Source organism: Metopolophium dirhodum, chromosome 4, assembly GCF_019925205.1.
Source record: "Metopolophium dirhodum isolate CAU chromosome 4, ASM1992520v1, whole genome shotgun sequence".
NCBI lineage: Eukaryota > Metazoa > Arthropoda > Insecta > Hemiptera > Aphididae > Metopolophium > Metopolophium dirhodum.
In genome coordinates this window covers 2,819,356-2,957,940 of record NC_083563.1, presented here as the reverse complement: position 1 = coordinate 2,957,940, position 138,585 = coordinate 2,819,356, and the positions used below count along the sequence as shown (strand labels likewise).

At 30.0% G+C, this 138,585-nt stretch overlaps 4 protein-coding genes and 1 non-coding gene across 11 annotated transcripts; 2 read left to right on the top strand and 3 right to left on the bottom strand.

The window, feature by feature from the left end:
* Positions 1 to 17,186: 17,186 nt before the first annotated feature.
* Positions 17,187 to 27,371, bottom strand: LOC132943127 (nuclear pore membrane glycoprotein 210). The gene is made up of 18 exons (XM_061011951.1): positions 26,919 to 27,371; positions 26,182 to 26,456; positions 25,459 to 25,658; positions 25,244 to 25,375; positions 24,855 to 25,168; positions 24,521 to 24,787; positions 21,348 to 23,625; positions 21,061 to 21,282; positions 20,820 to 21,005; positions 20,571 to 20,756; positions 20,349 to 20,501; positions 19,543 to 19,758; positions 19,192 to 19,471; positions 18,374 to 18,603; positions 18,153 to 18,311; positions 17,871 to 18,063; positions 17,751 to 17,801; positions 17,187 to 17,664 (listed from the first exon to the last, which is right to left on the bottom strand). Exons 1-18 carry the CDS (start codon positions 27,077 to 27,079, stop codon positions 17,549 to 17,551), a joined length of 5,619 nt encoding a protein of 1,872 aa, XP_060867934.1. The 5' UTR covers positions 27,080 to 27,371; the 3' UTR covers positions 17,187 to 17,548.
* Positions 27,372 to 30,190: 2,819 nt separating this feature from the next.
* Trnav-cac (transfer RNA valine (anticodon CAC)) lies at positions 30,191 to 30,263 on the bottom strand. The gene has a single exon. It is a non-coding gene; the product is annotated as a tRNA-Val (tRNA).
* Positions 30,264 to 30,684: 421 nt separating this feature from the next.
* Positions 30,685 to 33,758, top strand: LOC132942314 (zinc finger protein 271-like). Of its 2 annotated transcripts, XM_061010619.1 has the most exons (5): positions 30,685 to 30,702; positions 31,090 to 31,362; positions 31,439 to 31,585; positions 32,147 to 33,018; positions 33,089 to 33,758. In XM_061010619.1, exons 2-5 carry the CDS (start codon positions 31,228 to 31,230, stop codon positions 33,387 to 33,389), a joined length of 1,455 nt encoding a protein of 484 aa, XP_060866602.1. In that variant the 5' UTR covers positions 30,685 to 30,702; positions 31,090 to 31,227; the 3' UTR covers positions 33,390 to 33,758. The 2 variants fall into 2 exon arrangements, with proteins under 2 accessions (XP_060866602.1, XP_060866601.1); XM_061010618.1 differs by lacking the exon at positions 30,685 to 30,702 and having other exon boundaries at positions 30,825 to 31,362.
* Positions 33,759 to 36,127: 2,369 nt separating this feature from the next.
* On the bottom strand, positions 36,128 to 72,085 carry LOC132942312 (uncharacterized). Of its 6 annotated transcripts, none has more exons than XM_061010614.1 (15): positions 72,069 to 72,085; positions 71,892 to 71,924; positions 45,222 to 45,334; positions 45,030 to 45,144; positions 41,345 to 41,424; positions 41,115 to 41,227; positions 39,085 to 39,411; positions 38,486 to 38,544; positions 37,792 to 37,861; positions 37,595 to 37,682; positions 37,168 to 37,278; positions 36,916 to 37,069; positions 36,737 to 36,854; positions 36,575 to 36,661; positions 36,128 to 36,516 (listed from the first exon to the last, which is right to left on the bottom strand). In XM_061010614.1, coding segments are annotated over exons 1-15 (1,602 nt in total). In that variant the 5' UTR covers positions 72,071 to 72,085; the 3' UTR covers positions 36,128 to 36,384. The 6 variants fall into 6 exon arrangements, with proteins under 6 accessions (XP_060866597.1, XP_060866596.1, XP_060866594.1 ...); XM_061010613.1 differs by lacking the exons at positions 71,892 to 71,924; positions 72,069 to 72,085 and adding exons at positions 61,492 to 61,944; positions 64,430 to 64,449; XM_061010611.1 differs by lacking the exons at positions 71,892 to 71,924; positions 72,069 to 72,085 and adding exons at positions 61,492 to 61,944; positions 63,969 to 64,423.
* A 2,947-nt stretch (positions 72,086 to 75,032) lies between these two features.
* LOC132943296 (small RNA 2'-O-methyltransferase) lies at positions 75,033 to 84,744 on the top strand. The gene is made up of 7 exons (XM_061012228.1): positions 75,033 to 75,429; positions 77,139 to 77,291; positions 77,366 to 77,619; positions 77,685 to 77,870; positions 77,937 to 78,087; positions 80,640 to 80,854; positions 82,520 to 84,744. The coding sequence occupies exons 1-7, from the start codon at positions 75,322 to 75,324 to the stop codon at positions 83,505 to 83,507; spliced, it is 2,055 nt and encodes a 684-aa protein (XP_060868211.1). The 5' UTR covers positions 75,033 to 75,321; the 3' UTR covers positions 83,508 to 84,744.
* Positions 84,745 to 138,585: the final 53,841 nt, after the last annotated feature.

The window sequence follows — 138,585 nt, the reverse complement described above, 5'->3', positions numbered from 1 at the left end:
TAGTAGTGGTTCCTCTAATACTTTCACCGAGCAATATGAAAGGATTTGCCGAAATTTGCATTTTAAAAAGGTGCTCAAACAGGGCACAAAACAGAAACATTGAGGTTCACATAAGAAATTTTATTTTTATTTATTAATATTTGCCATTGGTTACAGTTTACAGTAGAAATTAGTATTTATTTATTATCAGTTGCCATTGGTTATTCGGGCGGATCAGGTAGAAGCTATTGCATCAAATCAAATTATTTAACATTGCCTACCAAGGTGAAAGAGTTGCCCTTTGTCCAGGGTGCAGGCTGAGTGTCACTTACTGCAGCAAGTTACCTACACCCAAAAGAAGTTGAACAATCATAATTTTTTTTAAGAGTTGCAAATTTTTACGGGCAACGAAGTGCACGAGTTCAGCTAGTAATGTATAAAAATATTTTTAAAAAAAAATTAAAATAATCTTACTGTGTAAGTAATAGCTGTCAAATATTCATCTATTGTCCGTTGTGTTAATAGCCATCACTATACATACTTTATATAATATTTGTCTTGCATGTTTTCATTAGTTATTTTTTAAATTTAAATTGCTTATTGCAAATTGGGCTAACTTTGTTTTGTCAGAAGACAACTCTAACTTTATTTTTTTAATAAATGTCCAAACAGAAGGATAATTGTGGCCTACTAATTTTGAAAAACGATTGTTCAGCCCTTCTATTTGGTTATTGGATCACCACAGGACTCCTTATAAGTAATACAAAAAAAAAAATCAAGAATTAAAAAATATGGTCTATGCAAGTATATATAAAAATTCCAAAAATCTGAATTTGAATAAATTCATTATCAAAGGAAAAATGACCATGCTTGGTATCACCCTGTATTATATATTATAATGTAGATTAATTATATATGCATTAATCGCAGGATGAACTTACTGCAACAACGATGAATATCTTTTGTAGTTTTTCTTATAAAATTATGAAAAAAAATAAAATGAAAAATAGTTTATATACATATTATATAAATTACTATACCTCTAATCAATTACTTTAGGTTAGGTTGCTATCACTCAATAATATGTAATTAACGATATACTCATCGGCGTAATCTCAAGGATTTAATACCACAGTGGGGGTCTGAAATCGTTCCAGCAATAGTTCGTACAATATATGCAGTATAAATTTGCTGTATCACCATCCCGGCGCCCTAAGAATTTTCAATAAGGGTTGTTTGGTAAAGTTTTGTATTTTCAAACATGAAGCGACACGCACGTCTACCGCCCTACGATCAGCTGATAAGACAATGCCTATAGAATTCTATTCTGAATTTTTAACAAATTTGAGTATACATTCGCATTAGTTCAATCTATATTAGTGTATATGTATAATCTAATTGTATGGGGTTCAGCTTGTAAAAATTTTTAAGAACATTTGGAACCATTAAATATGACGCATAGAATGCTTATAAGAATACTAATGACTAGGGTTCGGATTTAAAGGCAATATAATCAATAAAAAAAGCATTTAAAATGTAAAAAAAGGCAAATAAAGGCATTTAATTTATATAAAAAGGCAATTCATAAATATACTACAAAATAAAAAAGTGAACATTTTTTAAACACTTTCAATTGCACACATTTTGAGAAAAATACAAATTAAAAATTAAAACTGCATGCAAAATAAACTAGTTGGTATTAAAAAAAAAATTGACTACCATGTACTTTGATAGGCTGTCTTCAGTAAATACCAAATACTCGATAAGACGATATCGATAAATATTGCGAATAATAAAACCCATTTGTAGCGATATACGCAAGCTGTGTATAAAATTATAAATCAACTGAAAAATTAAACACAAAATAGGCATTTATAAGTACAAAAGGTAAAAAAAAGGCAAAAAGGCATTTATAAGTAAAAAGGCAAAAAAAGGCAAAAAAAAAAAGGTTCCATCGTCTAATAAATTAAATGAAACACATTTTTGTATAAAAATTATTTTTCTATTATGATTAATAAAAGAAAGGCATTTGCCTTCAAATCCGAACCCTACTAATGACAATTATATTGATCATAATTATAGTACAAATTATTTATTTCTTACTAAAGATATTTAGATTAGAACGATTATATAATAAAATATTATCAATCACTAAACTACTAAAGTATGTATACGAGCAAAAGTTAATTTTAATTCCATAATATACATATAATGCAACGGGGGAGAGTAGTGGTAATTTAAGATTAATCAAACCAAATACTACACTGATGGTGAATTATTATACAAATAGAGATATAAAAATATTTAATCAACTTGCTTTGAATATTAAACAAATTGATAATTATATACGTAAATTCAGATAAACGATACAAAATATATAGGTATACACGCGATTACGTCTTGATTAGTATTTCATTATAAAAAAAAAATACCTGTTTTTGTTATTGTTGTATAATCACTATATTATATTATGTTTTAGCAAATAAATTAAAATTATACCTAGATTTAAATACGCGTGTTTAAAATGTAATAAATAATTACTGTATAATAGACTCTCGACTCTCGTTACAAGCTTTGCTTATAGCCTATAGGGAGTAGGTATCAACGAGAAATCAAAAAAATGTATGTATGTTATAAGTTGATTAACAAATAAATAAATAAATAAAACAAAATATTATGTAATTTGAAGAAATATTGAAGTTCACTCTACATCTTGGTAATATGATCAAAGGTTCTAATGTTGAAATAACTGAAGTGTATAATAACACTGTTAGTGATTTTGTAGATAAATATATTATCTGGGTAATTTAAGAACTTGTACCTAGTCAACGATTTTTTAGTCTCTCTGCTATTGCATGAAATTTAACGAAATTACGCCTATGGGCGAATCCGTGATGTTGTATCTATAATTAATATTACTAATATCTTAAACATTATAGATTATCTATACACTAGAATCTTTCAAATGTGTTTTCTTCACATACATCCAGTCACCAAATATCGACGACTCGTATAATAATAAATAATAATAATATAGATAAATATAATGTTATTGTGTTGTGTGATGTGTTTGATTATGTTGGTTAGATGTTGGTTAGAATACATAATACATGTAGAATATTTATACATGTATTTGTACATGTATTATTCCTATAATACATAATATTATAGAATATTTTTAAACATATACCTACCTATCTATAAATCCAAAAATAAATCAAGTTTCTTAATCATTACCTACTAATAATAAATTTAAATGTTAAATTGTACTTTGTAATAATTAGCTAGCTATACTGATTAGGTGTATACATACATAAAAAAATACATGGATACGATAATATGTAGTTATGTGACATTAGGTGTGTCTAGGTATGATATATTATGACTATATATAATAATATTATTTATGTACTATATATTATATTTTATCGTTTTATATTATAGTAGCTACTAGCTATATTAGCTATAATAATCATTATTATATATTTTATCGTTGTACACTATAGCTATAAATTATAATAATTAATAGCTACAAATACAGTAAAATATGTGGATAACTGATACTACTGATTACTGCAACTGTATAATGTTATAGATATATAATAATTTATAATTACACATAACTTATTATGTAAAAGTGTAAGTATATTATGTACAACCTTTATTAAACAGCGTTAGTGTTATATAAATACCTAAAGGTTTTAACTGTTTGAATGACAATATAATAATACTATCGTTTACATTTCTAACATTATACTGCAGATGCGATAAGCCTATATCATAATATATTAATGTTCATATTGTTATAGCTGTTATTAATTGTCCGTAGGAACGTGTTTCGTCACAAATAACACCCGTATTAAAGCTATATGCCTATATGTAAAAACAATCAACAGCGCAATCAATGAACAAATTACAGGCGAGTCTGTCACCTATAAATTGATTGACATCAACATAGGCGCAACTAGGGAAATTTTCTGGGGTGACTAACATTGTATCAGCATCACAAACTCTGATAATTAATATTTTAAACTAAAATATGATTAAAAACTGGGGGGCTACGGATAAACCTGGGGGGCTTATATCGTTTCATATTAGGCATTAACATAAATGCAGACGAGATTTTAAATTATCCAATTACATTTTTGATCGTTGAATCTTTCTGGTGTGCCGCCGCCCACAAATTGTCACTCAAAATCGGTCCACCGATAATAATTTTTCGAAACATTTAAATATTTAATCATCTGCGATTGTGCAATGGAACTTGACTCGCTGTCAAGTATCCGATGTCAATTTAATTCTGAGATGCAAGTCAAAAGGAGAAGATGAGCTGATTCCACGTATTCTCGTCATTCCAGTTTCTAACCGACATGTCATTTGATTTCAACGCCCATAGGCGTAATTTCGTTAAATTTCATGCCATAGCAGCAGGAAAACTATAAAATCGTTGGCTAGCAAAATCATACAACAGCAAGTTTTTAAATTACCAAGATAATATATTTATCGTCGTACAAAACTACTCAAGGTTATAGACTTCAATTATTTCATCACGAGAACCTTTTATCATACTACCAAGATATAGCGTGACCACGGAACATCATATTACATAATATATAAAAAATAATAATTCATTCAAGTAAACATAATGTTGATCTGGGAGAGTTATTACTATAGTTTTAAAAATCAGGAAAGTTTACCACCGCCCGCCTGTGGTTTCTTTTGTTTCTGACCATGAATTTGTTTTTATAGTTTAAATTCTCCATTACAGGGATCAGTGTTTGGAGTTACTACAATATTGCTACCATTCTTACGTAAACTAAGCTTTAGCATACCTACCTATATCCCATAATATTTAATACTAGCTAAATTACCCGACGTTGCCTGGAAAAAAAATGATGATTGTTCAACTCAGTTTTGGTGTACTTAACACGTTGTGAAAGAAATGTCTTTTTAAATGTAAATGATATTATATTTTAATGTCTAGCCATCTCGACCGACATTATCCGTTAGATTCACAGCAGTATATTATCAGGTAGGGAATCTACCTTCGGTAGATCGCGGACCGCTGGACCCCGTATGGTTTGTACACAAGTGTATAATTTAACTCTAAAGTATAGTGACTCTTTGCTTGAGGGGATATATCCTAAAATATAAATTCTCAAGTACCTAAATAGATATTTATAATATGATGTATACTGTCTGTATAATAGTATTAAAATTGAAATCAGACATCATTATTTTTTTTTTTTGACATTGCTGAATTGCAGATAAAAAGGTGCAAACACTGTATATTTTTGTCACAGCCAATTGAAATCCTTGGGTAAATAACTAGGAGGTTATAGTATTTTTTTTAAGACTTCAACTGCATGATTATTACTTATTAGCCGGTTTTTACTGTGGAAAATATCCCACACTATTATTTTTAACTTGCAGATTAATGTGTCATGCGAGAGGTCCAAAATTAAATCATAAAATGAACTTCGTTTTTTTGACACTCGGCAACCCTATTCATTTTTTGTGGGGGTTACAGTTGATATACGCGTTTTTAATATGTAACTGATTAATACTGATAACCAGGCTAATAAAGAACACATTTATTATAGCTATGATATTGATTCAGAGTTGAGAAACAGTAAAAGAAATATTATAAACGAAATTAATCTTCTTGAACCTAAAAAAATGACTGGTGTTCTTACTGATCATAATTTTTAAAATTTATTGGATATGTTTATCAGCCTTATAATGCCTAAATAATACCTTGTAACTGACTTAGTTAATGACCACAATAAGGTCAAACAACTATATGTAGATCAAATCAAACAGTTCCAATAAAAAAAGGAAATAAAGGCAAGAACAAGTTGAAAATGATAATGAAAAACTTTGCCTTGAACTTAAAAATCTCAAATTTCAAAAACAAGTAGAGAATTAAAAATAAAAGAATTGACAGAAAAAGTTTTAGAATCAGAGATTTTATTTTTTAGTTGTCTAAATGAGTTGGAAGAATTAAAGACCCCCCAATTGACTAAAACAAGTGAACACAATTATCAGTCATTGTCAGATGAATATGAAGAATTTAAGATTAGTTCAGAGCTGTCTATACAAGATTAAAATAAACTTAAAAATCTAACCAAACAATACAACGAATCATTAATTATGTACAAAGATCAAAAAGATTGTTGTTATAGTCTGGAAGATAAAATAGAAAAAATTCTATCAGAATGTGCTTGTCTAAAATCTGTTATTGACAAAAAAGATGATATTAAAAACTTACTTGATGGATTTCAATTGAAGACAAATGAGTATGAAACATTGATTGAAAAATATAATTTACAAAAAGAAGAAACGAAAATTCATCATGAAAAAATAATTAATGAACTTGAGTTGGATTTAAGTAAACATCAGATGCATTGTACAGAAAAGTTGCTAAAAGAAATAAAAAAAAATAACCAACAACTACTTGAAGAGAATTCATTAAATGATTTAAATGTATGAATTAAATATATTGTGGGATGAAACAAATTTACGCTCAGCAGATCACGTTTAGCTCCGTTAATTTAAAAATTAGAGTGAATCTTCCTATGATGAAACTTTATGGTAATACGCTATGTATGTACGGATATATAATATTATATGTAGCGTAAATTTAAAATGTTCATAACTCACTTAAAAATTGAAAAATCGTAAAAAACTAACATACGAACACAGATAATGTTCTTACCATCAAGTAATAAGCAGTGTTGGTAATAGATAACTAAAATATTCTCTAGGTAAAGATAATATATTATCGATAGAAATTTATCTAGATATAAAATTAGATAACCATTTATTTGTATTTTTTTATACTTGAAATAAACTATGCAGTGACTTTCTCAGAAATCTACATAGGGGAGGGGGGCACTAGATTAAATACCATATATAAATATAGACATATAGCCTTGCCCGTATACTACAGACCAAGGGTAGTGACCGGGCACCTCGGCCACCCCTAAATACGCCACCAGTATGATGGTTATAACGATTTATCAATATATTTTTACACAATATTAATCTTTTCCTTTTAAAAATCAAAAACTGTAGTCTGTGGTATACATTTTAGTATTTTACGTGCATCATTATAATTTTTTTTATGCTTTTACTCAAATTCACTAAATATACTTGGGTATGTTCTTAGATAATACATCAAAATAAAACAACATTAAAATATAGGTATACCTAATTGTTTTTGAACAACATAATGTATGTTAAGTTTAATTTTGGTTGTAATATAAATATTGTTGTAACCTAACCAATAAAAGAATGGCAAGGACAATTACTATAGTCACGTTGACGCGTTGTATTTTGTTTTGATAATATGATAATTTTTTTTTTATAAATATAATAAATATCACTTTATTATTTAGCATAATAAGTATATTTGAAAAGAGACTGAAAATATTTTAGACGTGATTGAGAAGTCACTCACAAGTGACTCTTTGCTTGAGGCCTGAGGGGATAATCTTATCCTAAAATATAAACTCTTAAGTATATAGATATTTATATTATGATGTATACTGTCTCTATATAATAGTATTAAAATTGACATCGGACAACATTATTTTTTTTTTTTGACATTGCTGACTTGCAGATAAAAAGGTGCAAGCACCTGTCTATTTTTATCGCAGCTAATTGAAATCCTTGGATAAATAACAAGGAGGTTTTATTATAGTTTAAATATGTCCATATATGTTTAATTATTACTTAATAATCGCTAAAGCTCAAATGTGTACCGTTTATTAGGCCCGACATTTTTGAAAACCCAAAATATGTAGATCTATTAAAAATTTGAAATATACAAATACCTAGCATGTATTATAATAATTAAAAAATATAAAATGTATCAAAAAAGGATACTGAAAAAGTCCAACAAATCAAAGTATATTGCCGGCAGCCGATGCCAATATAAATTAAGATGAATAAATCAATAAAGGTACGCTAATATTGAAATATATATCCAATTTTTTAGTATCTATGTAATCAAATAAATGACAATCGGACCAGAAGATTTAAGTTTTAAGTAGCTAGTAGGTACATAATATAACATAATAATATATAGTGGTCACCGATTAATATTTTTGAAAGTTCACATTAGACATCTGCACATTTTTGGTGGACCATCAACATTTCAGACGTCAGTAAAAACCAATGAACAAAAATTATAAAGTACAACAACAAAATCTCTTTTTCGATTTTTTTTTCCTCGAATACAACTACATATAGATACTCGGGAAAATTAATTATAATATTTCATAATATATTTTTATATACCTATACATTGTTATAAGATGCAAAACATAATAAAGTAGTAGAATAATTACACGCGTACCCTTTAGACTAATGAAATAAAATCACTAATCAACGTTAAAAAAGAACGCGTAAACACACATCATATGCACATCCATCATAAATTATATATTTTATTACGTAAACAAATATTAATTTATTATAACGTTTAACACGTCATGCACTATACTACTATAGAAGCAGGGCTTGTCATGGCGTCTCACTATTAGAAGGACCATATTTGAATGGGTCATCGACCTCCCCGTCTGTACAATATTTTCACGTAGAATATCACCTTATCCCTATACCCTTCATTTTTTTTCTATGATTGTTACGTACTTTTCCTTTTCCCTTTATCTTTTCGTATTTTTATTCTACTACAGTATAGGTATAACTAATTTACGTTAAGTAATATTAACGCAAGTAAAACCGAATTTAACTACAACTATAACTTTAGCATAACTACGACCTGCAGCCACATCTTAATTGGTTGACGGAATATCACTTCACGCGTGAAACTTAGCACGCTAAGTACTGTGTTGGCAGCTATTTTAAGACGAGAAAAAAAAAATTAATTAATTGACAACATAACTTTATTTTACTTTACTTTAAACACTATATTTATACCAAACTTAAAAAAACGTTAAAGGCTTCTTGGATACAATCATTAAAACAATTTACTGTCGAAATATTACAATTTGAATAAACTAATTCTGTTCGATTAAACAGTGTATAGGCACAGTCGTCATCGACAATAAACAACAATAGATTCACCAGCTTTCCATTGTAATAATAATAATATTCGTAGCCAGCAGTATTGGTGGTTTTAATACATTAATATATTACAGAGAATATTATGTTCATTTTTTATGTACTAGCCAACACAGCTAAGTATAATATCAATTTTATATCAGGCATAGAGTTTTTACGTCATAATAATATATAACGTCTTTGAAGTAGGAATTTACAGTAGCATTGAGTATAGACAGTATCATGACTTAGGGCCCGTTTTACAATCATAGTTTAAACCTCGGTTACGCCTAACCCACTGATTTTACCAGCCGAACTCGGTGGTTTAACCTTAGTTTAACGATTGTAATACGGGCCCTAAATAGGATAATAGGAATATTCAAAATTAACTTAATTGGGAAAATAAAGAAAAATATGAGTTGATTTTAAGTTAATGTAGAGGCAAATGCATTTGTTAAGTGAGTTAAGTTGAGTTAAGTTAGTTAAAACATCGAACTAGGAAGTTAAGTTAATAAGTTAAAATTAACTTAACTTCTAACTTACTAACTCGTTAATGGTATTATCGCCTTGGTATTATTACATAAATTGTCGTGTTATTCTACCGTCACAACCGATCAGTAATGTAGGTAACATTAAAATAACGCCACAGCCAACAATAAACTAAATGCAGGCATAGGTACGGACACACATTCATTTTATATATTTTTTTAACGAAACAATTAAACAATTCAGTAATAATTTTTTTGTTTTCAAAATTCTATTTTATATGCCATCTGTTTCAATTAGAACAATAGCTCAAGTTAGAGAGCCTAGATAATGAAACTCTCTAGCTTAAGTGATAAAAATAATATAAATAATGACATAGAAAAAAAGACAGAGAGAAGAGGCCTCCCAGCGGAGGTGCTTCAACATGAATATATTCAGTAATTTGTACCTATATATAGGGGCTATAGATATTATTTAGAAAAACACTTTAAAAGTTATATAAGGATTAAAATAGGTATAGGTATAGGTATTGGTAGAACAAACATTGTACTTACCATACATAATAGTACCTAATGAATACTTATACCATTGATAAAATATATTTTATCTATACTATAACTTTACTTAGCTCATTTTTATTTCGTAATAATAAAATAACTAAATTAACTAAATAATCAAAATTGTTAATCTTGAACAATTATTGACGGTATACCTACATTGTTATAGTAAAACAGGAAATTAGCAGTACATGCACAATAATCTGCACATGAAAGGGATCTAACTAACTAATAAAATAAACTGATCAATTGATAAATAACTCTTAATAAACAAATAATGTGATAGGTGTGGGCGCAATGGGTGTGCGACAAAAATAAATGTATTTGTATTAAATTAATAATTACTTTATACTTATTATAATGAGGACATTAATTTTATGAAGATCGTTATAATATAGGCCATAGGGTGTGGGAGCAAGGCCCTTTTGTGTAATGTAGGTACACTATTTTAGCACTCCTTAAATCGTTTATAATCGAATAATATAACATTAAATTATTATTAAATTAGTACCTCGTATGTACCTAGGTAATCACAATATAGTATAAATATTTAAAAATATAATAAGTTAGTACAGTGTAATAAATTATTGTGATTACATTTTATTATAATTTTACGTGAAATTAAACCAGAATAACTATTTTATTGGATATAACTTCTCTTTATTACTTAAGTTTCGATAGAAAAAGTTTGACTATGATTCGGTCTCATGAGAAAGTAGGTAACCACTTTAAATAGCATATAAATACAATAACAATAATTATCAAACCACGTTAATTATAAAGGCAAACACTTGACTCGCGTGAGTACGTGACAGTAGCCCACACACATTAGCATATTGACTTAAAATCTTCGCTTATATTTCGATTTATTTTCGTAACCACTTTCTATTATTTAATTTAGATAGCTCTATTTAGATGACGATTATAATGTAAAAAACTACAAAAGTACAAAATACATCAAAAATGTCTTAAGGATTCGATTATGGAATAGTACTTTGCTGTAATGGAGGAAGACGTAAACGGTTGATTATTAGTAAAAGTGTACAACTGCAAAACAAAGATGTAAAATAGAATATATCTGTAGAATGAATAAAAATAAAAATTATAAATGTACAGACTGAACAAGATGGGTACCTTTTAAGAAAACAATCATAAATATGTAATACCTATGTTTGTTCATAAAGTGGGAGTTTAACTGAATTCATATAATGCATTTGAAAAAGACATTTCCCCTCCCCCCACCAAAAAAAAATAATTCTAGATCCGTCACTGCTATAGTCACAACTATACTAAATATTATAATAAATAATAATCAAATTCATTATTAGAATATAATTAATTGGTTACACAGCTCACAGCTCCATAGAAACTAGAAAGCAATATAAAACAAGATTGTGAAAAATAATTTCCGACAGCACGTGACAGACTATTCGTCTATGACTTTATGCCCACTATTAAAATTTAAAATCTATACGTAGACACGTAATACATAGACTTCTAAATCATTCTGCATTGGAATGGGAGACACCGCTCCGTCAGCCATAAAATAGTCTGCAAAATTATCTCTTATATATATTCCACTTCTATTAACATGTGTTGTCGAAGGATCAATTATGCGCATCAGTTTCTTCTCGTAATATTATACTTATACACATCTCTCTTTCGAACAAAATATGACGGAGCACACCACATGCTTTATTGCTTCAATGTTTAATAATATCAGAAACATTTGGTTTCATTAAATTCTAATTGGTATTATTTTTTCAACTGCATATACCTACTAGCAAATGTCAACATGTTGTGGTTATAACATGTTGATTTCATTACTGAAAATCAATCGTTTATTTTATTTGACCACCGATTTTAATGTAAAGATTAAAATGTTTATATATTATAATATTCCAATGACCAATGTTGTGTATAATCTTCAGTTGTTTTTTGGGAATTTTTTTTATAACAGTTATCCCGTAAATAGCCATCCCATTTGCGCCGATGCAGTGAGAACTTCAATTATCATTTGAAAATTGGACCAATTTTTTCGTTCCAAAACGTGATGACACGGTCACAGTGTCATTGACATCCACAAAAAAAAATTGTAATATAGGTATTATCCTCGCATCACTCAGAATCTAATATTATATTATATAAAAAATAATTAAAAAATTGATGTTGACGATATTAAAGCAAATATTACGAGATATAAATATTCATCGATGGTTCAACCAATTCAAATACGCGTTTATTTAGAATACATCTTGTAAAAAAATAAACTTAAAAGTCAAAAACTATCATAAAAAAAAAACTATCTAAAAAAGCAATTTAAAATGTAATTTCCTAGCTTACATAACTTCGCATTAAAAAACGATTTACGATAGAGACTACTAAATAAAAGTAAAAAGTAAAAATAGTAAAAGAATTTATAAATAATAAAATTGTCTGTAAGCCATATAAAGTATATATTATTCAACAGATTTGTTCGGCTTGTACTCTTGTGCGACGGATAGCTGTATCTACTACTAAATATTTTGCATTTGTTGTATGTCACAACATGGTGAAATAAGCATAATCATCAAATTATCACAATAATAGCCATCCTGTAGGTCGACCAGAATAAATATGACGCACTGATGCAGTATAACGTCTAATTAAGTTAGATAATTATTATAATATATATACATATTATATACAGAGTGAATTATTTAATGTATCTATCTACTACACTTTTGGATCAATTGAATTATTTTGGTTTTAAAAAATAAAATATATTAACATAGTTTAAAGTATCAAATTGCTGAGGATAAATTCAATTTGTTTTACCTTAGTACTAAGGTACTTTATTGTATGTATATGGGTTTTTTTTTCAATTTTAACACGAATTTTCAATACAATTTTAAATTACAAAATGTATCGTACCTATGTATATAACCATCATAATTTATAACCACTATAGAAGGTAGGAATAGTAGTAGTATTTAGTACCTATTATACCTATTAGATTCCGAGTCGAGCGATGTGTGTACCCCTATTGATTTTACAAAAATGAGTGTTTTTTTCTGTCCGTCATCACCTTTTGAGGCAATAAAATGCTTCGATATTCTACTTTAGCATCTTCTCTGGCAATATAAAGTGAATCTTGTTGCTACTTTTGGGAATCGAAAGTAAAAACAACAAAAAAAGCGGGTAAGTGGATGCCGCTCTGCTGTACAGTAGGTTACAAGTGGGTCAATGTATAATGGATTGTATTAAACTTGAATTCAATGATATAATATCATATTTGTATAAGAAAAACGATTCTGAGCGGAGACGGTTTGTCAGTCTGGATATTATGAATTGTTATTATTTATTATAGCCTGTAAGTTAAATTAATATTATAATATTATTATTTTTATTTCGTTTCTATAATGACCTCTTTAAAGTACCATCTTGATCCAATCTGCTAAAATATAAGATACTATACCTATGTTGAAATCAAAGCACTCCTTCTGGTAAAAATTTTGTAACAGGATAAAAAAAATAAAAAAAAAAATAAGCACTACCATTGTAAAACCACTGTAGCTTCTTCGCTCCTCTCACAATCTAAAATTAAGGAAAACACGGAATTTTTACGTAAAACTAATTTTTAACAAAATCAATTTTGTTTTTTTTAGTAACTCAAAAACAGTTAACTTTAGATACTAGACATTTTCACCAAATGTTTATTTTTCTATTTCATTTACATGTTAACATTTTCAAAGATCTTTTGACTTTTAGCGAAATTTATAGTCATTTTACATTTTACATTTTGTTTATCTTTTTTCCATAATAAAATTGAAATTTAACACACCCAGTACAGTGACCCACCACCCACACAGCCACACAACACCTAATGTACTAGGTACAGCCGCAAAGCGTTACCCACTTGCCCATCTTTTTTTATTAATAAGGATTAAAATTATAGATGAAGTGAAACAATAAATTCGGATAGTACCGCTATAGCTGCAGGTGGGTCTTAATAATATAGTGCAAATAATAAGTGTGCAACATTATTTCCGTTTTTATTTTACAATTGCGTATACCTACACTTTAAACGGTTTTAAAGTTTAAAAAAATATTAATTCAATATTCTAATATTTATAAAACAAAATGTTCATAAAAATATCAGTTATAATATCGATCAGTACCTATAATTTAAAAATTCTAAAAAAAAAACAATTTTTTTTAAAAATATAATTTTTAAACTAATGTAATATATATTCAACGGATCACTCTGTATATCTAAATAATATATTTATGTATAATGCGGCAATCGGGCAGTGCCTACTTAATGGCTGCTGGCGTTAAGTAGTTTGAGCGCTGTTGCTTGTTAAGACTCAGGAACGAATGTGAGGATTTTGATGGTGTCATCATCGTCATCGAGTATTTCGGTTGATTTTCTGTAGTCTCATTCTAAATTCTACAACACTATACAGACTCCCGGTCAACGGTAGTTTACAATATATTATGACAACATGCTTTCTACCGGTTACGCCTTTACATACATAATTTCTTAAACGTTGTAGAATGTTTAACAAGGCTCATAACTCATCAGTGATCTCACAATTTATTGTTGACCAAATAATTACGTAATTACGTGATTAACTTAAGTGGCTACTAAGATTTGGTACATAAGAGTTAAAAAACAGGTAGCGGTGAACACTCCCGATTTTTAAAACTATATAGTAAACTCTCCGAGTCAACATTATGTTTACAGTTTACTAGATTAGTGTATACCAGAAGGAAATATATTATGTAATCTCTCGAGAGTCGAGATCCCGGGATCCCGTGTTGTTTTAAAATTATGTCACAACAAATTATAAGCCCTATATAGACCAAAAATAGTCATCTTAAGTTTTTTTAAATCTGTATATTTACCCATAATATTATAAAAATTAAATTACATTTGGCATTTGCAATTTATTTAAATTATTATTTTTATTAATCACTATAATTTAAATAATTTAATTTTTTTAAATGAAATCCGAATGTATAGTAAATTAAAAAATGTATGTTTTCATATTATTGTAAGCATTCAATTATAATGTACAAAGTTATTACAGAGATAGAGTAAGCAGGAGAGTTTACAGGTCATTAAAAAATCTGGAGAGTTAACTATATAGTCCTAAAAAAATGTATCGTATCATTTGAGTATACACATAGGTACACGCGTACAGGTGTACTTGAAAAAAAATAGGTACCTACAAATTATCAAAACTCTAATTTAATTAAAAAGATATTAGCGTGTAAGTATCCAAAATATTGCCTAGGTATATTATCTATATGTACCGATTATGCATTTCAAGACATAGGGCGAAATCCATTAAAATTTCAGTGGGGCTAAGATGTTTATTAACATCAATGTGAGCGGTGGAGGGGACTGCGATTCCACACAACTAAAAAAGGAGGGAGATTGACGGACTTTTTTTGAAGGGGGGCTAAGCCCCCCTCCGATTTCCGCCCATGTTTCAAGGCTTGTAGCAGGGTATGTATGTGTTGTACGTCAGGATTTAATATTAAGGGTAAATATCCAAGCTATATTTGCTTTTATTCATCAGCATATCGTTCTTGTGACTACGTATAGCACGAATTAACATCTTTATTCGTGCTGTATAGCATAGTGGGTGATTGCAAACGCTCACGATTTCAATGACCTATAAACTCTACCAGATCTACTCCAGTACTACTTGAAAGCTGAAGAGTAGGTACATGTAAACCCTCCTGAGTCTGTAATAACATTATAATTTAATATTTATAATAATATGAACGTACAATGTATTTCATTAAAAAAAGTCAATTGTTTAAATTATAGTAAATAATAATAATAATTAAGATCAATTTCAAATTAAATTAATATTTAAATTTCATTTTTATAATTACCTATACAACATACATAATATTTAAAATAAACTCAAGGCGCAATATTTTAGTATGTATAGTTTATAATTTTAAAACAACTCTGGGGAGTTTACATATTATTTTCTTCAGGTTAACTTCATGTTGATACAGAAGAGTTAAAGAGTTTACAAGATTCAAAAATTGGGAGAATTTACCACCGACCAGCATAATAATTAGTAGGTACTATAGCAACTAGGTAGGTATACTAATTAGGAATTCCTAAGGTTCTTTAATCCCTAAATATCAGGTTATCTAAGTCAGGTTTGACATAATCTAAGACATGAGGAATGTACATATAGATTACGATGTAGATATATATTAATTACATTGATAGTTATTAATGTGTGGGATCCATCATGAAAAGATAACATTTATTTTAAACTTTTTAAGAATACACAATTTACATATTATATTATTAGAAAGTGGACTTATTAATAAAATCCCTTCTTTAAAATGTTCGTTTAAAACAACACTACTAAATAACAATTAACAACCAATCCAGATTTAGAAAAAAAATGGGGGACGGAGTGGCCGAGCGGACTAAGGCGTTGGCTGCGACGCAGTCAACCCGAGTTCGATTCCTCGGCATTGGGGCATTTTTCTTCGGTCAAGTCACGGTGTCCGGAGAACAAGTGCCGCCATCCCCCACCCGGGCATGGCAGATACCTACGGGTGCCCACTTGAAACTCTGCCAAAATCAACACACATGTGTTTACCAGTATCCTCCCCTACAAATAAACAAACTAACAGCTAATGGCCATAGTTGTTGAGCTTAATGACCAATTAAAAAAAAAAAAAAAGATTTAGAAAATGTCGGTCAGTAGAAACTAATTTATTTTGTTTTTAATGTACCTTAATAAATTTAATAGAATCTAGGAAACAAACAAATGTACTATAGGTACACCGATTTCAATAAGGCATTTGATTTAGTAAGCCAGTGACCACTCAGTTATTTTTAATACTTACATATTGTAATACATACTAAATATTTTTTGATCATTATAATATTTAATGGATTATATTATGTAATGTTAATAATGTAAAAAAAAAAATAATAAAAATAAATTGTTGTAACTATTTAAAATTTGATAATTTTATAATGACTTGCAATTTATAAATTTGTGGTATTATTTAATTAAATGTATTAAATTAAACAACAATTTATTAATATTAAGTGAAATGAAAAAAAAATAGATATTTTTATTAATATTAAGTTTTATTAAGTATTATAGGCTATATTATAATATAGCTGAATTCTTATACATTTAATAACTCACTTAGTTCTATCAAAATATGTTGTTAGTTAAAAAGTTACCCAACAAATACATAAAATACAGTGTCAAACAATTTACAAATACATTTAATATTAAGTTTACTTTGTTTTTTTAAATATTACATTATAATTACAGAAATATAAATGCTACAGGTCTAGAAAAGACAACAAGAATACTATTTACAGAATAACATTCACATTAAACATTAAAAAAAAAAACAGTTATGAACTGTTTGATATCAGACTAAATTTTGCGTGTCATGATTAGTTAAACTTATTGCAATCTTGAAAGAGATCTATTCAAACTCAATGCAGGTGATCTATTGTGATCGCTCGAATAACTTCTGTTATAGAAAGCCACATGTGTAGGAGAAGGTGAATTTTGTGGGCCTAAAACACAATTAAAAATTATATAATGACCTTGTTTTAAAGAAATAATTATTTGATGTTACACTTTCATTCAGACATAAACTTACTTTTAATAAGAGGAATATATTTGCTGTTAAATGAAAATCCATAAAAATAAACTGCAAAAACAATTTAAAAGTTTTAATACAACTACTACATGTTGAAAAAATGAATAAAATAATACTTACCAACTAAGGATGTAATTATTATTGTAACCAAACCAATGATGTATGGGTTCGAAAATATGCTATTTGAAAAACCAGAGAACAGACCAGGTATTGGTGACTGTTTGACTTTTTTGGTGTCATATTGATTTGCATTGGGCAGTTTAGGTCTTGAAAAATCATATTCATTTAATGAACGTGATGTCACAACAGGTACCTTTAATTTAAAAAAAAAAATATAATTATTGTTATTAATAATATAATAACTAATATGTACAATTAATAAACTAAGATGATATCACAAACCTTAATGTTTTGGTAAGTTAAATTTGAAGACACGAGAATATGAATATCAAAACGTTGAGCATTCCAAAAGTTATCATTAACATCAAATGAATACACTTTTTCATTTTGACTTTCATTTAACAGTATTGGAAGTACACAAGAATCATTACTAGATGTAACCTAATATATAAAAAGTGTTAAATGGTACAATAATAGAAATTTAAGAAAATTCTAATTCTTACCTTGATTTGAGATAGAACTTGTGGTAACCCGGCTATAATGAGTTTGTCTTTGCCACTGAACTGACCAAAAAACAACTCTTTTTTGTTGATAAAGACTGATGGTAAAAATTGAATATCCTTATGCTCAGTAAATACACTACCAGTAGAAACCTGAATGGCTATTTTAGCTTCAAAGAGACTCAATTCCTGGTCAATAATTGGAAGGGGTGTCAACTTACAACTATAAAGACCTAAAAAATATATATAATATAAATATTGTTACATACATAATAATATGTGCTATGTAATATTAAAGTATATATTTAAACATCTTAGACTCAGCCAAGTACATGGTTAGAAAACAATAATGTGAATTTAATAGTAACTATTTGCAAAATTTTGTTGTGGGCTAAATAAAGATAAAAATGCAAAATTGAATATTAACACTAAGGTAATAAAATTACTAATGAGTCAAATCTTGGAAAATAAATGTTTTAGATAAATTAAACTAATTCTACAATATGGATCAATCAGTTATTGATCTATATAGTATTCTGGAGTAAAAATTAAGAATAAAATAATACGAATACACAATCATAATTCTGGAATAATGTACAGAAGAATAGTTGTTCTGTTTTGGATTAACATAATATTATATAAGAATAGTAGGTATCTGCTCTAAAATAATAATTGTAATTCTTCTAATTATCAAAAAGGGTTAATGGAGTAATATTGAAATAATCATTATTCTATACTCCTGGCAAAGTTATCAATAAATATTGATAATAATAAATAAAAGATTTTAGTAGAAAAATATTTCTACAAAACTATATAAATACCTGTTTTTGTATTAAAATGAGGACTGACATCAAACACACGACTTATTGAAGGAGTTTTAACTTGACTAGATAAAACAGACTCAAAATGTACATCGCAAACAAACGGAAAACGTTTAACTGTATTTTCACGACTAGAACAATCATCGTCACGCCATTCCCACATATTTCCTTTTTTATTTTTAACTAATGAAACCGACTCTTGTTCGTTCAGTAAAATTAATGGAATATCAACAATAGCACTGTTGCTTAATATCTTTTTCTCAAAGGGTAAAATTATTATCTAAAAATGTACATACAATTAACATATAAAAATATTAAATAATAATAATAAAGTTATAGATCTATACATACAGTTTTAATGGGTAAAATATTTATGCTTGTAGATGTCGTAAATTTATTATTAGAATAAGTCACAAAAACTTCTGAAGGTGCCATAGCTACACTAAATCCAGATGAATTATCAACCGCTAATGTTTTCGAATTATCTGATAACCACTCACTGGCATCTTCTTCACTGAATTGTACAGGCATTAAAAAACATATAACATCTCCAACAGTAACAGTAGCCTGCAAAATAATTAACAGTTAAATCGGGAAATATGTTTTGGATAAATTACTCAATAAAATTAATAATTATACAAAGATTAATAATTTTTTCAAGTTGAAAATTATATAACTATAATCAAATTGTTATTTACTACTAAGTATATAATTTATAAATATTGATATAAATCAATGACTAAATTATATGTTAAGTGACATGGCACATGAATATATGACACTGAATAAAATTAAAAATTTTTAATACTCATAAATAAAAGAATTTTAATATTTACATAATCAACTTAATTGGCATCTTAAAATTAAATTGATACTGACTGTTACATGTAAACTCAAATGTCTTAAATATTTGATATACTAATAGGATTTTTTGATACAAAATATACAAAAAAGTATATAATTTTATCATCTTTATAAATAAAAGTATATTGTTGAATAGGTAAATGAACAGGTATAATATCAAACAACAATAATAAGATTGTTGAGGCGTAATTTTAATAAAAAGGATTTTATTGCATTTCCTATTTTGTTTTTTGTTGTAATTTTTATGTAAATGATAAATGTAAAATGTATATTATATTTTACTGATTACATACTTTATTAGGATATATAAGATGCTCAACATGGAATTTAATATAATCTTCTTTGAAATGATAAACTCCATCATCCCAAATTTTCAATATTACTTCACCAGATTCAAACAAAGAAACATCCATAATATGTTTTTGATCACCCGGAGTCATTGAAATCTTTTTGAAAAATAAAATATTATTTATTAAAAAGTTTAAATAATAAATACTAAATAGATACTTTCATACCTTATTTTGATGACTTGTAAGGAATTTTAAATCAGAGTTAACAGCCTGAAACTGAGCTCCTTTTTCATCATGATAAGAAGTTATTAATTTTAAATTCATTCCACTTGGTAGAACAGACATTTGTGAAGAATCTTTAGAATTTATATTGGTTTCGATATTTATCATAATATAGTTTACACGTTTTACCTGTAATGATAATAATATAATGATTATTTTGTTCTAGTTTAAATAAAAATCTAGTATATTTACTTCAATGGGCACATCTAAAGATTGTGTTATATCAAAATCTTCTGTTGAAGTAATAAATACATGAGCACGTCCAACTTCATTTGTTGTTTTAACATTTCCAGAGTTTTCATCAACAGATATTGCCAATGAATTATGACTTCTATCTATTTTAGAATTACCAACAATCCGGAATGATTGTTTGGCTACCTAATAAGATTAATTAATTAAAATACAGCTGGATCAACATATCAATTACACTTACTTTGTTTTTATTTGTCATTAATGTGAATTCAGTATTTGGAGTAACTAGTAAACTATTTAACAACAAGTCATGTGAAATTAAATGTAACTCTTCATACACAGTTATATCGATAAAATTGGTGAAAATAACCTTAGTAGATGGGTCTGTTACAGAAACACTAATTCTAGTGTTTCCCGGTTTGACAGCACGAACACGAATTGATATTCTATCTTGTTCTCGTACCTAATGTACAAAACAACATAGTTTAATATCGTAGTATTGTAGAGAATGTAGAAATAAATATTTACTAGTATTCCTGTATTTTCCAAAATGTCATAAATTTGAACAATTCCAGCTGAAGATGTGGTCCAATGGAATACTAAAGATGGATGAATAGTACCAATTATAATAGGATTTAAAGAGTCAGGAACACCACGTACCCAAGCTGGCATCACCTCTCCCACTTTCAATTTTAATAATGGCACTTCAATTTTAACATTATTTAATTTAATTACTCTGATTGCTATTGTATCTTTAGAATATACAACATTCATTCCACTTATCACATCAACACCAACAGCCATACCAGTTATTGTAACAGTTCCCACTTTTAAACCTTTGACTATTCCTCCATTTGAAACTTTGGTAATTTGTTCATCTTCAGAAATAAATTCAAATACACATTCTAAATGTGGTCCACCAGAAACTGTTAACTGATAACTTGATCCAACTGCTAATGTTAAATTCTTAGGAGATAACCTAAGTTGAGAATAAACTTGAATAGATGTAGTTTGTGTACGAATTTGCTCCATAGGAAATGTATCAGCAACAAAATATAGATTTGTTTTGCCCAATGATGATCCCATAATTGAAAATTCTGTTTCATATGTCTTTTCAGGTTTACTCAATTCTGGTTTAATTGTCAACATGGAATTAATATCAATTACTGGTCGTATATTTACTACACCTGGCTGAATAGGAAGAGAATGGCCCTCAGAATCATAGAGTTTTACAATAGCTTTTATAGTTCTTCCAATTTCAACAAAAGTATTTGTTAATAATAACATGTTATGGATATTTCGTACTTTAAATGTAGCTTCAGCTGGCTCAGATCTGACACAAAGATCTTTAATGCTTATTACTAAATCTCCTGGAGCTAATGGACTTATGTCTATTTGTCTTCCTCCATTATGTGTTACTTTGGCTACTATCTGTGTATTTAACTGTATTTTGAAGTATCCACTCCCCTGATGACCATAAATTGATTTTGTAATTGCTGGATTATTAATAACCAACATTTCTTCGTGTGTTAAACGAGGATTATCAAATAAAAGGATTGATATAGAATGTTTAATTGTTGGAATTATTTCATATACTTCATCATTAGATGTTAAAAAAGAACCAAACCGTGAGCTATTTGGAACAAATGGTTTCTTGTATCCAGTTAACTGGAAAACAGCCTCAGTAGAGCCTTCTTTCTTTAAAGGTTCTAAAATACTAAAATGATAGTTGGGAAATTGAAAACCATACTCTGTAATTTCATTCAAATTAAGTGAACTGATAACTCTTATAAGATCAGAATCTGTAATAGCCCAGCTTGCATTTATCATTGTAGCATTATCAAAAATATTTCCATCTCCATCAATCACATTAATTCGAACAAATAATTGTTCATGTATATAAGCCAATACATTGCTAGAAGTCTTAGAAATTGGACAATCGTCTTCCGTATCTGCTACAAACACTTTTACAAACTTTGGAGATGCACATAAGACATTTACTGAAGTCTCTGATATTATTGCTGATTCAAAACTATTAATAACTGGATTACTCTTGATAGTTAAATTTGCTCGAGTTGATCCCAAACTAACACATGTAATTGTGTATGCATAGGTTTTATGTCCATCAACATCACGAATTACAGAAAGTTCACTATATGTCACCAGATTTTCATCAATTTTAAATTCCACTTTATAACCAGCACTATGGCCCAACCAAGGTTGAGGGCCTCCATAGAATAACAATGTAGTTGAACAACCAGGTGCTAGAACTGTAAGTTTAGATTCTGGACGTAATGGAACTAATTTTTTATATGTACTTACAATAACCGAAGCTTTTAATACTGTACTACTTGTATGAAAGGTGACAGTTATTTTGGAAGAAGCAACTGACTCCGAATGTAAAGAAAAAGCTGCACAAGATTTATTCAAACTATGGTCGAAATGTTGTAATGTAAATAGAGAGCTCTCAATTTCAATTTGAAATTGTTCATGATTGCAGGCTGTAACACTTATTTCTTCTTCAACTCCAGGTATTTTTGCAAATAGTTGCAAATATAAAATAATATTTTTGCCTACTTCTTGTTCTACAGGATGAGCAATTATTTTCAAATCATCTGGTACAAGAACAAAAATGTTAGCACTATCTTGATTTAGTGAATCTCTTGTCATTGCAGCCGATATATATGTTTTCCCTAATCCTTGAGCTGTGACAAGTCCATTAGATGAAACAGTACTAACAGTAACATCATCACTATTCCAAGTGTATTTTTTGTCTCCACCGGTAGCTTTTAATGCAAATTGTAATCTGAAATTTAAAATATAAACATTTAGTTAAATCAATTATAAATTATAAGCAAATCAAACCATATTTGAACAATTTAAAGGCTGTCTTATAAAAAAGTGGTCTAATGGCTGCTGTTGGATATAGTATTTTCTATAATGTTTCTACAGGGAAACATGTGGAGTTTATAAATCTAGGTAGGTTTTTATTACAGATATAGTATACTATGAGTAAAGACCAGATTTTTATGTTCTAATAAATGAGGAAATAAGATATTTTTACGCAATAACATTTAATATGGAAAATCAAAATAAATAATTAACAACTTGAACCAACAGATTTCATAAAAGTTGAACATTTTATACATTTTTAACTACAAAATAATTATTAAATTTTGAATTTGATCAATTATTTTAAATTGGAACTTTAAATGCTTATAAAAAAAATTTTATCTATTTATTTTTAATATTTTTCTTCAACTGCTATTTAAGCAATATATCAGGAGCCTTGTATTACATTTTGACGCTTTTGGGCTCAACATATAAAATTTTATTGATATTTATAGAAAAAAAAAACTAAAAAATTTAAATTTGAAATTGTCCGTAAACAGCTCGAAACAAGTCAAAATATTTAAAATATGTTATCAAGTATAAGAATTGATAAAATAAACATATGATATAAATCTCAAGTGTTTACGGATTTTCGTTTTTAAATTACAACAAAACAAGAAAATCGCTAGGTTTTATTGCCCACAACCGGAATGACAGCACAAAAAAGAAACCTTACCCAAATGATGCTCTTTAAGATTTGAATTTTGAAAAACTATTATTTACCCAAGTTGAAGTAAATAATAATTTTTTATTTTATATAATTTAATAAAAATTATAAAACAAAATCCATAAAAAATTAAAAGCATTACCTGTTGTTTAGATTTGCATGCCATGGAAAAACAATTAAATCTGGTTTAACTTTCACTTTAGAATAAATTGATACAGAAGTTGTTGCAGATGATCTAGAATCTTGATATGGTTTCAATAATGATGCTTCTATTTGCGGTACTCCTAATTTAATAGGTTGAACAGTAACATATGATCCATTAGTTACAGTACTTAATACTTTAAAATACTCTTCAGGTAAATTCATTATTACTTTTACGTTTGGTCCAATGTTAATGGACTGATTATGACTAAAGAATAAAAATAAATACAAATGAATCATTAATTTTTAAAGCAATTATAAATTAAACACATTACTTGTTAAATAGATGAACTTCCAATTCATATAAACCATTAATGATTAAATTACGTCGATTGTAAGGTTTAACAACAATTGATAAATTATCTGCATTAGAGATACTAACAAAACTGCTGATTGATTTAGGAATAGTATCGTTTTTGGATTCAGCATGGTTATCAATTAAATTTAGCCTAACTTGACCGCTTTTGAGACCACGGAAGAGACCAGAGTCATTTTCAATTTTCAGTAATCCTGAATTTGACGATTTATCCGTTTCTATAGAATATTGGGTGGAGGGTAGTTGGATCTTTACTAATTTTTCATTTTGTATCTAATCAAAATAATGTAAATAAATCTCACTGAACAATATTACAAATCAATACACTGTAATTAAAAGGTTAATTACTTGATATATATCTATATGGATAAGATCACCAGGTAAGATAACAATATGTGATGGCTCAAGTCTTAAATTTGCAATGACTGATAGTTCAACTTGTGTGGTGGGCTCATCAAATGTAGACAGTTTTACAGAAACCTGAAATATATGTTAATTAAAATTTTAACTAAATTAAGTAATACTATATAATATAGTTTGAAATTCATAGACAATTGACATACCAATGCTGATCCAGTTTTAACTCCTTCGACAAGAACCATATGCCCTTGCCTATTTTTCTGATCTAGATCATAAAGATCTGGTGGAGTTCTATATGAAGAATCTTTAAATGATATGAATTTTAAAACTGTGTTTATAGGACTTCTAAGCACTTTTAAAGACCAATTAAATTCTACACCATCCAATGTTGTAAATTTATTTCCTAAAATAAAGTAAAAACATGACTGATAAATAAATTACACATTGGCTTCACAGTTTATCTTAGTATTCAGCATTCATTTTTTACATTAATCTTACCTATCTTAGTTTTAAATATTTAAATTGGTAATTAATAAATTATTTGTTCAATGTAAGATTTACAACGATAAATTTAGGTAGCATTTTCAGAAAACACTTCAATATAAAAATGTGATTTAAGATACTGTTTCTTACTTTAAATAAATTGTATTGGTTGTACCAATAATATGGGAGAAATTATTGTACCTATGACAAATTTGTTATTTTAACAAGTACTATAGATAGGTACGATCAAGAGTATGGTTATTTGGACTATCAACTAAAATAAAATATTACAAAATGATAAATATTCTTGTAAATAGTTAATAATTGATTTTTATTTAGTTTGTACCAATAGTATTACTAGGTAGCTTTTCAAGAGTACAAATAACAGGATCTTAAATGCTTAACTTTGCAAATTATACTGATCTTAGATTACAAATAAGTACCTTGATCATCAAACGCAGATACTTCAAAAAGTTCTGGCGCATCTCCAACAAATAACTCTCTTGTCTTTGTAACAATCTGTAAAGACTTTATAGCATCAACAATGACATCACAACGTATTGTTTCACCAGAATTAACGTCTTCTGCAAATATGATTGCTATTCTGCGAACTTTCTCATTTGATAACGAAGACACAGAAACTTTACTCGAACATCCAAGCGATGGATTCACATCTAAGGGAACGAGTTTGATAATGTTGTCACCTCTGAATATTGACCTAGAAAATCACAGATATTAGTAAACGACAAGAGTTATAGACTATGGATAGGCCTAGTGGCGTAATTAGAGGGGGGTACAAGGAAGAAACTTGCCCTCTTATGACATTTCTTCAAGGGGTGGGGGAGGGACTGTAAAATACTTAAAAAATGTAAGCCTAATATTGCTCACATAAAAGGGTTATTAGCCGTTTATAATCAGAGGAAGAAGTGGTACGTTGATGATGAATGTAAAACATTTATTATAAATAATTATTCCATATATTTAGGTAGGTATTTTTCTATTTAAAAATAACACTATAGAATAAAATAGCTAAAGGGTAATAATTTAATTATGTAACAACCATGTAAAATGATAAGTGCTTCCCTAAGCAATATAATATTACATTATTAAGACAAGGATTCTGAACATAAGTAAAGGTAATGTGCAACATAAAATTCATAAGCAATTTCTTAACACTTACCATTTGTAGCAGCCATCGTCTGTAACTTCTATATTAAATTTCACAGTGAACGTGTCAAATACCGGTAACAACACACGGGGAACGTTGAGTTTAGATCCAAAAGTATTATTAATACATGAAATGCCAAGTAAGACAATTGTCAATAATTTTGTTGGAAACATTGTACCGATTTTTGATGTGTTTACAATGTTTAAAAGTTCATAACAAGAACCAAATAAATAGATAATCGTTAAAATAGACAAATACAAATCAAACCCGAATTTTACGGGAAGATCTCGTCAATGTAAACTTTAGAAATTTACATTGTGAATATTAATTAATAAATTATGCAAAATTAATACTATATAAGTAAATATTTATCTGTCACTCGTGAACCTGAAGACACTAGACAGTAAAATAATAAAATATTAAAATCGCCGTGTAAAAAGCAAGTAGCCGTTAAAGAATGACCGACGTTTGTAAAAACTAACCTCTAAGTTGTTATCACTTATCATAATGGCGCAAATTGGAAAGACAAATCAACAAAACAAGCTCTGGTGGAGACAATGTATTATTATTATACCTTCCCACTCGGGATATACTAATATAATATATTATATAGATATAGTTTTATATCGGTTATACGTATATGGGGAAATATTGGCCGGGATCCACGGCAATCGTTGCAATAGTTTCTTAAAATCCATTAAAATTAAATCGTTATTGGTAAATTGTTTGTCGTATGTACCTCCGTATGTAGACGATTTCTGTAGCCACCACCAGTGGCGCAACTAGGACTGAAATGTTGGGGGGGGGCCGTAGCCCCCATCTGACATTACATGAAAAGTAAACCGTGGGGGCGATGCCACCACATCCCCATATATGTTCACTTAAAAATATAAAAAAATCATACAAACAAAACTGTTAAAACTGAAAAAAAGGTACTTAATCAGTAATATTTTAAAAGAACTATTAACATATTATGTTGTTTCACATCGTGATATAAAACAAAACAATATTATTGTTAATTTTTGAATATTATTTATTATGTATAAATTTTTTTAATGAAAAGTATACCTATATTATACAAGTATAATAATATATTTGTAATTAAATATTAATATTGAAATAATTACACTAATTACGTATTAAAAATGACATGTGGTTGTCAGTTATATTGTAATCTGGGGCCCTGGGGGTTATTTTTCCTGGTGTGGGGGATTTTTTACAGGGGATTTTTATTCCGCTATTATCTATCTCTATGTTATAGTTCAGTGCATATAGGTATATTGTAAAATTATGTGAAATAATCTTACCAAATACAAAATAATTTATATCATATACCTACCGACATAAATTGTTTCCTTAAAACGAATACAAACATACAGCTTATGATATTTATCATATTTAAAAAAAAAAGTTTAAATAAAAATTAAAATAATTACATTTTTTTCTAAAAAATAAAAAATACAGTTTAATTTTTAAAGGTTAATATTTTATGAAGGAATTGAATAATTTAAAGGGGGCTATTACAAGTTTTGTAATAGCCAACAGCCCCCCCCCCCATAGTTTCGATTATGATTGTGTATTTGTGTGTGGTACTGTGGTTCAGAGAGAGAAATAAATGTAGCTGTTGATTGTTGATATTTAACATTAAGTTATGAATTATGATTGGAAGTAAAAAGCAAGGCTGTGAATTGATACACTAAAAAAGTGTTAAATATGCATCATCTATTACACTTTGCTCACTTCATCCTAATGAGTATATATGTGACCTTCCTCATATTTTATTTAACTGCCCTGCTCTCCGACTTAAAAGACTAATTCTTTTCAACACTCTTATGTCTCTTAATATTCCCATCAATCTTTTTTCCATCTTAAACTCTAATTCTGAAACAGCTATCAAAGCAATAATTGCCTTTATACAGGAGGCTGGCTTTATTATATAGTATATATAAGTACTTAGTTTTTTGTTAATCTCAATTTTATATTGTTTTTACTATGTAATTGTTAAGCTATCATAGTCTATACTAGCAGCTTTTAAATAAATAAAAAAAAAAAAAATGCATCATCTATACACTAAAAAGTAAAAACAAGCAAATTATGAATTTAAATCGTGCACTAAAAATTCAAAAAAATACACTATAAAGATGGTTTTATTAAAAAAAACCGCAAAGTGCGAGTCGGACTCGAGCACGAAGGGTTCCGTACCATTATCTATAAACATGTTGGCAACACTGCTTATATTATATATTCTAGGATTTTTAGTATTTGTTGTTAATATAGCGGCAACAGAAATACATCATCTGTGAAAATTTCAACTGTCTAACCACAGAATATATGAAATTAATCTATTCTGTGGTCTAACTCTCATGGTTGATACTTCATGAGTCATGAGATACAACCTGCCGCCTGGTGACAGACGGACGGACGAAACGGACAGCGGAACCTGTTAGTAATAGCTGTTGAAATTAATAAATAATACTTAATAAAATTGGCTTACAAAAAAAAAAAAATTATGAGCCGTTATAATGCCGTTTTACTATTCACCACTCTCTAACACGGTTTTAAAGCTGTCCAGCTAACGTTGTACCAGTATATTAGTTAAAAACTTAAATACAGCCATACAGGCAACCCTAATGGTTTCCTGACTACAAAAAATATGCTCCCAGTTGGCAGTTTCATACATTTTCCGTGAATACCCTCTGTAAAGAAGTTCACTTCAATAATTTGAATTTTAAGACAGCTCTGCAACAAGGATTTATATAAATATAAATTTTCTTTTAAAAATATTGTATACACATCACTTCCTGTCTTCCTGTAACGGCCAGAACTAGCACCTTTTTTACTTTTAACCCATGAACGGCCAAACTCCTCTTTAAAATATCATTTAGATCCAATTTTTCACCAGAAGTGTAACTTTTTTCGATTGTCTGACGTATATAGAATATTGATGAATAAACCCGGGTCTAATCTAACCCTAGGACTTAGGTATTATAACAATTTATAAAAGGAGGATTAAAAAACTCGTTGTTACATAAATATATATTAAAACATATGTTTTTGGGTTGGATACACGATATTATTGTTTCTGACCGATTTTTCGTGTGTAATACATAATTTTTCGTATTACATTATATTAACAAAATCATATTTGTGAATCATAGATTTTTCTAGTAAAGGAAAAATATTAAGCAGCGTGCTATGTTTTTATAATAGTTATCTCAAATTTGAAATTACAAATAATCATAGTACATGAAAAATACTATTTATTAAAAAGCAAAAATTTAAATTGTTTCCGCCCGGGATCGAACCGGGGACCTTGTGCGTGTGAAGCACACGTGATAACCACTACACTACGGAAACCGATATTTGAATTTTGTTTTATAATTGTATTTAAGACCTTATACACTTGATTACTATAACAGACTGGCAACTGCACAGTAAATTTGTCGTATAAAGCAGAAAAGCTTGGTTTTTTTCCCGGGATTCACCGCCGCGCGTAACTAAATTTCCCTTCGTATTCTGTGGTATTATCACTTCATAGAATACCCGTATTAGATAAACATTAATAATTCTCGAAACATCGCAACAAATAAAACACACCGTTTTCCTATAAACTATTTCAGAGTATTTCTATCGGTAGCTTTTATTAATCTATTTGAATTTTTGCTTTGTAAACAAGGCAATTATTGTCGTAGAACCATTTACTTCATGTTTGTATTTCGACGACTGCGGCTACAAGTACATAACAGTTCATATTTCTTCAATAAAATAGATAATATTATATACGTAATAAACGTATGTAAGTACCAAATATGATAAATTAGTAAATAATAATAACAGCTCATTGATCTGATGTGAGCCGTAAGCAGGTGTAATATATTATTTTTAATATAATTAATAATTATCTATAAACCTTGATAGTTGATTCGTGAATGGTAATTTGATAATATGTTATCAAATTAATAATATTATCATTTAAAAAATACTCATTTGTATTTTGCTTGTAATTTATTAATTTGTTTATTTATGTTTAACTCAATTAAGTTCTCTTACATTATAGTACCATAAAATACTTAAACACGAGTTGTAAATGTACAACCTTTTTTAATAAATATTATTGTTCATTTTAATTTAGTACCTATGTATATTTTTACTTATTCAAGTATAAACACTATTTTTTTTATAGGCATTAATACAGTATGGCAGTAACCCAATGTTTAATAAATTTTATATATTTCCAATTATGTGCACAGACCTATTTATATCTATAATATAAATAATATTGTGTTATATATGTTTTGAATACAATAAAGAATATTTAAATATGGCTCCACTAATAATTGATTTTGAAAAAGTCTGTCGATTATGTCTTCGCGAAGATGATGGACTTAGTAAAATGGTATCAATATTTGAAGAACCAGTTCTTGAAGAGACTATAAGAAATTGTGTGCAAATCGAGGTAAATATTAGTTAAATTACAAACTTGGTAGGTATTACAACTAGGTATATTTTTTAATTTTTAATTATATTCTCAGGTGTTATTAAATACTGATGAACCGACCAATATATGTACTAGTTGCATATTGAGTTTGGATTCTTGGGGAAAATTCAAATTGCTCTGTGATAATACCAATGCATTCTTACAGCAATACAGACAGGATAAGAACGAGTCTGACCTAGTGGTAATATTATATTTAAATTAACAATTTTAGCAATTTCTTAATTTAAAGGATTATCTAAAGTTAAGTGATCCCTTGGGTATACTTTATAACAAACTACATAAGATTATTGCTTAGAAAAATTACTTGAATGTCGAATAGGCATAGGGTGATGAATTTATATAGAGGGGCTGTAGCCTATTATGTTAGGGTACACAACATATAGGTATTCTAAAAATGTACGGGATGAAGGGTTAAAAAAAGTTCCGGGGGGCTATATATAGTATAGCCCCCATAGACACCATCCCACATTCTACGCCCATGCTAATAGGTATTACATATTTAAAATTATTAATATTTAATGCTCCCTGTAGCGTTTACTAAATACGAAATACTACCTATTAATATTTTATAGAATATCATAATTAATGATTTGAAATTATTTTAAGCTTGCAGTCAATTCTGTGTATGCTCACCAGAAATAGTACTTACTAAGAGTTGTGTAACCTAAATAACTTTAGCCACCCTTAAAAAAATAACTGCACTTATGTACACCATTGTTAATAGATTTATACTTGTTTTTAGTTCAATTCTGACATAACAAACTTAGTACCAATGGGATTCACACCATCTCAAATGTCGGACTTGAGTATCAGTTTTTTTGAAAGTGATTCCTTATGGAATGGTTTATCACAACCATGGAATGAAAGTGATCTTATATCTACAGTTTCACCTGTTCCAAAATATATGAAAAAAGTACAGCCACCCGAAGATTTAACTAATGATACCATATCTGGTAAAGAATGTTTGGATATAGCCTTGAGTGTATTAAGCAAAAAAGACTCTAATTTTACATACACCCAAGCCAAGTGGTGGAATCCCAAAGCTATTTCTATGAAAAAAATACAAAAGGAAAATGAAAAACCTATTTTAAAGAATGGAATATCAATATCAATGACTAAATATAATCGATATCAGCGTAAAACGTATTCCTGTAATGTATGTTCAGAAACATTTTCGAAATTCAACGATCTCATTGTACACGACTCAAGTGTGCACATTGACATGACCAAGAACTATAGTTGCAAAAAGTGTGGAAAGCTGTTTTTGTCTGAAGAACGTCTAGAGATACATGAGAATGTTCATAGAGAAAAATCCTTTGTTTGTCAAATATGTCAGAAGAAGTTTACTCAACAAAAGACTCTTGATATACATTTGAATGTTCATATTGGTTTATACCCTTGTCAGATATGTGATTTTAAAGCTCAGTCAATGTACAATTTAAAAATTCATGAAAATACTCATTCAAAAGTCAAAGAGCACCATTGCCAGGAGTGTAAAAAGGAGTTTTCAACGGTATCATCATTGCGTAGACACAATCGACTTGTTCATCAAAAGTTAGTTTGGTTCCGTTGTGATCAATGTAATTACTCTACAAGCCAGCCATCAAATATAAAGTATGATTAATGCTCATAATAAACTTTTTTTAATTATTAATTTGTTTTTGTTCATATTTAATATTTTTAGGTATCACAAATCTATCCATGAACCACAAAATTGTATTTGTGATAATTGTGGTGCACGATTTAAAAACCGAGATTTGTTCATGGTACATAGAAAAACACACGAAGAAGCAAAGTTGAGCTGCACTCACTGCTCGAAACTATTTAAAAAAAAGTCACATCTTAAAGAACATTTGAGCAGTTGTTGTGCACTGTATCCTAGCATAAAGAAATTTAAATGTGATATGTGCGAAAAAAATTTCACGAGAATCAAAAATTTGTGTGCTCACAAAGATAAACATCATCCAATTATTAATGAAATTTAGTAATAAAAAAAAAATGGTTTTCTTAATAAACTAGGATTACCAAGCATCATAAGTTATTGTTTTATATACCTACATTTTAATTTACTTAAATAATAATTTATTTATAATCATTCCACTCAAAATACTCAATGTTGATTGTGATTTTTAATTGTTTAATACATTAATACCATAAACTAAAGATGTAAAAACAATTTTAATCATTTTAATATGTATACTTTATATATTTTAAATAAAGAAAAAACATTTAAGTGTTTGTAATTGTGTATGTATATAGTTAGGGAAGAATTATAGGGTATTATATTTCTGTGTGCTGTATTTAAAATTGTATTTTAGATTCTGAGCGAAGCGATAAATGTATTGAATTTACAATGATGTGTGTTTTTTTTTGTTTTTTATTTTTTTTTTTAGTTGTCTGTCATCACCTTTTAGCATAGGTGGATATTGGGGGGGGGGGGCTTAAGCCCCCCTTGAATGTAACAAACCCCACTAGATGTTAAAATAAATTGTTTATTTTAATATACCTTATATATATACTTGGTGCCTCTGCTAGAATAAAGTAGGAGTACTGAGTGTCTGAGTAGCCACCAGTTAGTAGGTTGAAGAGTTTAAAAATGTATGTTTACGCTAATGGATAAGACAAAAATGTTATGCCCCCCCAACGATGTGACCAAATATCCGCCTATGCCTTTTAGGAAAGTGAAAGTGCATGGATTTTCTTCAACAATAACTTTTCTGATAGGAAAGTGAATCTAGTTGGTACTTTAAGGGGTCAAAAGTAAAAATTTCCCAGTAATTTTCAAAAGCGACGTGAAGAACGCTGAAAAATTAAGGAAAAACTGGATTTTTTACGCAAAATCTTTTTTTCGAGAAAATCGGTTTTGGTTTTTGGTGTAACTCTGAAATAAATGACCGTAGGTAAATGAAATTTTGACTGAATGTTTATATTGGCATTTTCTATACACCATAACATTTTTCAAATATTTTGAGCTGTTTACGGACATTTTCAGTTTCCATTTTTTGGTTTTTTTTTCTATAAATATCAATAAAATTTAATTTGTTGGTTAAAAAAGCTTGAAAACTTAATAGAAGGCTCCTAGGTTATTGTTTCAAAAGCAGACGAAAAAATTACTTATTACTATCTTTACTCGCAGTTTTTATTTATAAGCATTTAAAGTTCAAATCTTGTCAAAATACGGAAAAATCACAAAAATTAGCAAATTATTTTGTGTTGAGAATTCATAAAAATTTTTCTTTTTAAATTTGAAAATGTAATACAAGATTATCCATAAGTTTGTCTACCTTTATCAAAAAAAAAATGTCTACAAGAAAGTCAAATTAAATTTTTATGAGCGATAGAAATTCATATTTTTACAACATTTGATATTCACTTGATTTCTCATGTAACGATTTTGCTATTTTGTTGTTATTCAAAAAAGAATAACTAGTGGATACATGAAAATTTTACTGAATGTTTATACTTTCATTTTCTATACACCATACAATTTTGACTTTTTGAGCTGTTTACGGACATCGTCGGTTTAAAATCTTTTTAGTTTTTTTTTTTTATAAATATCAATAAAATTTTATTTGTTGTGTAAAAAAGCGTGAAAATTTAATGCAAGGCTCCTGATATATTGTTACAATATCAGTTAAAAAATATTAAAAATACATAGGCACAATTTTTTTTATAAGCATTTAAAATTCAAATTTTGACAAAATTTATCAAATTTATAATTTAATAATTATTTTGTAGTTAAAAATTTATAAAATGTTTAACTTTTATAGCTAAGGATTGAAAATTTAAAACAAGGCTCCACGTAAATAGGTTATATATAAATTACTCTATTCACAATAATATCATCAAATATACTTGGTAATATCATAGGCTGACTGACCGTTTTCGTTCAGAATTGTTTTTCTTATACAATGATATTTTATCATTGAATTCAAATTTAACACCATCCATTACAGTGACCCACTTGTAACCTACTATATAGCAGAGCGACATCCACTTACCCGCCTTTTTTCTTTTTAATACTTAAGCAATAGTGAAAATAATATTATTCATTATTAGATTTTAGTTTTATGGACCAATATTCAAACATTTTTGCATTTGAAAAATAATGACATTTTTTTGTTTATAAAATGTAGGTTACACATAAAAAATATTCAAATACACACATGTATAAAATTTGGATGCCGTATGACCATACTGGCCTGATGATTGTTTTGTATAGTAGTAATTTGATTTTAAGACTCAAGTTAGGTTTAAGTAGACGGAATCGAGTTGTTTTCTTTTTTGCTTAGTGTGGTTAGTCCAGGTTAATCTTTTATCCAGAGTGATACCTAGGCATTTAGTCCACTGGTGAAGTGGAATTGGTGTTATTGAATTTTAATGGGGGGCATCCCATATCTTTTTTAAGGAAAAATTCATCTGAGCAGAATCGCCTAACTTACGCATGTAAAAGGTGCTTTTTGTGAATTGAGTTTCTTAGTCTATGACTACACATAATAAAATATATGTATAACTGTGTACGTGCATCGGTCATTCAGTCACTAAATTGTGCCCTCTATCTCTTACAATGAAGCATAATTTTACTAATTTTGGCAGGACCGGTCTATGAGGATAAGATCTATGGTTACAAAATGATAATATAATACTTGGAGATAATTTGGAGGAATAATATATAATTTTACATATATTCTAAAATCAGGAGGAGAAAAACAGAAAAACTGAATTAAGTATTTAAATTTATTTATGTATCTTATTAACCTACTATCAATACAATTAAAATTAAAAATGATTCCTTAGCTGTTAGTTAAAAAAAATAAAAATTCAAAAAATGGTACTTATAAGTTAAAATAATATCTATAGATAAAAAAACATTTTTGCTCGTGCACATCTGTTAAACTTTATGTAATTCGAAATAACTATGTAATTAAATGGTCATTATTTTCTATATGCATTATAATTTATAGAATAGAATATATTATGCTATAAGCTTTTTTGCACTGCAATTTCAACCGCTTCTTTGATTGATTCAAACACAGGTACTCGTTCTCGTGATGCCAAATCCGCTAGGTAAATCCGTCCGCGATTATAGTCGTTGATAGCTGTTTGTGTCAACTAAAAAAACAATTAGTATTAACATTTCTGTGTTTTTATTATTATTATAAATGTAAACCTTTTCACCGCGAACTGTGCAGTAATCTTTACTGAGATTCTGTATACATAACACCATTCTACAGCCTTTAGCTATACTATATGCTGCCTGCAAATATCATTACAAAATAGTAAATACTATTATTTATTTATTGTTGGATAAAATTTAAATAATGGAATTTACTAGTGTCATGGTTGCCAAAGATCTTGAATTGTTTGGAATTACAAATAACAGAGTACGTGCATCTAATAATACTGATAGATCTGTTTTGGATGCTGCGTAATATGTTAAATTAGATTTTCTACAACAAATAAAAAAAAGGTTCACTAGTTATCAAACAAACAACATTAATAAAAATGTACTTTATCATGGGAATAGCAATGTCTTCTCTCCACCGAATGTCATCACCGCTTTCTCCAGCTAGATAAATATCTGTAGTCTTTGAAGACCGTGTGGTTTCAACACTCTCTTGTGACAAGTATAATGGTCTATTTACATTCAAACGGTATGAGTGCCCTAAATTTTTATTAAAAATGGTTATTTTACAGACTTTTTTTAACATTTAATATTTAAAAAGCTGAATATGTTTGATGTTATTATAAGTTATAACTCACCAATATCAAATCCATTCCTGCGATTGTTTTTGTCTGGTAACTGTAGAAATTTAGATGCAACAGCGTAAAATTGGTTGAACGTAAAATAAACTTGGTGGTTACCTCCGACATCTGTAATAATTTTCAAAGGGTTTACTAAAGACAATTTTTAATATTCAATTAAATCATCTGTTCTGACTCGTAGGTTTTTATCAAGGTTTATCAGTTCAAAAATTATTATGTTTGTTAAAATGAATAAAATTATCACTTTTTCAAATGTAAATATACCTAAAATTAACATGTATAGGATATAAAAATACTTAACTTGGATAAGAAAAAAAATATAATACTTATAAAACAGATTTCACAAACTTTTTTTCAAGACAATTCGAAAACTGTTTCTTATTGTAATATAAAAAAATATGTCAAGACATTTTGTTATGTATACCTTTTGTATCTTGGTGTTCAGATGTCAGGTTAAGCACATCGTTTTCGGATAGATTCTGATTGGCCAACAATCGGATAGCCATTGTCACCTGAATAATAATAATAATAAAAAACACACACACACATGCTGTCAGCCGATAACTATAAGTTTGTCGACATCAATCGTAAATCATTATTCGAGTCCTACCCACAACATACATGGGAAATGTTCATCTTCCCTGGTCCTGGTGCATCAACGTTGAACTTGTTAAATGCATCGCGTATCTTTCTGAAATGAGACAAGTTACATTATAATAAATGTAGTATCTTTGTAATACCTAAATTTTTTTTCAACAAGTTATTAGTTCAAGTTAGTCTTCTAAAAAAATTACCAAGCTAAGTCAAAGGTTATCTTAAGTAAATTTTAATGATTTTATCAAGTTTGAATTTGTAAAAAAAACATAAACCAAGAAACTATAGCGTTCAAAGTTATACTTGATCGTATTTTATATTTAACTCTTACTCGCAAACTACTGACAGTTGGCACTAACAAAAATCTCTGCAGGTCACCAATTTATATCAATTAAATGGTCATAATTTCATAAAACGTAAACTAGCCAATAGCTTATACATAGTAAGCAACATTATAAGAAATTATCACTATTTTTAAAATTAGCTCGCAAATTTTTTTTTTTTTTTAATTAGTTCATTATAATGATGTATAGGTAGGTATTATAACCACCATCGACAACACGCAGTTATGTTTGACTAAAATGATTCGTTTGTATTTTATAATATTAATTAACACTTGTTACCAAAAATAAATAAAGTAACTTTCCACTTTTAAAATATAGCTTTGGTAAGTAATATATTGTGGCAAATACTGTATAGATCATATATATTTTATTCTCACCGGTACGTAGGATTGTCTTCGCCAGTATCATTGCTCTGACGGTTTTTGTCTTTCAGAATCTTGAATTCATAAATAAAACAACAAAAATGAACGCAATATTAAAATAATTTATATTTGAGGTAGTCGTTGTATTTGTTTTACATAGTTGAACTAATGATTTAAATTTTGGAACGTGTCAAGCTTAATCTTAATATAATATTCTATTCTACATAATTTTAACTTTTGAATCAGCTTCTTACATATTTATTGTGGGGGGAGGGGAAGAATTTTCGGACCAAGCTATCATTTTACACATTTAGTGAAAATGCTCATAAACTGAAAACAAATTAATTAAAAGCTGAAATCTGATTCACTTATGGGTATAGCACGGAATTGGTTCCCATATATTATACTAATTGCGGTTATCTTATATAAATATTCTTATGATATTTTATTAGGTATTACCATTGATTATAAATACTATAGTATTAGTATATAGTCCGGGAACCAACTCAATAATTGGGAACCAACTCGTAGTCGTACTCATTTGTTTATACCTTAACGGGATAATTTCAAATATGTATCCACCCTAAGTCCTCTTGTATTAATATATTAAATACCTGAATGACATTGTTCAACGCTTCCGGTATGTTGTCGAACACCAGCGTCCCCTGGTTGGCAGCGATCTTGTGGAGCGTCGTTAGGGCTTCGCGTATGTCCTCCGCTTCACGGAAAGAGATGGGCTCGCCGGCGACCACCGACCCGGCAATCGCGTCTTGCGGATGGATGACCAGCACCAGGTTGTTGTGATTACCGGCAAAATTAGCCGTCTCTACGTCGCTGACCACGTTCCTGGTCTGGCTGTCGATCACGTAGAACAGTATCGTCGCGCTCTCCTTGGCAGCGTGTTCGATTTCGATTAGATCTTGGCTCCAATGGTCCACTTGCTGTAAATCACACGAAACGCAATAAATAAACAGATATGATAAAAAAGTAACAACTATGTTTAAATTTGATTTCGATAATAAAACAATTTGTAAAAATATCTTATAATACACGAAAGCGTACTTAATCTATAATAAAATTGGATGCGTCCAGATGATATTATAATAATAATACTCGTAGTTCGTCAACTACGAGTAAGTACAAGTCATGTTTGAGGGTTAAAATGAACTGTTGTCTTGAGGGAAGAACCACTCAAGAACCCATCCATTATTGACGATTATATTCGTATATAACAGAAATATACGACTATATTTATATATACCAGAAAAATCATTCAAATTATAGTTAAAGATTTATACCTAATATTTCATACATTTACGCGCTTACCTTAACTTGTGTTATGTAATAATATGATACATACTTAATATCGAATAATAATTTATGCATGACACATATTTTATAAAGTTATAAATATTACAAAAAATTTGAATATTATGCCTTATATAGACACAAATTCCATGACAATGACAGGTGTACGCACACGTTATATTGTTATATATACTCAAGTATATAATACTATGTAGGTAATATTATATAAATTTAAATATATTTAGCAAAACGCCATCACGCATGACTTAATCGTTCATTTTACTTATAGTAAATACATATATACCTATTACCTACATGCATTTTTAATGACTAATCTAACCCAACAAATACACTATACAACAACAGTTAAAGACGTAATAACAGAATGCTACAAATACATATATACAAAAAACCTCTGAAAATACAATATCACATCCCCTAATTTAGACGCAGCTTAGGTTAGGTATAGTGTGATCGACTTCTTGAGAAAAACTGGTTTGTAATCAAATTTAACTTTTAAAAAAAAATGTATTTGTAACTACCTAGTACCTACGCAAGTAATCATCTTATAATTATAAAAAGGTACAACCAATCAACAGCAACAAAGGTTAAAAGTTAAAATGTACCTTTGTTGTTGATATTTTTAATGATAAATAAAAAAAATTCACTATGCTTCAAAATAATTAAAAGCAATTGTTAAAACCTTATCTGCTAGTTTTAAATTTAAATTTAAAAATATTAATTTTTTATCTTAAAAATGTTTAAAAATTAATTGTATCCGTGTTATCTGAACATCGTAATTTAATGGACCACAAGCAAGTAACATTTTAACAATAATAATTATATTTTTGTGATAAACATTGTTACTGCGTGATGAATTAACGTTCTTTAACGTTTGAAACAAGAACTTATCATAAATTAATCTTTGGTCGACGATTTTGTATTGAGTGTGATAGACAACAAGGACAGACCTTGATAGAATATTGTCCTAAAAACTTTCAAATACAACCGCTACTGGTACGTTTAAATCATACACGTCACATGACGCCATATTTAGAAAGGAACAAGTCGTGCGAGTTATAAAGCTAACCTCAAACGCAACAAATAAAACATTAATATACCACAACATAATAATATGTGGATAAATGAAAATCTACGTTTAAATACAGAGTATTATTGTCTGATTAATTTCTGCAAAAAGGTTTTGACACGTAATGTTTTATATATTAGGTATTGAAAATTTTGAAAAGAATTATAATAAACATTAATGCGTGAACTTTCGTTCATGTTACCTACGCATAATATTTACAGTTTAATATTGTATATGAATACCAACCGGATTGTAAAATGACACACCGGCATCTTGCAGGTACGGTATGGCCAAATCTTGGCGCCACGTAGTCGGATTGCAGGAGCCGCCAAGGAACACGTCGTAGCTGTGAGGACTTCCTACATTAAAGGAGGATTCGGCGATTAATGGCAACAGCGTCGAGAATAGGAGTATGCAGGGGGCTACCACCGTATTATTATAATCGGACATTATAATATATTTTTTATTTGGCTTACTCGAGTTTTTTTTAATTCCCCTGATGTGTTTCTCTTGATCTTTTTCCAACAGCCGCGAAAACTGCACAGATCTCGGTATCCTGCAGAAAAAAGGTTTACATACTGTTAAAAACGGGAAGTACATCATTATTTTAGCGGCGATCGCCAATGTGCGGTACGCGTGGTATACAGCACACTGCATTACCTATACGGCATAACCATTGCCTTAAACATGGTTTAATACAGTCATATCTTTAACATACCTACGATTTTTGACCAATATAGTGGTGGAGAAACGATATTATATGGTTCTAATATTACGGTTGACAAATTGTGTCGATTGAATTTTTGTATAATGCCGCATTCATGAGTTAATATGAATGAATCATAAGAGGGATGACTTTAACAGACTCATTTTTTCATAATAAATATAAATAGGTACATCATCATTTTCTATTTGTGGCCAGTGCATTTATTATCAAAAAAGTAATTATTGTATGCGTTATTTATTAGTGGACAGTTATTGCATGTCTAAGGAATTTCGGTGGCGGGGGCAATACAAAAATGTATGTATACTTTTTAATATTATAAACAGTGCTGGTTTGTTGATTACGTCTTTAATTGCTGTGACTAAAATTGAATCAGTTCTATATTATTATATTAACACCACAGTCTGCAGTTAATAGTTATGGATAATTCAGAATATTTAGGTAGAACCTTCATCAAATGTCGGCCACTTCTCATTAGCAAATAAGTGAGTATTATTTTGATATAAGTCGATGTACGGTGTCTTCTCCACCCAAAACCATATTTTACAATCACATCACTATAGTAGATATTGGCCAGTGTGTGGATATTTCAATAGGTACTGATTACCTACCTCGGGGTCAAATATTGTTCCATCCACGCCGCTGTATATAATATTATTAATAATAGTATGTAGGTATAAATCGTGTGTGTATTATAAGAACTATCTATTATTAAGGATAAACATATTGCCGAGAATAGAAAATGATGTAACCTTTTTAAGTACACGTGACGTGTCGTAAATTAAAATACATATAATTACAATGATTTACATGGTTTTTCGCTGGTTGCGTAGTTTAACGTACACACATAATAATTTATAATACAATTTATTATATATTTTAGTCGCTGTGGAGTAAAACAGATAATGATGAAAAATAACTGCATCACTGAAGTTTCTTCGGAGAATATATTTTAACAGATGACCAAATATAGTAAATTTGCTTGAGAATATAAAAAGTACTTATTAGTATATTATATAATAATATATAGGTTCAATATCATGATATAGGAACATTCAAAACAATGTCAGTGTTATATACATCAATATATCATGTAGTTATTGTACCCCTTTTCAAAAGAATACACCGACACATTAATTTATGGAATTTGTCCAACTTTACAAAGGAATTATTTTGTGAGTATATCACCATTATAAATAAACGCGAGTAAATCAAATTATTAGAACGTACGACAAATGGTAAGTCGTAAGTAAGAACAATATTATAATTATTGCTTGTAAAATGTAAAATGTATTATTATATTTTAATTATAATTTTAAATTTGGTATTATAACATCATCATGACGGAGTCGCAGTTGATTTTACCTGTTAAATTAAAATGTATTAAAAACAAAAAATAACAATCGAAAAACGAAATACGATACAGGAATTTTTTTTCTTTATACGTTTTTTATTAATTATTTTTTTAAAGTTCAATCTAAGTCCGGCGGGCGGCGACTATGGCGTTAGCTGTTTGAGGCCGAGGGGATTATGAGCTGTGGTTGGTAAGGTTGATACGGTAAGGTGTTGTTACGGGGCGGTTTGCATTTGGGCGAATTTTCAAAAAATGCTATGTGTTTGAGCAATTTAGTATAATGCGTTTGGGCGAGTGATTTTAAAACATTGTCATATGTGTTTGGGCGATTTTTTTTTTATTATCCTAGAATGCTGTATTTTATCAATCCATTTTCCCTCTCATTTTGACAGACTTAGGTTGTTGTCCATGAATTCTACGGGTATGATTAAAAGTGGATTGTTCTTTTTTTTTGTATGTGGTTAAAAATTGAAATGATTAAAAATGAAGTGAAAATATTATTAAAATTAAAAAAAAATTTTTTTGTTTATTAATCCGAAGTGTTTTTAATAAATTTTTCACAATAAACGCCTTCACCATTTTTCTCTATCATTCGCCATATTCTTGAGCTCCCTGTAGGAAGTTACTCCTGCATCCTGCATTATTTGGCTTATATATCTCGTCCTAGGTCTTCCTCTTGATCTTGTTCCTTCTATCATTCCTTCAATTATTAAACTATGCAATTCATCTCCATGTCTCAACGTGTCTCATCTGCCATCTCCTTCTCTTTATAATATCTATCATTGTTCGTTTTTCATATATTGTCCTCGGGAGGTCTTTAGTTGACCTTCTATCAGTCCAGCTTATTCTCTGCATCTTTCTCCAACACCACATCTGATAGTGACAATTTTTTTAAGTTGTTACTAGACAACATACATTTTTATTTCATTTTCCAAAGCAGAATATTTTTCATATTCGCTTATAACTAATTAACTACTCGCTGAAATTTCGATTTTTATACGTCAATATTCTCAGAAAAATATTCTGTTTTGGAATATGAAATTGAACATGCATGTTATTGTCGTTCAAAAATTAAAAACTTATGAAATGGTAAAACATACTTGTACAAGTATACTTGTTGGATATATATAATATAAATTTCAAAAAGATGGGTAAGTGGATGTCGTTCTGCTGTACAGAAGGTTACAATAGTGGGTCACTGTTTAATGGATGGTATTAAATTAGAATTCAATGATATAAATATATAATATCATTGTATAGGTACAAAAAACGATTCTGAGCGGTGACGGTTTGTCAGTGTGGATATTTTATATTATATTTATATTGTTATTACTTATTAATAATACGGTAGCTGGTAAGTTGAATTAATATTATAAAATTACAACAAAATGACTATAATCGTTATTCTTGGTTATTTAATATTTTACATTCAGATTAATCTATTTAACTCGGTTATTATTTATATTAGAATAAATCCATGTATCAACAAATTTAAATGCACAATTATATTATAAATTAATAGTAAGTTACCTATGAGAATTTTAAAGCTATAATATTTTTGTAAAGTGCTTTAGATTTAGTACCTATAATAAAAACCTAATGGTTTGTTATAGGCACATGCAATGGTTATCTATAAAAATAGAAAATATTATTTTATTTTGTTTTTATAATTGATATTATAATTCAAAGCACTTACCAATAAAATGTATAGTTCTTTTTTAATGTCAACAAATGCTTATGCAATACTACGCACATAGTTATATAGATAATAATTAATAAACATTGGTGTGATATATATAGTAGTTAAACACTGTGCGCTCTATAGGAGATTAAAACTAAACACTTTGAACTGTGATGACTTTGATTATCTATACGTGAATTTACATTTTCGACTAAATATTGAAAATAACTATTTTTTCTATTGTACCATAATCCTGACAGTAAATCTATAAGACAAAAACAGTATACCTAGGTAGTTGGTAGGTATCTGTACGATATTACGATACAACCATATTTAGGATACATATATAGATCATATTATACACTGTAATAAACTAAGCTAAATTCTTTGCTTGTTATTTACCCTCTATCCAAGCCATTTTTGAGTTTTCTAGCCAACAAGCAAAATTCGCCAAATGTCATATATACCGGCGAACTTCTATTGGCACATTTCATTACGCACTGCATCATTTCAGCGACTGTGAAAATGGAAAAAAATTATAAAATGCATCAAAGACGCGCGCAAATAAGTCAAATATTTTTGCAAGCGAATTACCTTGGACCGAGGTCAGATACAATCCTAGGTCGTTGAACAGCGCCTGAACTCTGTGGGCCGGTGCGTTCGAGTTTTGGGAGCCCACACGCGAATTCCATGCCGAACACAATTCTCTACAAGACAGAAAAAAAAACACAAATATTTGTATAAATATCATACTGTATAATTGGGTGAAAACAAGAGAGAAAAATCCGAAATCGCCGTCGCGATTGAATTAAATTATTTTTTTATTCATGAATTTTTAATTACATTTGAGTGCAAACAGGAAAAAACCATGTTGACGCTACTAAATCGAGCGACACATACAGACTATAGAGGCAACAGCAATATTTTGTAGACTGTGTAGAATATATACATAGTAGGTACCTATACAGTACTACCTACGATAGGAATATAAAATCGTCACATTATAACAAAGTGCAGATTAGATACGGCGTGTGCGAGGATTTTTTTTACACAATCGAATTAACAATATCAGTCAGCTAAATTATATATAGTGTGTATACAGAATATAATCCAATTCTAAATATATATCGGTACACTCAGTGTTGGGGATAAAACTCTATAACAAGAAACAAGTTAATAAAGATAACATTCATACTTCATAGTTGAAAAATTAAAAATTTCAATGAAAAAACATTCATTGAATATTCCAATACTATACGAGATTAATATATTACGCATAAAAAAAAAAATTGATTACGAAAAAAACTATAGTGCGGTCGCCGAGAAGATGTGGTTGCATCGTGCATACATGGTTCGCAAGTATATACTTAAAAATTCCTAAAAGGCTAAAACCAGAATTTGAATAAATAGGTACCTATTAAAGGGAATGTGGGGGTGATCATGGTTTATGTCTTTATGATTCACCCTGTGTATGTTATACAACCATAAAAAGTTAAATGTATAATCAGATGTAGTATGTATCTGATAACTTAATGCAACTATTGTACAAAGTAGCGTGTACGATGTGGTTAAAATTTCGATTTCCGGCTATTGTAGTTTGTTTAAAACCTATGCATACTATTATATACTATTATATAGTACCCATTTAATCAAATCATTTAATCAAATCGATCTACTACATATAATTATAATACAATAATAATATGTGCTTCTCTAACTAATATATTTAAGATCAATTTTATGGTCGAAATTGAAATTCAAAATTACCATTATCGCTATATTTTGTTTTATTTTTCCAAAAACAAATAAATTTACCAAATAAATCAAAATATTTGTGTTTAACACCGAGAGTGCAATGATTCGTTTTAAATATTTAAAAAATATAAAATATATAAAGAAATGTGGAAATCATATTGATACATTTTAATTCATAAGGAAGATTACACCGTACGTGTGATAAAAGAATAATTAATCACTCACGTATTTATTTTATTTGTTTGTCTTATTTGAATAGATAAAATGATTATATCTCCTGTTTTCATTTTTAATGCGTACCATTGTTATTTTTAATTGTTTGTATAATTACATACGCATACCGTATACGTCTAACTTAGACAGGTAAACATAGAGCATCTAAGGATAGCTTTGAAAACAGGATATTTTTTTAAATATATAGTTATGTATCAAGTACGATTTTTGTGCTAAAGTGGTTCCCCTTTCGTAATAGTTTGCATTCTCACTAAATCAAATGATAATTTTAAAATATACAATGCATAAAATAAGAAGGTAGATTAAAAATTTTGGAATTTATTAGTTTAGCTGGTTTAAATAGTTCTTCAATTTTAAGTAATATTCAGGACTAGTCTACAAGGAGTGTTATGAAAATAGGTATTTCATTTCAATATATCCCGTTTGGCTACTCAGAGTGGGCGCTCGGGCAAATAAATATATGATATAGGTACGTAGGATATAGAAAGAAAACACCAACAAAATAATAAATCAAATCACATCAAATCAAATGAATGTAATATTAAAATAAAATATGATCCGTAACATTGTAGTATAACATAATATAATCAATGGTATATAATGTAGGTAGTAGATGTATTAATCAACTGTCTTATATGTATAATATACTTATATACTATATTATTATACTCGTACGGTATAAGTCGTACCTACATATTATATACCTCCTACTGCAGGCGATATAACTTATACCATATTTAAATAGAACTAACCAAAAATATAATTATAATTATAATTAGTGGCTTCGCGCGGCGCGATGGCTGCTATATCATAGTCTCGCAACGTGACTGACAATAAGTATCGGCCGCTGCCACTGGCGGATGGGTGACCACCCGGGTTCGTAGCGCGTAAAAACCTTGCCACACATACACCGTGTTTACAACCGTTCCAACCTTGCCGTATCAACCCTATTAACCTTAAGGCCCAACCTGAGGCTATTAGATCTCAGACGTCAAAGATTGATATTATAATTATTTTCGAATAGGAGGTACCATGTATAGATAAATTAATAAGTAAAAGTGTCCATTAGTAAAAACGTATTTATTAACTTTTAGTGAAAACCCCAATAGTAGGAATTTTTTCAATTTCAATTATTTCTTCATTTCCTTACCACACCAAGGATTTTTTTGTATGTGTTATAGTCTGCAATTAATATAATATTTATAATTTATGAATACCAACATTTGAACAATTTATTTTTGGTAAGGTACTTGAAAAATTAAATGTCTACCCTAAAATGTAAGTAAGTCCTAAAAAAGTTATTAGATTCCAATTATTTGCTCTTAATATTTTACTTTTCTAATAAGATTTCGATCAATATATATTTAAATTATTAACATTCAAAAGTAATATAGCCAAGTATGAAATAAGTATTAAGTCTCTAAATTGTACCTACCATATATTTCTACAAAATATTTAATTATTACAGCTTTAAATTAGAATTCTCGCTTTAAAACAACAAATGTAGAGTTCGTAAAAAAATACGAAATTGCAGAAATATATTGATTCTATTGGTTTATTAAAAATTTACAAACATTTTTACGGCCGCCGGGATAAGAAAAATCATCACCATGACACAATTTTAAAAGGTCGACTACCGAACTATGGCAACATACCAAAATTAAGGTATAACAATAAGATTCATAATATACTATCGTCCTATTTATGCAACTAATAGTAAATTATACACATAATATGTACTAAGTATATTAAGAATAACTACAATCGATAAGTATTATATATTTATATAGAAATAAATAGCAGTTTATTTAAAATAAACGTAACAATAATAATAGTTACCTAATATCTATGTAAATTACAAATTTGGCACCAAATAATAACCATCATAATTATTGTTTTAATTAATGTGGACTATGGTAGAACCTCAACAGAAGTTTTTCTACACTTATAAGTTATAAGACTATTGCCTATAGTTTATGCTATACTAATAAGAGTCAATAAATATTGTTAAGAGAATCTACAAATATAAGCTGTTTGTTTTTTACTTTGACCCACACGAAACACAGCAATTTGCGATCAGTACATCTATTTTATATTTTTAGCATTAAAGTGAATTGATCTATTATAAGGTAAGAATAATATGTAGAGAACGTCATTGGATTTTATCGATATATTTTAATTTTAATGTGAGTATTCACCGAGGTAATCACTATGTAAAATATTACAAATTTAAAATGCCAATAACTTATTGAATTATTATTTTATTAGGACGGTGGCACGCCATAACATATAATATATACCATAGAATTTGGTGTGGCCATGTAAGATATTATTTTTCCAGTCCTACCCTTCATGATGTTGCCTAAAGTAAGAAGATGAATAACGACATCGAGAGTAACAGCGATGTTGCCGAAGAGTTGCCAAACACACGATTACACGAAATCACTACTTATTATATTTATAGGAATATTTAGCGGAGCGAATTAGCGTTTTTTTTATCATGCACGATAAGGAGCCAATTTGACCAAATTTTATTGCATTTGATGACGATGAGAGCCAACTCTGAACTCGACATGCCCTCTTTACAAAATCTCTCAAGACAGTTTTTTTATACAAATTGTAGACATATTTTACTTGCTCTTGAAGTGTACTATTTATCACTATTTTAGTATTTTCCTAATTATATATAAAACTATCTATACCTATATAATTTTTTTGGTATTTATACATTTAATAGTATCTTCTGTATAATATTAATTAAAATTGTATAAAAACAGAGATTTTATAATTGTTTATCGGATAAAAATAAAATATTACACTAGCAGTATAATAATAATAAAAATTAAATTTTTATATCCATTTTTAGAAATGTCTGCACATTTAAAAAAAAAATAACAACCAACAATAAATTTATACATATATAGATTTCCGAAAAATAATATGTTATTCATTAGTCAATGAAACAATGACCTCTTACGTCCGAGTGTAGCGGACTGGATGGACGATGGATGAATGTTCCGCATTATAAGCGAAATCCAGCAAAAGGAATGCCCATTGTTTCCGAGAAGGCCAGGGCTATTGGCCAAGACATTAAACATATTTTTTAATAATATTTTAAACTACATTTTAACAAAAAAACGAAAATACACTGTCAGATGTATAGAAATTTGAATAGCTCATGCCTCATATTTTAATTATAATACAAGGAGCGTGAAGGCCAGTGGGCAGTGATGTAATTATTTCAAGTTTAAAAAACTTGTGGATATTTTGATGGTAAACAAAATAATAACAATTTAAATTGTCTTATGATATTTTGGTAACTAAACACTTCTAACTGTTTATTATTACAATTTAACCGTAAATTTTTACACGTGTACAAAAATAATTGCAAAATAATTTTTAAAACAATTTTATTTAAATTAATTATTTCAAAAATGTATAATGTGGTATCACTTATCCGTGTCAATGGCTCAAAATCTGTTAAATCAGCAATCTTCCACTATAATAGCTTGTAGTTTTATGTATAGATAAATAGATTATGTTCTAAAATTATATCAGTAAAGCGGTAATATTAAAAACTACGGACAAGAAATGTGTTAGAAATTAATTAGGTAATATCAGTTTACGTTTAAAAGATTTTACCATTTAATTATATTCAATAATATTTGATATTATGTATTTTAGTGTTAAATCCATACTACGATAAGCAATATGTACATTCTATTACCCTTAAATGGATGTCAAGTAACATATTTTAATATTATTATTATATTACTCATCAAATGCCCAGTCGGCAGTCACCCGTAATAAGACTATATTATATTAAAAATCTCCCCCACGGTAGATATATCAACGAATTAATGTCAAGCTTCTTTAAGGGATTCACGTAACTGCAGTAACTTACATGTAATCAACTCCTAATCCCTCTTTTAATCCAACTCCCAAGTGGCCAAGTAGGTATATCAAGTCTCTTATGGTGTTATTGGTGTTAAATTTGAATTCAATAATATAAAATCATTGTATACGAAAAACGATTCTGAGCGGAGACGGTTTGTCAGTCTAGGATATTTTATATATTATATTAAATATTAATTATATCGTTATATAGTAGCCGATAAGTTAAATTAATCTTATTTGTATATTATCACATTTATAATATATAATAATACATACTGAAGAAGTTTCAAATACCCACGAATAAACATTTTTTAATTACAATAAAATAACTAAAATCGTTATTTTCGGGTGTTTAATATGTAATTTCGTCCTAATTTAAACTTTAAATAAATATTAAAAATTGTGTTTGTATATTTTTTTTAATTTTTTGGTTACAGAATTACCAAGTAATACCAACTTACAAGGAACTTTGTATTATATTTTCAAGTTTTTTCGCCGAGAGAAAGTTTTTTCATCGATATTAATTTAAAAAAAGGTGGATAAGTGGATGTCGCTCTGCTGTACAGTAGGTTACAAGTGGGTCACTGTAATGGATGGTGTTAAATTTGAATTCAATGATATAATATCATTGTATAAGAAAAACGATTCTGAGCGAAAACGGTCAGTCAGCCTATGATTTTACCAAGTATATTTGATGATATTATTGTGAATAAAGTAATTTATATATAACCTATTTACTCGGAGCCTTGTTTTAAATTTTCAATCTTTAGCCATAAAAGTTAAACATTTTATACATTTTTAACCACAAAATAATTAATAAATTATAAATTTGATAAATGTTGTCAAAATTTGAACTTTAAATGCTTATAAAAAAAAATTGTGCCTATGTATTTTTAATATTTTTCAACTGCTATTAGAACGATATATCAGGAGCCTTATATTAAATTTTCACGCTTTTTTACCCAACAAATAAAAATTTATTGATATTTATAGAAAAAAAAACTAAAAAAATTGAAAACTGACAATGTCCGTAAACAGCTCAAAAAGAGTCAAAATATTTTCAACATTTTATGGTGTATAGAAAATGCTAATATGAACATTCAGTGAAATTTTCAAGTATCTACAGTCATTCGTTTTTTAATTACAATAAAATAAGAAAATCGTTACATGAGAAATCGAGTAAATATCAAATGTTGTAAAAATAAAAATTTCAGACGCTCATAAAAATTTAATTTAAGTTTCTTCTAGACATTTTTTTTTTGATAAAGGTAGACAAACTTATGAGTAATCTTATATTACATTTTCAAATCTTAGATTTAAAAACAAAAATTTTTATGAATTCTCAACTCAAAATAATTTGCTATTTTTCGTGATTTTTCCGTATTTTGTCAAAATTTGAACTTTAAATGCTTATAATTAAAAACTGTGACTAAGGATTTTTAATTTTTTTCATCTGCCTTTGAGACAATAACCTAGGAGCCTTCTATTAACTTTGATCGCCTAAAAGTTAACTAAGCCCTGAAACGGGCACGCTGTGTATCATTTATATGTTATTTTTCCATCTGGTCCGTTTCAAACCACCCCCCGCTGGCCAGCAAATTGATAAGCTTCTGATCGCCAATAGAAAATGCTAATATATAAACATTCAGTGAAAATGTATGAATTTACTGTAATTTTTTATTAATACTGTATTTTTGTTGAAAACTGATTTTGAGTAAAACGTCCCGTTTTTTAAAATTTTAGATTTCTGAGTGGTGCAATGTGTATTGATTTTACAATGATTTATTATTTTTTTTTGTGTCTGTTATCACCGTTTGGGGCAGTAAAACTGCTTCGATTTTCTTCAACAGTAACTTGTTTGATGGGAAAGTGAATCTAGTTGGTGCATTTGAGAGGTCGACATTTAAAATTCCCATTAGTTTTCAAAAGCACCGGGAAAAACGGCAATTTTTACGCAAAATCGGTTTTTGACAAATCGATTTTGGTTTTTAATGTAGCCCTAAAAAAAATGACTATATATATACATGAAATTTTCAATGAATGTTGTTATCAGCATTTTCTATACACGTTAAAATTTTCAAAATATTTTGATTTGTTTTGAACTGTTTACAGACATTTTCAGTTTTTTTTGTTCTATGAATGTCAATAAAATTGTATTTGTTAGGTACATAAGCTTGACAATTTAATCAAGGCCCCAAATATATTGTTACAATGACATTTGAAAAATATTAAAAATCCAATTTTTTTTATACGCAGTTGAAGTACAAATCTAGACAAAATACGTGAAAATCACGATAATGTGCAAATTATTTTGAGTAAGAAATTCATAAACATTTTTCTTTTTAAATCAAGATATGAAAATTGAATACAAGATTTCTCAGATTCTTCGCTCAGAATAGTTTTTCTTATACAATGAGATTATATCGTTGGATTCAAATTTAACACAATCCATTACAGTGACTTGCAGAGCGACACCCACTCGTCCACTTTTTTTCCCCGGCGCCTTTGAAAACGTATGGGAATTTTAAATGTTGACCTATTCAAACCTAACCAATTGGATCCACTTTCCCACCAGAAAATATACTGAAGTTGAAAATCGAAGCATTATTTCGACTACTTATCGTGTAAACAGCAAACCAAAAAAAATAAAAATAAAAATACATCATTGTAAAATCGCTCCGCACAGAAAAAAAAACTAGGTACATACACTAAAAAGTCAGATTTAAATCACAAATTTAATTTAGGTAGGTATATGGATGACTTCTTATTCATAAATTATCCTTGTCCTTAATCCCTCATTTATCACAAGGTGATATGTATAACAAATATACAATGTATGTATATTATACATATAATATTTTATGTATATTTGGATATCAAGAAAAAAAACTAAAAAAATGTAATATTCAAAATTAAAAATGTCTATAAATATAGCTTAAAATTATACCATGACGTATAGAAAATACTAATATTAACAATTTTTGAACAATTAAAGTATCCACTACGCGGTTCACCGTTTTTGAATTATAACTTACAATGAAATAAGAAAATCATTCAATGTTCTCATGCAGGGGTGAATCAAATGTATCGTAAGTATTTACAAGCAACTTCATAATAAGTTATTATTATTATTAATAACACTCTAAAAAATCCAATGTGACTTTCAGCCTCCAGGTAAACTTTATTTTTGTTAAAGGTATAAAAACCTAAGAGGCATTTTATATTAAATTTTAAAATATTAGATATAAAGAGTACAATTTTTATGAATTTCTAACTCAAAATAGTTAGCAAATTTTCGTGATCTTAACGAATTTTGTCAAAATTCTAACTTTAAACTCTATTGTAAAAATATTAATTTCATAAAACAATAGTTTGACCATGTATTTTTGGTATTTTTTAATTGGTATATTATAAAGCTATGAGAAGCATTGTATTATTAGAATTTTCAAACTCTTTTTGACTAAGTGAAAACATTTTTTTCTAAATTTATAGAAATTGAAAATTTCATGAGTCAATAAATAGGTAACGCAAAACAGTCAATATATTTTGAAAAATGTTATGGAAAATAATCACATTCAGTAAAAATGTCAAGTATCTACGGTTTTGTTTGTGAGATGCTACAAAAAACAAAATTGATTTTGTCAAAAACTAGGTTTGCGTAAAATTACCGGTTATTTCTTAATATTTCTTTTGTTTTCCCGAAGTTTTAAAAAATACTCGAAATTCTTTATATTATCCTTTTAAAAGTACAAACTAGATAAATTTGATACTAGAATAACCACCCGCCAGGTCTAAAATTGAAAATCGAAGCATTTTTTCGACTACTTTCTGTGTTTACTGCACACAAAAAATAAAAAACACATTATTTTCAAATCAATACATTTATCGGAGCCGCTCAGAATCTAAAAGTGAAGATTAAAGTCGGAAACATTGCTTTTTGACGTAAAAATCATAAAATAAAAATTAATCATAAAATAATTAAAAAAAACTTACAAATTGAATGTATACAAATTAGCAGAATCATTAAAAAATATATCTGTATCTTTACATTATTAACATGTTAAATCATGGAGATTTTTATTTCAAGGATTTTCTGTCACATACAGCTATAAAATTGATATTTATTTATACAGTGAACATGACTTTGGCTAGTTATACTATTAATATTTTCTATAAGTCCATCGTGAACGCGCTTTCAACAGTCTTCCAAAATTAATCTGGTATTTGGCAATTCTATTGGACCTTGAATAAACCGACAAATAATACAACTCTTTTCATATAAAATTGTTGCATTGAACATTATAAACTATATGATGAAAACATTAGTTAAAATAAAGTCATAAAAATTAATACAAACACAGTTTAAAATGATAATCTAAACAAAAACGTTTCTTTATAGTATTATATTAAAATGCGCAAACTGTAAGCGATTAAAAAGATATAGGTATACATATAATATTGTGTAGGTAGGTATAGGTGTACGGCATGTTATTATATTATTTTATTTTTAATATTAAAAAAAAGAAAAGAAAAATTGTTTGTAAAACTGAAATACATTTTATAATTATAAAAATAAAATGTTTATTAGTTATTAGTTTATTGCCTAATAATAACTCACCAACTACTCACCTGTGCATTTAAAAATTATAGGAAACGACGAAAACCAAAAGAAGACGAAACCACACACATATATAATATATTAATTAATAAATATATTCAAAGAATTCGTAAGTTTTCATCATATACTTTAAATTACTATATTATGCAGCAAATAATATGAAAACACACATATTTTGTCATACTTGCCGGCATTTTTAGTTTTATTTTTTGCTGTCGGCAAAAGAAAAAATGTTATAATAATAAAGAGTCACACTGGTTATGTACGTGAACATTTATTTTTAATTTACTTTTTACTATTGATTTTTTAATTGGTTGTTATCGAACTATAAATTAACTTGTGTTTTTCGAATCGGCATCATTAAACAGTGATTTATAAATAATTACAAAAAAAAAGTTAGTCACGTGACATGTGTTTAACATCAATTCTGGTCCATCAATATCTTAGTGGTTACGAAATAGGTACATACCGCGAATTGCAATACTAGTACAACGCGGTTGTAAACAGTCCGAATCACTGCAATAATATGCTGATTAAAATAGACTAGTTATGCTGACTGATCTGGAGACCCAAGTAAAGAACCGGTTGTCCGGTAGTAGGGGGAAGTGAATACATAATTAAAATGTGTAAATATCAACAAAATAATATATTTCACGTTAAACATAATAATACACACGAGCGTGTGTGTGTACACGGCATTATCATATTGTATCAAAAAGGAAACGACCACATCGGCATCGGGCACATCGCCGTCAAGTTATTTGGTGCAGGATCGCCTACGGATCGGCTCTGGTCGTGGGATCAGGGGGGCCGGACCGAGGAGTCACATATTATATCGGGTGGTAGGCAGGCACATACTAATATGTACAGACTGGTCCATTAAATACCGTTGATCAACACAAATTTTCAGTTAATTTAGAAAAAAAAAATGTTTATCTAAAGTTTGAAATTAGATATAGTTAATTCTACAGTATACAATATACATAGATATCATTTTACTATTTTATTAGATTTTTCTAAAAATATTTACGTACAAAAAGAAAAAATACCAAATACTGAACGAATATTTTTTTTTTATTTAAAATCATTTAAACCTAGAAAAAATTTGTTGAAATGCTCAAATGTTTGAAAATTAAAAAAATTATTATTTGTCATTAATTTTTAGAAGTATTTTTCTGCTTGATATTAAATAAAAATTGTGTTACAAAAAAAAAATTCAATATTATGTTTATTTCAAGCTGGATAAAAATATTTTTTTATAAATCACAAAATTGTTGTTAATAATTAAATATATCACTCTGTATAACTATATACCTACATTATTATTTATTCATGTATAGAATATGCATACACATATAATACTCGTGCCTACACACGCAACACGCAAAGCACGTGGGCCGATAGTAGATCTGGTAGGGCACGCACGCACCTTTGCGTGGGTTAGACCGAGCGCTCGACAGTGAAACCCACCTGATGATGATGATGATTTGTTTTTCTTAAACGCGCCGACAGACACGTTGGAACCGAGGACGGCACCTGTGGTCTGTAGGCAGCGACCGTATTATTTAGATAGCCCACTCGTATCTATTTTAATAAATTTTAAAATGGAAACTTCAATTTTACTCCAGCCGTCACTAGTGTTAATCTGTTGTCATGTACTAAATTTTACTTTACACAAATTAATCACAATATTAATAGTTCTTAAGTTATTGATATTGGGAAATGTAATTGTAATTATAAATAAATGTAATTCGAGTAAACACACACAGCGTTTGTCGATTTTAGATTCTATAAACACTTATTACCTATACATTTATAAGGAACCCAATAAGAATAATTTTCAAAAATATATATATTTTTTATTTTTATTTTTGTAATAATATTGTTAAACATTTAGTTTTCCTACAAGGCAGTCCATGAGTATGCAAGTTATGGATGATTTCAATGCACGTACATGTTGATGTACGTTTAGATATGTATTCTAAACCTATAATATATTTCATTAAGCGGATTATTACATAGTAAAGTAAATCATAAATCATAATATTACTTGTCATATATGAATATATTCGTTCATTTAAAAAATAAAAAGTAAGTAGTTATAAATATTATGTTCCAGTAATAGCAATTACTAATCCTTATGAACTATGGATTTATGGACTTCAATGAAGATGTATACGCTACCCTATAGTACCTGGATACAGGTAACTTCAGTTATCATGACATCATTGCTTTAAATACCTAGTTGCAACGCGCAAGCGTATGGTTTTATTGTAAGTTCAGATGTTACTCAAAATGACGTCAATAATGATACATCAAAATTGATGATCTAATATTATTACACACAAATATAATTATTACATACTGAATTTTAGCGTTAGTTAATATCCCTCTGGGTTCTCTCCAATTATAATTATTTGACGGGAGTGAATGATACATTAGAGAAACTTTAAATTAATTAACCAATTACCTAAGCATTTAAATATAATTTTTTTTATCTTTTGGAAGTCAGAATTAAAAGTAACTAATTTCCTTTAGATAATTTAATTTTTATTTTCAGGTGTGTAGGAGAAATCTGTGCGAAAAAATAGGTAACGCTCTGTATACAACTGTATTTTGGCCAGTCTGGCGAGTTTCAACCGCTCGAAACTTGCGTAAATGTGCTACAACAACTGATGTCAGAGGGAATTAAAAATAGGCATTTTGTATGTGTGTGTTGTTTGCCTTGGAAAGCATCTGTTAGTTATTTTTTTTTTTTTTTGAACGTTTCTTGACGAATACGGATGGCTGTTAGGTTCAACATAATATAGTCGACGTGTCGATCTCGTGTGCATGCGTAACTAACATTATAAAAATAATAGAAATTAATGTGAACTCGGCACAAAATAGAAATAATAATAACCAATATCACAAAAAAAAATTGTTTTAGTATAATACTATGACATAGTCGTTTTGCAGGTCATCTCGCTAATCGCTCCCTCGAACTGCGCGCGATTCGTGTATATGACGCGACACGGTAAATTAAAGTAATTATTATAGTTATTATATATCACATATAACTAGCGTCATTAATTATGTTTAGTCAAGTACGCATTCATCATAAGTACCCACTATAATTATTAAAGTCAAGTAAATAAGGAGTTCTAAATATAGCAACTAAATGTGACAGAGTTATTATTTTATATGAGTATTGAGTACTATTATTAAAGTTAATTTCTAATAGGAATTATTACGATATTTTATAATACGTAGATAATTAAACAAGATCCAATGTGAGAAAAACTTACACAATAGTAACAACATCTGCTTAACAATGCACATTCTGCGGTATAAGACAAAATAATAGCAACCTGCAGCTATAACTTATACAACTTTCATTCTGTTAGGTAGACTGAAGACTGTTTTCCTTAACACTTGGTTAATATGTTTAATGTATTTGCAGTTTCCAGGGTCCAGCGAGCAATATACTTTTATGGACGATGAGGAGACAGTAACGCCCCCCCCCCCTTTATCATCTACCCACCAGATGTGCGAATGTGCCCTGTGTACAGAATGATTGTATTAAAGCATAATATAAATCCTCAATCGGTGAAATAAATAAGTCTCCGACACACTATATTGAATAGTAACTATTCTTGTTGAAGTGATAAGGTAAGTGGTAAGGCGGAAATGTATCAAATCAGAAAATTGGAACGTAAATACCTTCAAAGTTCAAGTATAATAAAATATAATTACTGTAGAACTAGGTCGATAGATAATTTAACGGATGACACCTACAGCATCACTACCATATAATATTATAGTCGTCGGAGTGGAGTATTTTATTTTTAAATGGCGCTATTATATATTATATAATATATATGTAATTTATAATAAATAATAAGTAATAACATTACACATAAACACATACATAGTACATTATTATACAAATAAATTTCAAAAATGTATCCCCTCTGAATAACGGACAAAATTTTGGTGACCGAGAGTGTCCGCTATTCAGAGGTTTTTACTGTACCAACAATACCCTTTTCGCAACCACGTTCAGTAGGGAAGTTATCGTTGACAATATTCTTTCAGTTAAATTTTCGTTGTTAAACATTTAAACTATATCGGTCGCGATTTCAAGCCCCGTGAAATTAAGAAGTTTGGCCGTATAAATCCAGATTCCTAAGGCGTGCACATGGGTCTCGTGTACTTGGTATTATTGACGTGCTACGGGAATTGAAAAGGCTCGTCCACAGACACGATTAAAGATATAATATCTTATTACATTATCTATTATATCTTTAACCGTGTCCACAGATATAATATATATATATATATATAACAAACTAGATTGCCTTGCCTGTTATCACTAGTCAGTAGTTAGCAATATAGTTTATTATCTATACATGGGGGCTTGTCAAACATCTTCGGTATAAAAAACGCGGCTTGCCTAGGATCGCCTCCTCGTAGGCGGTGTTTTAAGGCGGGCTTCCACTATACACGTACGTGCATACAAATCCTTTGCTGTGATTGGTTGGTTAGGTTCAGTTACCACACGATTAACCACGATACCGGGTGGTTGGACATAGCTGAACATTTTTCGCGTACACGGCAAACGTGTATAGTGGAAACCCGCCTTTAAGCACGGGTCAAAGGTACCACCGCGCCGTGGGTAGCTGGATATACGTTATACCCAGTGTAACCCCGTCCGTTCTATATGTGCTTTTTACATAAAATTACATTGTACGGTGTATTTGATCTAATTCTCGCATACACGATCTCGAGAGCCCTCCGAACACCTGGAGGAAGGTAATAGCTTAATTTTACTATTTTAACATCTGATTTTAATATAACTATCGACAGGCGTCGTTTTTTATATTTATTTTATTTCTAAGTTATTACAGAACCACACATAAGACGGCAATTGTCCGCACTCCCCACTGTAAATATGCGGGTGGGTGGGTAGTTAGTCAGGTGATAATTGGTGTCGTTTAATATTGTAAATAGGTACTTAGTGTATTATTTGCTAGTACTAAATGTTTAAATAGTTATATATTTATCATAACTTAGGGTTGCCGTATTTAAATTTACATAAGCTAGGGCAAACATTTTTTGTAAAATTTTTATGAAAAAACCCGTACCACTCATCTATGGTCAACCGCCAGTTTCAATACACTATTTTTTGTTAGAATACCACACACAATATAGTCAGCATTCAATTATGACATTTGTTTGTAAGGCAAAAACTAACTCAACGTTACAAATCGGGATTAGTATTGACAAAATTATCAATAAGTTATAAATTATCAATAATTATCGATAAAATAATAACAAACAATTGCTGTATGGTAACGTGAAAACAACGAATATATTCATTGATAATATCGTCGTCACCAAACCAGGAAAAACTTGATTGTTTTATCATTAATCAAAACCATATTGTTTTTCTACTATAAATATTTAGTAAGTCAATATTATAATATTATAAATTATTGAGTTACCCAGTTCCGGCCAAACCCTATCATAATTCATATTTCTTGTAGAACGATATTATGTCATTATATAATATCAATAATTCATCAAAGTCGGTGTATCACAAAAATAGCTAATTTCGATGCGACGCGATCCGGCCCAATGACTTGGAATGAAATAGAATCATTAATAGGTACATTTAGATGTATATTCAGTCGATTAAACGTGAAGCAATTTTCAAAATATTTAGATATTTATTAAAATATAATACCTATTTTTAAAAATAAAATTCAAAATTCTTTAAAATTAATTTTACCTAATATAGTAATAATAGTAGGTAGGTATAATATAAACCATGGCAAATTAGATTTTGTCATGATATAAAGTATAAACTATAAAGATTCAAGGTAGTACCTTGGTTTAATGTTTATAGGAGTATAGTTGTGATATATTTATGCTCATGCAGTCATGCCCCATGCGGCTCATGGTAAATTGTCATTGACGGTTTGAATTTTTAATAATATTAATAATGCTAAATATTCACATCCTTGGGCCTTGTTGCTTCCATATTTTATAAAGCATGATTATTTATAATTTTAGAAACGAATGTCATTGACTAAATTAACTGTTCGAGAGAGTACTTACTACAGATTTGGAAACAAATCTAACGGAAATTAAAGATTTGACTTTTACCTGAAGTAAGTAAAACGAACAAATTTTAACGAACTAGACAAATAATATTATTCAATTTATCTTGTAGTGTCTGATTTTGTTAATGACTAATGATATTGTTGTGTTCCGCAGTACAATTTATCTCGGAGCTTATAATACCATCGCAACCATTGTCAAATCAGGTTCCTACTAAAATATTCACCGGTCAGTTCTCGTGTGTGAAAAGTGTACCTGTAAACTCTGGACGATCTCTTGGCGGTGAGCGAGTGTTGCCGGGACGGCTGCCACGCGCCGGCGGTCACCATCATCATGTCCCTTTCGGTTACGGCCGAGCAACTCCTCCTGGCTGGCTGCACCGCACGCCACCTCACGCCAGGCTGCTGTTGCTGATGCTGCTGTAGCAACACGGCCGTCGTTGACCGCCGACGTCTTTGTTGTTGTTGTTGTTGTTGTTGTTGGTGGTGGTGGTCGTCACTGTCCATAGAACGTTTGCGTCGCGATCACTGGCGCGTCTCGCTGTGAATCATCGTGACATCGTTATAAGTCATAGCGGCCGCACGCAGCAGCAACAACAACAACTACGACAAGGCCATCGTCACCGCCTCCGCCGCCCGGGCGCGATTCGGACCGCCGATAAAAGCCGCCACTGCGATTGCCGCTGCGGTCACCGTCGAAATGGTTACGCTGAAACGTCGTCGGTATAAGATACTTATTAGGTATAATAAACGCGGTAGACGAATCACGCACTGTCCCGTATTGCGGATTTTCCTATTTTAATCGCAAAGAAAGGCGTTTGCATCGGTAACCGATTACCATTATAAAAGGTGAATTTCTGGTGCGATATTATTGTTTTGTTTTTACAGTAACGAGTTATTAATTTTATTCGTGTTATGTACAGCCGTGATGTCCACTGACTGCGTTCATTCGACTTGCCGCGCGACACGACAGTCCTGACCTAACCTCGTGAACGTTTACGTCCGTATTCCGTACAATTATTGTATGAGCGCACAAAACTGTACCGTTCACTATAATAAAATTCTGTTTCTGCTTATGAAAATGTGCGCAGTTGTGACGGGCGACGGGTGTATGGCGAGGAATGAACAGAGGTGGTGGTGGTGGACGTGGTAGAGTAGCATGAGGTGGTGTGGTGGTGGCGGTGGTGATGCCTGTGTGAGGAAAACCACGTCCAACGACGATAATAATATTGTAATCGCGATAAAGTAAGATGCAAACAACTCGGCGGAGAACTCTACATCGCGGTTTGCTAAAGCAACCGGAATCGGCCCGAAACGAACGACTATCGAAGCATTTGGGTAAACCCGTCCGGCACGGGCATCAATAAAAGTTAAAAACAGATGAGACGATTGTAGACTAACCGTATAAAATTAACAACGATAATAATATTACGTCCATCGTCCAAACTAGAAAGACGCCACGGTAATAAATAATAATAATAATCGACGGGCGCAGAACGCATTATATCGAAATACGAAAAAATTGTGGATTGGTACGTTTACATTTTTTCGGAGTAAATAATACGGTTAAACGTGTATTAAGTATTTACTATCGAATGTCGAAATTTTATTTTTATTTTGTATCCAATATCGTCGTTAGTCATTAATCGTCGGTGATTTCTATCATATTACAATCTGTACATGTTTTAAAACCCATTGTTGTACCATATTGTCTGGACACGTTTTGATATTCACATTTTTCTACCTAACGTTTGTTTTTTTTTTTTATCAGATATAAATTGACATCAACAGCAACACAGGGTAATAGTTTGTAATGTTTTCCTATAGCTAATAAACGACGTGATCGCATTGCACGTTGAGGCTGAATTTTATTTAAAATTTGATGTTTACACATCGTATTTCCAAAATTCTACTTGATTTATTTCTTTTATGAACACCGTAGGCATAATTCATCACAATTCAAAACTGTTAATTTAATTTAATAATCACGACGGTTGTATGCAGTACACGATATCCCAAAATGTTCATTCTGAAAATTGTATGTGAGATTTCACACTATTTGTATTTATAACACTCGTTGGATCGGCACATGTATGTACGTATGTGACATCTGTTGGTGTTGATTTTGATTTTCGTTCTACAGTAACTTACTAAAATCGAATGGGAAATCGTTGGTTTGAAATTTAAACGCAGTAATTTAGGACTAATAGGACAGTGGTGTGTTTGAGAACAACGGGGACATTTGCCTCCCCCCCCTTCTTTTACATCATCGTGTATGGCGTGTGCACTGTATACATATAGCATAACTTTTCAAGTAATATTAAGACGTTTATTGATCATGGACAAATGTAAATTTATTTAAAAACATTTAAGAAAAATATCTCCCCCCCCAACCTAATATCTGTCAGAAGATATTATTATGTGAGGTGCGATAGTGCTGTTGTTATCGACGTAATCACATAATATTTAACCGGCACAATAATTTCCATATTTTATTTATTTTACATTTTATTGTTTACAGATTTATAAGGGGGTCACGTGTCGTGACGTGGTCTGACGAAACACACGACGGCGTCGCACGTGAGCGTGATTAATGATTATTATTATTATTACTATTATTATTCGTCGCGAAGTCTAAACAAAATGCGTGTTTGGTAATACGGTAATACGCGAACTGTGGAGGATTAAAATGAAATCACATCGGTAACGATAACGTTTTTGAGTGTTACTCACCTCGAGTAGTGCAGCCATTAATGAAAGTATATTAGGCACTTATATTAATATCGGACAATACGGAAGAGACGTCGAGTTCGATCGTATTGTCCCCGAAGAGTACGATTGCGCAATACTCCGCTATTTCCTCTAGTCACCGCGCGCCGCCACTGAATCGACGACGGTGATCATAATATTATAATTACGATACAACAACAATAATAAACAACAACAACAACGACAACAACAACACCGTCGCCACTGAGCTCTAGAGCAGTGATAAGATAAACCTAATAATATTATGAAATAGATAGTCGTCTCACTTGTTGGTCTTCAAGCGATATTATAATAATATTATTATATTGTATTAAACGACAACGATAAATAATATTCTGTTCGCGATTGTACTCGCCCGTCGCGTTGTACCATACCGCTCGACGACGACGACGACCACAACAACTGTACAACGGCTGGTTACTTACTGCTATTACGCTATTACGTACGGTAACTGGTAAGCATAACGTTGGAAAAGGTGCGGCGCACCGACGCGACTGCTCTGGCGGTGGCAACGGCGGGCGGCTGTCGCTGTTGTGCAACATGCGCACGCAGCATCAGTGTATCACTGGGTGGTGATGAGTGTTGATTGTGCAACGTTTTTACTTTTTTATTATTACCATTATTCTCCCGGCGGCGGCGCGATTGCCGTCGTTGGGTTCTTAAAATACTCGCAGGCGAGTAGCGGAGTAGGTATTTCGCTGTGTTTGCGACATAGACCTATAAACTAGTATTATAGGTCTATGATTTGCGCACTTTTTCTTCACAGGCTCTTTCGATTTTCCTGCCGTCGCCGTCGGTCACGTCCCAACTCCCTCGTCCATTCGACGGACCGCACCGAGATGTCGGGCGACACCGGAAACAAATCGGAGGCCGGACGTCTGCAGCCGACGATGACACCGTTGGCGTTGGAAATGACCGTGTATATAATGATGGAAAAAAGTACGCGTTTGATGCATTCAGTATTCGCAAGGGGGCATGGGTTTGGTTAAAGTAGAATTTTAAATATTGAATTCGTAGTGATTCGAGTCGAAGACGAAGCGCATTCTTGCAGACATACAGTAGATACCTTAAATTATAATAGGTGTGATCAGAGCATAAAATATATGCTGTGAGCACAAACCGCATACACCATACTACTACCAGTGGTGATAGCCGATAGGTACCCCAAATACTGTTACTCAATAAATTATTAACTGTTACAAATTGCAATGCACAGTGAAAAACATTTTAGTATAATAATACAGTACCTGCCTATCATATCTATTTAATAGCAAACATTAAGACTTGGTTTGTTAAAGTGATAAATGTCCAACATGGTATGATATTATATTATTATATAATATTTTAGATTATCATCAAATATTTGTATTACACATATAGGTGGTACATAACATATTTCTGTAATACAATCCATGTTCATGTAATCTTACGATTGCTAATAGAATATACTTACATGTGTAGTTATATTTAATATTTCAATAGAAGTAATTTTGTTAACTAAATTTCTCTCAGTATCTATGGTATTGATACATTTTTAAAGAGCTCGATTAATGTTATAAGTGGCCCTGGGCTATCCTATTTTCGGGGTCCTAATTAAAAAAAAAAATTGTTATACGTATTTGTTTATTTATATTTAGTAGTTGAACAAGGAAATATTTTTTCTCGAAGAGTAAGTTTACAATGTTTACATTTGAATATTTGATAATTAACTATTAATCAATACAATGTAATTAAAGTGTTTAAACATAGCTAAAAGCCTGAAACTGTAAATGTGTGTATTTGTGTGACTGTGTAGGTATTGCGTGTAACTTAACAACATGACTTCCGAATTTGTTTTTTGTTTTTTGTATTAAAAATTACAATCCAAAAATTTTTCTTTTTTTGGCCTCTCTTAGCCCCCCTTTAATCTGTCTAATTCCATATACATAAGTTCATATACACAAGTCCATTATACTGTACAAGTCCATATACATATACATAAGAGCATGCTCTTAGTCAGTTGTTTTGACGACGTATCGACGAAATGCATCTTTCGCGCGTAGTGGATTTTGTGGAACTCACAATAATTGTAAGTGCAATAAAGTGGGTATAAACTAAAATGTTGTACAGTATAGGAACACCGTACACATTAAGCGTTTTTATAAAAATGTCAAATAAAAAAACCATTATAGGAAATGAAGAAACGGCTCTTTTTAAAAATTATAAATGAGAGCTGTTTCTTGTGTCTTAGGACTGGGGTTACTGAATAACCATCAGGTAAGGTATCCCCTAGTTGCGCCTATGGCATAAGAGTATAAAATGCATTGTACGTCACTCATCGCGTTTATTTTTTCCATTATTACAATTACGCAAAATATACAATCCGATTACACGATAGAATGCTAGTCGTGACTGTCGACTCGTTCAATATTGTAAATAATTACACTTTGCGGTGCAACGAACCTACGAGGAGATAACGATTTTACGACGGCGCGACAGACGTCTCTTGTGCCCGTTGTGGCTTTGTCATCTTAAATGCTCTTATCTCTCGTGTGGCGTTTATAACTTCTTGCTCTCTTACTCTCTTCTCTCACCATTCCATCGTCATTAATCGGTCACCTTCCTAAGCCGATTTGTTTCTTCTCTTAGTACCTACTAGTTTTAATGGTTTTTATGATTAAAAAATATCACAGCTGAACAATTAATAGCAAATGTATATTTTTGAATAATAAACAAATAAGGTATTGCAATTTACAAGATATAATAATATAAATGTATTAATTATTATATCATAAGCTATAATGAAGCCAGATTTGCGATGTAGTTATGTCTTTACGCGCGGGTTATATACTGTTTTGAAGCTCTAGAAATGTGATGTTTGAGGAAGATGCAAATAGAATAAGTTGAACTGAAATAAGAACAAATGAGGACATTCTAAAGACAATAAAATAAAATAGAACATTGATAGATACTCTAAAGAAATGTAGACGACATGCCTGTCTCATATCTGCAGACGATATAGGGCACACGCTGATGCTTGGTGACGAATTACAGAGTTTAATAACAGAAGGAATGATAGAAGGAATCTGGAACACGAATCGACGTTTACCTAATACAATTGCTTATAGCCCTAAAAATTAATTAAATTTTTTTTTAAATGAGAGGATGAATGTATAATTAATTATTATAGTATTTTGTTTATGCTAAATTATTGATGACGTTTTATAACAAAAATTCTAAATTAGCATACAGCTTTAAATTATATATTATGTAGTAGGGGGTAGTGAGAGGGTCATTGCTTAAATACTTTGCTTGGAGTTTGAAAAATGTTCGCCACCCCGCTGATTACTGAATACGATCAAGAGAAAGACCCAGAACGAAATAGATCAGCCAAATAATGTAGGATGTAGGAGTAACTTTCTATACGAAGAGCTTAAAGATACGTCGATTGTCGAACGACAGGAAAATATGGGAAGGGCATTTGTTGTAAATCAAACTTTGCAGGATTGAATATCATTATTCATAATAATGTGGAAATCTGATATAATAAAGTCGGTTTTAACAAAATTTTGATTATAGCAATTAAATATGAAGTCCTGGTAGAAACTAAAAACACTATATTTTTCATGTATGTACTAATATATTATATTTTATTGCAGAGTTGGTTAGATTAAAATATTAATACTTACATTAGTTATATTACTTTGTACGATTGAGGTTCAAGGTCCCAATTATTAGTTTATAAGAAAAACTATATTGTCGTTTTAAATAACTTTGACATGGCAACATCAAACATAATTTATAATTATATTAAATTATTTGAAACATGGGAAAGTTTGAATGATTCTAAATTCTAATAATAATATACCTATCAATAAATCTAGAAATAATATTTCAGTATTCAAATATAATAAATTGTATATAGGTACGTTTGACGTATATTTAAATATAATATAATCTAGTCAGTATGTTATAGTTATACAATATATTAGCCACTAATCACTAGTGATTACTGATTACATTAGCGATATGCTCCCTATTCGCTCGTTGGTTTTGGTTATACTTCCGTGTTTTGATACCTATTATGATATATTAACCTTAGTCTTAGCAACCTGTAAGTTTGTGAAAATCAATACTTTCCACACTGTGGAAAAAAACAACTAAAAGGTTTATTGCGTAGATATACAGGTGATTTTTTTAAAGGTAAATATGCTTTTTCTCAAAAGTATTTTCATCTTTGGATTTTAACATATTATACCTAGTTTGAAGTTACCTACTAAAAACATGTTTCAAGAAATATTTTTTATTTTTTGAATTGCTACATATGTATATTTTTAATTTCATATTCTGAAGCAGAATTTTTTTTTAATCTAGGTTTGGCAAATCTAGATACCGATCACGGCAAGAACAGATCATTATTGACTACCGTAATATTGATAAAGACTGTTTCTGAGGTGGCAGAGACGTACAAATTAGGTACCTATATCAGTATATATCACCTATATGTACCTATATAGTGGCTTGCGTGGGTAAGCAATTGCCAATTTCTGTAATCATGTGTAAAATGCCGGCATTTACTATAGTTAGGTCCGCAATCCGTATGACACTCATTTAATCTAGTTAGGTCCCGGTGTTTTTCGGATAGGTATGTAGTACACTAGTTGAGTTCCACAATTTTGCAGGTATTACTCTAGTTGGGTTCATGCAAAAATATATTTCCTATCTCATTTTTACAGACTTAGGATTGTCAGTCATATGATATGTAAATTAGAACACTAGTATGATAAAAAAAGTTTTTTTTTAAGTTTCTAATATACATACAGTAAATAATTATTATAGTTAATTGAACATTAGTACACTAGTGAATGGTATACAATGTTAATAAATATTAATAAATTCAAATGGTTGGTAAAAATTAAAATGAAAGAGCTTTTACAAAGTCAAATCTATTTATTTTACCCATCAACTTTTCTTTCAATAAAAAAATTGTTCTTTTGCTCAGCACACTTCTTATTTTTATGTAATTATTGTTTTTATAGTCGGACCTAACTAATAGTGTATTATCGTTTTTATATTCGGACCCAATTAGTAGTTTATCTTTATCAGAGGTGTTATCTAGGACCCAACTCGGATACGCGCCAAAATGCAGCCGTTGTGCTTTGTTCGTGACAGAAATAGTAGTTACTAGGATTCATTTGGAGTCGCGGAAGACACAGCGCGAGGAAACCGCGGAGAAAACAATCGGCGGCCACAGTTTTTACAACTACGTCGCATGTCATTTTGTGTCAACAATTTGAGCTTGACCCAACTCTGGACACTTTCCGGTAGATCATGATTATAGTGAATGATCAGACTCACGAAGTCGCTATTCTACCCCCTGCAAAGTGTCACGTACGACGTGTCCTAGTTAGGATTTTGCATAATATTTAATTATATTTGATATTGTTCACAATAATTATTGTCTTACATGGGTATGAATATACACTGTATATAGTTACATATTATGTTTACGTCGACAGATTTGAAATATTTTAACTCAACGGTATAGCGGCGGGTAACCTGTGCCCTGTGGTATCTATTGGTCGATAACACGAATTTATTAATCAGGGAGTTTCGCTTCACATGGTTATGCACAAACAGGGTCTAACAGGGTGAAATAGCGCGCCTATATTAAGAATTAAGACTGACCAACGGAAAATATCGCCGTTACTATAGGTTACCCGAATATCGTGAATAACGTTAATCATAGGTATAATATATAAAATAAATATTATTATATTGATGACGACGGCCATCTCGATACAATCGCGCGGTGACCGCCGTCAATATTGCAGCAGTATACACATCGGTTATCGGGTAACCACCGCGATAATTTCCGTAGTTTATCGGTCACTCGGTCAGTGGAGAAAACGCGGTCGTCGCCGTCATATATTTTTTTCTCCACGTCCGTCATGTCGTATATTATTCGTTTCTCGATCAAATCATTTATTTTAGATTCTGAGCGAAGCGATGAATGTATTGATTTTACAATGATGTGTGTTTTTTTTATTTATTTTTTATTTTTTTAATTTTTTTTTTATTTTTGTGTCTGTCATATTTTTACCATGTTAAGATATTTATATATTGGCATACGACATTTTCGATTCTATTTTAGATTCTGAGCGAAGCGATGAATGTATTGATTCTACAATGATGTGTGTTTTTTTTTTATTTTTTTTTTTATTTGTTTTTTATTTTTGTGTCTGTCATCACCTTTTAGGACAGTAAAAGTGCTTGGATTTTCTTCAATAGTAACTTTTCTGATAGGAAAGTGAATCTAGTTGGTACTTTGGGGGGTCAAAAGTAAAAATTTCCCAGTAGTTTTCACAAGCGACGTGAAAAACAAAAAAAAAATTAAGGGAAAACGGGAATTTTTACGCAAAATCTGTTTTCGAGAAAATCGATTTTGGTTTTTGGTGTAACTCTAAAACAAATGACCGGAGGGACATGAAATTTTGACTGAATGTTTATATTAGCATTTTATATACACCATAAAATTTACAAAATATTTTGACTCTTTTTGAGCTGTTTACGGCCATTGTCAGTTTTCAATTTTTTTAGTTTTTTTTTCTATAAATATCAATAAAATTTTATTTGTTGGGTAAAAAAGCGGGTAAATTTAATATAAGGCTCCTGATATATCGTTCTAATAGCAGTTGAAAAATATTAAAAATACATAGGCACAATTTTTTTTTATAAGCATTTAAAGTTCAAATTTTGACAACATTTATCAAATTTATAATTTATTAATTATTTTGTGGTTAAAAATTATATTTTTTATTAAATTTTTTTATTTATAAATTTTTAACTTTTATGGCTAAGGATTGAAAATTTAAGACAAGGCTCCACGTAAATAGGTTATATATAAATTACTTTATTCACAATAATATCATCAAATATACTTGGTAAAATCATAGGCTGACTGACCGTTTTCGCTCAGATTCGTTTTTCTTATACAATGATATTATATCATTGAATTCAAATTTAACACCATCCATTACAGTGACCCACTTGTAACCTACTGTACAGCAGAGCGACATCCACTTATCCACCTTTTTTTCTTTGCATCTTAATCATCTGCTGGTGCCGCGTATTTATATTTTATAGTGATGGGTATGTCTATGGTTGCGACCAAATTCCAGTGACACGAGTCTTGTACGTACATTAATGAGCCTCATAATATTACAGTCATGTCATTTCTGGTTTGGCGAAACGCGCGTTTATCGCCCTCGCCACTACCACGCGTATACAATAATTGAATTAACCCATTATCAGTTATCATAAATAATTCAAAATATAATTATTAATCTAATACTTTACATTTCAACAAATTACAAATGGATTTTTAAACTTATATTTAAATTATAAAACAAAATTAACCGCTAACTTTAATTTCAACTCGAGTTATTACTATCACTAACTATACCTACTACAACGTGCGGTAAGTGGTGTAACAAAGTTAGACATTTTGGAAATGTCAGAAACTACAACTTACGTTCTAACTTTATTAGTTTTATATCATAGTTACTTAACTTCAACTAATTGATAAAAAACTACTTACTTGCCCAGCTTTGATATTATCTATAAACCTCGGACCTAATCAACTGAAATAAACAAACCATATCTATCTAATGTTCTAAGTTCACGAGAGTACGTGACAGTCCCTTTATGGTGTCTATATTTTTTTTTCTATCACACCCTCTGACCTACATACATATTATTGCTATCTATATAAGTCTCAGTTGAACTTAAAAAAATAACAAGGGTTAAGGTATTGTGCTAAAGATTTCACTTATTCACTCTATTATTATATGTTTTTCTACTTCGTGCTTATTATACAAGTATTAAGTTTGTACATCGTACTCTTACTTTTTCTGTATCTCGGTATTAGAATCCCAATCCCTGAAAACCAAAAACATCAAAATGTTAAATAGTATTTGATACTATAGTATTTAAAATGGGTATAAATAAATTTTGGTATTTAATAATAATTAAGAGAAAAGATAGAAACAATAACAATTTTTTTTACAGCCTATATTTACTTACATAATCGATTAGTTCTATGTTATATTTGTCATGTTATAATTTATTATATGTATATATTATGTTAATAAACAATATAGTTATAGAGCTTTTTACCTACTGAAACATAAACTACGCAATACATAAGCTCAGTTGTTATTGTATATATTGTATACTAGGAGCTGGGAAACATTGAAGCTATCGATTAATGGTCAGTAGAGCCAACTCTTGTCAGTAAAACAATGTTAAAATGAAATAGTTCTATAGGAACATATAACTATACTCAATAATATAATAGCCTAAAAGAAAAATGTAAACATAGGAAAATAATATTTTAAACTATAACATAATTACTAATATTTGCCTACTTGTAGATACAGTCGAACTTCGTTAACTCGAATTTTATTAACACGATTTTTTTATTTATTGCCAGCGCATTGTTTCTCTCTGCAAACCCACGCGTAACATATATAGATTATAAATACGCATTCGTGTAAAATCGTTTCTTATGATTGTTGAATAGCTTAGAGTAAAATTACTCATTACAAAAATTATAAAGGTTAATAGATATAACTGTTTTTACGTTACTTTTTTTATTTTATATTCGATTTTAAATATTAACATTTTGTTTTGTACATTTAAATGGACATTAAATTATTTTGAGACAATATTTAGAATAATCGATATGCCATACCCTCGAAAATATTATTATTTATAATTTTTATAATGGGTGATTTTACTCTAAGATTACACGAAAACAAATAAAATGTTTTTGCGTGAATACCTACCTTTTGTCTATGCATTGAGCGCGGGTCAGAGAGAGAAAACAAACAGAACGCTACATCATAATAATAACTTAAAATCGCTGCTGATACCTCGAACTTCTTTCCAGTTTTCTTAGAATTTCCTATTTAAGCAATGTTAAAAATATTTTTACAGTTTTATTCAAATCAGTCATATAATGTGATATATGGGTTATTCTCGTATGTATGTATGTATGTATGTATGTATGTATGTATGTATGTATGTATGTATGTATGTATATGTATTGTGCATCGTTATTTTTATGTTATAACTCAGCAAACAAATACGTCATAAGTTATAAGTAGGTATCAACTTATATACCATGTATACAGACTGTACACCAATAGCAAAAATAAATCATATATGTGGCATATATATTGAGTAAGCGCTCAGAACTTACAAGAAAAATAAACATAAGATATGTCTCATGTTACTTGAATTATTTTTATTTTTAGTTCTTTAAGAAACCTAAAAAATCATCTAAGGTTCCAAGCCCTGCAGATGCCAATACAAAAATCCTCTCTCGCCGCCATTTCTCTGGGGTAAAAAACGAAGAGAAAATAATTGAAGCTCGTCTAAGTTTTGGGTTGGAAAATAGGAAGTTTTACCTGTTTTTGGTAGTTTTACCCGATAGGTAGCGGGCCACTTATTATTATTTTTTAAATTACGGTATAATTTTATTAGTAGGTAAATATATTATTTATTTTTTATGGGACACTGTTTTTCCTATACTAATTGTTTTATGTTTGTTTGTATAATTGAAACGATGATATTCTTCGTAAGTTTTATAAACTAATATTTCTGTTTTCAATACCTAGCCTAAAACAATACACTACAAAGAAACTAAATAAAAAATAATAATGTAATTAAACGTCCCTTATCTTCGTCTTCTTCACCACCGCAATCACCGCCTATCGTACACTGAAACAAATATATATTAAAACTTTTCATCAGTTCTTTGCTTTTACCATCCATATTCATTGATAGCCGATAGGTACCTATTGATAGTTACGAATAACGATATCGACGACCACCAGATACTCCAAATCATGGGCAACTATACTGCACCAATAATACACCAAAAAACATTTAACTCCACCTAAATTTTTTTTAATGGCGTCCTCGGCTATATGTGGCTACAAAACAACTTTAAGGATATCAACTGGAATCAGCTCAGACAGTTTCTCTTGTAAATCAACTACTCATCTGAAAATCCAAATAGATGATAGACATATAAAAACTATCGTTCTTCTAAAAGTGATCTAACCTAAATACGAAATTATAGGAGAGAGTCCTCTGAGTTGTTATCAGACAGGGTCGAAAGGGTTGCTTCCATAGTTCCATCCGTCCACTCTCGCGAAGTCAGATATCGCATAAACAATATAAGAAATGGGGATAGACTGAAAAGTGAAAAATCTTAGCAATATCAAGCACCAGCAATAATTAACCACACTATTCCTATTCTCTGTTAGTATATCGGTCCCACGATGGAAGCAAATCAAATACTCTTACATCGTCTCATACCTCATCACTATTGTATATTCTTCCCCCAAGTCTTATGAAAACAAAATGTCAACTTATAATATTACATCAAAATTCAAATTCTATCCCACGCCTTTATAAAAATAATAGCTATACCTATTATAGGTAGGTACCTACGAGCTACGACCTACCAAGGCCGGATTGGTATGTATCGGCCCATCGAGATTTTCACTTCTAAGCGGCCCATTTACATATTCACTGGCCCAAAATTACGTCTAAAATTGTTGTGAGCTTATATAATATGGCTAATCGTATTTTAAACATTTATTTATTTTCACCTACACCTACACGACCGGCCCACCAATCCTAATCAATCCGCCCTTATTACCTACCTACCTACCTAATTTTATTTTATTTTATCTTTTTTAGAAACTATTTTAAATATATATTATATATTATTTTAATTTACTTTATTTATTAATGATTGACAACCTATACTTAATATATTGTATTTTAACCACAGACTAGATAATATAATATATTTATAATAATATATTACATTATTATAATTCAAAAAATAATTATTCAAATTTCCAAAGATGTTCATAAAAATGGGAATTCGTTGAAGCGTTATCATTTTAATACATGGATACCGCTTCGATTGATAACACGATTGTTTTGTTACCGAGACGCTCGGACGCTCAGTTCCATTATCTTATATTCCTATGTCCATGCGTTCCTGGTGGCGTCGGTTCGGTGCAGTGATCGTTTCAGACGTCAGTAATGTTTATTTAAATTTTTACTTTTCAGTATTCTTGAGTTTTATAGTATTATTATGGTTGATGGTTACGATCGTATCGCAATCCACGGAATTAGTAACGTCGTCATTATGACCATTATGTCGATTGGTCGATAAAATAATTTTTAATTTGTTTATCCAACGAATTATATATAATTTTTACGTTGTTTGTATAAACAATAGTATACAAGTATGTTGGTTGTACAGAGTATTCTGTTGTGTTACGGCATTGACTTATTGGAATATTTGAAGTCTATCATTGATCGTTATATATCCAATGGCGAAACGTCTGATTCGGAGGTAAACAAAATTATCATTATGAATATGTACCTACAGTATAAAAATAATAATTTTTATTATATTTTTGGCCGACTATTAGCGATTAGATTTCACTTGCCAATAGAATTAATCGGTATTACTATCATAATAACTAATAAGGTACTTTTGTACGGATATCTATCATATATATTCATTGAATTTTATTTTTTGATATAATGGTTAAGAATTATTAATTGCAATTCCGGATCTCAGTCTGGAGGCTGAGATGTAACTGCTAATTGGTATTTAGTGGCTGTTATAAAAAAAATATTTGTCTCATGCTCTCTCCTTCCATTTATGTTATATTCTGATTTTACTTTGTTTAGATACTTAATTTTGTATTGTTGCTTATCTTGAAAAGGAGTGCTCTGATTTTGTAACAATTAAATGTAAAATAATAATATGTTTAAACAAATAATAACACTAATAAATTAATAAATATAATATAAAATGTATAAATCGATTCACTGTTGAATTTTTAATGTTATGAATATTCAGGTGCAGGTATTTTCAGAATTGGCTTTTAAATTCATAATTTAATTTTCTTAATTATTACATACTACTATGTACTTAATTAAAAGCAAAATCAAGGCCATACATGATACACCGCATGTCAATAAGGAATCGGACCTTGAGTCCCTGGTACAATGCACATTGTCTAAATCGGTCACAGTGCATTATTCAAAAATATTTAATCAATAAAATTTTTGATTGCATCTATTGACTACTTGTAGCATTAGTTGTAATAATGATTTCACTACTAAGTTAGTGGTCACTATTAGTTATTAATATTAGTACAGTTTACACTGGAAATCTATATGAAAACGATTATTTTTTATTTCAGCAGTTTTCACAAAGGTTTTTAAACTTTATAATGGGTTTTTATGATTCTAACATTACTTTAATCAACAAAATTAAAGCAAAGTTTTTTCAAATATAATGACACTATGTAGGTAGTAGCATTGTATTTAAATTTGTGAGGACACTGGTAGTAGTATATAGCTGTGATCGGGAGTAACACGCTACTATATTTGTAGCAATTTATGTAGCGTTGCTGCAATACACCTAATATAGCAAAATACTTTAGCGCGCTAGAAATTTATGGTTAGCGTAGCAAAAATTTACATTATTTTGTTGCTACCTTCTACTTGTATTTTGGTTATAGTTAAAACAGTATGACAACTGTTGTATTTATTTATTTATATTAGGTATATTATGATAATGATGAGCGTATCAACGCACATAGTCAAATCCTGTCCAGTGAGCAATGTTAAATCAGTACAAACTATAAACTACCAATAAAATGTTTAATAACACATTTTTTAAAAATATAGCGTAAAATAAGCGCTCTTCATTTAAACAAAAACGTTAGAAGCTGCGCACTAAATTAAAAAAAAAAAAAATAGTAATTAGTGAGCTACTTTTTTTGAGAGATAGGTGTATCATTAGCGCACTACAAAAAACCAGTATTCTTCTGACCACTGGTATAATAGTACCTATTTATGAAAACATTTTTTTTACATTTCAGAGTATTGAGAATTATTATTTTATCAGATAATTTAATTAATGTTGAAATTATAGAAAATTAATGAAAACATTTTGTGCTTATTGGAATTGGTATAGCTTATGAACAAATAAAATATTATTCCTCTTTTCTCATTTATTATAAAATATAAATTTAATAATTTTAGGAAGACAAAATAATAGAAATTATCAGTCAACAATCATGTGCATGTACACTGGATGAAAATGGCTTAAAATTTTGGCCACCATTGTACATGCAAAGGTACATGGCTGTACAAGAAGTGATTGAACATCCTATTTGGAGTGGTTCAATAAAAAAAGTATGAATATTAGAAATTAAAAATTTGCAATAATATGTTGACAACATATTAATATTTCTAAAATGTAATTCTAGGTTGTTGATTTTGGTTGTTCCGAGATGGGTTTATTTAAATGTATAAAACCAATTCCAGGACTCAACAACATTATGCTTGTTGATGTGGATTTTGATACATTGGATATAAATCAGTTTAAGGTGTTACCAACTAATTATGATCATATATCTTTGCATGAACGTAAAGAGCCTTTGACAGTAGATATTTATAATGGAAGTATTGCTGACCAAGACGACAGGATGTTAGGCGTTGATGCAGTTATATGTATTGAATTGTAAATCTCTGTTATAGGTTTTAATCAATAAATTAAGACATTAATGTTTTATTTTTTATTTATAGAATTGAACATTTATATTTGGACGTTCTGGATTCATTACCCAATAATGTGTTTGAATTCATCAAACCTAAATTAGCTGTGTTTACTACACCCAATGTGGAATTCAATATTCTATTTCCAAATTTTACAACACAGTTTAGACATGACGACCACAAATTTGAATGGACTAGAAAACAGTTCAAGGAATGGTAATCATTCATAATATTAGACATTTATTAATTAACTATTGTGTTTATACTTAAATTTGTTAATAGGGCTAAAAAAATAACTACTCGTTATCCAGAGTATGCTGTACAATTTGATGGTATTGGAGCGGGTCCTTCTGGTACAAAAAATATTGGTTGTTGTAGTCAAATGGCCATTTTTTATAGGAAGGATATGACAACATCTCCTGTTAAACCTATTGTAAGATGTTTGTGTAATTATTTTTAATTGTTTAGGTACTTGATAATAATTATAGGTAACCAAAAAAGATAACAAACATAAAACAGTAAACACAAACTTAAAATTTCAATATCTATTTGGGTGAGTTGTGATAAAATGAAATGTAGTCAACTTGCGATATAACAAAATTCAAGCTAACAAAAAAAAACTTTGGTATATTGACAGTTTGCTAACCAAAATTTGTTAATTGAAAGCTATTTATTTTTACATATTTTTTGTTGAGTTATTATACACTAGCAGACATGTATCTTATCTTCTTAAAAATTAAAAATTTCCAATAGTCACTTCAAAATAGTAAAAATGTGTTACATTGCGTGGGCTTTGGCAAAAAAATATTGTAACAAAAATCAATATACTTATAATATTTTCTTATTTCACAAGATTTTCAAGTTATATTGCTAGTTGACTGTGTATAGTATATAGTTGAACTTGTTTAAGATGCTCTTATAGGGACCAGTAAAATAATTGACAAAAATCGTGTTACAAAAGAAAACCAATACGTCATGACAAAAATTATATATTGTTACTAGAGGTAGGATTTTTATAACCTAAAAAATATACAAAAATGCAAAAATGTACTTAGATGAGCAAAAAAATGTATTTTTATTAATTATTAATTATGAAAAAAATAGGTATAAATTTGACTTGTGAATGTAACAGGATCCTGGTATAACTATTCTGAAAAATCATAAATTAATATAATTTAATGAAAAATAATAAATATATTATATTTTTTTTTCACCTGTACACATATTATTGCATTTGCATGGCACAATTAGATGATTTATTAATTATTGTTTTATATTACCTATTTCAAAAAAATTATTGATTTTTTTGTATCTAATTTTTATATTATCATTGATAATTTTTTGCCGTATTTTCACATTCCATTTTCTTCAAATATTGTAAAACCAATTTTTTGTTGATATTTTTGTTTTAAAACATTAGTAATTTCTTGATCTAGTGGCTGTAATTAGTAGTTTGAGAGTCATATCTAGGAATACAAGCATATTATCCAAGATCAATTATAACATGTTTAACATTTTCAAAACCTTAAGAACTTTTGAAAATGAGTGTATTAAACTGTAAATTGTCTTAAACAATTTAATATAAAATATTGAATAATACCTAAATTGTAGAAAATAAGAATGAAAAATCTTTTATCAAGGTTAAAAATTTAAATTTAGATGTTAGGTATGTATAGTATTATTAATTAATATAAAAGAGTAAAAATTATTATTTTTAATTTACGTTGTTAATATTAAAATAATCTATACGTATGCAAATATCACAGACTGCACAATATGGTAGAAATCTTCTTTATTTCTTTTGCTGTTTGTTTTGATCCATCAAGTGTTGATTTATTTCGGTAACATTGCATACATCCATCTTTTTCTAAGTTCTCGGTTTCTTTCAAATTTTTCAGTTGTTTCTAAAAATCTGTGTTTTGCATTTAATCTTGACTGTGGTCTTGGAAATGGTTTAAATGTTCAAAATCTTAGAAGTTGATTATCTAATACCTCTCGAAATTATGTAATTTTTAATTTGTTACCTGGTTTATTGAAGTTGTATGATATAATTTATGCTTGCTTGGTCTTCTGATGAATATTTTACTGACGGTCCTCCCTTTTCAAGATTAATAATATGTGATGCTAATATTATTATAAATTATTTCCTACTTATTTTGGTTAATGTTAAGTTTTGTAAATTATAATGTATATTATATAATTTTTGTTGAGACTTATCAATCAGTGGTGAACGGTGATTCCAAAGTATGGGCATAATCGTATTTTATCATTATGTATTATAGTAATACACATTTATCTCAAGATTAAATATTAAAAAAAGGTTTTACTTTCAATATATTAATTATTTCTATTTTATTTATAATTAATTAATCACACATAAATTAGTTTTTATTTATAGTAAGACTTTAATTTAATAATTAAACAATTTTAATCGAGAGTTAGTATATGATACAGTCGAACATAAAAATTATACAAATCACTGACGAAGTGCAACTGAATGAGCATGCTCTGGTCGATAATATTATTTATTAAAAATAATTAGTATATTTCTATTATGTTGATAGATATATGTTAATACAGTAGAACCTTGGTATCTCAAAATTTCTGTAAATCAAATTTTTTTTTGGGCCCTTCAAGTTACCAAGGTTCTACTGTCATATACTATCTGTCAATATTGTGATTTATCGATTGTGCATTTGTTAGTGCTTGGTATTCTCAGAAATCACAAAAGCTATCAAATCCATATTCATTAATTAGATTTGGTTGGTGTTCCCATGGTCTTTGTTTTGGTTTGGTGCCGCCAAAACAAAAAAATTAAATACATTTTTCATGAACGTTGCAATGTTTGCCGGGTCAATTACCTAGTAAATATATTATGTAATCGGTTAAATAAATTCTACGAAGTATTTATTATAATTATATAACATTCTCATACATTAATAGAAAATATTCATATAAATAGTTAACATAGTATAATATTTTCAGGATTCTACTCCTTACAAATTGTTGAGACGTGTTGACTATCCATATGAACTTGATGATGAAAATCATTGGGAACGGACCATGTATGAAAAGTTAAGAAAATTTGTTTCAGAAGCTTCATGCAACAAGAAATATACTGTTGGTTACAATATGGAAATACCATTAAATGATATTATGCCACATGTTTCAGATTGCTGTTCATCTATGGATAAATTAGTGTTTGTACCTATACATTAAATTTAATATTTACCATAAATAATGAAGGAGAATCGCTCAAAACAAGTTTTGTTAGTTGAAACAATTGATCATAAATAACTGTAAGTTAGGATTGTACTGGTAGAACAGATTTTTGATAAACTAATTAAATGCTCAGAATAAGGTTAACTTGTAATTCAATAATTTAACAATAAAATTATGAAAATGGTAATCAATGTTTAAATTTTAAGTTCACATATAGAGGAAACCTAGATAAGATGAGACACCTAACTTTAATTATATTTAAGAGGGTTAATATTTTATTATATTGAAAAAACAAAGATCCTTTATTATGTAAAATTATGTGTGGTTACTAAATTTTCTTATATCAGTTCTATTATTATATATTATATATTATATTATATATATAGTATTGTTATTATATACATACATTTATACATACATTTTTACCAAACTTAAAATTGATTTTTGTCCCATCATGGACTATGGACCATGGCCGAGGTAAGATGGGATATAGATCCTTATTCATTACAAATACAATTAATTTCATATCATATAGATGATTAAATGTTATTCGAGCTTAAAATCTTTGTTTTTATGTATTGTATAAATACATTAAAAATATACAATTGATGTACATTAATATTTATCAGAAAAATGATAGTTATAGTATTAAGTTTCATATCTAATGTCTAAATGATAATACCTATAGTTATATTTGCTTATGAAACATTTACTTTAGTATACTTAGGTATATTCAAACAACAAGATAAATATAAAGCCAAATTCAATACTTAAAAAAAAAAATTGCCCCATTGTATTTTTCCCATCTTACTCCAAATAGTAATATTTTAATTTAATGTGTATTATTCTTAAAATAAGGATAAACTCTACCAAAGTCGCACTAATAGGAACCTAACAAGACTAGCCATTAAAAGTTGTACAAGGCTTATTAAGAGTAAACAATTATTTAATTACCTATTCATTATTTGATGTTCGCAAAGCATTACATAGCATATTGCCATTAAATTCAAAGCACCTGTGCACCAGATCACTTGAATTATTTGTTGATATCAAATAATATTATAGTGTGACCAACATACAACATTTTTTTTCTCCAAAAACTCAAAAGTTTCTGAGATACAACGATGTCCCATCTTACCTCGGACTAGTCCTCGTCTTACCCAGGTTTCCCCAATAGATGGTGTACTGATTAAATTGTTGACTAAAATTATCCTATACAAATTGAGATATTAATAACATAAAAATAATAATGATCATTTTTATTTTATGAGGGCTAAGCCCCACCTCAAAATAAAGCGTATGTAAACATGTATACAAAAATATATAAAAAATATATAACCTCATTACTATTAACTTAACTTAATACATGATATAACTTACAATAATCTTGATATAATATTGAATGACTTATTTGATTATTACTTTTTTATTATTTATTTATAATTTATTTACTATGCTTATGAAAAAAAAAAAAAAAAAAAAAAATACAGTATGTTTTGAACATTTATAAAAATAATATTTTGCTTTTAAGTGCATATTATAGCTTTATTTAGGGTACTTTGAAATACTTATGAGTATAAAATGTTTAATATTAAAATGTATACTTATGTTATATTTTAATTAATTTAATTTTTATTAAATAGGGATGTGGTCGATAAACTCTTCTCCACTATAAAAAATGATCATGGAGAATGGTTATTGATAAAAGCTTTATCAGAATTCAGTTCAGATGAATATGAATCAGACTCAGATTCATTTTCAAACAATAGTGGACAGGAATACAATCTATTGGAAAATACAGTAAACCTTGACAATGATATTGAAGATTGGAATAAATCAGCTGTCTTAAGTTCTGACAAATCAAAACTTTGTTATTCTACTCCAATGACTAGGGATCCAGAGCTCAAATACTATTCAAATAATGTAGACAGTTTCAGCACAGTGCATTCAAATTCTGGTTTGTATAAAACAGCCGTTGATTACAATAAGACTGAAGATACTGAGGATATGGTAATGTCATTTAGCTGCAATAGTAGCATTGTTGAAGACTGTAATGTTTATCAAGATTTCAAAACAGGACAAAATAATTCTGTAATCAATGATGAAGATGTTAATGAAACAGAAAATACATTGACATGCATTGCAAATAGCCATAAACTTTCTAATGATGGCGATAAATTAAATCACAACTATACTGATGATATGGAAATCTCATCTAGCTACAATGGTAGCATTATTGTTGAAGACTGTATAGTTTATCAGGATTTCAAATCGGGCCGAAAAATTTCTGTAAGGAATGAAGAAGATATCAATGAAACAGAAAATACGTTGACATGCGTTACAAATAGTCATGAATTTTCCAATGACGATACACTAAATGACAACATAATCATTGATAACACTATCATTAAAAATAATAGTAATATATCTTCAAAACTAAAATGTAGTTCTGATACTGCACATCAATTTAAATCTAATAACCCTGATGAAATTTATATCACAATTAATGATGGGGTGAATGAAATTGATGACCAACTAACGGTATGCTTGAACAGGACATTGTTAGATGAAAACGGTTACACAGAAAAGTTGTTGTCTACTTCAGATACTGAATCGTCAAAAAAAAAATGAAAAAGTATAATTCAAATTTCAATTTTTTATTATAATTCATAACTAAAACGGCATTAGATCTTAAAACAAATGTCACAGCATTTAATTATCATTGCAACATAATTTTGTTTGTTGTTTGATAATTGTGTTTGTTGAACAGATTTTTATTTTTTAAATTTTAATGATTAAATTATTTAATTTATATAATTTTTTTTTATGTGTAAACAACTTGCTGGAAACTGAAGACTGTATTTTAATTTAATAACTATGATATTTTAAATAAGTGGTGATTAATAGTATGGGTACCCTTTATTTTTAATATTTTACATGTGTTCTAAAGAAATTGTGCTCAATTTATTACATATTACTTGTTTGTATTGAGTAATGATGATTTAAACTGGAAAATGTTATGTTAGTTTATATAAATGTTTTTCTTGTTATCAACTAATAAAAAAAAAATTCCAAATAGCAAATTGTATTTTACATTTTTTTTATTGGCCTAGGGAGTAATTATTGTGATTAAATATTAATATTAGTATATGGAATTGAATTTGTATTTCTATGTAACAAAGAATTATTAATACCTGTAGGCACAATAATATAAGTTAAGCTGAATAGTTTATGGGCGTGGAAAATATATTAAAGTAACTGAATGTTTAAAATACTATTAAATCCTTAAAATTAGTGATAGAGGATGCTAGTAAAAGTAAATTCAACATTTGTTTTTACTTAAAAAAAAAGAAAACTGTCACTAAATTAATGTAAACTTAGTTGATATTATTAAAAGAAATAATAGTTTTTAATTTTAATACCTATGGTTTTAAAAATCAAATACAAAATTTCTCAGGTATGTTTACTGGTATTTAAAAAAATTTTAAGCTTTAAGTCATATATTTTTTCATGAGTGATTGAAGTTTGGACCACATCGAAAACCTAAAATAACGATTTGTCTGCTTACGAGTCAGTTCATTAAAGTGAAACATTCCACTATCTATTTCTTACTTTATCATTTTATACACAATGAAATGTCCATAATATTTAGAACAATTTTCAGCTATTTGTTGTGGCATTTGAAATTTTCTGTTTTTTCGTGTTAATAGGCATTTTTATGCTGGGTTAAAAAGTTTGAAAATTTAATACAAGATCCCCTCACAAGTAGCTCTAAAGCAATAATTTAAAAATATCGATAAAACAGGCAAAATCTTTTTGTTTTAATTAAGTGTTTGAAATTTGAATGTCAACAAAATCATGAACCTTAGCAAATTATTTGCTTAATTTTTGTAGTTATTAATGTATAAATGTAAACAATTTTTAATTTTAATAAATAAAGCTTTAAAATACAATACAAGGTTCCTCATAAGTTTTTTTTACAGAAATCTAAAAATCTCAAAAATTTGTATGCATAATTTTATTTTACAGACATTTTACTTTATCAAATTCTGGTGGAATTAGGTGTTTAAATGATAAACAACGATGTTAGTTCAAAAAATTTTTCGTTGGAGTTGGATAGTTTTGACATAATGTACCTAGGTCTATTATTATTTTCTATACGTGATGACATTTTGAAAATATTAAGATTCACCTTGTATTTACATGGTACCTTTTTTATGGTTTGTAGGGGTTGTTCTTGACCCAAGAGGGGAGTGCAAATGAATTTTATATAAATATGGACATCTACATTTTTTTTGGTACCTATTTAGAAGAGAATATTAATTTTATGTGCTACCAACACAATTTATCCCTATATTTATTATTTATTTATTTTATTCTGCCAAAACAATTACAATTAAATAGTTACAATAAAATACATTAATAATAGCTGATACGAATACCAACTGAGCTATAAGATCGTATTTAGAATATGGAGTTCAACGATATTACAATTCGTTTAAAGTAAAATACTTAAACAAATAAAAATATCATATAATCAAACAAACATAACATGATAAAAGAAACTTTAGAAACAAAAATTAACATCAGCATTTCATATTATAGGTATATATTGATATATTATACGATATTATGTTTAGAGTTTAAACTTTAGACATAGACTTTTTATGATTTTATTGATACACACATTATCATCAAGATCACTAACTATTAATTTATTAATTGCTTTTTTTATTTGATTTTTATTAATTATATTAATTATATCATTGGTATTATGGGATTGACTTTCACATACACTTTTTATCAGACCCTTTACTTCGTTATTTAAATTGTTGAAAATAGTTTTCACCATGTAATTGGGAGAATTTTTAGAACTAGTTAATAAAGTAAATGACGGTTTAATGTATTTTCCTGTTTTTCTGTCTATTATTTCTGTAGCATTGAGTGTAATATGGTTCTGTACTTCTGTATGGACTTAACTAAAATTTGCCTAATGTATAATTTATAAACAGATAATATATTAGTATGGTTAAATAATTCCTCTGGTGGGTATTTTAATGGTAGGGAGTATATCATGAAGTAATTTGTATAATAAATGTTTATGTTTTGATGACTATATGATGAAAGAAGTTACTATACCTGCGTGTGTTAGGTACGAGTTGCTATAATATGTGATTTGTTTTTGGCATAAATTAGTTCAACCGACCGGCTACCGTACCTATTACCTAGCCACCTAGGTACTAATAGAAAAATAATTTACTAATAACAAAATAGGTAAAATGTATAGTAAAATACCTACCTATCACTTGGAAAAATAGACTGATAGACCGACTCCGCTCGGAATCGTTTTTATTTTACAATGATTTAACATTGAATTCAAATTTAACAAACCCATTTCACCATTTCAATGAAGAGGTACACTCGTATAGGACACCTACTCCACAGCAGACCGACTTCTCTGGGGTTAGAGTAAGCATGTGTATCGTTATTGCTTTTTATCACACATCTGATCGAAGACGAGGGAACAGAAAAAACATTTGAACCGACACGAGACACAAAGAGTAAAGACCGATCGATACTCTTGTATACAGCGAACTGATCATGTTTATATTGTAAAATGTTTCTCAAACGGCAAATGCCAAACGGTCGATAATATTATAATAATATAATCACATTCTCTTCGATTATCAACTTTTATTTTTATTAATTAACCCGCGACAACATAGGCCATTGCGGGTGAAGTGAAATTTTAAGTTGGTTTTCGACTGGGGAAGGGTACTGTTGATTTGAACACGTGTATATGTGGCGAGGATTTGTCACTAAAAATCCGGGTGGTCACCCATCCGTGAGCTAGTGACACTGGCCGGTGCTTGCATGTTGATTTTGTCACACAGCATATTTTCTTAAGTTTTTGAGATGTGTAATTTGGTTTTGAAAAAGAATCATGACTAAAAAAATTATTGATAATATTTAAAAATTATATGACGTGGAAGTTGTGCAAAAAGGGGGGGGGGGAGGGCTTGGTCCTCAAAGTCACTGTATCATAGTATCATTGTAAAAAAAATGTGTAGAACGAATATTTTTCTTGAAAAATAGGGGTTGCTACTTACCAATCGTATACCATTGATTAAAAATAGTATTTATATTAATGGCAGTAGCTATTCGTAGGTAGGTACTTAACCTGTCTAAATATACTTTATACCTATACAAAGAAATGCACAAACGGCTTTTATCTACAATATCTGTGCGCTACCATTTATAAATTAAACAAATAATATGTAGTTGTGACCGCGCTACACCAGCTAGGCCATCCATATTACCAGTGGCAAAATTGGGGGGTCGCAAGGGGTCGCGAGCGCGACCCCAAATTTAATGAAGGGGTTGCATAAGTATAAATTTGCAACCCCTGAAATTTCCATATTATATAGGGTTTTTCGTTAGTAAAAAAAATAAAATAGGCTATAGTTAATATTTAGTTAATGATTAACTATGAAAAAAAATTGTTAGAGAATGAGAAAATTGAAATGATATTTCATCAATACTTTAACAATATAGCAATTAATGATTATAGTGATTACAATTCACTACAATAAATTAAATAAAAATTAATCTATTTATAGATTGAAACTTTTATGTCATAATATTGTTATCACTTATCACATATTAGTATAATATTGGTTGACTGTTTGGTTTGTATATTTTGTTGATCGTTTGCTATGTTATTGATGAATTTTCGATATTAACGTTTAAATGTGTGTTAATTAATTTTGTGTTTTCCGATGGTTTATGGTGAATAGTCAATACTCAATAGATCTAATTTGACATTCATACTGCGTTTTATTTTATTATCATGGACAATTTTGTTATTAAGCTGTCCAAGGTAAGTTATTAATATCACATATTAAATTATAGGATTTAATCTGAAGTAATTCAATATTATGCTAAATATTATTTATTTGTGTGTCTTATTAGTTATTTATATTACATTTATCTCTCTGAACTCATCACTAATACTTATGGTTTATCGGTTTATGTAGTGATGTAGTAAATTACATACTTGCTAAATATTTAAATTTAAGTATTCTAATACTTTTAGAACATAGGAGAAATTATAATAATTTTACATAAGTTATGTTTTCTAAATAATTTACCATAAGTCATAAGTTTTATTTTTAATATTTAGGTATTAATTATTATAAATATGGTAAACTACAATATGGCATGCTGGTACATATTACAATTTTTAACTTACTTTAGTTTTATGATTTATTTAAAATTAAAATCTACCTATATAAGTGGTAACTGGTAATATAAATATAAAAATATATTTTCAATACAATTTCATTAATGCTTCATCTAAAAGACAAGCTGTATTTGACAATATGCGTTTAAAGTTAAATATAAAAATGGGTGATGGGCCGTCTACTTTAAAAAGTCTTAGTGATACACGTTGGAGTTGCCGTATAGATGCTTTAGAGTCTGTTATATGTAATTACCAAGCTGTGATTGACTCATTAGAAAATATTTCAGAAACAGATTCTATACATGGACCAGATGCAAATGCACTATTAAAATCAATGAAAACTTTTGAATTTATATTCTGCGTATATTTTTTCAGAGACATTATGGCTATCACCAATATTTTGTCTAAATACCTACAGAGCACTAGTATTGATTATTCTAGTGTACAACGTATGACTAAAGCAACTATTCAAGAACTCTCTAATATGTGAAGTGAAGATAAATTTGATATGATATGGATAAAAGCTAATGTGATGGGAAAAAATAATGACATAGGTTCCCCAATACTAGCTAGAAAAAAAAAAGTTCCAATAAAACTTGGTAGAGGGTTAAAACAAAATGAAAATATTAATGTTAAAGATCATTATAAAATAAATTTATACTTTCAAGTTCTTGATACTATAATAAATGATTGAAAGAAAGATTTAAAGAAAATGACATAGATATTTTAAAACGTACATTTCACCAGCCCCCCCAAATATAATTTTTGACATTTTTTTTTTGCTAAACATAAGTGCGTCATTAGTGTGAATTTGTGCGACTACAACCAGAATTCGTGCTACACTCGTTATGCTCGGAAAAAATCGTTTTTCCATTTTGAGCATTTCCCCAGCCCCCCTCATGGAAAAAATTACAATTTTCAAAATTTTCTTTTGCCAAACATTAGTGCGTCATTAGTGTGAATTTGTGCGACAACAACCAGAATTCGTGCGACACTTGTTGTATTCGGAAAATTTTGAGCATTTCCCCAGCCAAGAATTCTGGTTGTTGTCGCACAAATTCACACTAATGACGCACTAATGTTTGGCAAAAGAAAATTTTGAAAATTGTAATTTTTTCCATGAGGGGGGCTGGGGAAATGCTCAAAATGGAAAAACGATTTTTTCCGAGTATAACGAGTGTAGCACGAATTCTGGTTGTAGTCGCACAAATTCACACTAATGACGCACTAATGTTTGGCAAAAGAAAATTTTGAAAATTGTAATTTTTTCCATATATCAAATTTTTTTCGGTATCGGTCAGCTTGTAAATTATAAGATCCATGTGGGAAGCCAGTTTCACTAGCTCCACTCGGTAACGGGGGATTTTTAGAATACACATTTTGCGTAAGATACAATGGAAAGTAAAAATTATTGTGGTCTTGCCAGGTTACTCGAAATAGAGTTAAAATGTTTTAATTGGTTGATAAAACGTATATAATTTCGTCAGTGAAGTAGCAGAACACTGTTTTCTAGTTGTATTTTTTTTTGTTAATTAATTGATTACCTATATTTAAAATTACTAATAAGATTTTTTTTTATAAAATAGACCGTACTATGTTTATTGAATCCATAATGATAAATTTATAATTACTGATACAGTGAAATTAGTTGGTAACTTAACTACTTACGTGTTAGTGCAATAATTGCAGTGCATGTATGTATAATGAATAGATAGAAAATTCAACATTACAATAAAAGATGAGTATAAATATGACATTTATCTTATAAATTATATTAAATTTGGTAACTTTGTACAATGGTGACATCGTATTTTAGTATTTAATACGCGCAATGTAAACCAATAAGGTTCTCGCGCAATCGTATTCAAACCGCCCCGCTTACTGCGTAAATGCTCAAAATTTTGCGAGTACAACAGGTGTCGCACGAATTCTGGTTGTTGTCGCACAAATTCACACTAATGACGCACTAATGTTTGGCAAAAGAAAATTTTGAAAATTGTAATTTTTTCCATGAGGGGGGCTGGGGAAATGCTCAAAATGGAAAAACGATTTTTCCGAGTATAACGAGTGTAGCACGAATTCTGGTTGTAGTCGCACAAATTCACACTAATGACGCACTAATGTTTGGCAAAAGAAAATTTTGAAAATTGTAATTTTTTCCATGAGGGGGGCTGGGGAAATGCTCAAAATGGAAAAACGATTTTTCCGAGTATAACGGGTGTCGCACGAATTCTGGTTGTAGTCGCACAAATTCACACTAATGACGCACTAATGTTTGGCAAAAGAAAATTTTGAAAATTGTAATTTTTTCTATGAGGGGGGGCTGGGGAACATTTCTACAGCCCCCCATATATATTTTTGAATTTACGGTTAAACCAGTATCGCACAAATTCTGAAAATAGTCACACAAATTCACACTAATGGCACACTAATGTTTCGCAAAAAAAAAATGTCAAAAATTATATTTGGGGGGGCTGGTGAAATGTACGTTAAAATTATACATTAAATTAGGTTTAAAAATAGAGAAAATTCACAGAGTTTTAGAATTTAGTCAATCCCCTTGGTTAAAAGTGTATATAGATTTTAATACTAATCTCAGAGCACAAGCTAAGAATGAGTTTGAAAAAGAGTATTTCAAATTAATGAACAACAGTGTTTATGGACGTACCATGATGAATGTTCGATCTCATGTTGACATAAGATTATGTAATAATGCAAATCAATTAGAACTTTTAATTTCAAAACCAAATTTTGACAAAAGAACCATTTTTACAGAGAATTTAGTTGCAGTCCATATGAAAAGATGTACAATAAAATTCAAACAACCAATATATATAGGAATGTGTGTTTTAGATTTGTCTAAATTGTTAATGTACGATTTTTATTATAATACAATAAAGGAAAAATACAGAAATAGAGTTAGATTGATGTATACAGATACAGACTCACTAATATTAGAAATAAAAACTGACGATTTCTACCAGGATATGAAAACTATGTTAGGTCATTTTGACACGTCAGATTATTCACAAGAGAATAAATATGGTTTACCTTTAGTTAACAAAAAAGTCTTAGGTAAATTTAAAGATGAGTTAAATGGAAAAATTATGTCTGAATTTATAGGTTTAAGATCCAAATTATATTCACATAGAACCTTCAATAGTGAAAAAGAAATTAAAAAAGCCAAAGGTGTTAAAAAAAATGTTGTGGAAAACAAAAAAAAAAAATACTAAAATTAAATAAAAATTAACCAAGTTAGAGCAAGTTATGTTTTTGAATAATTGTAGTAAAAAAATAAATATTATTATTTCACATTTCAATAATGAATATCTAATTTCATATCTAATAATAATATTTATTTTTTTACTACAATTATTCAAAAACATAACTTGCTCTAACTTGGTTAATTTTTATTTAATTTTAGTATTTTTTTTTTTTTTGAACTGTTTTAAAAAATATGCTCAACAAAATGGCTATCTTAAAAATTTTAAATTCTTAAATGCGTAAAAAATTTTTTTGAAAATTTTTGAATTTATAGAAAAAAATAAATGAATTTTATGCCATTCAATCAGAATTTTCATACTTAGTACTGTAAAAAAAACCGCGTTTAAATATAGTGATTTTACATGGAGATATTAAGGGTGATACGGGACTTTTGGGACACACTGTATAATAAATAAAATACATAATAATATCATATTATGGCACTGCACATCCGCACGGCGTAAAGTCGGACGCGTTATTACATATTTTTATTTGTATTTATGTACTCGGCGGATTTATGTTACGGTGCCGCTGCAGGTGCGGCGATTAAAATAACAGATGAAAAATATAAAACCTTTAAAGTTAAGCTAATTGCAATAAAGAGCCGCGAGGGGAAGGGTGCAGGGGGCGAACCTTTAACGGTTATACTATTTGCAAACACTGCGCGCGCATAACACACACACACACACACACACACACACACACACACACACACATACACACACACACGCACACACGTATAGGGTTGAATATATTATTATACAGAGCACACTAGCGCACACGACAAGCCGCAGTACATATCATAGAGTTCGCATATGGCACATCGTGTCCGAACATCGGCATCACAATAGGATTAAATGATTAAAACGATAATGCGCTTGTTGTCATTAATATAATATAATATAATAATATGCCTCGCAAGTGTAACAACGTGCGCGTGAAACGGCGTTAGGTACCTATATGTACAATAATATGCGCGCTAGCTGTATCGTATTAAAATAATAATAATATTATTGTAATATTGTGTGGTTATTATATACCTACAACTATACGCGCAGCGGAAACCTCCGTTTACAGCGACCAATGTCTCGTATTTGTTTTGGACGCGAAACGCGATAATATTTGATATTATTTTTTATTAATTAACGGGCACCCGTGGATGTCTGCCATGCCCGCGGTTGGCGGATGGCGGGCACTGCTCTCCGGGCGCCGTGACTTGCTCGAAGAAAAATGCCGCCCGCAGCCGAGGTTTTGAACCGGCGTCGGCGCGCGTCGCGCAACTAGATCACTCCGTCCCCCGTAATAATATTAATGTTGGTTGTTATCACTATAAATATTATGAAATATAAATTATTATGATATTAGTGTGCAGGTGCGGATTCGTTAACGAACTTCGACGGCCGCGGCGCTTCGATATTCGGTAAACGCGACGAGTCTCGGGTTTTCGATTTCGCGAATATTATAGCGACATAGGTACGTATCGCCACCGCCGATCTTAAGATTATAATTGTTTTGTGTAGAGGTAAACACATTATTTAATATTTATAATACTTTGTATAATGTGTCTGTACAAGCCACCCACGTTAGGTTATAATAATATGCATATAATACGTAAACACATTACAAAATATGAACTATAATATTGTCATCGGAAACGAGCTGTGGGTTTCTATATTTAAAAGTTAAGAACCCAGAGGTACGGGTCGTGAAATAATTGTACTAGGAAGTAGGTACAAGCAGGAGACCGAGCTACGTCTTACGACGTAAGTAGGTACCTACTATATAAGTACATTTCGTGGAGATGGTTAAGTTGTACTACGATTTACGGCTTATTTATTTTCATATTCTAAAATAGTGCAAAATAACAAGTTCGAAAAACGTATTAAGTAAACGATTCTTATGAGGGCTGTACCATCGATCCTCCCCCCTCCCAAATCATTAACGTTCAACAAGTATTTTCACACCGATTGCATCCACGGAAAGTGTATAATATAATATAGTATAATCTATCGCTGATTTCTTTTAAGGTACCTCAACGATTAACTCGATCCACTGCACCTTTTTATATTGCCACAACCAACTACCTTGCAAATGAACCGTTAAGGAGATTAATGAGGAACGCCAATGTAGAACCTAATTTTCTGTTTTAAATTTTATTTTCTATACATTAGTTTGAGTCACTCAAATTCTAATATGTATGTAATGAATCCCTTTTCACTTATTTTAAAATTACCTTGCATTATACTTCAGATATTTCACTGTGCATACCTACATGGGCGTCCCCAGGGGGGAGGGGAAAGACGGGGCGCTTGCCCCCCGGGAATAATGTTATTACCACAGAAATTGGTAAAATTCCAAATGATAAATTAGTTTCTAAAAATAGGTCTACTAATGTTTTAATTCATAATTTTAATAATGACGAAATATAATAATTTACTATAAATAAAATGTATAGAAAAATGTCTGGGGACGCCCATGCATATACCTAACTAATTAGAAGCTGTACATAAAATGTAAGAAATAAAAATAGTAAAATGGGTCTGTCCCGTAAAATAGATAAAAATAAAAAATATATATATAGGTACGCAGGTACAGTGTCGCAGACAGGCAATTTGAATGGGTATCGGCGCATTGATAATGTCTTGTAGAATGCTTGAGAGACGAGAGTTGAGGTCTTAAGGAATATAACGTCCTCGAACAAAAACGTTGTTTTGATTAATAATTTGATAGTAGATAATACAATTCTATAATTTAGGAGTTCCATTTTTTCCTTCTACTATAATGTTACGCAATATATTTTTATTTTTATTTTTTTTTGTTTAACAACAATTTATATTTACAATCTGTATTTAGTATTTACATGTAGTACAATAAGTAAATGGGATGTGGGTTGATTAGCGGGACGCGGGAGGGGGAAGTCACCCAATGGCGGCACCCCGTGAGAAATATATTTACAACATAATTTTTGTTAAGTTCTCTTTTCTCGTTAATATTGGCCGTCGCTAAACAATTACATTATTTTTTCACACATAATTGACCGTAAGTAAGTTTTTATACAGGTTAAAGTCAGAAGAAACAACTAGAGTAGCCGCTTCCCCACCCTAGGTCTATCTCTAAACATAATGTCTACACCGAAATTCACATATGCCACATAGCAATATCGCTACGCATGCATTCAAAGTATGTGTCTTCTCTGATTATTTAGAAAACACGTATACAGAGTGGTCAAAATAGTAATAACAATTATCTAACCAGTAGTATCACTACGGTATCCTTTATACAAATAGAAAAAAAACATTATCTTCACAAAATCGTTATGCTATACCTATTCAATAAACAATTCACTAACTTTACTGAGATAGACACTACGGAAGCTGAACCTTCGGAATTTATAACCAATACACAATCATCACCATGACACCATAAACACCTCAACTTCCACCATATATACAATTCTGTGTATAAGGTTGACCTACTTTGTAAGACATTCAAATAAATTCTTAATGGCGCTGGTAAATTTACCTGTAAAAGCTCTTAGAAGCTGCTTAAACGGAATCAAGGTAACCACTAATATGCCACTACTACACCTATGCATAGGTACTAAATATACAATTTTTACAAGACAAGTAGAGTTGTACCATACTTCCAAAAGAGCATAATATTAATTTAAAGTCGTTATCAGGAACCTCCAAATACTGAAACATAAAATATAAAAAATGAACTAGAAGAATTCAGTTTCATAAACAGAAACATAATGTCACTATAGTCAAGTAATATAAACCATTAAAAAAGGTGAGTAAGTGGATGTCACTCTGCTGTACAGTAGGTTAAAAGTGGGTCACTGTAATGGATGGTGTTAAATTTGAATTCAATGATATAATATCATTGTATAAGAAAAACGATTCTGAGCGATGGTCAATCAGCCCATGATAAGGTGAATAATATAATTTATATACAACCTATTTACGTAGAACCTTGTTTAAAATTTTCAATCCTTAACTATAAAAGTTGAGCATTTTATAAATTTTTAACTACAAAATTGAAAATAGTTATTACATTTTAAATTTGATAAATTTTGTCAAAATTTGAACTTTACATACTTACAAAAATAAATTGTGCCAATGTATTTTTAATATTTTTCAACTGCTATTGTAACATTATATCAGGAGCCTTGTATTATATTTTCACGCTTTTTTACCCAACAAATAAAATTTTATTGATATTTATAAAAAAAAAAACTAAAAAACTGACTATGTCCGTAAAAAGCTCAAAAAGAGTCAAAATATTTTCAAAATTGTATGGTGTATAGAAAATGAAAATATAAACATTCAGTGAAATTTTCAAGTATCTACAGTCATTCGTTTTTTAATTACACATTTTTGTCATTTTTACGTATTTTGTCTATATTTGAACTTTAGATGCTTATAAAAAAAAAATTGTGATTATGGATTTTTAATTTTTTTCATCTGCCTTTCAAATAATAATCTAAGAGCCTTATATTAAATTTTCAAGCTTTTTTAACCAACAAATAAAATTTTAATGATATTTATAGAAAAAAAAAATAAAAAAAATGGAATCTGAAGATATCCGTAAACAGTACAAAATAAGTCAAAATATTTGAAAATTTTTTTCATGTATAGATAAGGTTAATATATACATTCAGTGAAAATTTCATGTATTTACAATCATTTTTTTTTAGAATTATGCCAAAAGCCAAAATCGATTTTGCGTAAAAATTCCCGTTTTTCCTTAATTTTTATTTTTTTTTCCGGGCGCTTTTGAAAACTATTGGGACCTTAAATTTTGACCTTCCAAAAGTACCAACTATATTCACTTTCCCTTCGCACAAGATACTGAAGTTGAAAATCGAAGCATTATTTCGACTACTAATCGTGTACACAGACACAAAAATAAAAATAAAAATAAAAAAACACACATCATTGTAAAATCAGTACATTCATCGTTCCGCTCAGAATCTAATAAATCATATGCACAACTCACTGCACAAACTACTAAAAATACTCCACGCTATACACAATACACATTATATAGGTTCAATGGTAGGTAAATACGGCGCAATCCTCTCCCAATATCGACAATGACATAATATCACAAAGAGTAGTGTTATGGTAGTTAAAGTATAGTTCTTTCCTTGGCGAGCTAAAATCTCTTATTGATACATTAAACTTTATTTTAATCACAGTTATATCAACAAGTTAAACTTTAAAAATAACCAATAAAATCTTTAATAATTCCTATCTACTTTGTATAGGTATTTTGCAAAATAAAAACAATACTTGAACTCAGATATCTAGATAACTTATGTACCTATATAATATAGGTATTTGTAGAGTCATATCAATGGTTATTTTCTCTAACCATGGAAACTTTATGAAATTTTTTTCTTCTCTGATACAATTTACTTATTATATACTTAAGGTATATTACTAAATATAGATGGTAAATAACAATAATTGAATATAAAAAAAAAATTAGGACCTAACTGTACCTTATCGTCCTTACTTCAAACGAAATGAATATTGAAACAACTGATATTGATCTCTGTTCGTTGGAAACCAGCCAATGGCAATGTGAGTATTATAAATATATTATACAGGTACCTAACTAATTTATTATAATGTGCCTACCTAGTTATGTACAAGGTAAACTACCAGCTATAATGATAACATTTATTGTACAGTGAAAAAAGATTATTTATATCTTGTAAGTATATTATTTTGTTACCGATTATTGACTTAGACGTCTTAACGTCATATTATGGTAATAGTATATTATATTATTATCATTTGGTTGCAGCCTAATGGGACTGGCGCAAGTAAAGCTGTATAAAAGCAGGATATGTCTACGTATAATTAATAAAAAATAATATCTAACTAATGGTGGTTATATTTTGAACTGACTGAAACGTAGTTACTACATGTTAGACAGTAGGATGTTATCGGAGTATTCGTATTAATATTATATTAGATGGGCACAACCAATTCAAAATAAATAAATAATTTGTTGAAGCTTAAGTTATGCACAACGCATCACACACTGGTACAATAAAATACGTGGTAGTTAAATATGTATTAAACTATATGGTAGGTACTCCAATAAAGCGTCTTATTAATGGTAGAAAACTATAAAAACCATCTGTTAAATATTGTTTATTTATATTTAGAAATAGGTTGGTAAGTGTTGTAGGTATTGGAATATTGTTGGTTACGTTTGGTTGGCTGGGGCTTAAATGATCAAAGTAATTACATCCGCCATGGAGTTATGGCTTAAATAATTACCAAGGTACGACGTATATCTTAGTTTCGTGACGTGGGTACTATTTTATTATCATTCAATATTAATTTATCGGTCTTAGTAAGTGCAATATATAAGTAAGTACAAAGAAAATGTTTTTTAAATGTACTTACTACATTGCGCCATTTCGATAATTAAACCTAACTCCTCTTATTTCTTATACATGGATTATCAGTGAGAACGTCGACTAACTTAATATGATTATATAATAATATTATATAAACAGTATAAACACGTTAATAATTTACAATTTCAAACTATATGTTAAGTTTGATTAAATTACATTTACATCATATATAATTTATGTATAATATGTATTATTATGATAATAGCGTTGATTGCAATAAAAAAGCAAATTGTTATTTTAGTACATAAATTACATGAAATATTATTTATAATATTAATTAATGGACCCCAAGCAATAAGAACGAAGTCATTTCGATACATTGGGTCACGCTCCACATTATTAAACCTACGAGTAGTTTCTTTATGAATGACTTTAAAAACATACAAAGGTATATACACTTTACATACATAATTTACATCGTTTAAATTTTTAATGGGCAACTTTATATTGAGCAAAAGTTTAGTCTCAGCGATTACTAATTCAAATGCATTTTTATTACAGGTTAAGAAGGAAAAAATTGATTTTAAAAATGTATGTCAGTTTTTTGTAGTTAATAGCTCGAGCGCGCATATAGCATCATATATATATGCCTACCTTTACCTCTATAATATTATATTGTGTACGTTTCATTTTCGAAAGCGGTCGGAATAACCGTCCGAGTACTCAATCGGATTACTTTCGGTTCGTTTCCGGATAACATTTCATAAACGTTTGGTCTTTTTTAATAACATGTAATATTTACAACTTAAGCTAATAGTTTCAGATCGCAATGCGGTGCATTAGAATATTAAAAAAGAAAAAATAATAATAATAATAATAAAAATAAATGGTTATCGGTATAGTTACAAGTAAGATATATATATATATATATTATACCTATATGGGTACTTATATAATATTATTATACCAGTGTCGTTAATTTACAACAGCTCTATCGGAAGGTGGCGCCTCTCAAAACGTGCATGTATACAGGTATACCAAGGAGGTGCATTTTTTTTATTTATATAGGGACATGGGGTGGTAAGGTGGTAATACAATTTGGACAAACACTTTTCTGGTGATTACTCAGGAGAGTCGTAAGTGCATTTCGTACCGTATATTTTATGATGTTGTCTCTGACGTGTTTATGTATATTTATACATTATGAATACCTAGAAAGACAAGAGTGAGCGAGAGGACATAAACTTTGTAGGAAAAAAGAGAAAACCATTATAAAGTTTTTCGTTAAAACAAAAATAAGAGGAACCGTGTTGCTGGGACGGTGTTTTATAGCCTATAGGTTTATATGGGTACGCGTTTATAGTCGGGGAGAGATGGACATTTCGGGGTCGGACAAAACGCAGTCAATTTTGAGTTATATTATATTTGAACGTAAGACGAATAAAATAAAACGCAGGTACCTGCATATTATTATGTACGGGGTGGTTTACCAAGCACGCTAACCACCCTTTTATCCTTTTAAAATGTATTTATTCAAATTTTGATTTTTGAGAAGTTATAGGTACTGGCGATAGGTCTAGTACTGACTTATAGGTACACAATATTATCACCATACTATAGTCTATAACCAATACTAGCTCTTTATTCGCTCCACTCAGAATCTAAAAGATGGTACTCATTATAGAAAAAACAAGTTTACATCACCACATCAGAACACTATTATTTAAATTTCATACGGAATTCAAGCATTTGAAAACAATATGTTCCTATTTATTTTATTTATTTATTTCAACGGGTCGACTAAGTACCTATATGTATAATTAAAAATTCCAAAAATCAGAAGAATTTGAAGTAAGTAAATAAAAATAAAAATCGAGGACGAACATACTTGGTGAATCACCCTGTATATTATACGACAGAAGCGACTTGATCTTATTCGAAAAATTGCATTTTACTCGCGTTTTTTTTAAAAAAAATTTTAATCGTTTCTAATTAAACTTAGAACTAACCAGCTGCAGCGTAATATATTTATTATGCAAATACTCGTAAATGTTAACGTGCTCGTCGCGCACGCTCAATAGGCGAAATTAAGTATTTACGAGTCATCACTAAACATGTACATAATATATAATACTATATAGGTATATAAATATATTATACGTACACGCCGGGGCCTTCTTTAATAATATTATACACGCGTTCCGTCTTTTATCATTCGAAGTTAACTCGGTGATAAACATTAACGTTTCTAATGAATTGTGTGTATTTATATATTATACAAAATATAATATTATATATACGTGTAGGTATGCATGCGTATCTATCTAACCCGCAGTGCGTATATATATATGCGACTCGCTGGCTGGGCTGTTGGGTGTATATTATTATATTATACATACCTATGTGTATATAATTTTGAAAACATGTATTTGAGGTAAATCACTGTTGTATTCCCGGCTAGATATACTTGTTGTAATGTTGTGCACAGTATTATATAAAACTTGGCGAAACTTATCACCGCCTCGGGACGTTCCAAACATGGAAACTTCTCAACTCATAGATACATACATAATGCGCACATTAGGCTCATTCATACTAATTAACTTTTGCATCTCTCGCTCTCGTTGCACCCACTCCCCCACCAGCCGCCCATCGATCGTTCGCTGTTAGTTTTCATATTACTATCGCGTGTGCTACCCACCGGAGACGTAGACCATATTCATTATTTAATTGTTGGAATTTTCATCCGGGGATAAACATTATTGTGACTGGCACGGGAAAGTTTCTGACGAATTCATCTATACGCGTCCGCCGATTGTTGAACCCCGCCGATTTGTATTTTAATCATTTATGAACCTTGTTTCGTGTTGCATGTAATGAAAAAATAGTAACCCAGGACATTTGCGTTATAATGCGTGGTAAGTGAAAATGTGAAATAATGTTTTTGTATTTTTTAAATCACGACACACAACTAATACCTAACTAATAATACCTATGAAAATTAGTGACACATTTTGAATTGATTTTAAGTTGTAGTAAAGCTTATAAACATTATATTATTATCAATGTATCTGTTTTATACGAAAATCGTAATTGCATCGCTTCGTAAAAATATATAAACAAGAATTTTGTCGGTGGAATTTGGGGTAAATAAGAAAAATTGACACACGAAAAACATTTGTTTTTGAGTAAAAAAATACATCTGGAACTTAGAAAACTATCACTGGGGAGAACAATATAACAAGACAAAATATTATCATCATGTAATGATGAAATTAGTATGCTTAATGCACTACTAAATTTAATAGTTATTGAGAAAACAGAGTTATATTTACATTAGCATTATATATACATAACATTACGGTATTCCTATATCTTCACAAAACATACACTTTTAAGCCATCATAATGGAGAGAGAAACTTTGGCTGTCACTCAAACTGAAGAGGCTTTTGAGCGATAAAGAAACTAACATTTAAATAATAGAGAAAAAATATGTGATGGTGTTGTGGTTAACAATAAGATATCTTTTGTATGGTTTTCATGTTTTTATACATTGCAGCAACAATAAGTTAAATATCAATGTGACATTAATATTTTCAAAATAATGGATGTTTTTGAGCTATTATAGATAGACATTTGCAACTGTGCAATACGACGGTCATGATTTGAGTATTTTTTTTTACAAAAATTAGTACAATTTATCGAATTACTACTAAAAGAAAAATATAAAATATAATTTATCCAAAAAGATATGTTGGCTGACGGATGGTCTGCGCTCAGAATCGTTTTTCGTATGCAATGATTTATCAATCAATTCAAAGTTAATACATCTACTACAGTGACATTTATTATTCTCAACGGCGAGATACTTACATTAAAAATCTACTATACAGCAGAGTGAGTTCCCCAGTTTTTCTGAGGTATTTAATTTTAAAATGTTGAACGTGCAAGTAGTTATAACTAACCTAACCTAACCTAACCCTATAGGGTTATTAACTTATAAATAGTATACATAATTGATACAAACAACTTCAAAAATATTACTTTTAACTTTTGAGCTGATTAAAAGCTCATAACTCTATTGCTAAAGAAATTACCCAGTAGTTAGTAAGTATAGTAAGTATAGCTCACTTATAATAATAATACTATTACAATGTTATAAGGTCAAAACAAATTTTTTTGTTATCATTTCTGTTAGAAAATAATTCTATGAAAAAATTGAAATTGCATAATAATATTATACATTTTTACCTAGGTATTACATTTTCCTTTGAAAAATATATTAATATCCTTATGTTATAATTTCTTTTGATATATTTTTTAATGTTAGTATCTTTAATTTTTATGACAAGATAAATTTATTTCAGTCGAGCAAATAGGGTTTTTTTATTTTAGTATAGGTACCTGTTGGCTGTTGACATAATAACGCTTGAATAATTATTATTTATACTTAAAACTTTCGTACCTACAGATTATTTTTGTTGGTTAGATTATTATTATAATTTATAATATAAAATTATTTTACATATTATTTTTATATTATGAAAGAAGAAAGAAAATAGTACACCCATATTAAATACTTACGCATTTTAAATATATAGCTAACTTACCACATAACTAAGATTGTAATATTTTGGTTTATATAGTATATACTTATAACTTCAATAATATTGTACCACGAACTGTATTATACCGTTTATGCAAATAATATATCTAAATATTACACATTCAATATTACATAAAATATTACACTAGTCCAAAAATGTCATATTATGACTATTATTATGTCAATCAAATTAGTATTATACCAAACACATTGTATTTGTACAATGTACTTATGAATATATTATATTGGTTGACACCTAGTTTTTTTAAACAACTGTACATTACATTGTTTTTTGTGACCATATTGATGATGTAATGTTAGGTACATTTAAGATAAAAAAATTGTAGAGTATCCAGAAAAAACATATGGAATACGCGAGAAATGTGTATTATAATCGTATGGATTGAAATAATAACAAATTATCTAATCTACAGTAAATATTTTGTATTCGTTATATTATGTTTGGTATTGGTTTAAATCTATATTCACGAGTATTACTAATACAAATTTTCTTTTTCACTCATATTTATGCCAATAATACATAATTTATTTTTCACCCAATAGTTTCGGTTTCGGGTGTATCATTTTTTTAGATATCCTTAATTCTTATAATTTATAATATACATATATGAAGGGTTTTCACTATGTATATTATATAAACCGAAGGTGTAATGATTGCTTAGTGTCACTATTTTGTTTTTTATGTGTTGATAGTGTGTTGCCGGATTTCACTGGAAATTATGCGTGGAGGCTAAATTACTATAATATCATATTATATTCATATATAACAGGATAATAATATAGTGTTTCAAAGACCAAAAAACACTCACGAGCAATCGTTTTTCTGTAAAACGCATATAGTAGCCGATGTCATGAATGTATAATATTTCAATTCGAATTTATCATGATATATCTAAAGTTCAATCGTTGGGACATATTATACCTGCACAGTACGCGCGTTCATTGATTTCGATCCACCGAGTGTTAACGCCGACACGGATTGGTTGATATAATATTTGTTGTTTAAAAAATTTAACGGACGAATCGAAAAAACCAAATAAATGTAATATATTATTATGCAGAAAAATGGAAGGAAAAAAATGTGAAATGATAGAACGACGCTGCATTGAACGCGATTGTAAAAAAAAAAAAAAACTGTCGGCCTCGAGTTGTACGGTTCAATCAATTTTTATCGTAGCATTATATTATATTCCACTCGAAAACACATGTTTCATTGTGTACGATTGATGTCATTAAATTCGAAATGCATTAAAACACAGGAATTCGATTGCGCCGTATATTGACACACGTCGGCCGTTGTAGGTATACCTAGTAATAATATGATATACGCGTATTGTAATCGATGCCGAAAAAAAAAACGAAAAACAACCCACGGTGTTTCTCGTCCGAGTCTCCCGTTTGAGCGTACTTGCGGCCACATAAATATTGTACAATAATTCATAATGTTTTGAAAACGTCTACCTTTAGAATATTATAATATTATATGCACGTCACTGGCTTTTACATACCAGGATGTTAAGAGGATCATTGCCAAAGAGGCACACAACCAATGGGAAAACAAATGGGCAGCTGAGACAACCAAGTTACATGAGATCAAAAGAACCACATACCCTTGGCCGTTCCCTGCAAACATCTCCAGGAAACAGGAGACAGCCATCACTCGCCTCAGGATAGGACACACACACATCACCCATCAACACCTCATGAAGGGAGAAGAACCTCCCATCTGCACCCAATGCGGCTCCCTACTTACTGTCAAACACATCCTCACAGAATGCCGAAGATATGAAAATGAAAGGAGGGAACTGAACCTTCCGGACCAGCTAGCCGAATCACTCAGCCCCGAACAGAGCAACCTAACAACGACATTGGTTTTTTTTACACAACACAGGACTTCTCAACAAAATTTAAGTTATATTATGTTATACTGTCTTTTCTTTCTTGTATTTTTTTTTTTTTTTTTTTTTTTTTTTTCTTTTTTTTCTTCTCCTTCATATTTAATGTATCTATATACAAAAATTTCTAACCCTGTATAGTATTGTATAGCATTAATGTCGTCCAATGGCCATAGTCGCCGCGGATATAATATAATAAAAAAAAAAAAAAAAAATATTATATGCCTATACACGCGTATTATACCTACACGCCGTATCTACCCTGGTACCTACCTAACCGCGTCATACGATTTAATAATAATAATAATTGTAATAATACACGTCTCGCGTATATTATTATAAAATATGTAATGTTTTAATATCACGCACGCCCCATAATATTATCCTGTAGATATTATATAACATTATAGTATACGATATATGATTTTATCGTAATCCGCCGTCGGTTTTCTATTCAAATGTGTTTGCGAAATTTATTTTGACATTTATTGCGGGGGAAAAAATTATTTTCAAAAATTTGCGCCGTGGATTAATGGCGTAACGCTATAATATATTATTATATTAATATACCTAATAATAATAATATGTTTTGCTTCTGCCGCCGCCGCCGTGCATAATACGCGACCCGTGTTTGTACATTAGCTGGCGTGTTGTACACTAAAAGTTCTCCAATCATAATAATCACAATGATCCTTTCAAAGGGTATGTGGGCGGCGGCTTTGTTAAATATTTAAACCTTTAATGCACATTGTTTCACCCCTCGAGTGGCCGTGCGGTGGAAGTGGTGCAGCCGTTTCCACTTTCCGCTGCGGAATACTACTCGACTCCGTCGACCCACACACAATTTTTTGGCAGGTATAGTATATACCGCCGTCGAAATACAAAAAGCAATGATGAATAATTCTCTTTCGGCCGCGCAGTCATGAATATCGTGCGATAAGTTTAAACGGGAAAATGCAAATTCCGTTATAATTCAAATAATATATTATACGAGATACGAATGGGGTGGCTGTGCGGCGCGCCGGCGGTGTGACACTTTTTGATTGATCCGTCGAACCCGTCGGGGGGTTTTACCCATTACTGAAAAAATAAAAATAAAAATACGGACTCGATTCCTGTATATATAGGGATAATATTATATATTATAATGAGTGATGACTGATGAGTTCAATTAACTGCGATTGTGGTGCGGGACGGCTCACGTTAATACTTTTAAGCTCAACACACGTTACTGGTCCGGAAACGAAAGGAAAATAAATTCGATATCGAATATTCTGATATTATTTCAAACCAGAGTCCCGTAAACGGAGCGCTTCCTCGTTCATTCCACTCTGAAAACAAAAAAATCACGGTGTATACGATATTTAATACGTTTTTTGGTTGCTATGCCTTAAAAGTTAAAACAGATAGGTATATGATGCATTATAGCCACATCTTTCGCATCTGTATTACCACGGAACTATGGAAAAACAGCGTACCTGCATAATATATTTTAAGACAATAAGTGTATCCGTCCGATCGCATTCAAAATTATGCTCTCGCTTCTTTTATGTCTGAAAACTATGACGAAAGGTATGAGCATGATTATTTGATCGCAACGAGTTAGTACATAGGTCTGATATTATATCCTGCTTTGTAGTATATACGATATAACACACCGCAACTCACAAGTATTTCTATACAATTACACAAACTCTATTGTATTATTATTATATATTACAAGGGATGAAAACCAAATTACATTACGTAGTAATATCCACACACACACACACACACACACACACACACACACACGCGTACGCCGCGTAACACGCATTTTATGTACTTAATGTGTACATAATAATAATAATATACTGTATACATATTATATATATACGATCACAGTTGGACATTGCTTCTGGGCGCACTATACACGCGTACACAACGGATGTATATACAGTATATATATATATGTATATGGCAAAGTTGTACGTTAATTAAATCTGCGATTCCGTCCATTAGACTCAGAGGTCCCGTCGGACATCAAAGGCCCCGCGCAGAGAGAGCTGCACCGTCTCAGCGTGTGTGCTCCGCGGCGTGTTTCGAAAACAACAAGTATCCCCCGCCGGCCGAATCGTAAGCATTTTCTTTTATGTTCAGACGAACAAGGCACATACGTATACTCACTCCCTAAAAAAAAATAGTTCGGCACATGTACATAATATATGACGAAGTGAACATCCTACCTGCACCGGGTTCGGGAATTCAATATTTTTCTCTTTGTAATCTGCCCCGTACGTCCGCGTGCAGTATACATTTATATTGCATTTACCCTCCCCGTCTACGTTATTAATTCAGAATAATATCGCAGTCGCTCGCGCGTCTTACCTCGGGGGGTTTGTGTGCTTTCAAAAGCGACGGGAAAGAAATGGGGAGCGGAAAAAAAATGAAAATCCGGTAAGGGGATTTCGGCGAACAGAGAAAAACGTACATATACCAGTAAACCGAGGACACGCGTGGATATGTTATTATTATATGGGAACGGGCACGCACGTGTGACGAAACTAAAAACAAGACGCAATACCGTGAAGTTGTCGAATCAGAAAATCTTCCATCTAGGAAAATCGACGGCGTTCAAATGCGATTGTCGTCCTGCAAGACATGGGCGTTTTAATATTCGTCACTTTAAAGTCGACCGTTGTAGGTATATATCACTATAGGTACGTACAATCGCAATAAAATGTATTAGATATTTCAATAATACCATATATTAAAGTTTTTCCTTTTATACTCGAGTGGGTCGATGCGTCGAGCTGCAGAGACGGATACATAATATTATATAATATTATGTGAGCGTGTTATATTATTCCGTTCATCGTATTTACCGTTAAACCGTTTACTATAGATACGTTCGGTATAATGTATATTATGTTATGTGCAGTGTATAAATATTTTAAATCCACTTATATATTTTACACGTTCTTTCCCTATTTACTGCCACCTGTATGTTGCTCGCGTGTCTTTAATCGCTGATACAACTTAATGTCGTGTATACGAACATCGAACCTAGGTCCGGATTATTTAACGTGAAAACTTTTATAGACTCGTAAACGATTCACATATTATGTCTGTCTTATGTCTGTCCACACGCAGTATTAAAATAAAGCAATTTGTTACGCCATTTTTAACAGGGGGTGCCAACATTTAAGCAGGTCACTTTTTCTCCATCGTGGTAAATGTACATATATTGTATGTATGCCTGCACGGGGTTGAATAGGGTCGTATACATTTAATATATTAAAAAAAAATTGGAAAGTTGGAAGTTGGAAATGACTTTTGACATACATACCAATAATATACATTTATAAATAATAAATATACGTATTACCCCCCATACATATTAAATATTAATATATTATGCACATTATGGTTTTAATAATATATTTCAACTTTTATGCATCGGCCATCGGTGCGTTTGTACATTTTATGGCAGGCCAATAAGACGCATAAAAAAATAGGGGTGCCAAAGTACACTCTGCCGCCCACCAAATGGTGCCCTTGTGGATATGCATATTATCATTATGTTATACCTATATATACTGACACGGTGACACTGAGTCTTAACGTGGTTAACTCTCTCAGTCCCGACCTATATTATCTATACTCGTACGATTGAACAGCTTTAATAGTAAGGCTTAACATTTTTTTAACTTTTTCAAAAATCACCAAAGTATTGCTATTTTTACACAAACGTAGTTCTAAAACATCAATTATTTTCTTACCGAAAAGTTTTCAAATATAGAACTTATTTAAAATTTAAATCGGTACACTAGAAGTAACGAAATATGTTTTTCTCTTTTAGCCGTGTTGTACCGATTTAAAACCCGGAAAAATCTAAATTCTAAATTTATTGTTCATCTGTGCAAGGACGCACGTGCATGAGACTGTTTTTGGAATTGTGAACAATCTATTACGGTCGATACCTTGCTGATCGCTAACGAACGTAGTAATCTTCACACTGTAGTTAATTTACTACTCATACAATGACACAGTTAAAAACGTACGTGTACATTGAAGAGCCTAAAATATTACTTTTTAAAACATGCCATGCTCCAACCCCCTCAAGATTAGTCCTGGGAATATCGCATTTACGATGTAAAATTGCAAGAAGTGATTTTGAACATCTTCAACCTCGACCTTTGAGATGAGTATCGTAAACTACTGATAGATAGGTATATATTAATTTTAAAATGCATCTAATGAACGAGTAGTAAATAAGACGTAATAAGCACCAAAGATTTTAAATTCGCTACAAGAGCGTCCACCTAATTTTTGCGTTGTTCGTTTACTTCTAGATAAAAGAATATTGTTTTGGTGGAAAAATAGATTTGTATTGAAAATGACATCTAAGTGTCGAAGTCGGGTACCATTTATTTTGTACTTAAAGTATATGGATTCACGCGTAGGTACGGGGTAAATCGCTTTGTTTTACATAATATTTTAATAGTGTTTAATATATGCGCAGTACCTGGGTATGATATCGAAACACAGTAGGGATACGATGTATTATTTATGCCATACTAAAATATACGTTTACGACAATATTTTAATCTGTTTAAGTATACCTACTACCTAATAATGTTATTATAACGGCAATGTCATCGTCGTCGTTGACGGACGGTCGTGTGGTTAAACGCGCGGAATCCATCTATTCTCACACAGCTTCGGTGCGCCTATATTTATATATAATTCACTTTAAGATCCCAATCCTCGTGTTCCGTCTCGATGAGTTCCTCAGTGCCCCGTCCCCGCCGCCAGCTTCCCACCCGACCGCTCCGCCGGACATAATTGTTGTCCTCCCGAAAGATTAAACTGCAAACAACGATGGCGCGACCTCTTCCCAATCGCAACGAAATCGATCAATTACAGCCGAAATTGAATCGCACCGTGCACGTTCGGTCGAGCACGGCTGTGTACTTGTAGGCAGGTACCTCAATCCCGCTTACAGAACTACACCACGGCCGTCTGGAAGCCCCGTGGGAAATTCGACCCGTCGCCATACCCAATGCAGAGGGATTGTCGGCATGCTCATTGCTTATTTATTTCATTTAACTACGCACTTATTCAAATTTTTAGTCTTGTGCATACTTGGAGAAAATATTTTCGAATATTTTTGATGTTTTATATTGTGTCATTTAACGAGCGCCCTGTACCGATACAGATTCATTTTTTTCAAATGATAACAACTCCCCTTTTCCCTGTAAATTATTAAGCGGATGTCAGTGGCCAGTGCACTACCTATTTGTTTTCTCACTGTCACTGCGCGCAACGATAATATAACTGAGAGGTATGTATTGTGATAACTCACATAAAAAAATTAATATGGTATAAAAACCAAAGTATTATTATCAATTTATTAATTCTGTTGAACGTGAATTTACTATGTAGCGTGTGGGTCAGTCAAAGAAAAAAAAATAGTGCGCTGACATCCTCTTAAGAATTTTTGAAAAATTTGATACATCTACGTAATTCAAAATCCAAACAAATGGTTTCATATAGCTTATACAATTTATAAACTAAGGATAATTATTATAGTTCACACATGATAAAATGGGATAAGAACGCCACAAGCCACACCTTAAATGTGAAAAATAAATCAGAATTTGAATAAACGCCAAGTTAAATGATTCAATTATTGAGATGAGCAATTCTAGGTGAATCATTCTGTATATTATATACCTACAATATACTTAAGATTGTATTTAATTTATGGATTAAACCTTCATTGTTTTGTAGATTTAAATAACTGTACACAGATCCGCGAACACAATTATGGAGCAATAACAATTTTTAATTTAACTTTTCAATACCTATATCATATATTGTATAATATACTTGATAAAAAAATAATACATGACATGAATTTACAGCTTTAACACAACGACGGGGTTGTCATTTTCTAAAACTTGGATTTCACACAAAACATTTGTTTAGTGTGGTAAAAAATGTTGAACATATCTGTATCAGTTATCCAATGGTATACTTATTGAAATTAATGATAATCACCGCCTGAAGTAGGTACATACTACTTACTTGATTGAAAAAAAAATATTTTTAACATAGTATAGGATATACTTATTAAAAACCAAAAACATCGTACTTATACTTTTTTTTAATCATTTACACCTATCCAAATATTAATATATGATGGGTAACTATATGCAATATATATTATTTTGCTCTAAGTTTGGTCGTAACCACAGCATGCACGCTTCATTAACCGAGTGTATAATATTATACCTATGCACAGCAGAATCGTCGCGGAGAACTCGGTGCAAGTTCGTCGTATATACGATTTTATTTAGCAGCCGTGTTTCAAAATACATAATATACAATCGAACCGTCACGATTGTCGTCGCTGTGGCTGGCGTTTAAAATGTCAAAGCAGGATTAACATTTCGCTGCCCGTAAAAACGCAGTCGGGACGTATACCACGGGGTCCTTTCCACTGCAACAGCCGCCCTGGAAAACTGCACTCGAGGGACGGCAGGTGTGCGAGCTTCGGTCGGTTCGTATACACTTCGGGCAGACAGCCGCCTGACCAGCCCTGCACACCCACGCGAGACCCACCCTGAAATGGGTTAGCGCGTTTTATATAAAATACCAACGATGGCGAATCATAATACACACACACACACACACACACAAACTAATGTATAATATAATATTATTACGATGCGTTGTATTATAACAATGTGATATTATATTATTATAATATTATAATGGCGTCCGCGCGCGGGACAAACGGACGTCGACGACGACGATGACGACGGCGAGAGGCATTTCCGCGGTTTGGCTCGTTCATCATGAATTATGTAATATTTCATTAAACTCGACACGAACCCCACGCCACACCGACACATATCGACGCCTCTGCGCGGGAAACGAACATTTTTAATAAATAACATATTAATATTATATATTTTATAACGTTCCCCCGTGAGTACAATATAATATAATATCATATACGAGCGACTGCGGGGGCGGCGCGCATTCTCCCCACAATTATTGGTTTGACATGACTCATATATATATATAATATTTTTATGTATAGATTATATAAAAGTCGCCTCCGAACGGTTTTCCATTATACGGTCGAACGCGGCGGCATAATGAGCGCACGCTGTATGTGCGCGCGTACACGTGCCACCCTCGGTCAAACGCTCCGTACATGTAACTATAATATATATATATATATATATACACGGATACGTCTCCCAGCGCAACACATGTGTGTGTGTGTGTGTGTGTGGGTGTGGGTGGGTTTGTGAATGTATGTGTGTAGGGTTTAACAATAATCCCTGTTGCTTCCGTCCCCTTCGCTGCCGTGCCACCCCCCGTTCCGTCGACGACGCCGTTTTTCCTTTTATATACTTGTAATATATATATATATACCTACCCTTCCTTAGATATGTCGCACAACGCACTATTATATATATATAATATTGTGCCTACCTATTGGTTTTTACGACCTATTCCCCGGGATAAGCACTTTTGCTCCTTGGCCGTTTAATCACGTTCGCCCGGACGCACACGCCCGCGCCCCGTGACAAGGGTTGAGAGTTTTCAAAAAATAATAAAAAAAAAAATAGAAAAAAAAACTACAATATTGTAATGTATTATTATATGTCTAATATAATAATAACAGTATAAGTTATTCTATTATCACAGAACGAAAAATCTCTGTACATGTTAAGTTATGCACAAGTGTATACGTCATGCATTTACCTACCTATTGTATAGTTGCTTATTTTATTTATCTAGTATTCAAGTTTGTCAATCGCCTGACGTCCACATAATATATAAGTACCGTAGTTCGTAAATTTAAAAACAACATTCTGTATGTCCTACTAAAGCATTTGTCACTCGCAAGTAGTCATGCAATTTTAAAAGCCATTTGTTTAAGTTAAATATATTGTATACTTTGTTGAAATCATGATTTCAAACTTTTGTGCACTTGTCATATTTTTCAATATTATATTAATATACACTATTTTAAAAAACGTCACGGCTAAGAAATGGTTTAAATAACCGAGTTGTGTATTAGTTTCCAACTGATTAAGTGGTTAAATATAGCTGTATGTGATAAGGTATGATGATATGATGATGAGATAAGGTACTAGATGTATGTATAGGAGTATCGAGTTTCGTCGGTGGTGTGATTTCCGAAAACGGTTTCAAAGCAGTGGCGTAGCTAGGATTTTCTGAAGGGGGGTGTTAATTATGAACATTAAATATTATATTAAATACATACAAACTAAAATTTTTATTTTAATTAATTAATATGTATACATAATGTCTGTATGGTATGGTCAATAGATAATAATGAAAAAATAATATATTATAAAATAAAATCCGTTCGTCGTTTTTGATTGAATGACAATTTTTGTATTACTTCTTCTACTGTTACTTCGACTTCACGATGAATATTTAAAGATGCTAATCCATTAAGTCTTAACTGGCCAATAGAATTTCTAAGATATGTTTTTATTCATTTTAATGTAGAAAATCTTTTTTCAGGTAGACACGATGTGACAGGCAATGTTGCAAATATTTGAAGGAGTTTAAAAACATTTGGAAATAGGTCTTGATTGCACTTATCAAGAGCGTAAAGAACATCTTTTATGCTAAGTTTTTCTAAATGTGTATTCCATAACTTTACCTCTGTTTCAATAAATTCTTGGTCAATATCATTTGAATAAAACTCACTCAAATCTTTGATCGCTTGTTGATTATAATTTTTATTAGAAATGAGAAAATAAAAGCCAGCTATAATAGTTTTGTGGTTTATAAATCGGTATATATGTATATATAATAATGTATATTGTAATATATATGTAATAATAATGTAATATATGATACGGCTCAAGGGGGGGGGCCGTCATATCTACCAAACACCCCCCTTGTATACGCCACTGTTTCAAAGAACCCTCCACATAGAGCCCACGTCATTTTAGAACTATTCTTTTACATTTTTTCCGCCATAGATGCTATCGTTTATCGGTCTTTGTTATCATATATATTTTATTCTGTACCATTCTAATACAATTGATACACTGACTCACATATTATGAATTTTTGGTTTTTAGAAAAATTAACGACATTTTGTTAGGTAAGTTAACCGTCCGTTTATTGACTCATTACCGATAACCAGACTTTTAATTCAAGATAAAATGCCTTTGAATATGCTAAAGTTTTTTTGGGTCTGCGTACGAATGTAATATTTGTTTTAACATAAAGTCATTATGACATCATATCAACATCATATACGACGTCTATAATATTAAAACTCTCATTATCCGCACAAACTTTAAATTTCGGAAGAACTAATTCATCAATAAAACAAAATTGTCATTTATATTATTATATTGTATATATTTATAATTTTTAAATGAAAATAAAATTTTTACTAGTGAGAAATTTCAAAAAATATTCTAACAAAAATATATCGACACGCGCATGATACATTGATATAATAATATAGTGTACGCCGTTTCTAGATAATAATGACGCATAATTTCAAATTTAGGAAACGTTTACAAGTTGTGTATCGAAAACGTACATGACGTATCGTAATGTATCTATACCTGCATGTTTATGTTTCATTTGTAGTGTATACAAGGCTGGGCAAGTTAATGATTTTTTTTAACTCAGTTAAGTAAAGTTAATATGCACCAATAACAAAAAGTTAAATGTTAAAAGTTAATACTCACTTTTTGTTAAATTTTTATTAAGTTAAAAAAAAGTTAATTTGTTTATACAACGCTAGCGTACTTAATTTTTTTCCAACCCAAAACTAAATTATAGGATAAAGTGTTAATACTTCATACACTATTTCCATATAAGTTAGTATCCAATGATATACATTTTTAATTTTAAACAATTAACGATACATATTTTTTGACATGAAAACAAAATAGTGAAATATTATAAAATTAAAAACAAAATGAATTAACTTAACTTACTTCTTAAAATTAAAAATCAACTCGTTAATTTCACGTTAATTAAGAAAGAAATTTAGTAAGTTAACAGTTAAGTTAATGAAAAGCCAAAAGTAACTAGTTAAGTTAAAAAGTTAAAATAAAATTAACTTTTTAACTTAACTTTAACTTTTTAACTCGTTAATGCCCAGCCTTGAGTATATACATATGGGTATTAGGTACGTCCCGTGGGTTCAGAGTAATGTATGATTATATTGCGCACGTATTATACGACGATAATAACGTATAATTTAATAATATGTATACATTATTTGTATTATGTGTATGCGTTTTCCGGAGTCACGGAATTTTAGCCTACCGCCGCCGTGTCCGATGAAATTAAATAGTTTACTGCAACCGTACATGTATGTATATAAGAGCTGAGGGAGTTATGTGCTGTACATATTATTATATACACGTAACAATATACGTTATAATAATATACACTGCACACATTCTGCAGAGGAGCTCGATTTTTTTTTTTTTTTACTCATTCCACGAATGCTTTTTAAAATTATTATTTATCTCCCCCCCCCCCCCCCCCCCAACCCCCTAACCATTATAATTCCGATTTGCGGTCCACGTTTGCCGGTTAGGCACACGCGCGCACGGCTTACAGAATTCTATTAGAGTGATTCAATTCATGCCGCGCGGAGTTGATGGTTGGCATATTTTTCGTTTCATCATTTTTCCAGAAATACTTTGTGCATATTATTATTATATGTTCACTATGACGTGTACCTATCTCCACGACGTATATATACTATCTATATTATATGGTCTCGGTAGCTAAAGCGTATTTAACGTATATAATATTATAACGTACAGTGAACATACCTAACGTTACACTGGTATACGGTTCTAAATAATATGTTATACATCGCTTTTGTTTGTTCAGCAACAGTAATAATGGTAATATGCAATTTAAACTACATCGATGAAAATAACGTAAATATTTGCACCGGGTTTCATGATGCTACTACAGTACATCTGTAATGATTGAAATAACATTATTGCGTTCTATCACAATCGTTATTCGAGTTTTATTTTCGATATAAAAACGCCGATACATAATATTATATTATATTAGCATACAAACTACAACTTCTGTCCAAATTATTTCACCCGCACAGCATCGACGAATTCGTGTGTCACGTCAATAAATAATAGATACTATGGTAGGCTCAAAACAAAAAAAAAATTTAATCACAAAATGATATCAAAGTGTTGAGAAGAGAAAATTTTAACCCCGTGCTGTATACTTTTGTCGTAATGAATAGTTTTTATCGATTGTTGAATACAAGACCAAACTAAGTTGTCCAGCGTTAGGCACGTCTTTGAATTTGGTTTGTTCTAAGCAAAACTAAACGTAAAAAAGTAATAATGTAAACAATTTCATTAAAAGACCAAATAGTTGTACAGATATATGTCTGTGTATATATTTTTTTCCTAAGACTTTTTTCGTACCGGTTTTAATTATTTATGTTGTACTTAGTAAGAAAGTTGGTTTTTACTTATTTCAAACAATATTGGATGTGGTGAAGTTAAAACAAATATAATGTTATAATAATATTTAAAGAATTTTTGATTTTGTTGGTAATCGTACGATAACATTTCCCTTATCTTTTATTATTATTTGTATGGTGGATTTAATGAATGTGAAACAGTACTTTTTAGAACACAATCAATTATTTTTTACGTAGATTGTACAGAGAATCTATTGGTTTTTTCAGTAGGTATAGGACCCAAAATAAATATCACTACCTATTAAATTAAAAATTTATAAATTGTGTTGATTAAAAGTTAAAATGATTTGCGGAAATGGATGTTCGTGCGCTTGAATTATAAAGCATTCGTAATTAAAAATAAATGTATAAAAAAGTGGATTTTAAAAACAGATAATCTATGTAGAAAACTTTTTCTTCTGAACCCATGCTATCTAAAATTTGATCCATAAAATATAATATGTCTTACACACCTACACCAAACAGCTAAAATAAGATAAATCAGCAATTTAATAGTTTATTACTCTTTGAAATTGTTATTTACTGATGTCTTATAACAATAAGTGTAACAGAAAATGAAATATATGCTTTTGAAAAATTTATATTTTGAAAACTACGTATAAAATACACAGTTACTATTAAACGAGGTGCATTAGTCAAATTGGATACGTAAAATATTTGAACTAAAAAGTTAAATTTATAGACACTGTTATTTTTCATAAATACTATGATGAATATATTTTTGGTTCAATGCATATAACTTAATGAATGTTTAAGTTGAATTTGAATATGGCCCATGCAACTGCAGATCATCAAGAAACCACGATTGAACACAGGTGTGAAGATACAATCTATCGGTTATTTTCGGACTTTGGCAAGAAACTATGCAAAGACGAAAAATGTGGTTTACAATCGAATGGAGTCTCAGCATTTTTTATATCAAGTACTACAAGAATAATGGGAGAAAACTATCCAAAACAATAACAGTATATCCCAGACAACATTTAGTAATGATAATGTTTCCGAAATATTCCAGAAACATTTTAAAAACGTTCTAATGATGAACATTTTTTTTTTTTAACGTCTTTAAAATATTTCAAAACCATAATAATTGGTCGAGAACATGATAGTTTGAGGTGGATGTAATGAAAATTGTATTTTAGTATGGTATAATGTACGTTTATTTTATATGGAACTGTTACGATTTACGATAGGCCGAAATATATTGCGCCAATGAACACTATTTGGACAAATATTTAATTTTTGTGAATTGTACATTATATCATTACACACTTTTACATTTTTGCAATATATAATTTATTTGGAATATTTTTAAGATGAATTTACTTTGTATTTTCGTACCCGAGTAGATTTGTTTATTATTTTTTTCATCGAAAGTTTTTCGATGCCGTTACAAAGAAAACTTTTGATTGACTGTATTGTGATATTAAGATTTTTATTTTCAACGAAATTCGGTTTGAGGTTATGTCAACCAGATGCTGATGGAAATGGTAGAAATATTTATTGTAAAACCCAATTGACTTATTCCTAATTTAGAAAGACTTTAAAAGGGGTTCGAGTTATAAAATGTTCAATAAATGTCAATCAAAGATACGGTTGGAAAATTCTATAGAGAAATCGGCGAGATAATTAAGATAAAAGCGGCTTTTTGTGATCGTATTTGAAACCGTTTAATCGTATAGAGTTTTCACAAATTATACCACGTGGCACGTGGAGACTTTAAACTTGGTTAAATACATATTACATAATATTGAAGTTTAAAAATGTTTTGGTAATGCAATGTGCTTATATGTGTATCTGTGCAGCATGCTATTATGGTGTTTATCTTAAAGAAAGTTTGAAACCGTTTAATCGTATACAGTTTTTAAAAATTATAAGTACCTACCTACCACATGATGATTTTAAATTTGATTAAATATATTACATAATATTGAAGTAAAAAAATGTTTTGGTAATGCAATGTGCTTATATGTGAAGATGTGTAGGATGATAGGTGTTTATCTTTAGGAAAGTTTGTAGATTTAATATTATACCATTTAATATTGTATGCAACTTCCTGGGTTAGATGATAAAGTCATTTTTTTTTTGTTTTTATTAAATTTAAGAATTATTTTCATTCTGAATAATACAGTAGAAAAAAATGATACAATAAGTAAAAGTGTTCTTGGTCTTAATATATACATTTATAATAATTATTGTTGTATTAAATTTTTGTACCGTCTAATAATAAACATAATATTATTTTTATTACTTTAAACCAATGCTAACAATATAAGATTATATGTCCATACATTTTATTAAACAAACCAACAAAGTAGGTTAGGCTAGGTTCTATATAATACTCCATTTTCAGCACATTTTAGAACTATATTGTTAAAGTTTTATTTTTAACATTATCCGTGACGTGTGCACCTGTACAAATCTATCAAGTATAAAACATGTGACACTTTAGTCTTATATTTTAGAGTTTCTGAAAGTTTTAGACGTCGTTAAGAATAGTTTTAATAAACGCTTACTCGTAAAAGTCTACGGGTTTCAATTTCCATATTGCATTCAAAATTGTTTCTCGAAAATTCAAGCTCTAATATAACGTAATCACGTGAACCGCAAACATTTTCGAAACTGTTTTTTTTTTTATCATTCATTTTCACGGAGGTTGGTCGGTGATCGTGTGCGGTCCGATGAATAAAGATGTGTCCAGTTAAAGAAACTAAAAATACTTGACAAGGTATTTAACGATTACAATATGAATAGGATTTTTGTTTATTTTTTTCCCTATTCCTTGTAGACAATAATTAATGAATTAATTAATTGCAACCACACACGTGGCAGGTTGGCTGGTAAGTCATCGACGAGGATGGCAAAAAAAAAAAATATATATATACCTATCCAAATTACTAGAATACCTTCAAAATGAGATGTAAACACGTTCTTTAGAAACGAGCACATAGTTCAATTTCTTAATATATATTTTTTCTATTCTTTACGGACAAGAGGAATTTCTTATACATTTTAATTCGAGATAAAAAAAAAAAATATAATCAAAGTCTCCAGAATTGTATATACACTCATTGTATTTTTATTATTAACAATAGCCTTAATAAAATGAAGAATTGTCTACGGTATTAAAGGTTTGTGTCACGCTTACTGATTATGTAGTAAATCAGCAGACTTAACTAGAAATACATAATCTCGTGTGATCTTTCACATTATGTTATGTCATAACTAATATAATATTTTATACTAAATATTGGATACTATTTATTTATTTTTTGCAATTAGCAATACATTGTTGACGAATACATTTTTCGTGAATCACTGAATTGTTTAAATAGTTGAATATTATTTTATTTGACGTATTTCAGTAAATAAAGTATAATAAAACACGTAGGTACTTCTCCAAAAATTTATAGAATTACCTTTTTTTGTTTGAAGACATTTTTTTTGAAACAGTAATAATGTAATATACTAATATACATATAGTTAAAACTGATAAAAGAATACTAAAATAAAACTGAACTTAAATTAGGTACTTATGTATTTTTATTTTTTTATGTAACCATTTTTACGTTTTACATTAACTTTTTTACATTTTAAGAATGAAAATTCATCATTATATGTTATATCAAGTTCGTTAAACAATTAAACACATTTTTTTAAATTTTATAATAAAACAATAATAATAAAAGTTTTAGCCACGATAAAAACAAAGAACTTTTTTTTAGTTTCTTAATAAAAAGTTATAACGAAATTTGCACCTCAGTTTATTTTAGTTTTTTTTCTTTTTATCATTGTTTATTCAGATTATAATATATTCACGCGAGTAACCTTTTCAGTGCTCCATATAATAAAATACAGTTTTTCTTTATTATAAACAAATAGACAATTGAATTTGTTGGCAGAGCGAATAACAACAAAAGTGGTGTACGAATTTTCTCCTACCTATTAATCGTATTACAACATCTAATCTAAAATATTATTAAACATCATTTCACAGTAGGTATACCTATAAACGAACTAATTAGCTGTATATGACTAATTTCACGTAAATCCGTTTCAACAAAACAATAAACTTCAAATGTACATACTAGGTACGTTTTGAACATTAATTTTAGTTGTATGGATATAATTATTAATAAAACACACTCACTCACACACACGCACACAATATACGATATTAACAATTGTATTATAAACAGTGCGCTTACCTGTATGTACAGAAATGCGCCTACGTTTCCTTTTTGAAAGAGGTAATCTCAGAGTTGGCTCGAATCCTTAAATCGTACATAACTGTTTAAAATTAACTAAATAAACAAGGTATAGGTAGAAGGTGTATTTTTGAACGCTGATATTGTGTGATATATTATCATATAATAGTATATTTTTTCAATATTTTTTTATTTAGAGACCTTCGTTATATCATAACAACGTTTCATTTTTGTAAGCGAAATCAATTTTTTTAAATAATAATTTATCATATATGGATTTTCTACTAATTTTAAAATTATTTTATAACGTCATTCCTTGATTTTATATTCCACAGAAAAATAATACTGTTAACATTTTTCAGGTATTATTTTTTTGAACATTTTGATGTACGAATGTCAATTATTGTGAAACCACTGGATTATTATCCGTATAAACGTTTAAAGTTTAGACATTGACAGCCGATCTGTACCCATACCCCGGGCATATTAGTTTCAACATTCCGCTACCTAATGAAAAATGTAAATAAGTAGTTTTGAATGATACATTTTTGTTTAATACTCCACAGTTTTAAACAAATGTTTGGGAAAATATTCAACTTATTCAGAACATGGATTTTCTATTGAAAATAATATTTATAACAATTTTCATTTGAACATATTTTTGCTTGGTCATAAAGTTTGAAATTATAATTCGAGATATTATATTTAAATTAATTACAATTACTAACTCATAAGTTGTTCATATTCCATTTCAAACATATCAAAAATACATAGTTAAAATATTTTCCAATAATCGTTTAAAGATAGAATTTTTAAAAAGTTGAAAAATTTCGAACATTTATTTTAACAATTATTTTGTAGGTACCTAGTAAAAAATCTATAAAATGTTTAATTTTTATTGTTAATGCTTGAAAATGTAATGCATGGTGACTCGTAAACAGTTCGACCCAAAAAATCTAAAAAATATATAAGCACAATTTTTTTTATAGATACTGTTGTACAGAAGAGTGGTACCCACTTGCCCATCTTTTTAATCGTGTGCATGCATAGAACTATATTATGACATGCCTATATTATAGGCACTAAACAACTAATTTATTACCAAGGTATGATAAATGTAAAAAAAAATCAATAAATATTATCAAAAATGCAAACAATAATAATATTGACGGAAAAAACTATAGTGCGGAGTTGGTGTGTATATTACAGTGTGTTACGCTTAACAAATCACACCGGTCGTGTAAGGTGGATACCTACATAAATCCGAGTGGATCGGTGTATTATTTAAACATCACAGAGTACTCGAGCCTCGAGGTATATTCGTAGCAGTATAAAAGATGCACACGTACTGTTATTGTATTATATTGGCAAATAATATTCTAAAACATATAAGTATACCATATTACCATGTACATATAGGTATTATATTGTAATATACAATACAATATACATTATACATCAAGAGGGTACCTAGTTTATCTGCAATCTACATGTGCGTAGGTATATAACATACACATATTATATATAATATAGTGTTATAGGTACAGCAGCAAAGTACCGAATCATAATGTATTTATATGTATCGAGTGTCGTAGGCGTCTTCCGGACCCGGAAGGATTAAATCGAATTTGATTATTTAACGTGGAGACCAGTCGGATATCCCCGTCTCACTCACTCTCACTCTATCTCTTCCTCACACACAAACACACCCGCACTTTTCTCTCTGTCTCTCTGCATCAGCCACGAGTAATGAGTATATATATATATTTACTCGAGCTTCGAGGGTCTAGCGCACAGTAGTACCCTTGAGGGTGATGCACCAGTCTTCCCGTCGGCGGGCATTATGCAAATATCGCGACAAACAAGCCCCGTGCCATCGACTACACACGATCGTTGAGCGAGCGGGACGGGGTTGGCGGCCGCAGCTGATGAAGGATTTCGGATGTCGCGGCGGCGCTAGTTTTCTGGCTTAATCTTAAAAAGAAGAAAAAAAAACACAAACTCAAACGGTGGGCTGCGGGTCAGAGGTAAATAAGGCGGGGGGAGTTTGTTTACCCCTACCCACCCGCACAAGTGCACGCCTCGCACGCTCCGAAATATTATTATTAATTATTATTGTTTTTTTTTTACGCGTGTGCAAAATAATAAGAACCCTCATCTCGACGTTTCTCGCGCGGCGGCACCTGGGCCACGCCTCGCCCTCACCGACCACCGGTTGAGAGAGTTTTTTGACAGCCGGGCGCTGGGCCAAACGCATCAATCAAAATTTCAGCGTTCCGTCCATGGGCGCAGTCGTCGTTTTTACGCGTTTCCCTCGGTTTTATGTTATATTATATTATATAATATGACAGGACCGTTCGGATTGCCATTAAAGTTATAATCCCTGAAATGTGGCTGGACTTATGCGGGGCTTACCCGGGGCCCCGATGGGATATAATAATACAGAGACGAGCTCTGTCACTCTCTCTCTCTCTCTCTCTCTCTCTCTATCTCTCTATCCGTCTCTCGTGAGTCATATGTGCATAATAAAATAATATTTATAATATAATATTTATTTAATTTCCCTTATCCTCCTCAATACGATCGAGATATACACGCGGACGACGTTCGGATCGGACGCGCTAGTATATTACGCATTGAACCTCGCAGTGAACATCGTCGGCGTGGTCGCCGTAACGCGATGCACTCGGAACTGCATGTGCAACGCGGCGAAATACACGCACGGTTGCACAGACGACCCGACGCCATTCTAATAATATTATGCGCGATAATAAAAAGTGATTGGATATAATGGCTGTTGAAATACGCGCGACATTGCAAGCTATTATATTTGCGCGTATATTATGTACACAATAAAGGGGAACGATTTTTTTTTTCCAACGAGAAAAATCCATTTTACTCGGCGTCATTTATTTTTAATTCGATATTCTATAGCAGACAAATTTTCTGCACACACCGCGTTCGTCAGTTTATAATTTTTTTAAGTCTTTCGAAGGTTAGGCGGCCGACGTATATAATAGAGTGCAGTGGACATATTTTCAGATATATTCGCTGCCACTAGACATCAAACGCCATAGTTTGTGATAAATTAATAATCGTATTAATATATTATAATGACACTAATCACGTCTTAAAGAAAAAATACGCAGACAATTAAAAATAATGGTTGATAAAAAAACTAAAATCCTAAACATCACTGCAATTCAAAATTGGATTTTTTTTTGTTGTTGTATTATAATAATTGTATCACCTATTGTGTGATAAAAGTATTTTAAATTATAATAATTGTATACCTAATAGAAAAAATGTAAATAAAAAAAGAACTAAAATAAATAAATTGAAATAAATCACCCTTTACACGTCCATTGTTAGGAAACTGTAGTAGTTGTAGTTAGTCGATATTCATAATATGTTAATTACAATTCACTGCAAATGATGTACCCGTCCATTAAAATCATGCGTTTAACAATTCTACGAAATGTATATAGATTAACATATTATTATTTGTACAAACTATATTCAACCGTGTATGAATCAAAATATATTGTGTGTTTGCTGTACGGAACGCAATACGTCTGTTATTGACAACGCATACTGGACCGATGCAATTGGAAGGAATACACTGTGCGGTGCACATTCGGAATTTTATTTTTTGAATTTCAACTCTATACTTATTATTTATAAACTATTATTTGGTTAGTTCACAGACATGTAAATACATACCACCAACCACCATACCTCCCATTAAATATTTTCTTCGGTATTTTTCCAACGATACATCTACTTGAAAAACGCTTTCAATACTATTTAACTACCTATTTGATAAGTAAAGTATACAGAAATATTATACACGCAATAAATTCAAGTATGTAAGCTATGACGTTAATAACATTAAGTAAAAAATCAACGTAATATACATAAGGTGAACATGAATACAAGTATACCTATGGAGTGATTAATCATTGAATCAATTAAATCATAACTTTTATGAAAATGTAAGCACTGTTGATGATTATTTTTTCAAAAATCAAATACACCAGATTTATTGCATTGAAGGTATAAACAACTAAACAACGGTTATTTTAAGAGACTTGCAGTTTTAATTAAAATTCACTGTTAGTTCCAATCAATGCAATTACGTTGCGACAGAATACAGAGGTACGTATTTATTCTAGTCAAATCTATAAAATAAAAAAAAAATAAACAACATTTGCGAAAAGGGTTAACATAAAGTGATTGCTCCAAACGGTTGATTACACAATATCCATTAATGATCAAATTAATGGAAACATTACTGTAATTTAAGTGATTTTCCATCTTATTGGCCGGCGATGTCTGTAATGAATGCATAAAATATGCATTATAATAACTGATCATTTTTGATTCTAAGTAGAGTACCTATAATGAATGTATTGATTTTACAATGATATTCTGTCATTCCGGTGGTGAGGGGGAGGTTCAAAAGTAAAAATAACCCGTATTTTCTAAATAATTGGGGAAAAAACTACGGAACAACCATGGTTTTTACACAAAACTAGTTTTTTTATTTAGCTTCAAAAATAAATCAACGAGATACTTGAATTTTTCAACAAATTTTTTCTATGATATAATTTTCAAAATATTTTCATTCTTTTTGAGCTATTGATAATTAAATTTTTTTTTTGTTTTTTTCTTTTGATGTCGATACAACTTTTTTTGCTGGGTCATAAAACTTAAACAAGGTTCCTCATAAGTTTTATTTAAGCCATTTAAAAATATTAAAGGTACATAAAGGCACGATTTTATATATTAGGTATTGTAAATTATCATTTTACATTGACAAGTTTTTAAAAAAAACATATGGTTACATTATTACATATATTTATAACTTTATATACTTATATGAAATATTTTTTTTTCAGAATTTCGATATTTAAAAAAATCAAATTTTGATTGAGTAGTTAATAAGTATTTAAAGTGTTGATGAGCGGCTGGATTGGAACAGAGCGACAGAGATACAAAATGTTAGTCTACTACTCCACTTCTCTAAACTTTAAAACTGTATACCTATACTTATAACTAATTATCTAATGATTTAAAATTTAATTTTATACATTGAAATTTTCATAAAAATATTCAGCTTTAGAATGTAAAATTAAAATGCATATCATTCAAAAAATTAAAAATCCTACAAAATATAATTTTTTTTTAATGTTGTTTTATTATAATTTTAATTAAAACAAAATATAGGTACTTATTAAAAAAAAAAAAACATTAATACTATTCGAGGTAGTGAATTTAAAAAAATTGCTCTGAATAATATATTATATTCCTTTGTCTTATGTATTTAAATTCAAAATCAGCGTGTACAATCACGCCTGAGCCCTTTTTTTTTCATCTCTCCGAGAGTAAGGTTTTACATCCCTTCAAGGGTTATTCCATCATCATATCAATAAAGCACAAATAAAATTTAAGCTGTCAGTTTGCTTTTGTATTATTATTTTTATTATAATTTTCATTTCCCTTCAATATTACCTCCCAGTCACAAAACACGGAAAAAGGCACAATTTATATTCCGGACCAAATGGATCCGGTTCGGCACGTGGTCGGCGATCCGTTCGTTATTCGGGCGTCATAATATAATGCTCAGCTCGGACTTTCGTCGGATAGACGAAATTCTGCGAATTCGCTGAACGGGCACCGAATAGTGCAACTATCCCGTGGTGCAGAGGGCCGTCCATCGAAACATATTGACAACGGTTATGAATTAAATAAAGTATGATATTTTCCCACTCACGACGTTCGAAGAATATAGCGCGCTGGAAGCCAATGTGATATTGTATGAATATTACAGTAAAATCATTAATGTTACGATATTTGTTTGTGTGTCGAGAGCGGAGACGCGTCGATTTCTAATAGTAATCGAATGTAAGACGTATAGTTCAAAAAAACGTCGTTAGCATAACGTCGTAGAACGGAGGACGGATGTCTGCGTATAGATAGATCGTTTTCCTAATACAATAACAACAATATATTGCCTACCTAGTACCTACATAATAATATTATAGCGTCTGCGAGATCTTAATATTATATGGGTATATAGTGCTCACCGCGTAATATTATTATATACGTACTGCAGTGCCCCCCCTCCCACCCCGCCGTACTCGGATTGTTGTGGTATTCAACTGTAAATTGGATTGTGTGGGAAAAATAACAGACACGGACCGTATTAAAATCGTCCGGAAAACCATACGCGCCGGGACTTAAAAACGAGCAGCGGCTATAGAGTTTCGGTCCCGGGACCATTTTTGCGATTTTCATTTCAACAACATAATATAATGGCGCGCATTGTGTTCGGGGGTATTCTCTCGTCTTTCACAAAGGCCGTGTAACCATCAAACGCAATATATGAGCTATATATTTCAATTCGTTTGGAGGGATTCCGAGGAACGGCCGCCCGCCCGCCCGCCCGCTTCTGCCTCGCGCAAAGTATTGCGCGTGAGCTGCCGCGCGCATCGTTATTAGTGACTTTATTAAATTATAATAATATACCGATAAATAAGAGCGGAAAGTTTTTCAATTTCTCGGCGATATTTTATTGGCGTCGTGGCGCGGGCTTAGCGTGTTGTCCCGCGGCCGCCGCGTACATAATAATAACAACGGAAATAGTAATAATAATTGATAGTAACAATATCGCGATGTAAACGATTTCACTCGTCCGACGGCGGCGGCGTCCGCACACTATGGGAGCGGTAACGTAAACAATAATATTATCATCATGGTCTAAATAATATAGTGATATATACGTACAGGCGGACGGAGTAGCCGAGTGGACTGCCGACCCGAGTTCGATACCTCGGCCGCGGGCGTCATTTTTCTTCGGGCAAGTCACGGTGTCCGGAGAACAAGTGCCGCCATCCCCCCACCCGGGGCACGGCAGAAACCTACGGGTGCCCCATTAGAAATTCTGCCGAAACACAACACACACGTGTACCAACCTACCCAATTTAAACACCTACAGTGCCTTCCCCCACGCCCAATGGCCTATGTTGCCGCGGGTTACTCAATAAACAAAAAAAATATATACGTACAACTATATTATATTACTGTGTATACGTATAATATTATGCGCATTGCCAGGATTTAAATGCACTTCAGTCGCGTAATATTCGAGTTGCCGAGGTGATTCGAAATATTATGCATACAATTTGGACTTTTTAAAGAAATTTTTTTTATTTATTATACTGTGCAATTTAAATTTTATAATATATACTTTACTTATTGTATACATAATATTATATGCGTTTGTTTTTATCTATAATAGACACGCATTGTTTTCTATATAGGAGTAGAAAATCTGTCATTTTTTTTTTTTTATCACTAGAAGACGTACAACTCAATCAAACTATCTAAAATATTGTTGAACGCTGAAAGTCTATTAGATATCTGCAACGTTAGTTGTATTAGCTCTATCGCTCAGCTTGTACTTTATCTCCTGGACATTGTACACTTTAACTAATATATGTCATTCAATCGAGTTAGTGAATCATATAGCAATAGGTGCAGCGGGTATCGGATAATGAATTTGTCATGTAGAGAAATAATTCGACATACCGAAATAAGAGAACACGTAAGTCCAGTGTTAAATGATCGGCAAAACAAACTTTGAAATACCGGAGTTGGAGATAATGAGGTTTCACTGTATAAATATTGTGGAGGGGTAGGGGGTGGTTCGCTGCATACTCATTGTTGTTGTGGTTATCTGCATTCTGCAGTTTTCATGATAATATTACTATCAAATTTTATATAAAACTTTATGAAAACATATTTTGTTATATACCTGAAGCACTTAGTAAATACTATGCATATTTTTTGCATAAATACGACCCTGAGGGGAGGGTGTGTAAAACACCAAAACAACCCCCACCCCTCCCACGCCATGTTTACGCCGATGCGCATTACGCATAGCGTTGGTAGTTTCGTAGTATGCGTTTATTACACTAGCTCCTAATAAGTTTCCCGCGAGTTTACTGCTAACGACGAGAATGTTTGGGCAGAGTTTTGTATTTATTTATTTTTTTTTCGTTTTCAAGTTGTTGAAACGAACCGTCGTTTTGTACTTCGTCCGGGAAAAACTTCAAAACCGTGGACTTAATTATTCTCAATATACGCGTAATGTTTAAACCGACGTACTTGAATCAGTCGAGTGAGAACGGTTATTATACATATACCTACTGTTAAGCATTGCGAGATGTGAGATGATTTCAGAACTTCCTAAGTTTGTACTTAAACTTGGTTTTTTATAACATAAATATTATTATGAGTAACGATGATTTTTCATGCGAATATTTTTAAAAATAAAATAATTTACTTACAGCTTTGAATTACAGTGCACAGATAATGATTTTAACGTTTATTTACATAACGCGCCACATAATAGTGTTCGTGGAAAAATATTGCGGACTTCAATATTATAAAATTAATTAATCAAAAAAGGTACAATGTTTTAAGTACCTACCTATAGTTGTTTACAGTTGGCGGTAAAAAGTAATTACAATTATTTATAAAACGAATATCAAAAGAACTGCTGACGAATAAAAAGCAATCGTTTTTTTTTTTTTTTAGTTAAAAATGAAATGTACTTTTGTATTTTTTTATAACTAACTATAACATTAGATATGTAGCTATAGTCTCAAAAAAATGTGAAATTATTATAACTGCCAGCGTACGATTATTATACTATTAAACAAATTACATCATTAACGTCTTTTATAATTTATTTTTTTAAGGTGGTTGAGTAGGTATGTTTTTAATTATTATTTTTTTATGTAATATTGCACAGCATTACACGTTCAACAAGGACCGATATTATGGTGCGATTTTACCATCGTATGATGGTGCTTAAATTGTTGTGCTTTTATAATGGTGCTCAAAGCATTTCAAAATGATTTAATAACCATGGTCGTGTTTAATCACAATGGTTACTCATTTAGAAAACAATTTTCTGTGCTTTCGTCGTACGGATATCAATAATAAAATGACGGTCATCCGTTATTACGCTGTGGTTCATTGGTTATTTAATTGTATCAAAATATTTATGCGATCCCCGGTAAGTTTAATTACGCTGTGAATCATTTGGACAAGATTTTTCGGTTACTTGTTCATAGACATTCAGGTAATTTAAACGACATTAATAACCGAGGTGCATTAAGCGCTTTTTCTGTCAAAATTCTCATTATAATCGTTTTTGTTTCTCGGGACGTATTTTATTCCCAACTGATAATTTAACAATTTCCATTTTCGTTACAACAACAGAGGGGCATTAGATATAAATCAGCGCCATTAAACAAATGGGATTTTATTCGGATTTTTCTCGTTATTATTACAATTATTATTATAATTTTTTTTTTTTTTAAACAACTCAAATATTTTTTTCTTTTACTTGCAGTTTTTGTTTCGTCTGCGTTCCCGTCTAAATTTGTTTTTCATTCCTCTCCACTTCTTCTCGGAATTACGGAAAAATTCTTTCCACTGCACTGGTTATTAATGCTGTTAGTGAAATGAGCGGAGAGAAAGAAAAAATCTCCGTTGCGTTTTTTTTCTTCTTCTTGTTGCCCTTTTCACGCTCCTACGTAGTCTGAACAGGAAGCTCGACGACTGATAGGGATAGGTGATTTATAATCATGTTGCTTCCTCGCCATAAACCTCTTGGAGAGAGTTCCGATCGGAAAAGCCAAGTGAATTTTATGTGTTGCAGACAAAGCGAGATAGTTTTTTTTGGGGGGGAAATTGCGGCTTTTTCGAATATTTTTGGCAACTTAACAATGGATCAATATAGACTCGATGAGATATAAATAGTGTTAGTGTGTTTTGCGCATTTAAAATCAAATAAACAGTAGTCACTATATTACCTATAGTGTATATATTATATTATATATAGATGTGTATTTGTGTGTGTGTGTTTAAATATGAATAAACATAATATTGATATTGTACTGCCATATATTATTAGCTTTATGTTAAATAACAAAATAGCATATAAAGCCACATAAAACCACTTGAGAATATTAATGTTCATTGTAATGCAGCTATGCGAATATAGTTATATAGGTACATCAATATATATATATTGTTTGTAACTAAAGTTATAATAAATGGATAGAAAACATTGAACAGCGACCAGTTTGAATTCGTGTACAGTAAATATAATAATAATCATGTGCATATATTATTATCTACTATAGTATAATATTGGTTTTAATAGTTTAATTTAAACGACAGATATTTTTTCATAAAAAAAAAAATTCGAAAACACATACCGACCAGTGTTTGCGAATAACGGATCACTCTATACGATAACTATATAGAAGGCATCAGGGCTTATATATAGTTTATACACATGTTTTGAAAAGCGATGGTCTCCATGTTTTTCCGGTCAGTTATTATCATAGAATATTAAACTGAAGTTTCGATCGGACAAAGTTATGTGCGAGGGCCGAGGGATGAATAAACGACTCGTAAAAGGTATCGAAGAACTAAATAATACAATCATAAACGTTTTCTGATTACGTTTGGTTTCGAATTAAAATTACTGCACTCCCACGATAATCTGCCCCGTCGTGTTTTAACCCTATTTATTGTAGTGAAACAGTAATCAGAATTAATTTTATGGCTGAATAGGTTTGAAAATTTTCTTTTTTTTTACCGTTGATTAAAAAATGAAAAAAAAAACAATGCGTCTATATAGCTGCCATTGAATGAAATTAAGGGAAATGGACCAATAATTCCCGACATCACTCTCATAGTATGCCATTTTGTATCTTCTCAGCAAATTTATATGTGTGTTGGGAATTCATGTTTTCGTCGGTTTTTGGCCACAAGAAATGTAAACACACAGTTAGATGTTTGAGAATATCGCCGTGAAAAAGTTTTTAAATAAATTTTTCGATTGCGTCTACTTTGCATAATTGACTGGCTGCTATTTTATCGACCCTAACTTTGAGCCACGAATTTCAAGGATACTTTTTTTATATTACAGAGACCCGAGTATACTTTATAATAGTATTTCCGTGAAAATAAAGCCGAAACCAATACTCACCAAATGTTTAAAACATTAATTTCCGTCTTAATAACAGTTTCCAAGCGATCGTTTGTAAAGTATGTTCGAATTCCACCGATTGATGAAATCGTTAATCTTGTTCAATTGTTATTGGTAGGTACATTATTCATGTCGATTTTATTATGTACCGTTTATAACTGCCCAAATTATAATACAAAAAACTGCTTAGTAGTTTGGTTACATTTTTATACTAACGATTTGATTTTGAAATATATTATCATATTTGCATAATATATAATTTGTTTGTGTTATAAAATAATTAAATTTGCAAACGTACGAAAATGTATTTACACGCATTAATTATTAACAACTCGTCAATATATATATATATAACAAGTAGGTACCTATTATAAATAATTACAAAGTAAATACAGCTTTCAATGAACATTTGAAAGCTGTTTACATACAAACATACCAATATTATTGTATCAGGGTCTACGAGTCTTCATGCATAAACGTTGAAAAGTTTGAATTTATTTATATTGGTAGTATGTATTTACGACAGTTTTTCCATATTAAAATCAAACTTCCGACTAACTTGTTGATGCCAAATTAGGTAAAGTATTTTTAGATTACAATTTATTTGGCGCGCTGTTATAGATTTCTCTGATGATGATTTTTCCTTCATTTAATATTTCAAATATTTTACCATCTTGGTATTTAAAATACAGATTGCGTTATGCGCAGTGTTGGGAATAGATAACTAAAAAAATATCTAGATAAGATAAGATAATTTTAACCAAATATTATGTAGATAAAATAATGATAACATAAATGTAATTTATCTAGATAAAGATAACAATACATTTATCTATATAAATATCTAGATAAATATCATTTTTTTACCATTATTTTTATTGTTTTTTAGTATTTTTGTAAAATTAGATTTATATAAATATAATGACGTAATATTTATAATGACAACGAATTGAGCCTTTGAAATACAGTTCTATGAAGTTAATTTTAATTTATTTTTATAATGGATGGGGAAATAAACCTATACCTAATTAATTTTAATATGCTTAGTATGGAAGTGCGTCGTCTTGGTACCCATAAATCGTCCAACCCCCCTCACATATCTCATTGTTTTGTACCCGATTTCCACCCATTTGTACCCTCCATAAAAAAATTTGTACCCCTCTCCCTTTTACACAAAACCAAATCCCCCGTCCGGGTGCTGTAAAAACATCGTCCTGGCACCCAGAACCACCAGGAGACAACCGATCGATTCCGCACCAATCTCAATTTTTTGTACCCAATTTGTACCCATTTGAACCCTCCCTAAAAATGTTTGTACCCTTCTCCCTTTTATGCAAAACCAAATTTCCCGTTCGGGTGCTGTAACGACGTCATCCTGGCACTCGGAACCACCAGAAGTCAACCGTTCGATTCCGCACCGATACAATTTTTTGTGCCTATTTGAACCCTCCCTAAAAATGTTTTACCACTCTCCCTTTTACGCAAAACCAAATCCCCCGTCCAGGTGCTGTAACGACGTCATACTGGCACACAGCGTCTTTATTGGATACGCAGTGCTTGGCGTTTTTAAAAATCAATGTTTTTCGGTTTGCTTAAATGTAATAACTCATCGATGGTAGTAATTACATTATATTACTATTGTATACAAGTATATTGTCATTTTATCAACTTTGTTATATTTAAATTTTCAAGTTAACTTAACTTTAATAGAACTTATATGGAACTTCACTTTAATTTAACTTGAACTTAACTTAAATAAAACTTACATGGTACTTAACTTAAATTGAACTGGAACTTAATTTTAATAAAATTTTATGGAATTTAACTTTCATATAACTTATATGGTACTTAACTTAAATGAAACTGGAACTTAATTTTAATAAAATTTTATGGAACTCAACTTTCATATAACTTATATAGAACTTAACTTTAATAAAATGTATATGGTACTTAAGTTTAATGGAACTGGAACTTAACTTTAATAAAACTTATATGGTAATTAACTTTCATTGAACTAGAACTTAATTTTAATAAACTTATATGGAACTTAACTTATAACTTCACTGGAACTTTAGTTATTTTGTTGTAATTCAAAAATAGTAGGTATTTGTGGATTTATGAAACTTTTAGAGTATATTATTATAGTTTAAATACACAATGGCTATCATTTATTCCGAATAATTCTGAATACGAAATTAATAATAATGATTTAATATGTTAATTTTAAATGTATCGGATATATTTTGGATTTTAGATTCTGAGCGGATCGATGACCGTATTAATTTTAACATGATGTATTTTTTAATTTTTTAATTTTAGATTTTCTTCAACAGTATCTTTCTGATAGGAAAGTGAATCTAGTTGGTACTTTGAGGGTCAAAGGTAAAAATTTCCCGGTAGTTTTCAAAAACGCCGTGAAAAACAAAAGAAAAATTAAGGAAAAACGGGAATTTATACGCAAAATCTGTTTTTGAGAAAATCGATTTTAGTTTTTGATGTAACTCTAAAACATTTAACGATGAGGTACCTATAATAATATTTAAACATTGTACAATACATTATTTATTCATCAAATCTATAATTTCAATATCTTATTTATTAATTATTTTAAATAAAGGTTACAATAATAATGTACCTAATATAATATAATATTATAAAAATATATAATTTTAATATAAAATTGGTTAGAGGTAGAAATGATGACTTAGGAGTTATGGGTGGCAAAACGACTTACATGAATAAGTAGAACAAACTATTGCCCCAATTAGGACTTTACAGTATTTTTCAGGCATCAACGAAGACTTATTTGTAAGCTAAATCAATTAATTTACCAAAAAATTAACCAAAATAATAAATAAAAAAAGGTGGGTAAGTGGATGTTGCTCTGCTGTACATTAGGTTACAAGTGCGTCACTGTAATGGATAATGTTAAATTTGAATTCAATGATATAATATCATTGTATAAGAAAAACGATTCTGAGCGAAAACGGTCAGTCAGCCTATGATATTACCAAGTATATTTGATTATATTACTGTGAATGAAGTAATTTATATATAACCTATTTACGTGGAGCCTTGTTTTCAATTTTCAATCCTTAGCTATAAAAGTTGAACATTTTATAAATTTTTAACAACAAAAAAATTTTCAAACTTTAAATTTGATATATTTTGTCAAAATTTGAACTTTAAATGCTTATAAAAAAAAAATTGTAAAAACAATTTTCAAGTATCTACAGTCGTACGTTTTTTAATTACAACAAAATAAGAAAATCGTTACATGAGATATCGAGTGAATATCAAATGTTGTAAAAATATGAATTTCAAACGCTCATAAAAATTTAATTTGTAGTTTTGAAAACTACTGGGAAATTATTACTTTTGATCCCCGAAAGTACCAACTAGATTCACTTTCCTATCAGAAAAGTTACTGTTGAAGAAAATCCAAGCACTTTTACTTTTACTGACAGACACAAAAAAAAAAAAAAAATAAAAAAAAACACACATCATTGTAAAATCAATACATTCATCGTTCCACTCAGAATCTAAAACTAATTTTGTACTTTAAAAACAGTATTAATTAAACGGCTTTTCAAATTATTATGAAACGGAGATATTAGTCTTTATAAGTGTATATTAACATGATGTATTCGATTCCACTCACATAACCTCCATATACATTTGAAGACGTTAATGTCAAATTTGTTGCTCCCAAAACTATATCGTTTTATTTTTCTCGAGTTCATGACAGACAAAAAATAATAAAATAACTTAAACTAATCTTCATATTTGGTCAGCAGTTTTAGTTAAAGTAGTTCTATACTTCAAAAAACGTGATTTTGTATTAAAACTTGAGAATTGAACATTTTATTCAGTAAAATATAACAAAGTAATTTTGTCAAATAACAATATACTTAAATAGTCGTATAATAGACGTCGTTACAGCACCCGGACGGGCGATTTGGTTTTGCGTAAAAGGGAGAAGGGTACAAATTTTTTTATGGAGGGTACAAATGGGTGGAAATCGGGTACAAAACAATGAGATATGTGAGGGGGGGTTTGGACGATTTATGGGTGCCAAGACGACGCACCTTTGTTATGGATAGTAGAAAACGATGTATAGTGCAAGCCCGCATGCAGGTTCTCGTATTATCGTAATATTGTCGTTGGCAATAATTATAACAAGAAATATTCTCTTCTAATTTTATAAATAATTTATATTATATTAGAATTTTAGTAACATTGGTTTTATACTTTTATAATTTTGTAGGGCACTATAATATTTATCTAGATAAGCCCATTTTTTATCTAAGCTTAACATTAGATAAATCGTAACATAATTATCTAGATACTTTAAAAGATAATTTATTTCAAAAAATCTTATGTAGACAATTCCCAACACTGGTTATGCGTAGGTACTATACTTAGTAATTATTTTCATACTTAGACTGTAAAACGTACGTCTTGTACTTTTATAGACTGTAAATTCTGCAGAGCGTCGTTCTACTGTGGAAAAGCTAAATAGTAAATATTGTCCCCAATTAAATAAAACTAAGTACGTAGATACTACATACTACTCTTTGAAGTAGTTATACTATGTGAACACATTATCCTGATTGGATAAATTTTGAACTCGGATGGATCTAGAAAAATATCCTCCTCGTTAATTCAATGACACTCAAGAGTATATAAATTTAATACAAATAATATAATTAAAATGTGTACATTAATTAATTGGAAAAATCGAATTGATTTAGATTGCTTATTCTCACGATTACATCAATTAAATATATATATATATTTAATAATATTGTTTGTGGGGTAACAAATTTAGTTGAGTTCAGGATTTTTTTTCCTAAAGACGTAAAGGGTGCAGGGTGTTCAGTAAATGCTGAAATTAAACACCGTTTAAAAAATAAAAATCAATCAGGTGTTAAAAAACCGTTATTTCGGTTTAATTTGGTAAAAAAATGTTTGTAAAGTGAAAAAAAAAATAAAATATCAAAAAATAATAGTCTAACAATATTATAAATAACTATAGCTCGGCGTTGCCTGTGCCAAAGATTTGTTTTTTTTAAATAAATATATTTGTAAAAAAATGTATATATCTACAATCTACATTATAATATCTAATAATTATAATAGTTATATAAAATGTACCCTTAAAATCTATCATTCGCGAGCTGAAAAAAATTAATTTATGAGCTTTGTTTTGGCTACCTAAGTATAGGGATTGAAAAAATAAACTATAAACACCTTCAAAGTTTTATGGAATCTATTGGTGTAACTTTTTATTGAAAACGGTCCAGTAGTTTTTGAGTCTATTAACTTCGCATAAACTAATGCGGGTTAATAAATATTCTGAACAAAATTCTAAATTATAAGTTAAAATTATTAGATCCAACCAATTATATTATATGACGTAACCAGTGGAAACCATTTAAAAAATATTAATTCCTATACTAATTTACTACTATTGATATATTATTATAATATGCAATCAATAGTAACCATATATTATATAGAAAAATTTTATTGAAAAAATGATTTTTCATTTGGAATATATTATCAACATTAAAAAAGAAAAGGAGCCAATTCGGGCCAGTCGTTCTCGATTGATGCGGTTTCCAACGAATAGCTTTTCATTTTTATTATATAAGAATTAATTATAATAACTAATAAGACTAATAATAACTGGCTAGGCCAGGGGTCGACACCTGCGGCACGCGGGCCACATGTGGCTTTTTCGATCTAAAGTTGCGGCTCTTCAGTTCCATACTCAAAAATAAACTATTTTATTATATAAAAAATATTTGGATGTTTTTATAGGAATAAATATTATTTCTTGTTTAAAACAGGAACATTGATGATTTTTACGGTTTCAGTCCCGGTTAGGTTCCCAGAAAAACTAAAAATTCGGTTCCAGTTCGGTTCCAAGAAAAACTAAAATTAGGGTTTTGATTTATTTTTAGTTCTTAAAAAATTAAAAACCTGTTTTAATTTTATACAAATGTAAAAAAAATTGTCAGGTAAAAGTATCTTTTTCGGTATGGTTCTGGTTTTCAAATTATTTTTAACAATGTGGTTTCGGTTCCCAATATTCGAAGGGTTCCGGTTCCAAAACCGGTTCTTTTCGGTAAGGTTCCAGTCTCTGGTTTAAAGTCGTTTATTTTAAATCAAAAATTAAATTTATATTATAAGCAAATATATGTACTATTGTACTATAATATTGAAACAAAAATTTTTTACGGTTCTTTAAAAACTGGGAAAATTTGTAAATTGTAACTTTTGGCTCTTCCGTCTCAAAAGGTTACCGACCTCTGGGTTAGGCTAGTCTTATTAGACGATGAAATAATAGCTAAAAATGTGTTAGTTTTCAGTTGTGTAATAGCATTTTTCAAGGTATTATTGCATTCTGATGGCATTATTAAGTAATTTTCAATATTATGTTTGAATATTTTATATTATGAACCGAAAGACGAATCACAAATTTATCATCGTTTCGTTTTACAATTCGTACATAAAATCCAATGCTATAAAAATAAATCATAGATTGTCATTCGGGTTGGAAGTCGTAACTAGTAAATTACAATTTTATTACACCTAATCTTTACCTCACCCAAGCCAAGCTACCGAAAACAAAAGCCCATGTGGATTGACGTGTATCCGTGATGTCTAGTGCCAACCACGACATGCGATTTTATGTCGCGTTGACACGTTCACAATTTCGTTGATTCCGCATGCATTTAGGTTAGGACTTCAACGTGCTATTATCAAAAAAAAATCACTCCGGTCAATTAACGTGATATTTGGATCATAACGTAATTCTCTTAGGTGTTCTAAGGACATCGAAATCCGACCGGTCGCATGATATAGGTAGTAATATCAGTAATAACAATATAATACTGTCGAAGTTCAAAAATAAAAACTAATACATCTGAATCAAAACATCAACTATTCCTTTTCAAATTAAAAGTAGGACATACATTTTTATAAAATAGGAATCTTTGTGGATCGCTGAAATATGAACGTTTCAAACCTTTGATAATATTACACGGAATAGTAAAACATTCATTTGATCTGCAGTGTACCTTAATACTATTACTATTCTCAGTAGATTAAAATAAACTCTGTTATATGCACATATTATACCGAAGCCATTGCTGCAGTTGAAGGTTCTATGAAAGATCGTAATATTATTTTAATTGCAGCCAACGGCAACGTGTCAACTGCGAGCACAAAACGTAATAATATTATTATAATATCCCGAAAAATCATAATACGTCTTTTGTGGCTTTATAATAGAAATGGATGTCAAAGGAAGTAGATAAATCGATGAGAAAAAAAAAACGAATAATATAATATTATATTATAAGATGATAGTACCTAATATATTAATTATTTTTGAATTCTAAAAATGAAAAAATTAACGGTAAGACAATAAGAAATATATTTACATATTATAGCTTT

Bases quoted from the DNA above. Each gene is read 5' to 3' on its own strand.
- LOC132943296 (XM_061012228.1), top strand. From the start codon at position 75,322: ATGTTGGTTGTACAGAGTATTCTGTTGTGTTACGGCATTGACTTATTG. The intron at 77,620-77,684 runs GTAAATCTCTGT...TTTTATTTATAG, and splicing joins GCAGTTATATGTATTGAATT to AATTGAACATTTATATTTGG. The intron at 80,855-82,519 runs GTTTGTACCTAT...TTTATTAAATAG, and splicing joins TCATCTATGGATAAATTAGT to GGATGTGGTCGATAAACTCT.
- LOC132942312 (XM_061010613.1), bottom strand. From the start codon at position 61,742: ATGGACAGTGACGACCACCACCACCAACAACAACAACAACAACAACAA. The intron at 45,145-45,221 runs GTAATTCGCTTG...CCATTTTCACAG, and splicing joins GTATCTGACCTCGGTCCAAG to TCGCTGAAATGATGCAGTGC. The intron at 37,683-37,791 runs GTATGTTGTGGG...ATTATTATTCAG, and splicing joins GGAAGATGAACATTTCCCAT to GTGACAATGGCTATCCGATT.
- LOC132943127 (XM_061011951.1), bottom strand. From the start codon at position 27,079: ATGTTTCCAACAAAATTATTGACAATTGTCTTACTTGGCATTTCATGT. The intron at 18,312-18,373 runs GTAAGAATTAGA...TTTATATATTAG, and splicing joins AAGTTCTATCTCAAATCAAG to GTTACATCTAGTAATGATTC. The intron at 17,802-17,870 runs GTAAGTATTATT...TTGTTTTTGCAG, and splicing joins AATAATTACATCCTTAGTTG to TTTATTTTTATGGATTTTCA.
- LOC132942314 (XM_061010619.1), top strand. From the start codon at position 31,228: ATGGCTCCACTAATAATTGATTTTGAAAAAGTCTGTCGATTATGTCTT. The intron at 31,363-31,438 runs GTAAATATTAGT...TTATATTCTCAG, and splicing joins GAAATTGTGTGCAAATCGAG to GTGTTATTAAATACTGATGA. The intron at 31,586-32,146 runs GTAATATTATAT...ACTTGTTTTTAG, and splicing joins AGAACGAGTCTGACCTAGTG to TTCAATTCTGACATAACAAA.